Source organism: Malus sylvestris, chromosome 4 (assembly GCF_916048215.2).
Source record: "Malus sylvestris chromosome 4, drMalSylv7.2, whole genome shotgun sequence".
Lineage (NCBI taxonomy): Eukaryota > Viridiplantae > Streptophyta > Magnoliopsida > Rosales > Rosaceae > Malus > Malus sylvestris.
This window is the reverse complement of record NC_062263.1, coordinates 21839658-21983836: the sequence shown is the minus strand read 5'-3', so window position 1 is coordinate 21983836 and position 144179 is coordinate 21839658. Positions and strand designations below refer to the sequence as shown.

Genomic DNA, 144179 nt, shown 5'->3' with positions numbered 1-144179 from the left:
AGTTAGGAACCCTTATTCTATAAAAAGACTCATCACCCTCCTCATTAAGGAGGCCAACTCTTAGGCCCTAAGCCTCCTCACATCCCCTAAGCTCTAAGCTCTATCAAAGCTCTCACTCTCATATTCAGAGCTCTCTCTCCCTCAGAAATACAATATCAGTGTGGACGTAGCCCAAACCTTGGGGTGAACCACGATACATCTTGTGTTATTTACTTTCTTGCAGATTCACGGTCGGATTTACGTTGTTCCAAGACCTTCGATTTTGTGCATCAACAACTTTATTGTCACAATGAAGCAAAGCTGGTTTTTGATGTAGTACACCTAGGTCTTTCAATAAATATTGCAGCCATGATAATTCACAACAAGTTCCAGTCATGGCTCGATACTTGGCCTCCGCTAATGGTAAAGACACGGTCTTTTGTCTCTTTGACCTCCAAGAAATCAATGAAGAGCCCAAAAAAATACAATACCATGTAGTTGATCTTCGTGTTGTTGAACAACATGCCTAGTTCGAATCACAATATGCATTTAAAACCAATTCATTTTGAGAAGAGAAGAACAAACCTTGTCCAGGTGTATTTTTTATATATTTCAAAATCCGATGGGCTACTTCCATGTGTGGTGTGCGAGGCTCATGCATAAACCTACTCAACACATGCACTGAATATGTTATATCCGACCTAGTGATTGTGAGGTATATCAAACGTCCCACCAATCTTCTATACTTGGCCGAGTCTTTGAGGATTTCACCATTGTTTGATAGCTTAAGATTCTGTTCCATGGGAAATTCCACAGGGTGAGCTCCCAAGAGACCTTCATCCTTCAATATTTCTAAAGTATATTTCCGTTGAGAAATAAAGATCCCCTTCTTAGAACGTGATACTTCAATCCCAAGAAAGTACTTCAAATCACCAAGATCCTTGATTTTGAAACGACCATTGAGGAACCGTTTTAGTGCATCGATAGCACTCGAATCATTGCCCGTAATCAAAATATCATCGATATAAATTAAGAGGGTTGTAAAAGACTTGCCTCGACTCCGAGTAAATAAAGAGTAGTCAGCCTTGGATTGTACGTAGCCTGCGGATTGAATAGCTTCGGAAAATTTTACAAACCATTGACGAGAAGCTTGTTTCAACCCATATAGAGACTTGCTAAGGCGACAAACCAAGTTATCCCCTTGTCGCCAAAGACCTGGATGAGGAGTCATATATATTTCTTCATGAAGGTCACCATGAAGAAAGGTGTTATTGACATCTAACTAATGGAGGGACCACTGCGGAGAGGCAGCAAGAGCCAATAAACATCGAACAATGACCATTTTGGCAGTGGGAGAAAACGTATCATGGAAATTTATACCTTCAAGCTGGGTATAACCCTTGGCAACCAAATGTGCCTTATAGCGTTCAATGAAGCCATCATAACGATGTTTGATTTTGTAAACCCAACGGCAACCAATAGGAGATTTCCCTCGTGGAAGAGGAGTAAGAGACCAAGTGTGGTTAGCTTCCAAATCTTCTAATTTGGAAGTCATGGCAGCTTGCCAATGAGGGAAACGAGCAGCTTCATCGTAAGTGCGAGGTTCAACCTATCGAGTAATATGGGCAAAGAGATTGTTGTGCAAGAGAGAAACAATGGTAAGTGAGGTAATTAGCAAGTGGATACCGTGTACCTGTGGTGTGACCAGACAACGAAGACGATGAAGAATCTGGTTGGGTAAGCTTGATAGTAGGGCAAACATAATCACGTAACTTGGGTGGCGGAGAAGAATGACGGCTAGAGCGACGGAGCACCGGGGCGAAAGCAAGGGAAGGCACGGCAGGTGCGGACAAGGTGAGGTTATAAGTTGTAGGGGCAGGTAGTGCTACATCATCCATGGAAACAAGAAAATGTGGCGCGGGAAGCGCTGCACCAGCTGAAGAGAGCAGTGCAAGGGGAGCCACAGGTAGAGGATAGGTGAAAGGGTCAGGTGGGTGGATTACGGAGGGTGACACGGGGTCAGGGAGGTGAGGTATAAGAAGTGGGGTAGGGTGAGACATAGGTTGAGGTGAAGTTGGAGAAGGTGAGGTTTGATATGGAAATATAGTTTCATGGAAGATAACATCACGACTTGTAGAGATGTGGTGAGTGGTGAGATTATATAATTTGTATGCCTTATGACCAATGGGATAGCCTATAAAAATGCATTTGTGTGCACGGGGAGAAATTTGTGAGACACATTGACATCAGTGGCAAAAGCAAGGCAACCAAAAACCCTAACGTGTGAAAAAATGGGTGGTTTGGAATATACATTCAAAAGGTGTTTTCTTGGAAAGAATGGGTGTGGGAAGACGGTTAATAAGATGAATGGCAGTGAGCACACATTCACCCCAAAAATGGACAGGAAGATTAGCTTGAAAACACAAGGCACAAGCGGTTTCAAGTATATGACAATGCTTGCGTTCTACGACCCCATTTTGTTGAGGCGTATAAACGCAAAAATGTTGGTAAATGACTCCATGAGCTTTAAAGAAATCACGAAGGGAAAAAAATTCACCACCATTGTCGTCACGGATTTGGCAAATAGAAGCATTAAATTGAGTTTGGACAAAAGAGAAAAAAATCTTAAGAATAGGTTGTGTTTCATTTTTGTGTTGCATAAGAAAAATCCATGTGATGCGAGAATAATCATCTACAATGGTTAAGAAATAGTTGGCTCGAGAAGTAGAGGCAACTTTAAAGGGTCCCCAAATGTCACAGTGAATCAAATCAAACGGTTTATTAGATGAAATGGAACTGACACCAAATGGTAATCTATGTTGCTCGGCTAAGGGACAAATATCACAAGCATTATTAGACACAAAAGGGAAATGCAACAATTGTTTGGACATAAAATCTAATCTAAGGGCTGACAAGTAACCCAAACGCCGATGCCATAACTCCGCAGGTGAAAGCACAAGGTTGTAAAACCACCGAGGATGCTCAGACTTCGCAGGAGCCAAGGACACCAAGTAGTACAACCCTCATCTTCACTTACCCAAACCAATCACCGTCCTCGTCGTTAGGTCCTGCATGATACACCAAGAAGGAAAAAAAGTTACGGAACAATTTAATCCACTTGTAATACGACTCACTAACATCAAATCTACTTTAAAGTTAGGCACACATAGCACATCTTGCAATTTAAAAGTAGAACTCAAAGGGATGTGACCAATGGAAAGTATTCGGGCTTGCTGTCTACTTGGCAACAAAATAGGAGACATTTTCTCATTTTAACACCATCAGTAAGCAATTCTGGTGAATAAGTGATATGATCCGTTGCACCACCGTCGATTATCCATCGATGCATATGCAAAGGTGATTTTGACAAACCTGTCGTATCTGCGTTAGCCTGGGGTTGTTCATCATTGCCCTGGCTATTCATAATTTGAAGAATCTGTTGAAACTGGACATCAGAAAGCCCAGACATGACGAACTGCATCTCCTCATTGGTAGCTACATTTGCCGAAACTTGATTAGCCGAGGAAGAACTTTGTTCCTTCTTGGGACGGTTGTTTCCTTTTGTGGCTTAACCTTATGCAAACGGTGGCCTGGTGGATACCCATGAAGTTGATAACATGTATCAATGGTATGGTAGTCTTGATCGCAATGATTGCAATGCAAAGGTTTGCGGGTAGAAGACTTCGAACCACTTTGCTGCACAGCCATGGATGATGTGTCTGTAGTAACTCGAGAAAAAGCAAGGCTTCTTTGCTTCTCTTCCTGGAAATTGATGCATAAGCTTGACAAACCGTATGTAGGGGATTCATCAACAAAAGTTGCCCTCGAACTGCACTATAAGAGTCATTAAGTCCCATGAGAAACTGCATCAACTTGTTTCTCTCATTCTGTGCTCCACAAGTGCAAGAGACGGAGTCACTATAGGACGACAACTCATCCCACAAACTCTTCATCTTCGTGTAATACGCAGCAATAGAGAGTTGATCTTGTGTAAGTGAAGCAATGTCCCGTTGTAGTTGAAAAATTCGGGGAGCATTACTTTGACAATATCGCTCACGCAATTCCTCCGAAATCGCATGAGCATCAGTCATATAAATGATACTGTCAACAATATCTGAGTCAATGGAATTAATAATCCATGCAACGATCATGTCGTTGCATCTCTGCCATGAAGCGTGATCGTCCAGCTTGATCTTGACAAAAGGTTGCGCAACAGTACCATCAACAAAACCAAGTTTATTTTTGGCACTTAACAAGATCTTCATAGCATAAGACCAGGTTGAATAATTATCCCCATTCAGGGGCTTTGAAACCAGCATCATGGCTGGATGATCTGAATGATGGATGAAAAGAGGGTTGGAAACATTAGCCTTAGCATTGGAGTTGCTTCCAGAAATTGCGTCTATGGCAGACGACGGAAAAAAAAAAAACAATGTGAAAATAGCAAAAGGCAGTGGAAGGAACTAGGGTTTCAGCCTAGCTCTCGATACCATGTAAAGAATCGTGCAAAGAATATTTTGCAGAAGTAGTTTATTCAATTGATACTCGGTGACTTTATACAATGAGAGAGCTTAACAAGGAAGGAACCTAGCCTACATTCTAGGATTACAAATATTCACAAATCAATTACAAATAATTTACAAAATAGTTTCCTAAAACTAAGCCAAGATATCAGGAACGATATCATTGACTTCTCAACACCTTTGCAAATCTTTTTTTCTATCAACTTCCCAATCTCTCCATTTCTATTTAATGTTTAAATCAATTATCACATAGTCTTGAAGATTGTACTTTAAGGTAATCAAAACTTTGAATTTATATTTTTCTTTTCAATAATTTATTATTTAATGGAATATTTGATTTGTTAGTGTGATGATGATTTTAGAAAAAACACAAGATAAACAATTGGTTTTGAATTATACTCATCAATCAAGTTTTATTATTCTTTACTATCTTGATCACTAAGTTTTATTGTTCTTCACTCTTAATCTTAAACTCTTGACGGAAAAGATTCTATATATTTGTGTCTAAAAACGTGAGATGTGTAATATTTAATTAATGTTTGTATATCTATCTTCTTTTGATATTAATTTTTAATGATATTTGATGTAGAAATAGAATATTTTATGTATTTTGCGAGGGTTAGAGAACTTTAGAGCCCTACTTCAAATGCTTGTCTAAGACCCACAAATTTTCAGGATAGGCCTGCTATTAGGCCACCGACAAAATATTTGAATTTCGTTATGTTACTTTTTTTCTGAGTGATACTATGTTGTTTAGTTAAGTATGATGACTTCTGTTTTTTCTTCTTATATAACGTGGGAAGGGGGATACTATATTGTTTAGTTACTTATATATACAATGATGAGTTTTACTTTTTATAAACCAATATGACATGGGAATATATATATATATATATATATATATATATATATATATTGTATAATTGGAGTATGAAATAATATAAAAGAAATAATATAAAATCAGGTAGAAAACAGAGAAATGCATCATGCATGTATGTGGAAATAATTAATTAAATTCGTTATAACAATGAATATTTGCTTCTGGAGAGCTCCAGGGGGAGATCAATCTGAAGACTTTTGAATAAGTTGATAAGATATTATGATCATTTCTAGCCGCTAGCAGTTACTTCGAAATCCCACCATCGTAGCTGACCATTCGATGAAACCCTAAACCACTACACGTACATTTCCGTCTTTGACCGATTAAAACCCCAGAAATTAAACAAAATTTCTGCTAGGTAGAAATCGTAAATCTTATTTTAATCCTCAGGTCATATTGAAAATTCGTCAATAGTTTCATAATTAAGCTACTAACCTAAACAGCTGTCTATAAATTATCGACTTTACCAGCCATATTGTTGACAAAATATCTACTTTATTGACAAAATAATTTCTGACTAAAATCTAGCTGCTCTCTTTGCCTTTGGCATTCAAGAATCAACACCATTAGTCCCGACAATCAAGGATTAGTTCTAACAATCGATTCTAACAATCGACGAGGCTACTTTTATTCATCCTCGACGTCAAGCTAACGTTATTGCCCATAGGTTCGCACATTTTAGTCTCTCTTTAAGTCAAGTTTGTGAATGGTATGTTTCTCCTCCAAATTTAATCTTAGATTTACTTGTTGTGGATTGGCTCTTTGTAATGAACCTCTGTAATGATTTTTTATTAATAAACCTACAATATCGTTTCCTTAAAAAAAAAATTAACACCGTTATGAGAGAGAACTATTTTAATTTGGTCAACTAAAGTTAGGTTAAAGAAAAATCTTCTATGGAATCAACTAAAGTTAGGTAGTACTTGATGGTTTGGTGATAAATAAAATGTATCCAGAAATAAAATACTGGAAGACACCTAAAAATTCACACACGTAAAGGAACTTTGATCGAGTCTATGAGCTCGTTTGGAAGTGTTTTTAAAATAACTGAAAGCGCTTATAGAAAAAATATTTTTGGATTCCAAAATAACTTAAAGTGCTTTTATGTGCTTCTTGTATGAAGCACTTCAAATGCTTTTTTAGAATTTATTTTCATTTTTACTAAAGATGGGTTCAAAAAATATTTTCACAAAAATCACTATCAATCGTTTTAAAAGTAATTCTAAACAAGCTTTATATTTAGTAGGTGTGGACAGTTAGTCTCCTACTTCCAACAATTTTATTACTTAAGAGAGATTCAATAAAAACTTCATGTTCAACGTGATTATCCTTATTATTCCACATTTTTTTTCACTTTAAATTTTTTTATTCTTTGACTATGAGAAATAAGACTATGAAGTTCATTCAGTGGAGAGTGGCAACCAAGACCTGGTTTTTCTACTTATGCTTTGCGCCTTGCGCGTAAGCTCCGATCTGTTCATGTTCCTATCAAATATTATATACGATAATAAATATAAATATATATATATATATATATATATATATATATATATATATATATATATATATATATATATATATATATATCTGAAACTAGGAACTTCATTCCAAGGCTAAGAAGTCAAAAGGTACACAAAAGCCTACCAAGAGGCAAACACCAGATAGACTAAAGCGAAAGCAGTGAAACGGGATACATCCAAAAGACGCTTCAACCAAGTGAAAGCGTCACTCCAAACACCGCCACAACAAAACTAATGCGGACACAGAAGACCATCCTTGTTCAAAACATGCACCAACGAAGATGGGGGCCTATCGACCCAAACATAATCACACATCTCCGGAAAACCAACCCAATGCAAGAACATCTGCCACCTTGTATTCTTCATTTTTTTTAAGCCTAAGAAAATTTAATTAACATGTTTATTATTTAAAACAATAAATATGTGTTAAAATATCATTGGACCAAAATAAAAAGGTGTATATGTAGGGTACTCGTTAATGGAAAGGGACCCTCTCCATATCCCTTCCTCCTAATCCTGAAATCAGAGGATCCGTGCTATTGAAATTTGATCCAACAGCTACAAACAGGGGCCCACTTTAAAAGTTATAATAACTTCAGTTGTTAGATCAAATTTCAACTGTACGGATCCTCTGATTTGGTGGATTATGAGGAAGGGATTTGAAGAGGATCCCTTTTCCTCTTTAATGAGTACCTAAATTAACCTATTATATATGTGTAGGGGCAGAGCCAGGTATAGGCTACCTATGGCCCTGGCTCCCCCACACTTTTTTCTTATTTTAATGTACATTGTGTCCCATTGTTAAACTTACCAAAATACCCAACAACAACAACAACAACAAAGCCTTTTCCCTCTAAGTGGGGTCGGCTATATGAATCCTAGAACGCCATTGTGCTCGGTTCTATGTCATGTCCTCCGTTAGATCCAAGTACTATAAGTCTTTTCTTAGAGTCTCTTCCAAAGTTTTCCTAGGTCTTCCTCTACCCCTTCGGCCTGAACCTGTCTCGTAGTCACATCTTTTAACCGAAGCGTCAGTAGGCCTTCTTTGCACATGTCCAAACCACCGTAACTGATTTTCTCTCATCTTTCCTTCAATTTCGGCTACTCCTACTTTACCTCGAATATCCTCATTCCTAATCTTATCCTTTCTCGTGTGCCCACACATCCAATGAAGCATCCTTATCTCCGCTACACCCATTTTATGTACGTGTTAATGCTTCACTGCCCAACATTCCATACCATACAGCATCGCCGGCCTTATTGTCATCCTATAAAAATTTCCCTTAAGCTTCAATGGCATACGGTGGTCACACAACACGCCAGATGCACTCTTCCACTTCATCCATCCAACTTGTATTCTATGGTTGAGGTCTTCATCTAATTCTCCGTTCTTTTGCAAAATAGATCCTAGGTAGCGAAAGCGGTCGCTCTTTGGTACTTCTTGATCTCCGATCCTCACCCCTATCTCATTTGGGCCTTCATTTGCACTGAACTTGCACTCCATATATTCTATCTTTGATCGACTTAGGCGAAGACCTTTAGATTCCAACACTTCTCAACAAAGGTTAAGCTTTGCATTTACCCCTTCTTGAGTTTCATCTATCAACACTATATTGAGAAAGGGTATTACAGCCACCACCACTGCATGAAAACATAACTAGTTGTCAACTATATATATCTACCAAAAATTTGGCACAACTTCTCCTAAAACAAAGAAATAAACTTTTATTTTTGGAGTTTTAGACACAATGCTTTTAGTGATTTAGCTTTAGTTTCGATAATAAGTTTGTGCACTACCATGTGAGCTAATAATACAATCATGCATCATTTAGAACAAACTAGATAATAATATTAAACAAAATTAAAAAGTAAACTTTTATTTTTAAATTTTAGAAAAATGCTTATTTTTAGTTAAAAATAGTGATTTGTTGTATGCATAATTTACTGAACGATTATGGATGCCATATAGAGAGAGAAGGTGAGGCATAGAGAGAAGAAGAAAGAGATGTATAATTGTGGGTGTGTTGTACCCCACCACATTGTGCCTTTATTTATAGTAGTAGGGAAGGGTAATTCCTTTCCCTTTAGGATTACAATATTTAATAGGAATATAAGACACATTCCTATATCTACTAGGATTTACACAATCACATTCCTAATCTAATAGGACTGCAACATTCCCCCTTAAGTGTGTAAATACTCAAGTAAATGGCACATCAGGTCTTCAGTGATGAAGCAAGTACAGTTGATGAAGTCGTCGGCACAATGAGCGAATGCGAGTCTCATATCAACGAAAGAATGCATAAAAAGTAAAACTCACAAAACCTTTCTATGGGAAAACCCAAGGTGGGAGAAAAAACCCATAGTCTAAGAAGCAAAGTGAGAAGTTACATTAAGTCAAAACTATATGCCTTTTGGACGCAAGTAGAAGAGCTCACAAGGGTATGATCAGCCCAGGATGGGTACATCATTAAAACCCAGTTAGGTAGCAAAAACCCAATGGGAAAAATACTCCTAATCGTAGGGAAAAAGAATACATTAAGATCAAGTGAGTATACTTCTGGATACTCCCCCTAAGTTTGACATAACTTCCAAATGAGAACTACAAGCATTGCATATGATAGTTAGGCATACCAATTCCTCGGACAAGCTTCTGGAAGGTTGACTTCGGCAATGACGTCATGTAGAGGTCAGCAAGGTTGTTTGGGATCGGCTTGCATGACTTCAATCTCCTGATGCTTTGCTAATGTAGACGTAATATGTCTTGGTGTTGATTTCGTTGATGTATCATTGATGTATCATGTCTTGGTCTGTTGGATACATGCGGCATAGTCTTCATGGATCGTCGTTGGGACTCAACGATGGATGAAAAATAGCAAGTACTTCAAAATGCTTAACAAGAACTCCTAACCATGTCTTACTTATGGCATAGTGAAGTGAGGTAAGTCTTGGAACAATTCGAAGGTTTCGCAACTAATGGTCATATCGTGGACCTCCAAGATATTACGATATCCCTAACGGTAAAGACATAACCATTCAGGGATTTTGCCTTGTGTGGGTTGGATAAGTAACCAACGTCAGCATCGTTACCAAGATCAACAGCAAATGAGATGTCTTGTCTTAATACAATGAGCTAAGTACAACGAAGCACAAAGTTGAACTTTAGATATGGAATTTCGGATTCCATAACCTCTTCAAGGGTCTCATTTGCATATAACATATGGACGATCAAAGATATACTTAAAAGGTGACACCTCGAGGTGTAGTTCGATTGGTAGGCCAAAATAATGTCAGAACAATGTTTTAACTTCAGGTCAAGGCACAAACGAGTTTTCCCAATATCCTTTATCTTAAATTCCATCTTCAGGTGCGAGGTAATTTTCTCAAGCTCTTCCAGAGTTTTAGTGAGATTCACGTTAACGACATAAACTGTAACTCTAGCAATTCCAAATAAGACTTCATAGTTTAATATGCAAGGGCATAATTCATATCCCTAATTGATCAAATAATCACTTATTCGAGTATACCACATCCGTCGGTTTGTAAGTGAACACCTCAAACAAGTTAAGAGGGTGCTCTGTGGTTTAGAACTATTTGAACCAGTCCATGTAATTCTTCGGGAACTTACATCTAAATCTTTGTATCTATATCCCTATGGAGAAACACTAACCACATTTAATAATGTTGATATAAATCACAGGACGTTTGAGAGAAATCTTGTGTCGTAAGGCATGCATCATAACGCTTCATTTCCCACTTGTAACATAATAGGGTTACCTTAGGCAGTGTAGGAACGACATGTCCAATACACACTTTGGTAAGGAATTTAACCTAGATTGTAATTTCAATTGTCCCATCAGTTCTACGTTGTCACTTAATCAATGGAACACGGTTCGATATTGTCGCTTTTCATTTATGTCAGTAGCTACCATATGAGTGAAAACATCATCGATGGTAATCTCATTTCAATTCCATTTTCTTATCCAAACTAGTATATTGGACCAAAAAATTCAGTCTCGGGAGTAATCCGAATTAATCTCATGAGATGGAAATAATTTGAGACAGCGATCGAGTTTAGATTCATTGTTGTGCCATGTCTTTCTCTTTTAGGGAAGTGAATCCTACGAACTGAGTGATATGTCGTGCTCCAGACCAAGACAGATTGATTGGCTATCCGCCGGTGTACCGAATCGTCTAACAGAGACGTCCAAACCATCTAACAGGGGAGGCACACCCTCCAGGGATGTTGACTCGATGTCCGTTAAGTACGTTTATCCTTATAGGCATGTTTGCAGCTGGTATGTGATCTTGTCACTTTAGCTAGATCAGGGGAATGCCTTTGGAGCAACATTTTGAAAGCTAGAATTTATCGCACTTGCTTATCACACTTGTGCGGTATAGAGATCGAGATAAGATATAGTGGGCAACGTCCATGCAAATTCACGTCGTTCTCCAAGAACGTTGACGTTCTTATCTCCCCCTAACGACAGAAAGACTGTCTCATTAAAGTGACAACTCACAAATGAGCAATAAAGAGATCGTATGCAAGGGCTCTAAGAGAGCTAGTGTGAAGGAGAATCATGATCGACAAAGATTCACATCCTTCTTTTAGGACCCATATTGATACGTTGCGGCAACGCAACTTGGCACATGGAATGCACACCCAAATGCAGCATAAATATGAAAATCGTCAGGTTCGTACCCAGTAGCCAACTGTAACATCATATAGGTTGGGTGGCAATGGGCCTCAAGGCGAACCAACATAACTGTGTACAAGATTGCATAGCCTTAGGCAAAAACTGAAAACTTGGTACGTTCACCAAAATTCGGCCAATCATTTAAATTGCGCTTTATGATCACTAGGCGAGGCTATTTATGGTGAACATGGGAATTCGATGTTCAATTATAAACCCAAAATACGTGCAATACTTTATCGAAAATCGTCGATATAAACTCTCCGGCATTATCCAGTCTTTTGGACCTTAAGGGATAAGTAGGGTGGTGAACCCTTAATCGGCCATGAGGTTTAGCAGCAATGTGTGTGGACAAACATGTGATCAGTTTGTCGATTCATCAACCAAAACGATAAGTATTTATATAGTCCGCATTTTGGTTGGATTAGTCCACATATATTCCCTTGAATCCACTGTGAAAAGAGAGTCATGTCGTATCTTTGTGAGGAATGATATAGAAAATCAATTTCCCTAATGAGCATGCTTGGCAAAGTGTGCTTGTAGGTACAATATCCTTACTTCAGATAAGGAAATGCATTGTAGCATCATTGTTCGACCTAAGTGTCTTAAAAGGTCATGCCAAAGCAAGTTAACTACTCAATCACCAGGCTCCAGGCCGGCCACATGTGGTATATTCCCAGTTGGGAGACAACCCATTGGCCCCAAATCAAAGTTTCAGGCTCATTTTTAGAGGTGGTGCAAAGATATTTCACTCTATTTTCTTCAGTGGTTTCATTTCTGATCATTATCATCTCGAATATCTTTAAAAACTCAACGTCAGGGAGAATTTAAGGTCCCTTAAATGGTAATTCAGTACCATTCCTACAACGAAGAGCGTGCCACTCATATTCAGGTTGGATAAACTTGAAGTCGTTAGAGCGAGTTAGAAACATGGAAGGACGACAAAAGTATCCTCCAGTCAAAATTCGATCAGATTTATAAACTTTAGAATTGTACTTATTCATGGACGTAATCATGGTGTGCTTCGAGCAGTATCTTTCATGATTAGACGGTTCATATGAGCGAGCCAAAGAGCCATGGAATCCTCGAATGAAGATTATGGTGGAGGCTTATTCAGCTCTTTCATGCCATTGTTAGCTTTAATAGTTTCTCAGCTTCTTGATAGTCAAGTGTAGATTCACGTCTTGTACCCCTACATAAAGTGGTTTCTCTTAGAAACGTCCAAATCAAGAAAATCGAATTTGTTAGAACATCCATAAGCATCAGAGTTAGAACATTCAAGTTCTAAGACATGGTTTTCATGAAAAAAACATCAGGTTTTCATGGATGTATTGTTTTATGAAAACTTTGGGTTTCAAAGGCACTAAATTTGAAACTATAGGTTCAATTTAGTTTATGAACGTTTAGTTCATAAAAGAGAGGTTCCTGCAAGAACACATAATGCAATATACAACTAAGTGTAGTGGATTTGGGTTGCTTTAGGAACTCAAGTATGAGTGCTTCGGGACTATGAAAGTGAGTCAATGGTTCAAAAAAGAGAAATAAATTATTGAATCGTTAATGTCCAAAAGTGATATTCAGGTCAATAATTCTGGATTAATTATCAAATTAATGGACTGCATTACTTTTAATTAATTCAATAAATCGGGACCATTCGGGGTCGATCATAGAAGCAAAATAATGACATGTGGGTCATATTAGCTTCAATTGGCGGCGGGCCAAGTGACAAGTGAATTTTAGCTCATTTAAAGTTAACCAAAAATGTCCCAAAAATATTTGGGTATGGTTAAGAAGCACGGGATACCAAAACAATGGCATCGGGTCGAGAAAAAATAATTAAAGGGCACAACCTATCACGTGTGGGCTAGTTGTGTGAGGCACGGCCCTGCAGAAAATTAAATGGTTGCAGGCTATGAGCCATGTGTTAGGAAGAGCCCAGCAACTTAGAAGCTGCTGGAAATGGGGTGAGCAAAAGCCCAGCATGTGCTAGCTTTTAGGCCAAGAGCTGCAAGCATGAAGCCCAACACCAAGGACTCAAGCAATCTGACCTGGTCCAATTCGAGTGTAGCAAGCCGAAGCCTTGCAGTTGGAATGCGGATTGAGACTCCAGGGCAAGCCCAGCCAGTAGCAGGCTTGTTGTAGGTAGGCTGGGACATAAGACAAGCCCAGCAGCATAATGGCTGCTAATTTGGGCCAAGGGCTCAAGGGCAAGGCCCAGCATGCAGCTGCAGGCCGAGCTGGAGGCGAGCTGGGGCTTCAGGACCAACTAAAAAAAACCTTCCCAAGCCACAGGCCTAGTCAGTCTTGCATGCAGCAAGCCTAAAGAGCTATTGCCTTTGTCTGAATGTCAAACGCCATAAAAAAAATCCCAATAAACTTTGTTTTTTTTTTCCGACATTCCTAGGGTTTGAAAAACCCTAATTGCTTCTAATTTATTTTGTTTCTTTGACTCACAATTTCACATAGCAATTTAATTGCGTAATGCCTGAAACAAATATATATAGTGACAAGTATATGAACATATAATATATATATATCGTAAGGTAAATATAAATGTAAGGGTTCATACATCATGGGGAATGTTTTCATACTTCAAGGTTGTTTCAAATATCTTACTTTATTTTAAGCGTACTTGATTGGCGGAAAACAATAAAAAGCCTTTGAATTTGTAAAAGATCCTTCTCAAAAAACCGGAATTGCATCTCCAATGCGTTGTATCACATTCAACATAGAAAGATTAAATTGAATCAATAGCATGTAGATCAATTCGATAAAATAATAAATTAATCATATAAAGATTGATTAAAACGTAATACTCCCCTAATTGAAGATCAAACTCTCTTTAGCGCAACGTCAAGACCGTGCTGATAACATGTTGTATGCATAATTTACTGAACGATTATGGAGGCCATATAGAGAGAAGGTGCAGCATAGAGAGAAGAAGAGAGAGATGTGTAATTGTGGGTGTGTTTTACTCCACCCCATTGTGCCTTTATTTATAGTAGTAGGGAAGGTTAATTCATTTCCCTTTAGTATTACAACATTTAATAGGTAATCAACTCCTAATAGGAATATAAGATACATTCTCATATCTACTAGGATTTACACAATCACATTCCTAGTCTAATAGGATTGCAACATGATTTAACTTTAGTTTGGACAGTTGTTTGAGTTAATGTCGTGTCATTTGAATTAAATAATACACCCATGCATAATTCAAAACAAACTTGTAATAATATTAAGTTAAATTACAAATTCAAGGAAAAAAAAGAAGAGAAAAAAAATAAAATTTGTTTTAGAAATAATGCATATTTTAATTTTAATTTGAGAAAATTTTTAAATTAGTTTCCGGTCATTTGGGTTAAAAAATACAACTATGCATCATTTATAACAAACTAGATGATAATATTAAGTCAAATTACAATCCAAAAAGAAGAATTATTTATTTTTATTTTTTTGGGTTTCAGAAACAATGCTTATTTTAATTTAGAAACAATGAGTTTAATGTTAGTTTTGAAAATTGTTTTGGGTGTGTCCTATCATTTGGGTTAAATAATACAATTGTGCATCATTTAAAACGACCTAGATAATAATATTAGTCAATTTATAATCTAAAAAAGAAAAGGAGAAAAAAAAACTTTTCTTATGAGGTTCTAGAAATAGTGCTGATTACTATTAAAAATAAATAGTGGTCTGTGATGAGGAAGATAGAGTTTTGGTCGGTAAGGACTCCTCGAGGGAATTGATTGCATCTTTATCTGTTTTTCAATTTATTTTTGGACTAAGATCTGTTGATAGGGCTGAAATGTGAACTTGGGCGTGATGTAGTCAACGGAATGGGCCGACGGAGAAAGATTACTGTCAGGTGCACATGTTGGAATTTAAAAAGCTAGTGAATGCTGGGCCTTTTACTTCGCGTGCTGGGCTCTAGTTTCTTAACCTGGTCCCCCCTTAAAATTTGTCCTTATTATTAATAAATGAAAACTAATGAAAAGGTCTTGAAAACTTTGAGTTTTAATGATAAGGACAAAATAAAGGGTAAAGTGAATAGTATCAGGATTGACTTTTTAGTGTAAAAATGTGGTTTTTCGTTAAAGTAAACAGTACCAGGTGCTTTTCGTTAAAGTTCCCTAATAAAAAGTGGTTAAGTGTTTTTTCTTAAAATAAAACTTGTGTCAAACTTTTTTTTTAATTATAACTCTCGATTAAATTTTTTAGGCTAAATATGTATGCATTTTTTACATTTAACAATTTTTTTTTTTGCAAGTCGCTATTTATCACAATTGTGGAAATGTGTTAAGCTTTTACATGACGATGTGGATTCAAATTCAATCGGTGGCTAATTTAATATTTAATCTAACAAAATCTGTTATTTGACAAAAAAAATATTTGCTTTTTTCTACAATTGTGGTGCCACATGTATATAACTAACTTTCTTTTTGTACCAAAATTACAAGATAGCAAATGATTTGCTAACATTTAGCCAATTTACTCGCAAGTGGCCCTTATAAGTATTGAGCCCTTACATGACGGTATAGGTTTGAATCTCGTCGATGACTAAAAAGTCGTACCCAGTGCACAAGGCTTCCGCTTTTCGCAGGGTCTGGGAGAGGTGAATGTCGGCTAGCCTTACTTGAGCCCTTACATGACGGTATAGGTTTGAATCTCGTCGATGACTAATTTGACAAAATTTACCGTTTGATAAAAAAATCTAGCCAATTTACTCCCCCTTAGAGATGAATATAAAAAAATTTAAAAAATTAAAAAAAAAAGGTGAAACGATTATATTCACAATAATCTCTACAATTTATCGATGAGAATAGGTTCCAATTAAATGGGTTTTTTTTTATGATGAAAAATATATATTGTTTAAGATATATTCGTATTATATTAATACATTTTAATTCACACTTTAAAATCTTATTATGCACTCTAAATTTTTTATAATTAAACAGTACACATATTAAGAGTGTACAATGAGATTTTTAAAGTGTCAATGACAATTCACAGTATGAGTCTATTTGGACCCAAAATTACACTATCGGCCCGAGTAATCGAGGCCGTTGAGTAAGCATACCTCCACACCGTCGATGAAAAAGTAAAGATAATTTTATTAAAAAATAACATTATGATTTTTATCATAATTATCTTTTAATAATGATTTATCTTGACATTTTCTTATAAAATAATATATCTCCAAGCTAGGAATCAACGGCACAATTCAAATTAATGTGGATATTTGGATGTGGATATGTGGCACAATTCAAAATGAATTTAAAATTCATTTAGTTGGGGTCAGGATGCTTGCAACAATAAAGATGATGGTTTTGGGTAACAGATGAGACAAGAAGTCTAGGAAAGCTAGTCTTTTGGTGATGATGTGATTCCTAGATAGGCTTTTCAATTTGTTTGAAAAGTCATAGATGACAAACAGATTAGTTTTCTTCCTAGAGTTTAAGTCGAAGTTGAACACCATCAGCCAAGCAAATATCAACCCAGAGTCCATTTGAGATAGAAATAGGTCTCATTAAACACGTGGTCTCATCATGAAATACTATTTGGCTTCACATAGGCACAGGATAAAGATGCATGCGGATTATACTAAAGAGATTAGGATTTGACCGAAAGCTTGAACGGTGGAAGTATTTTAGTAGCATGGTGGAGCTTCATAACTTATCAACCGTGTACTCATCCCTATAATTACAAGAAACCGTGCAACACAAAGGCTCCCCAACTCAACACACAAACTACCCTGTGCAAACTCTCGCTCTACGTGAAACCTCTCAACAACCTTGAGATTTTTATTTTCTTTTTCGCCGACACATCTTCAGTTTGGATAAACAGCACTGTGAAGGCAATCGGCAAACATCTTCAGTTTGGATAAACAACACTGTTACCGTAGAATCAGCCGACTGCAAAGCACCTTCAGTTTGGATAAACAGCACTGCGACGAGGCCGACTAATTATCTATCCAAGTCTCGGTCGAGAAGGATTTTCAAATCCTTATTGGCAGAGGTCATCTCACGAGCCTTCTCGATGAAGTAAGGTGTTACGAATCATTAGATTTGGCGCATTGAACACCGAGTTATTTTATGATTGGATACTCATAAGTTGGATTTAGAGTTCAGCATTATGACGATTGAACCACATTTACGATTAAGACGCACATTTGCTTTGAATACTTGTGTCCATATAGTCTGGTGTCCATTTGGCGTACTTATACTCTTATGAATATAATCACCGTGACCGAATCCGGCGTCGACGATTTGTGAACTTCGCAGAACTAGCAGCTTTATCTTCAGGCTCTAAAACCCGAAGGCCAAGACATGTTCATTCCTCAGCCGCAGTCACGAGATCGAGAAGTCAGCATCATATCCGGTGCTACATCAACATATTTTACTCCTCGGCCGACGAGTTGGCACGCCCGCATACAACCGAATGACATAGTTAGCTCATTAGTTACTTGGCCTGCGCGCCACGTAGGCTTGGTAGTTTTTAGGGTCAACATTTTGGCACGCCCAATGGGACACAGTGCTAAAACTACGAAAGTTCACATGATAAATCAAGATTTCAATCAAGTTCCGTTGGAGACTTGGCGCCAAGTGAAGCATTGCTACAAGAAGAAAGCAAAACTCCTTGAGAAGTTGTCTAGAAGATAGGGGCAATTTTCCACTCCAGCAACAATCAAACTTCAGCCTAGGAAAATTGTCAAGGCGGCCGAATAAGAACCTACACCATTTGTTTGTTCAGTATAGACTGAAAGTGTGGTAGGCCTAGAAGAAAAAGTTCAAGTTTCTGAACCAAAAATTGACTCAGAAAATGATTCGTCAAATGAATGTTCCAATGATGAACGAGGCCGATACACGGCTTTAGACGAAAAAACCACATCAATTGATATGGTAATTGGACACATGATCTTATAAGCCGAAATCACGCCAATTGATATGATTATTGGTGATAAAGCCGATATAGAGAAATCCCATTTGGCTAAGCTGTTCGAGTTAAGAGTCGAAATTAACAAAATGATTATGCCTGGGGGCATAATAATTGTTCAACACATTCGGCGGTCGAAAATGAAAAATATTTCGCCAAGTCAAAAATATTTGGAGAAAATTCTTTATTTGGCCTAGAGCAAAATCAATTTGAAAATTTTGTTATTACAAGATCTCGACTTAGAATAAAGCATCGTTGCCTTCCTCCTTCTCATGGATATGCCACTTTTATTCCCGTATTTTAGATTTCAGTTTTCTTTTTATATATTCTTATCCATCTGGCTGTTTGATCCGATGATGCATACAAAAATAGGGGGCAACGGGGACCTCATACACATGACCTCATACAAAACTATATAAAAAATTAAAATAAAAAAGGGGAAACAACTTTCGGTTGTCTAGGCCGAGGCCAAGAGAATCAAAATGATGCTATGGTGGCCATAGCGTTGGCCAATTAAAAAAATTAAAAAAAATTAAAAAAAAAGCTTCAAAGTCTGTGCCCCTGAAGACTTGCTTGAAAGTGGAGGGGATATTAACAAAGCCATTCGGCCCTTTTCTTTAGTTTTTTAGGCGAAGTCCTCCAGAGGGTAAAATGAAGGCTCAGAAGTGCATGGCAGTTGTATTACATGGGAAAAGGAGTAGGGATGCCATGACAGAAGATAATAATGCCGAGTAAAAGAAACTTGGCTGAGTATAATTCTTCGGCCGAATAAAAGAAAGTTTGGCCGAACTCTAGACCCCAAATTATTTTTTCTTACCCCCTAATTCTTTTCGACCTTGGTTCATGATTGCTTATCACTTCTCTTCAACCATGGGTAGTTCTTTGGTCAAAAGAAGCCATGACCATTTTCTCTCGACACATTATTTAAAATCAGCACAGCAACAGGTTTCTCTCAGCCTAATAAGTAGGTGGTCGAGGTACTCCTGATTGGTTGGAGAGACTTAATTTCCTTAACCATTCGGCTTACGAGCCAAAGCTCAAAGAAATTGGGGGGCAATGTTTGGACCCAAAATTACACCATCGACCCAAATAATCGAGATCGTTGAGTAAGCATACCTCCACACCGTCGATGAAAAAGTAAAGATAATTTTATTAAAAGATAACATTACGATTTTTATCATAATTATCTTTTAATAATGATTTATCTTGACATTTTCTTATAAAAATAATATATCTCCAAGCTAGGAATCAGCGGCACAATTCAAATTAATGTGGATGTTTAGATGTGGATGTGCAGCACAATTCAAAATGAATTTAAAATTCATTTAGTTGGGGTCAGGATGCATGCAACAATAAAGATGATGGTTTTGGGTGACATATGAAACAAGAAGTCTAGGAAAGCTAGGCTTTTGGTGATGATGTGATTCCTAGATAGGCTTTTCAGTTTGTTTGAAAAGTCATAGATGACAAACAGATTAGTTTTCTTCCTAGAGTTTAAGTCGCAGTTGAACACCATCAACCTAGCAAATATCAACCCAGAGTCCATTTGAGATAGAAATATGTCTGATTAAACACGTGATCTCATCATGAAATACTGTTTGGCTTCGCATAGGCACATGATAAAGATGCATGCAGATTATACTAAAGAGATTAGGATTTGACCGAAAGCTTGAACGGTGGAAGAATTTTAGTAGCATGGTGGAGCTTCAGAACTTATCAACCATGTACTCATCCCTATAAATACGAGAAACCGTGCAACACAAAGGCTCCCCAACTTAACACACAAACTGCTCTGCGCAAACTCTCGCTCTACGCAAAATCTCTCAACAACCTTGAGATTTTTATTTTCTTTTTCGCCGACACATCTTCAGTTTAGATAAACAGCACTGTGAAGGCAACCGACGAACATCTTCAGTTTGGATAAACAGCATTGTTGCCGTAGAATCCGCCGACTGCGAAGCACCTTCAGTTTGGATAAACAGCACTGTGAGGAGGGCGACTGATTATCTATCCAAGTCTCGGTCGAGAAGGATTTTCAAATCCTTATTGGCAGGGGTCATCTCACGAGCCTTCTCCGCGAAGTAAGGTGTTAAGAATCATTAGACTCGGCGCATTGAACGCCGAGTTATTTTATGATTGGATACTCACAAGTTGGATTTAGAGTTCAGCATTATGACGGTTGAACCACATTTACGATTAAGACGTACATTTGCTTTGAATACTTGTGTCCGTATAGTCTGGTGTCGATTCAGCGTGCTTATACTCTTACGAATATAATCACCGTGACCAAATACGACATCGACGATTTGTGAACTTCGCAGAACTAGAAGCCTTATCTTCAGGCTCTAGAACCCGAAGGCCGAGACGTGCACCTTCCTCGGCCGAGCTTGGCCGACAAGTTGGCATGCCCGCATACAACCGAATGACGTAGTTAGCTCATTAGTTACTCGGCCTGCGCGCCACATAGGCTTGTTAGTTTTTAGGGTCAATAGAGTTGAACTAAATTACAAAATGAATCAACAATAATTTAATATGAAACTGAAAGTTAAAAAAAATACAAACTTAAAATAAAAAATAATACCATTGAACCATAACGTGACAAAAAATTCTCTTTTTTAAAAAAAAAATAAAAGTATTATTATATTCTTTCTTTTTTTTCAAAATCAAATGATTCTTTATATGTTTGTTGAAAGTAGGGTTGGGCACTTGAAAAAAAAAAGCTTTTTAGCCAAAAGGGTTCTTGAGATTTGCATAAAACATCACTTTGGTCCTTGAGATTGTTCACCATCCATTATTTTGGTCATTCTGTTAAAAACTCTGTTAAGTGTCCTGGCCGAAAGTTTGGGCAATTTTCAAAGCTTCGTAACTCAATCGTTTCTTAACCAAATTCGACCCATAATATATCAAAATGAAGATAGGAAAGTGTAGAACAAGATTATACCTATTTGGAAGCCCAATGGTTGCCGGAGATGGCCGAAAATTAGCCTGAAAGGTGACTAGTCTGCGGGAAAGCTGGAAATTGGGTAAAATTTAAACGTTGAGACATTTTTGAATCACTCGATTTCGTTGAGTATTGAAGAAGTTATGAACGTTTAAAGTTTACCCAGTTTCTAGCGAGTTTTCCCGCGAAACAGTCACCTTTCAGGCTATTTTCCGGCCATCTCCAGCAACCATTAGGCTTCCAAATAGGTATAATCTTGTTCTACACTTTCCTATCTTCATTTTGATACATTATGGGTCGAATTTGATTAAAAAGTGATTGAGTTACAAAGCTTTGAAAATTGTCCAAACTTCAGGCCAAGAGCTTCGGGACACTTAACGGAGTTTTTAACGGAATGATCAAAATAATGGATAGTGGACAATTCAAGGACCATTTCTATTGATTTTCAATCTCAGTGATCAAAATGATATATTATGCAAATCTCAGAAACTATTTTGGCTAAAAATCTAAAAAAAACGAAGAGTTTGTTGTAGGCCTATTTAATTGAGTGATCTAAGGTTTAGAGAGAGAGGGAGGCCGGCCACTTTAGAGAGAAGAGAGATTGATTTAATTGTGAGGTGTGTTTGATTCACCCCATTGTGCCTTTATTTATAGTAGTTGGAAGGGTAAATACCTTTCCCTTTATGATTACAACATTTAATAGGTAGTCTAATCCTAATAGGAATATATAATACTTTCTCGTATTCTCTAGGATTTACACAATCACATTCCTATTCTAAATAGAACTGCAACACTCCCCCTTGAGTGTGTAAATACTCAACAACCATCGCATCAGATCTTCAGTAGAGAAGGTAGAATAGTTGATGAAGTCATTGGCACAACAGGTCATCACGAGTCTCAAATTTAATTTGAAGTATGCATATGTAAAAACTCACAAAAACCTCGCTATGGTAAAACCCAAGGAATGGGGAAAACCCATAGACTAAGGAGAAAAGTAAGAAAATATGCATAATGTCTAAAATAATCGTCAAACTGGACGAATGTAGTGAACTCAACGGAGTATGATCATCCCAGAATGGGTGCCTCGTTAAAACCTAGTTAGGTAGCAAAAACCCAGTGGGAAAAATGCTCTTAATCGTAGGGAAAAAAAGTACATTAAGATCATGTGAGTATGCTTCTAGATACTCCCCCTGAGTTAGACATAACTTATTAAATAAAAGAACTACAAGCGATTTAATTCTGATAATTTACACATACCGATTCCTTAGACGAGCTTCTGAAATGTAGACTTTGTCAATGACTTGGTTAAGAGATCGGCCAGGTTGTCCTGGGAACGGATTTGCTTGACTTCAATGTTCTGATGCTGCTGCTGCTGGTGTGAGTAAAAGAACTTTGGCGCTATGTGCTTGGTGTTGTCTCCCTTGATGTATCCCTTTTTTAACTGCTCGATACATGCTGCATTGTCTTCAAAGATTGTCGTAGGAAGGTCAACGACTGATGTAAGACCACTAGTGCTTCGAATGTGTCTTATTACTTCTCTCAGCCAAAAACATTCACGCAATGCTTCATGCAGGGCGAGAATCTCAGCATGGTTAGACGAAGTCGCAACTAGCGTTTGCTTGGTAAACCTCCGAGAAATAGCAGTGTCTCCAACGGTAAAGACATAACCCGTTTGAGAACGTGCTCTATGTGGGTCAGACAGATATCCAGCATCTGCGTAACCAACAAGGCGAGAATCAATCCTAGATCCATGGGGGGCGGCAACACTAGGAGATTTGTGGGTATAGAACAAGCCCAAATCCGTAGTACCCTTGAGGTAGCGGAAAATGTCTTTGACACCATTCCAGTGCCTGCGTGTAGACGCATTGCTGTATCTAGCCAATAGATTCACAGGGAAGGAGATGTCGGGTCTAGTGCACTGAGCCAAGTATAATAAAGCACCAATTGCACTTAGGTAAGGAACTTCGGGTTCCAAAATCTCTTCCTCATCCTTATTTGGACAGAAGGGATCTCGTTTAGCATCTAGAATCCGAACGATCATGGGTATGCTCGAAGGCTTAGCTTTATCCTCATTAAAGCGACGTAACACCTTTTGGGTGTAGTTCGATTGATGTACTAAGATTCCATCTGAACAATGCTCGATCTCCAGGCCGAGACAATATCGAGTTTTCCCAATATCCTTCATCTCAAATTCTGATTTCAAGTGTGCAGCAATTTCCTCAAGCTCTTCGGGAGTACCAATGAGGTTCATGTCATCAACATAAACTGCAACAATTGCAAATCCAGAATTTGACTTCTTTATGAACACACATGGGCATAGTTCGTTGTTCACATAGCCCTGACTTGTCAAATATTCACTCAGACGGTTATACCACATCCGCCCAAATTGTTTCAATCCGTAGAGTGACCTCCTTAACCTAATTGAGAGAGTGTTCTGTGGTCTAGAACTATTTGAGCCAGTCAATGGAAGTCCTTCTGGAACTTTCATGTATATTTCTGTATCTAGATCCCCATAGAGATACGTGGTTACCACGTCCATAAGCTGCATATTCAGTTTTTTAGAAACTACCAAACTAATAAGGTAGCGGAACGTTATAACGTCCATTATGGGGGAATATGTCTCCTCATAATCAATTCCAGGGCGTTGAAAGAAGCCTTGCGCTACGAGGCGTGCTTTCTATCACACTATTTCATTCTTCTCATTACGCTTCCTTACGAAAACCCACTTGTAGCCAACAGGCTTCACGCGTGGTGGTGTAGGGATGACAGGTCCAAACACTTTACGTTTCACGAGCGAATCAAGTTCGACCTGGATTACTTGTTTCCAGTTTGACCAATCAGTTCTACGTCGGCATTCATCGACGGAACGTGGTTCAATGTCATCGCTAAGCATGATGTCAGTAGCTACTGAGTACGAGAATGCGTCGTCGACGATCATCTCATTCCTATTCCAAACCTCATCCAATACTGTGTAATGGACTGAAATCTCACGATTCTTGGGAGGCCGGCATGTTTCTTCTGAAGCATCACCGTAATCTAGAATAACCTCATGCGTTGGAACAGATGAGTCAGCGATGGTCGGATTCGAACTAGGGTCACTAGTTGGTGCCATTTTCCTCTTCCAGGGTTGTGAATCCTTTAAACCAGGGAGTCTGCCACGCTTCAGGGTCGGAGCAGATGATTGGCTAACCGCCAATGTACCATGCCGTGTGGAGGGTGCGGCCTCCCCACCTTCGGGGACGGCTCGGCCTTCCCAGAAGGGCTGTTGATGTACACAAGGTACATCTATCCTTGCAGGTGTGTTTGCATCGGGTATATGTGATCTTGTCACCTTTGCTAAATCATTAAAATCATCCGGCATGCTTTGAGCAATGCTCTGAAGATCTATAATTCGTCGCACCTCAGTTTCAGACTGGGCAGTGCAGAGATCTAAATGAGACATAGTGGGAGCATACCACAACAATTCGTGGCGTTCTACATGAACGTTAGCATGCTTATCTCCCCTTAACGACGGGAAGACTATCTCATCAAAGTGACAATCCGTAAAATGTACAGTAAAGAGATCTCCTGTCAAGGGTTCTAAGTATCGAACAATTGATGGCGAATCATAACCGACATAGATTCCCATTTTTCTCTAAGGACCCATTTTGGTATGTAGCGGCGGCGCTACTGGCATATAAATAGCGCACTCAAACATCCGTAAATGCGAGACGTCAGGCTCGTATCCAGTGATCAACTGTAACGGTGAATGTGGTTGGGTAGCGATGGGCCTCAGGCGGACCAACATAGCTGCGTGCAATATTGCATAGCCCCAGGCAAATACCGGCAGTTTGGTTCTCATAACCAAAGTCCGAGCTATCAATTGAGGGCGCTTTATGAAAGCTTCTGCCAAGCCGTTTTGGGTGTGAACATGGGGCACAGGATGTTCCACATTAATCCCTACTGACATGCAATAATCGTCAAAAGTCTGTGACGTAAACTCTCCAGCATTATCCAGTCGAATCGACTTAATCGGATAATCAGGGTGGTAAGCCCTTAGCTTAATGATTTGAGCTAGGAGTTTAGCAAACGCAGCATTGAGTGTGGACAACAAGCAAACATGTGACCATCTTGTCGATGCATCAACCAACACCATAAAGTATCTAAATGGTCCGCATGTTGGTTGGATAGGTCCACAAATGTCCCCTTGAATCCTCTAAAGAAATTTAGGAGGGTCTTGATTAATCTTTGTATGGGAGGGTTGAGTATTCAACTTCCCTAAAGAACACGCTATGCATGGCGGGACTCCAACGTGTGGATGTAACTTATGCCCGTGTGAAGATTTGAGGATACGGCGCATCATGTCACGTTCAGGATGTCCCAAACGGTCATGCCAAAGCAACAAAGTGTCCTGGAACGCAGGCATAGGGCCGGCCACACTGTGGGCCTCTATGCTGCGAATGGTTGTGATGTACAACTTACTCGGCAGACGTTCCAACTTCTCGTGAATATGTTTCTGGCCATATTCGTATGAAGTGATACAAAGAAATTCAGAACCATGATCTTCAGTGGTTTCAAGATGATATTTATTATCTCGAATATCTCTAAAACTCAGCAATGTTCTTCCGAAACGTGGAGAATAGAGTGCCTCCTTAATGGTCAAGATGGTACCATTAGACAACATGATACGTGCCTTTTCGTATCCTTCAATCAGGTTGGATGAGCCTGAGAGAGTTGTCAAATGAGCTTTCTTGGGTATGAAGTTAGTAAAATAGTGTCATTCACGCAAAATGGTGTGCGTAGTTGCACTATCTGCCAGACAACTAACTTCCCCACTAGACATACCTAGAAATAAATTGATTGAATTGGTCACATGCATAAATATAAGTCCATTCATTCAATTAAGCAATTCAAGAAAATAATATCCATTCCAATAACAATCCATAATTCAAAACAAACCAAAACCAAACAAATGATTCTAAATACATAGAAAAATTGTTCAAAATTAAACCATAAACCTAGCAAAATATGGGGGTAGAGGCTAACCACTCCTAGTGGGTTCGGCCACTAAGGGCTAATGCCCTAAATCATGTCTAATTTAGTCTTCCATAGGTGCTGATGCCTCCTGGAAGTTTGATATCTCCATTGATGTGGTTGCATAGTCCGGATGATCCACATGAGCAAAGTTAGACTCACAACGGGAGTGATACTTGGCAATAGCCTCAGGGGAAGCTCGGCATACGCGTGACAATGATCCTTTGATCCACAGCGATAGCACATATCCAGTTCAGTAGAAACGGCCTGAACGGGAGCTTTGCCCTTGTTCTTGAAGTTTGGGACCTTAGGTGCGAGTGGTGGATGCTGCTGGGTCATAATTCTTCCCTTAGGTGCGACACTCTGTTGACCTTGGGCCCGTGGTTGGGCTTGCCGCCCATTTCCACGGCCACGACGGTTCTTTCGTCGTTTATGGCTGCTAAAATTGGTCGCATACGCTTCAGGCACAGCGTTCGAGCCAGTGGGTCGAGCTTGATGACTCCTCATCAAAAGCTGGTTCTGCTTTTCAGCAAGAAGTAAAACAGAGATCAAATCCGAAAACTTGGTGAATTTTTATGCCCTATATTGTTGCTACAGAACAATATTGGTGGCATGGAAGGTCGAATAGGTCTTCTCCAGGATATCTAATTTGGTTAGTTCCACTTTGCAGAATTTCAACAAAGAACGGATTCTACAAACTTCCGAGTTGTATTCATTCACGAACTTAAAATCTTGGAAGCGAATATGCTGCCAGTCGTGTCTTGCTTCAGGCAAGTATATGTCTTTCTGGTGATCGAAACGGTCAGCCAGAGCAAGCCAGAGGGTGCGTGGGTCTTCCTCAGCGAGATACTCAGTCTGCAATGCATCATGGATGTGTCTTCGAATGAAGATCATTACAGTAGCCTTCTGAGCTTCGTCGACAAGTTCGTCGGCAATAGGTGTCTCAATAGTGGCTCTAATACCCTTTGCAGTGAGATGGAGCTTCACGTCTTGAACCCACTTTAGATAGTTTCTTCCAGAGACTTCGAGAGCGGAGAAATCGAGCTTGTTCAAGTTCGACATGTCCCTAAAACAGAGGGAAAAACGTGATTAGTCATATGGTAAGCCATAGACATATATCGTAGAACATACAGGTTCTATAAACATGTATTGGTTTAATTTATGCATGAAAACTTCAGGTTTCATGTGGTATGTTTTGAATGAAAACTTCAGGTTTCAAAGGCACTAATTTTGAAACTACAGGTTCAAATTAGTTTTATGAACGATTAGTTCATAATGAGAGGTTCCTGCAAGAAACACAAAATGCAATATACTAACTAAGTGTAGTGGATTTGAGTTGGCTTCGGGAACTCAAGTGTGAGAGCTTCGGTACTACGAAAGTATATGACGGTTCAAAGTATAAAAATAAATTATTGAATCATTAATGTCCAAAAGTGATCTTCAGGTCAATAATTTTGGATTCATTATCAGATTAGTGGACTGCAGGTTACTTTTAATTAATTCAATAAATCGGGCCATACAGGGTCAATTGTAGAAGCAAAAATAATATTAACATCCTGGTTAAATTATTTAAAATGCTAAAATAATAGTTTGTGGGTGGAAAAATGCCCCAAAATAATTTGGGCATGGGTGCCGTGGGTAAGGGAAGGCACGGGGTGCCTTGAGAAAAAACGGCAGGGCCTAAGGTATGGCTGCAGGCCACGGAATGGACAAAACCCCCAGCCGTAGCTGGTTTAGGTGTTTTGGTCCAAGGGGTCACAGGGGCAAGCCCAAAGCTTGCGGGTTGGTCACGCAGGGAGCCCAGCGAAGCTAGGGCCTTGATTTTGTGGCCCAAGAGGCCCAGCCCGAGGGCTAGCTTTGTGTGCCTTGTGTGCATAAGGCGCCCAGCCGAGGGCTGGCAGGTTTTTGATGCAGGCCGAGAAAGGCCATGGGCTGCAGGCCCAGCAAAGAAACCAAAATCAGGCCGAAGCCTGTTTTCCTTTTTGGCACAGGGATGGTGCGATGCACCAAATCCCATTCCCCATTTTTTTTATTCAATTCCCTTTAGATTTAGGAAAAACCTAATATGCTTCTAATTTAATTTTATACATTAACTCACAAATTCCACATAACAATTTAATTGTGCGATGCATGAAACAAATATATATAGTGACAAATATATGAACATATACAATATATATATATATAAGAAGGAAAATATAAACATAGGGGGTTCATGCATCATGGGGAATGTTTTCATGCTTCATGGGTCATTTCAAATATCTTCCTTTATTTTAAGCGTACCTGAGCAGCAGAAAACGAATAAGCCTTTGAATGTGGTGGATGATAGCCTCCTCCTACGATGCTTCAATTCCTCAGCTTCTAGCAAGAACGTGCTGATAACGTGTTGTAGGCCTATTTAATTGAGTGATCTAAGATTTAGAGAGAGAGGGAGGCCGGCCACTTTAGAGAGAAGAGAGATTGATTTAATTGTGAGGTGTGTTTGATTCACCCCATTGTGCCTTTATTTATAGTAGTTGGAAGGGTAAATACCTTTCCCTTTATGATTACAACATTTAATAGGTAATCTAATCCTAATAGGAATATATAATACTTTCCCATATTCTCTAGGATTTACACAATCACATTCCTATTCTAAATAGAACTGCTAATCCTCATTCAGATGCCTTTTATTTTAAAAAGGCAATTGTCGTTTCATTCTCTATGTGCCTGTTTGGTGTTAGCCTCTTGTAGGCTCTCTTGTATTTTTCGGCTTCTGCCTAGGAATGTTATTCTTCTTCCAAAAAAAAAAAAAAGAGGCAGTTGTCGTTTTTGGGGGTGGGTGAGAGCGTTTGGCTCTGCCATGAAGCAAAGAAGGGATAAAGCAGCAGGCCCAGCGTCATGCACAAACCGAAAATCGATCCAAACCAACTCGATCTTATCGATTAACTAACCTAATCGGTTTTAGACCAGACTTGATCGGCTTTGGTTTGTAATTTTAGCCAAACCACCAAGTCGGTTTTCGTTTCGGTTTTGTCCCAAAAGCAACCCAATCCACCCATCCCTAGTTGAAAGGGGAATGCTACGGAGACCAGATTCTTAAAGCACAGTTTGTAAGTGAAATAATATGGTGATTGATGATTAAATTATTACTTAAATATTAATTAATATACTTATTTTTTATTAATAATATATCATTTAATTTTTAAATTTAGTTTAAAATTACGCGGAGTGCACAAAGGTAAATTTAGGACAAGACACATGAGAGGTTCGAAACTGTCGTAGAAATCATGGGAGCTGTCTTTTATCGTGTCAACGGCAACAACAGTAGTACTAGTAGTCTACTCTTGCGGTTAAGTAAGGTAGGTAGTCGAGTACGAGCAGTGTGACTGTGATCCAATTCCAAACACCAACTAAATAAAACAGGATAGAGATGGAAATGGAAGTCGCCGACGACCCCGCCGCTGTAGAAATAGACGCAGGAGACTGCGGAGATTGCGGTGAAGAGGCTGCGGCGGGAGGCGGAGCCGGAAGCCGTAGGAAATCGGGGCGGGACAACGTGAAGGGTCCTTGGTCTCCGGAAGAAGACGCGGTGCTGAGTCGGTTGGTGAGCAATTTCGGGGCTAGGAATTGGAGCTTGATCGCCCGAGGAATTGACGGACGATCCGGCAAGTCCTGCCGCCTGCGGTGGTGCAACCAGCTCGACCCCGCCGTCAAGCGCAAACCCTTTACTGGTATAATATACTTTGTTCTGAACTGAACCCTGAAATTCTTTAATGAGAAATGTATGTTTTTCTAACTTTGAATTTCGAATTGAGGGTTTTGCTGCTTTTGCATCTTTTTAATTAGGATTTTTTTTCAAGTGTTTAATTTTAAGGGGTTTCTGTACAAGCTTCAATTTGAATTTCAAGTTGGGTTTTTGCATTATCCGTTTGAGCACATTGTTAACAAGCTTCAATTTTTCGCATTGAGCATGATTCCGACAGGATTCTTCATCCATTTGTTTGGAGAATTTCATGTGATGTTTTGTTTGGTCGTGATTTTGATTCAATCGATAGCGAAATTGGACTGTTGTTATTCACATGTTGTTAGGATTTTTCTTACTACGTAAAGCAAAAATTCTAGAATGCATCACTCTTTATCGTACATTGTTGAATTAAACTACTGTATGTGCGCCTAAGAATCTAGGGGAATTGAACGGATGTAGCTGAGCCACCTAAAAGACGTGTGTAATACATTGATGTATAGTAGGAGGAATCTACCTAAAGAATAGGCACATTTGAGTTGTTACATGTAATATACATATTCGGTTAGTGGAAATGTGCATTATGTTGAAATCTGATAGCATATAATTTCAATTTTATCACTTTCTTCCTTCGGCTATTCCAGCCCATTTGTCATGAATTCATGTCTACATGATTCTTCCTGGAGAAGAAGGCTGATAGGTTTGAATTGTTTCAGATGCGGAGGATCGGATGATAGTTGCAGCCCATGCAGTCCATGGAAACAAATGGGCTGCAATTGCTCGGCTTCTACCAGGGAGGACTGATAATGCCATAAAAAACCATTGGAATTCCACATTAAAGCGCCGGTGCATGGACCCTGAGAAAATAAAGTTAGAATCTGGTAATATGGTTGAAGATGTTAGCTTAGACAAAACAAAAGGATCATCTGAAGAGACCTTCTCATATGGGGACATCAATTCATCTAAATCTATGGAAGGAAGAGAAGTCAGTTCTTTTCAGCATACGGATGATCAAGATGAATACAATGGGTCATCAGACGTTCAGTTTAGTCATGAAGCCACCGAACAGCCTAATCTTTTCAGACCAGTGGCGCGGATCAGTGCTTTTAGTGTATATAACCAATCAAATAGCCAGGAGCCTGAATCATCATTCCCAAGGCCGATTCCAGTGCAAGGACCTCTTGTTCGAGAATCAAAACTAGATGTTGGTATCAGTAAGTTTCTCGAAGGAGTTTATGGTGAGCTCTCAGTGCCTGATCAGTGTGCCCACGGTTGCTGCTGTGCACAGAATGGTATGAACTTTCAAAACTCGTTGTTGGGGCCAGAATTCGTGGAATTCTCCGAGCCTCCCTCGTTTCCAAGTTTCGAATTGGCTGCAATTGCCACAGATATAAGTAACCTTGCTTGGCTTAAAAGTGGGTTGGAGAATAACAGTGTAAGAGGAATGGGTGATGCAGCTGGTAGAATAACGACTCATGAGTCTCAAGGACAAATGGGGCGTTTTGAGGATAGTAGAACGAATCATCTTTTTCCTGTTGAAGAGAGAAACGATAGGCGAATGGGCATGAAGACCAATGTACTATCAACCTAAGACTGGTGCACAGAATGTTCTACAACTACAATCTAAAGCAGGGGATTCAAGTTTCTGTCACCACTTAATCAAGTAGGATCAATGAAGATACTTGTTTCCCAGTCTGAGAATCGTCACTACTCTAAGAGTCATGGAGAAGCGAGAGGTCAATTTTTTTCCTCAATAAACTTTCAATAACTGTTAATCCAGTTGAAAGGTGTGGCATTTCTTCTCTTCGTTAATACCATATGCATGTAGTTATTTAGCTGAAGAGAATTTGAAGCAACTCTTTTCAACTCAAGAAACTGTCTCCCTTGTAGCTGCTGTTGGCTCAGAAAATATGTTTCATTGTTTCTATTGGTTGTATAACCATAAACCCTATCAATCTCCCTTGTAGCTGCTGTTTATTTTCCAGATTTCTGACATATGAAAAGCTAGTTTGCATACATTAACAGCATCCTCAAAACTCAAGTTCTTTTTGACATTTCATTACTTGCCATGAGCGTTTATTCAGATTTATGGGTACAAAATCTCATACGTGAAGTTAAACTATTGACATGTGATATTTTGTTTAAGATATCTCTTCTTTCCTAATACCAACCCAAGAAGATGTTCTTAGGTCTGATTGCGAGGACCAGTTCACCTCTACAACCCAAGAACATGTACAACTCAAATAAAAAGTTCAATTGACCTCACCCTGGTCCAACCGAGCCTCGGTATTCCACCTCTCACAAATACATAGGACCCCTGTATTTTGATCACACCCGACTCCAAGTTGATCATACTGAACGTAAGAGTTGTTTTAGTCAGTCAGCCCTACCAAAGTTATGGTCCAACCCAAACGGATAGCTAGGAAGACTGACTCTAGTTTGAAGGGGAAACAATGAAACAAGTAAAAACACTTGTAGGACCCCAGAAGATGGATATTGGACTGTGTCCTCCGAGCCTTGGCTCCTTTTTCAGTGTAGTGTAGCTGTCGAGTCGACGAACTGCCCCAGTGAAGGGTAAGATATTAGATATAGGGCAGCCCCACCATATGACCCTCCTCGTTGTCCTCAAGGATTACTTGCTCCTATTTCAATTTGTAGATGGAGCAAGTGGGTCGGTTCCACCTACACTCGCATCACATGTGAGAGAGATATAAAAGCAATTCAAAATGGTGCGTTTGTTTAACTAATTATTTGTCGTGTAAGAGTGGACATTGGAAGACAAAGGTTTTCAGTTATGAGAGGGAAGAATCAAAGGATGACCCACAACACAAGGAGCGAAGAACATTAAAGCTAAAGAGAAAAGTAGAAGAAAGAATGAGATTCCAAGAGTATATATATTTTTTATTCCATTAGAATATTTGCAATTACGACATTTGTAACTCATGAAGGATTTTTTTCCTGGACTTGGGATTTTGTGTTCAAACGCCTATTGCCTTGTTATCAAGTTTATCAACAAAAAAACATAGGAATATCTCTTTATTTGTTCCCCGAACTTGTATAGAGCTATCAAATTTCTTCCAAACTTTAATTTTAGCTGATTACTTCCTTGAATTTTTATAATTAGTCCATTTTCCCCCCTTAACTTTAATTTTACTTTTATAAATAACCAATTCTTCCTAACGCTAGATTTTAAAAAATTTCATCAACTTTCTATCCATTTTGATCACGTCGACAATACATGACAATTGTATGAGAACAAAAAGAATGAAATTTTGGATGAAATTTTTTAAAATCTAAATGCTAGGGGAAGGGGGGATTGGCTATTTATAAAATATTAGGAGGTAATCAGCTAAAGTTAAAGTTCAATAGAGAAATTGACCAATTATAAACTTCAGGGGTAGTAGGCTAAAATTAAAGTTCAGGTAAAAAATTAGACGCACTATGCAAGTTCCCCAGAGGATCAACTAACAAATACCTCAAAAACATATTACAGGAAAAGAGGAGTTTCGCTAGTTAAGATTGAAGAGGAGTTCCTCCTCAATTTACTCCTTGACCGAATCACAAACTGTCCTTTGTTTCGTGGCTTGGCTATTTCCTATTATTTTAGACTGCCCTTTGTAATGCTTGGAATTTTTGTTTTGGTCAACTTTGTAATGATTAGGATGTTGAGATGAAATTAACAGTTTAATATTGTTTTGTTCTTTATATGCTAGTAGCTCATTTTTCTTTATTTGCCAATCATGTTTTAATATGCAAACTCCGTACCATATGATTGTCTGTCTGAAAAAACAAACCATCTCGCACTCTTGTATTTTGGTTTCATCTATTCGTTGCCTTATACAAGATTTTGGGCACAAAAACTTATCAAAAGATCGAAGATGACGAAGAATGATTCCTTGTGGGATACAAAGCATTTTGCTTCTACTACGATGCATTGTAGCACTTGATACTACAAATCTTTCCAAAAAAGAAGAAAAAGAGAAAGGAGATTTAAAGGGCAGACCAATTCTGATTTGGTTCGTTGGATCTTAGGCAACAACCAGAATTGGAATGTAGCTCTTTTCAAATTTTCCACTCCTTTTCCTTTTTCCTTTTTCCTTTGTCCTTAAGATTAATTTTTTATAGTAAATTTATTGTACTTTTTTGTTCCTCACGCAAAGGCAATATTACATAAGCGACACTGACCTTGAGGTGGTCCCACCTCCAGTCAACTGCATCATGACTGGGAAATTCCAAAACTACAAAATTATAAAATACAACGAGGGGATATAAATATTGTTGATGCAGCGCTGCTAGTATCCACAATCTACGGCCCTGATTTCATCCATTTCATCCATTTCATCCATTTCGTCGTTCGGTTACGTTTCCCAAAAAATAGACGGCCATGATCCATGCATGAAAGAGTGGTATAGGAGAGAGGTGCACAGAGAATCCTGCTTGCAGTTGCAGGTACTAAAATTATTTTGTACTCTGGGAGAAGGAGCAGCCGCTGATTAAAGTATGCAATGGGTAACTGAAAGCATTAAATAATTGGGATGTAGTTTCTGACACATTGCCGCCTCATCTTCTACGAATCCTCATATTCTTTGCCTTCATTTGGCTAAAAAATTTTAATGCTCGGGCAAATCGTATAGCATATCAAGTGTCATAATATAGTTGATTAAAATATTTTTTAATTATTTAATTAGTTATATTATGACAATTAATGTATCGATTCTTGATTTCGGCGTATTAAAAATCTCTTCTTCATTTGTTGTACAATTGTGCTGGCAAAACGGTCGTTTTAAGGAGACGAGAAATTATCACTATCTAGGTATTAATTACATGCTAACCATCCTTTTATTTGAATTTTCTCTTCTTATTTTTTCAGTTTTTTTCAATCCTATAATGCTGTTTGTTAATCTGAATGTCTAACTTTTACATCATCTTTTAAAGATTAATTTTACAAAAATCAACCAAATTAGTATTGTTTAACTATTTGATTAACGTTGACAAAATTTCAAAGTTCAAGTAAGAAATATTGTTCAACTATTTATTAGATAATGTTAGATGACTCCATGATTTTGTATTTAGTTAATTTTTTTTTGCAAATATGATCTTTAAATGATGATCTAAAAAATAAAGGATTTAGATCATTGACATGAGCTTTATTATGAAGATGAGAAGAAGAGTCAAGAAGATAGAATGCAAAAGTAATATGCCAAATAGAATTAAAAGACATTTAAGTGTTCTCCAATGGATATGTCATATATGATGTGGCATGTAAATCATTTGACTCCTTACTTTCTAGCGACCTTTTTATAGCAAATAAAGGAGTCAAATATATTTTATTTAATTTTTAATGCCTGGGTCCCATTAACAACCAATAGAATAAAAAAATAAAACTATTTTTGATTATGTTTTAATAGTTAATGTAACTCTAGGTTCAATAAAATAATAAAATAAATATTTGACACATACATTGGAAAAAAAGAGAATTTAGCACTTGTATTTAATTTGCCACATTAGTCATCAAATAAAATTTTGACATGTTATATTTGACATCTGCTTTAAATATGCTCTAAGAAGTTTCCTAGCATTGCCCTTGTAATAAATGTATGTATTATTTGTGTTTCGAAATAGGAAATGTATTATATCAAACAATTAATCTGATTTAGGTATCATTAATAATTTGAAAAATACCTTGTAATTGACTCAAAGATTTATGAGTTGATATAAAATTTGATTTAGAAAAAGAGCCAACATTCTTCTAACTGGAAGAAAAGCCACTTTTTATTCTAAATTAGAAATTAAAATAAAAATTTATGAATGTATTTAGCTTGTTCTTTAAGAAAGTATTAATTAACGTGTTTATATTTTATTTATGAGAAATTAAATAATTCTTAAATTTAATTTAAAAAATTAATCTAGCATTATTAGTATAAAATTACATAGCACACCAAATATTCCACCAACTTTTTCTTTTTTTCTTTCTTTTTTCCACTTATCACTGCTTTTTTCAAATTTCAAGTTGTCTTTACCAATGGAAATCTGTCTTCCGAAATAATCAGTGCACCCACTGTACGTTTTTTGTATATCTCTTCCTCCTCCATGAGGGGTACTCAGTCCCAGCTCTCTAAGGCATGACTCTTGCTTTCTGAGACCTCTCTCTCCCTATCCTCTTTCTCTCTCTACATTCTTCAAGCTTGCAAGCCTAAACCTTTGTCCTTAAACTGATCAAACTTTATTGGGTGCATTTAATTTTGTTGGTAACAAATTTCCAACATAAACAATCTTAATGGAGTCGAAGTTCACCTAATCCAACAAAACCCACTTCCTTAAATCCTCAAATTCCATCAAATATTTCTTCAATAGTTTTCGAAACCCCCCTAAGCTCCAAACTGTAATGCCCGAATGCTCTGTTCTTTGCCTTCCGGCGGAGTTTCAGCTTCTGGGTTTTTAAAATTTTAACCTCCGAACATGTCCCAAGTCGATTTAGAGCAAGGAACCCACCGCCGCTCCTTCTCCGGAAGCGCTGACGGCGGCGGCAGCGTCTGCTTCTCCGACGCAGACGACGGGTCGTGTTACTCTCAGTTCTTCTCGACCAATGGCGGCTCCAACGATGAGTACAATTTCGCTTTTGTCTCTGATCCTCAGCTCGGCGTGGTGTCGGATTCTCGGAGAGCCTCGTCTGTTTCGGACAGTTCGGTCGAGGTTGTCGAAATTGAGATTGGGGTGCCGGAAATTAAGGTTCATTTGGATAGAGTAGAGAGAGATTGTCGGATTTGTCATCTGGGTTTGGAGAGTAACAGCCACGAATCCGGAGCTCCGATTGAATTGGGTTGTTCTTGCAAGGATGATTTGGCTGCTGCCCACAAGAACTGTGCTGATACGTGGTTCAAGATTAGGGGCAACAAGTAAGTAAATTTATATCTGTTTTTTTTTTTTTGTTTTATATATATATATATATATATATATATATATATTAAATTTCGAGTCCTTTCGGTAAATCGTTGGCTAACCCGCTTAGGCGGAAGAGAGAATCGAAGATAGAACTTTGGTCTTTACTTTTTACTTTTTAGCATTATGCAAAGTTTATATCTTTGATTTGATAAAGTTTATCATTTGATAAGCTAATTAGCCCTTAATTGATCGAGATTTACCCGATTCTTAATGTCGAAGTAAGTCTAGTAATAGTTGGATGACCTATAGAACGGCTCTAGATAGGAGATACGTAGTTCGTGAATTTAGGATATCATTATGTCGAGAAAAAAAGGAAGATGATATTAAAAGAGGGGAAAGGGATCCTCAGATCTATTCCACCAAATCTATCAATCCGGATCTTTGAAATTTGATCCAACGGTTAAAAACAGGGACCTCCTTTGAAAATTATAATAACTTTAACCATTTGATCAAATTTCAAGAACCCGAATTGATAAATTTGGTGGAAAATATATGGAGATGATCTCTTTCCTTCCCTAAAAGAGGGCAATGGACAAGACAAAGTAAAGGAAAAGGTGAAAGCATTGAAATGTGTACAAACTAGAATTCCTTACAGCTCTGTCTTTCGTCCAAGTTTAAGAATCTCTGCTCCTCTGTGATTCTCTTTCTCTTTTATGAAAGTGGGGATTTGACATCTTATTGATTTTTCCAATTAGATTTAATCTTTTGCAAAAGCTTTTGTCGGCCGACGCACTAAATAATTGATATTTACTGTGTTCATATCCACATTTCCTATTCATCCAGCATGCTTAGTGATGAATCTCTTTTCATATACATTTCGAGTACGATAGATGTATAACTAATCGAGCTTTTGGCAGATTGCCATGTATCACTATTTCACCATGTGATGATTGTTCATTGGATGGGTCGTGCACTTTTTGAATACATGGCAAACGTTTATTGAATAATGAAGTCATTGGTACTAAAACTTAGTTGCGCGAGAGAATCTCTCGATTATATGGGTGTCACTTACATATTAGCAATGGCTGCATTGATGCTGACAGTAAGATGTGTGGTGGCATTGCCACTTTTAATCCCCATTGGCAGCCACTGTTATATCACATTGATCGCACATGTCCTGGTGATGCTCTGATAATGGTGGCAGATACTTCGTATGAAATTGATAATTTCGATGTTTGAATCTGACGGGATTTTATGAAATCTTATCGTATATTTGTAAAAGCCGTGCAATATGATCTCACATATGATGTGCGTTACACTCCTTCCTTTGCATCTTAAACTATATCTCACGTCTGCGAAGTGTGAGCGTTACCATTGTGGCCTTCTAACATTCGTAGCAGAATATGAGGTTGTTTTGGCCAATTTGTCATGTTATAAGTACAAGTAGGACGTTGCCTTCTGATTCCCTTGTAGGTTTCTGCGCTTAATTTGCTTTTCTTCAGGCCATAGAGATTAATCTTGATTTGTTTACTTATTTCTGTTAAATTCATTTTAACTTCATACATTCACTCATATCTACTGCGTTCGGAATTGTTATTTATAAACGAAAACCATTAGGTTAATATATTAATTCCACTCCATGTTTTCCAGGACCTGTGAGATATGCCAGTCAGTTGCGCGCAACGTCGTTGGGCCAAATGACATCGAGTTCACTGAGCAGTCAAACGAATCCAGCACTGCCTCAGCAACAGCTGCAGTTGCAGCCCCAGGGGCCTCCACAGAGACTCGAAGTTTCTGGCACGGTCACCGCTTCCTCAACTTCCTTCTTGCCTGCATGGTATTTGCTTTTGTCATATCATGGCTCTTTCACTTCAACGTTCCGTCGTGAAATTCCGAGCAAAGAGTTGAGAAAACTTGGATAATCAAAAGAAAAAACAAGTGTAAAAAGAAGCTGCAGAATCTGCTGGATGATTAGTAACACATAGTTGCGAAATCTGTAGCGTTTATATAGATTAGTAGTAATACATCATATATTGCTTCATGCCCACTTCTCTTGGAGTGTTTCTTGTTCATAAGTTCGCTTTTTCGGGTCTTCTCTTCAAGGTGTTTTATGTGTCAAAAAATGTGTCCCTCGATCCTAACCCTATATATAATTATGTAAAATATATCTTTCTTTTTTCATTTGGCCAGAGGATATGGTATTCTCTTAAGAGAGAGAATTGCTGAATTGAATTGTAAAATTGTAAAATTGCTTCATTGCTCTTGGATCATACTCTCTATCCAACCACGTCATCAAGTTCAACTACTATATGTTGCTCGGCAAACCTATATGGCATGTTTATGGTACGAACAAGTCATGAATTAGGAGAAGGGAGGAAGGAATTGATATCAATTCTTTCGCAGAGATTTACTGTGCGGAGCCGCTCAATTTGTCTCAAACAATGTTTTAAAAGGCGAAGACAAAACCAAAGCATTTCATGGAAATCTTGTCTTAAGCGATAGGCTCACGGTAGTATTAAAACCAAAGCATTTCATGGAAATCTTGTCTTAAGCGATAGGCTCACGGTAGTATAATACTTAATATATATGTGTGTGTATGTGTGTATATATATATGTGTGTGTGTGTATGTGTGTATGTGTGTGTGTATGTGTATATATATATATATATATGTGTGTGTGTGTGTGTGTGAGTGATAATACTTTGTAAAACAATCAAGCAAGCATGCCAAGGAATTAAAAATGAAGTTTTTTTTTAACTTTTAGTTAGTTTTCCTTTATTATTATGGGGATGGATCTATGTCACTACTTTTCTTACACAACTTTTAACACACATTTTTGTAAGGCCCACTCTCTAATGTATTTCAACAATTGGAAGCGTCTATCTTTTAGATCATTCCTCAAAAATCATGTCTACCAAAATTCACCTAAATCTGAAATCATATAACCGCTGGATTAAGGGTTTAGGGTTTCTTTGTAGAACCGTATTCGTCTATTTTCTTAATGAATATCTTAATGGTTTTGGATTTGTCTATCTTTTCGAAATGATGATCTATGAATGATGTTCTAAAAGATAGGCGTTCATATTGTTAAAATACATTACGAAGTGAGTCCGACAAAAATGTCTGTCAAAAGTTATATAAAAAAGTGGTGTCACGGATTCACCCCACTTATTATCTCTAATTCACATCATGAAGTCATAATAAACTAGTAGAAACTAAGTAGCAACATAAAATTAGCATGAATTTGATAAAAATCCAGTCCAAAACAACGTCGTTTTGTGTTTGGACTATTTTTTTTAAAGAAAAAAGAATTCAAATGCCCAAGTCGCCTAGGCGCCTGAGGCGGTTTGGCTAGTCTATAGCCCACTCCCTCTGGGCCAGATGTGTTTTCTTATAGCCCACCCCAAAAGAGACTCAGCATGGTCGTAGTTACGTCAATGCTTAGCAAATTGGACACTTCGCCGGCGATCAAGCGATGGTGTTGTCAAAATTGAGGAAAAACATCGGCCTTTGGTTCAACAATGCTAGAGTAGGAAAGGTCATTCGTGCCGGCCCCCTACAATAGCTTTCAAAATTCTCATAAATTCTTCGGTATTCGACACCGAACCAACTTCGTATTTGGTCCATATGTGTTAGTAACACGAGAACTCAAGAATTGAAATAACTCAACAACTCATGTTTTAGTAAACACGGGAAAGTCGAGAATCAAAATAATTCCAATACTCGTTTGCAGGGGTGTCAATAATCGGAGAATTTTACACACATTCTAGTAAGAACACATGTGAATACAAATGCTTGAATAACCAAATAAAAATAAGGGAGGCCAGAAACAAAAATTATCAAAACCAACAGAATAATCTTCCAAGAAATCCTGAATTGAAGCAAGCAAAGCTTAAAGCCTTCAAATACCCAAATCATGACAATAAAGAATAGATACAAGGTTAAACAAACGACTACTAATATAAGCGTCGCCGGGATGTAAACGGAGGAAAAAGCGTCGCCCGGATGTTAACGGAGGTATAGAAGAAAAGAAAGAAAAAAAATGAGGCTATACACTTCAAGTTTTGTTCTTTTTGGCTTCCAAATTTGTGCCATCTTTGAGTGTTTCTTGTGCATCATTATCCATGCCAAGGCTGAAGAGGCAAGCTGCTTGAAGGTACAAAGCCGCCGGCCACTCGGGAGAAACTACCTGGGCTTGCATAGCATCCCCCAGAGCTTCTTGTGGCATTTCACTCATCAGGTAAGAGAGGCAGCGCCGAGCATACACCGTGGGTGATACCATGGTCCCGCCGTCAATGAACTACAAAAGAAATCAGAAGGGTAGAAACATAAATCAGCGTTGATGGGACAAGTTCTAAATTCCTAACACACCCTCAATGCTATTCTCCTGATCTTTCTCAATAGCATTGTGTATAAGACAAACTGTCTGACAACTTATATCATATGATCAACAATGTACGCACAGAAACAGTTCAGAAATTAACGAAGTATGATACCGCTATCAGATTCTGAGGCTTACTAAACTGTAAGTGTGCATTCTTGAAAAATAAAATAAAATAATCCAGATACAAGGCCAGTTTTTGAAAGTTGCAATGTCTTTAAGTTACGGAACTGGCTAGAAGCATGGATTGTGCAGACCAGTTTAAAATTATTCCTGAACAGAAACTCACTTGTGTATAGGAATCAATCGCAGTTGTAAAATCTTTAGCTCGAAAAGCAGAATCTCCACTCTTCTTAGAATTCAAAGTCTCCTGCATTTGATTAGTCCACAGCTGGAAAGAAAGCTGCAGGGCCAAATATCTCAAGCAGAATTAGCACTATGAGGAATAATTGTATTTAAAACAAGCGCTTCTTGCTGGTCATACTTCAAACACGCGCACACTATCTTTTTTTATCAAATATCACAGATCACAGTTAAAAGAAGGAAACTTTAACGAAAAGCACCCGGTACTGTTCACTTTAACGAAAAACCACATTTTTACACTAAAAAGTCAATCCTGGTACTATTCACTTTACCCTTTATTTTGTCCTTATCATTAAAACTCAAAGTTTTCAAGCCCTTTTCATTAGTTTTCTTTTAAAAGAACTGAGTACAGGACATACAATAACATACCTCATTAGCAATCCCCTCATCATCCTTGTATCCATTCTTTTCCAATATTTCATGTATGGCAGTGAGATCCATTCTCAAACAAGCTTCTCCAAAGGGTGTTAATGCCAATGGCTGCATTGAGGATGCGCTTTCATGTGCAATACCCATCAAAACATGTGATGCAACCTGCTCGAAAACTATGCAATGAGAAATTATACTCTTCACAAGCAAACTTAAAGCTCTTAAATGGCAGGCTAGCATTAACAATGCCATGCCCACAATTGATGAGGGGGAAATTAAATTTCACTTTAAGCATAAAACTTCCTTCCCTGCATCTGTTTTTTAAAGTTGAAAAAGAAATGTGGTTAGTCTCAATAAAAAGCTACGGGTTTTATCAATACTAAAACAGGTAAACATTTTTAAGAAGGGAGATGTTATTGGCACTCCAAAAAAGTCATTGTGCACTCGAAACTTTCTATATTCAGAAACAAAAATAAACTTATGAGGACTGCAAAATGACTTGTTTGGAGTGCCAATAACACCTCCCCTTTAAGAATAACATAAGAGAAAGAGATAGTATTCTGTACGTTGAAGTTGGTAATAACGTACAAGAGGAAGCCTACTTATAGGCTTAGGGATTGCGAACTAATACAATGGTACCAGAGACGATGCAAGTTTAGAAGAATATAAACCTAACTCATGTCTAGGACTCTAGGTTAATTATAATGTGAAATATCTCAGCCATACATGTCAGATATTACAATAGCATCTTTTTCAAGTCGGGGTCTAACGCCTCTAACCTATATCTAGTTTGTTTATACAAGTAGGCTCAAGATGGTTTCTCGTGTATCACCTTTGAGTTTCAGAAGTTGTTAATGATATATTCCTCACATTTCATATATATAATAATCTGGACACAGGTTAGCTCCAAATTCTTACTATACGTAAATGGAGATACTGTCAAACTGATTTGACTAACAAAGTTTCGGATTAAAGAGAGGAGGAATATAGATGGTGTGCAGAGATGGTTGGCTGCAATATAGATCACCGGCGGTGACAGTGATGGTTGGCTGCAATATAGATCAGCGGCGGTGACAGTGATGGCTGGTATGAGCTAACAAATTAGTATAAGCCATTAATTGGTGACTCTGATATCACGTTAGAATAGGGACACAAAAGAAAGAAATAGGAAATTATGCATTGTTGTGAGTGAGTAATAATGCATGTACAAGAGAAAGTCTATTTATATGTTTAAGGGATGTAGTGAATTATGAGGAAAAGTAAGAACCTAGACCTAATATTTGTACGAGATTATGTGAAATATGTGAGATACACACTAACAATAATGATGGAATCCTTACCTCTGTTTCTTTCTGAAGTGACATGAGAGCAGTGACGAGGGACTTTGCATTTGGCCGCTCACGAGCTTCATATTGCAGACAACGGGAAGCTAAGCGTACTAACTCAGTTCCGTCATCATTTGAGAAATTACCCTCCAAAGCAGAATCCATTAGCATCAGGAAATTCTTGCCGCGAATTAGATCTAGCGCCTTCAAACAAGACATGCAAACATGGTCACCCCTAATTTGATACTCAAACCAACATTTGGAGTCATAAAACAAAGGGTCTTATGGGTGTTAATAATGGTTAGCCTTCTTCAGTTTACTTCTGCAATCACCAAGGACCAACTTTTGAAGCAAAAAAGTATTAGCAATAGGAGCGTGAAACAGCTTACCAGTATTATTAACCAAACACAAAGCTACAAAAGAATCCATAACTACTTGAGATCAAATGAAACAAAGAAAAGGGTATTTAGGGGAAATTTACCAATAGCTACTAAAATAAATTATATTTTGGAATTGTTTAGCTGAGACCAAACTTTTTAAATATCTTCACTTTTCTTTTGCCAAACACAGTGCATATTTATGCAAAGATTCTGTGACCCTAGCTTGCTATTAGGTATCCAAACAAACTCAAGTATTAATTTTCATTCCAATGAGAATTTTATTTTTTTGTCCCACGATTCCCCGCTACTATATATATCGTGAAACATCATTGTAAAGAATAATCGCCATAGAACTCACATGGCTGGGGGGAATATGTTTGCCACTTAGAAGATCAAGCAACAACGTTCCGAAGCTGTAAATTACACTTTCTTGCGTCACCCTACCTGCCAACCAAAGCACATGTACATTTATGAAGTTATAGTACCTTCTGAACATATTGAAAGCTTGAAACCCAATGGAATTTGTAACAAGGCATGGGGGAAAAAATCAAATATGTAATGCCGGTTTCCATGTGCTCCACCAATGATCCAATGTACAACTTGGCATCCTTCTCACATTGAATTTTATTGAAAGGAGCTGATGAAAATCTTATTCTTAATAAGAATAAAGGCGGCACAAAAAGCTTGTTAATTAACTCTTCAATACACAAATTCCCAATTCAGCGAATTGATTCCCCAACTTCGAATTCAGTTGTAAGCAAATGAGTCTTCACATGTGGTGTCTGTTACTAAATTCAAAAGCATAATGTCGCTAATACTTTCTAAAACCGCAAGCATTTCAATCGAAGTGATCATACCTGTCCTGAGATACTCAGGAGGAGTGAAAGCCAAGTTCGTACTGTAACTCTTGCCATCCCTGCTATTCTTCATGAGGCCAAAGCATGACAGCCTGGGATTACCATCCTGTGTACCAAGTCAAAAAACCCAAATGGTAAACAATAAAAACAGATAAACCCGCGATTCACAACCTCGCGGGAAGTCCTCGTGTTGCATCCCCTACTTTTCGATTAAAACCGAAAAATATAATAGATTAACCCCTAAAAAACAAAAATCAATCCAATTCAAAAAAACAGAAGACTTTATAATCTACCTGATCAAACAAAACCCTGTAGGCATTGAGATCATGATACAAGGCACGACCTTTACCACTGCAGTAATCGAGAGCTTGAGCCAGATACAGCGCCACCCTCAGCCTCATCGCCCACCTCATCGGCTGGCTCTCCCAGTGGAACAGGTGCTTCGCCAGCGTCTCGTGCGCCATGAACTCCGCCACCAGCAGCCGCTCCTCCCCTTCGCAACAGCATCCGATCAGATTCGCCAGCCTCTCGCTCCTCAGGCTCCCCACCGACCTCGCCTCCTCCTGCAAACAAAAATATTCGATCCTTCCTTATTTTTCCAGAAAACAAAAAAATCTGGGACTGGGATTTATCGAAATGTTGGGAAGTGGAGGGAGGGTTGAGTTTGACGGACTAGGAATTGGCGATTGTCGGGCCAGGCGAGCTTGTTGAATCGCTTGACGGCAATTAACCGGCCGTTGTCGAGCTTTCCCTTGTAGACAACGTTGGGAGCTTTTTCGCCGTGCTCGGAGACTATGTTGTCGGAGGCGAAGCCAGACGTGGCGGCTTTCATTTGGTCGAGGCTGTACTCCGTGAAGGTCGGCCATATGCTTTTGTCGCTTTTGCCCCCATTGTCTGCAACAAAACAGCGACCGAATTGTCCGAATCACACTCAGAAGCTCAAAAAAACATAAATGAAAAACAGAGAAGTAGGGGCCGGTTACCCAGTTCGGAAGATTCGAGGACGGTGGGTTTAAGGTGGGAGTGGAACCAGCAGAGGGAGAATCTGGAGCAGCGGGCTCCCATTTGAGATCGAGCGTCGGAGAGCGAGTGTGGGAGTGGGAAAGTCAGATGATCAGACGGTGGACATCAAACAGAGAGAAACAGAGGAAAACAGAGGAGGGTTCAGTCTTTGAATCTTCAGAGAGTAAAGTTCTGGATCCAAAGCTGATTCATTTCTCAGGCGCTCTCAGTCCTACTAGCTGCTCCCAGCAAGTTCAGTGTTATCAAAGTACAAAAATATTTAAAAAAAAAAAAAATATATATATATATATATATATTAATTAGTGTTTAAGATGATTATTATTGCTAAATTGTTAATTAATCAGTGTGAATGTGTGTCTCTCACTTTTGGTGTGTGAGTGTCAGAGTTTCAGAGAGTGTGAGTGACTCTGTTTTGTTTTGCAGAAAAGAATATGCAAAAACGAAAAGGAAACGGCCTTTTTCTTCTGCAAAGTCATGATTTTTTCCTCTCTCTCTGTTTTTTTCTTCTTCAAGAGAGTGGATTAGTGGTCAATTCAATGTCCGTTTTGCTTTGTTTCTTCAGTGGGGTCAAGAAAGTCAAGCAAACTAATGGAGATCAGCTCATGTATACATTTCTTTCTTATTAATCACTCCTCACTAATCTTGAATAACATTCTCTTCCCTCTTTTTTTCTCAATTTTCCTTCCCTCTTATTTGAACAGTTACGATTAAACTACATTAACATCTTATATTAATTTTTTATAACAAAAAAAAGACAAAATAAGATAATATAAAAGGAGAATATGGAAAGGAATGAAAAGAGGACGAGGAAAAATCTTAGTCCCACTAATCTCTCTCAATTTGAGAATAAGTGGCTAGGTCTGCTCTCACACCAGGTGGAACGTCTGGAAAATTAAATAGAATAAACTTCAAGAATATTTATGCTTTTGTGAATGGTGCGCATATAATAACGTGGCCGGGCACTACTATCTAATTTTATTTTTTTTCAAATTCAAGATTGGGTTTATTTAGGAGTGGTTCGAAAAATTGAAAGTCGAAAAAAATTGGACCGAATACCGAAGGAACCAAACTGAAAAAACTGAACCAAATTTAAAAAACCGAACCAAACCAAAATTGATTGGTTCAATTTCAATTTTAGTGATTTAAAAATCGAACCAAATTAAACTTAGTTGAATTGAACCGAACTAACCATTACCCTTAACAGACGTCATTTTTCTAGGTATTTAACCCAAGATGATGCAGTTCGTTCTCATCTTATCAGATATCTGTTTGGACTTCGGCCACCTTTTATTCAGTTTGAGTTTTTTCCTTTTAATATAATGTGAACTATTATATGTCAAATGATGAGTTGAAATTAATTTATTTTTCTTACTTTGGTGCTGAAAGATTTATGAAACTACATTAAATCTTGGAAAGAATAAAAAAACCAGTAAATTAAATTTCAGAAGCCGAGTTGAAGATTATGAACATGTTGATTAGTGTTATCACTTGACTTGAAATCTCTTCAACAAACAAATGAGCGAGCAGGTTAGTGAACAAATGAAGTTTTAACAAATTTGAATTTCATGTCTATAAAAAAAACCAAACCGAACCCAAATCAAACCGTAAAAAACCAAGCCAATGTTAAACTGAAGAAAATCGAACAGAAACCAAATCAAACAATAGTTTAGGTTTGGTTTCAATTTTTTGACAAAAAAACCAAATCAATTGAAACCAAACCCACCCCTTTACGTTCTGTTTAGTCCCCATCAGTTTATACTCTTCACATGATCACCTTGTTTCACAAGTTGACAAGGGACCCAGGAGGGAAAGAAAATAGGGCTTCAATTATTCTGTTACAAAATGTTGGCAAACAATTGAATTGATGTCAGTTGGTGGTGACAAATATTGGCCTTAAACAAACTTTATTGACAATCGATATGATGTGTGACAGCATTTGGCCTAATTGGTCTTTCTTTGTGCCTAAAAGATATGACTTTTGAAGGTAGAGATGATCCTGATTTTATCAAGATTAAGGATAAGTGAAATGAACTAGAGGAGTGAAGAAGAAGAGACGCGTACTCTGGTTTTTTTTTTTTTTTTTTCGGGAAACTGAAAATATATTACCAGGGCTACAAGCCAAAGAGTTACAAGAAAGCCTACCACGAGGCCAACAAACAAACAGCACTATCAAACAGCAAAGGGGATAGGAGAAGACACAAGAACCAAATTCTAGCGTCACCCCTTCAACATTTACCAAAATCAATGGGAACCATGGGGACAAGGTAAACAATCTTTGTTAAGTATATGAACCAACGAAGATGGAAGGCAAAATGGTCCTCTCTTATTTGCCACATGGATGGAAAACTTAAACAAAATGACAGCATAGATTAAAGTGTGACACATTTACATGTTTAAGAAGGCAAGTTGAATCACAATAAGTTTCAGGAGGTAAAGTCGGACTCCCAAAGAGTATAGGGGGCACACCAGTAATTCAGCATTGGAATTTTGACTTGTGCTCCAACAATATTAGTCGATTTCTACACAACCAAGAACGATCACGCAAGAAAGTCTGCCATATTACTGGTGTAAAATAAAGTGTTTATGAGAGGTAGAGATTCTGCACATAGATTGCATAAAGTGACTTATTATATAACCGTTAAGGGTGATTAATTTGTTAATACAAATACTAATACAGATACATAAATCATGTGATTAATTTGTTTTTTTAACATAACATTGTTGGTACATGCGAGAAAACCTGTTACATAATCAATTGTATATGATAATGTGTTTATTAAGAGTAGATAGTTTGATGAGATACAGATACGTTTACGTTACGAGACAAGGAAGAAAAACGAGTGTATCATCTCCTTTGGTTTTTGGAATGACGACAATTCTAATTTATAGAAGGAGAATTGTTTCTAACTTTTTACCCCTGTCTTCATATTTTAGCAAATACAAAGTCCAATCTTAGGTAAAATCAACTTTTCATCGTTACATTTAACAGTCTTTTAACTTACTTGTATTAGAGAATTAACAGTTCGAATTTACCCCTTTCTTTTTGGGGAAAAACCAGATCTACCTTTTCACCAATTGCAGGTTTCTCCCAACAAGAAAATGAAAAATGAGCATGCTTGATCAGACAAGAGTGTGACAAGTGTTGATATAAGTAGCAGCAGTGTAACATGCATCCATATGGGTGTCTAGAGACCCCCTTCCTTTTCCCATTAAAAATAAAGAAAAGAGCATATCAATGAAGAAAAGTGGTGGTTTTTTTAGAGCCTAGACATGCCTCAATCATGATACTTCACCTCTTACATCACACCACAAGGATTTTTACGAAACGGGTACATTGTCATTATATCGTTCGATGTCAATGATGCACTGTATTTGTATGTTTCTGTCCACGTAATTTTGTCTCATTTACACAAGACAACACAGTTACAGTCTACTCGTCGTGCATACATATTGCTCTCTATATCACCAAACCACATGACAAATTGACAATCATGCATTAGACAGATAAATTACACTTTTTAAATAAGTAACAAACATTTGTTACACCATAAAAATTAGTTGCGTGAGATAATCGCTTCCATATCACACATTATAATTATACTTAACATCTCTCTTTATTGACCAACTTTTACAGCTGAAATTGCGCCTGCGTGCTTTCTGGCCAATGGCCATGGCAATAAGTGGGGTAGTATTCCTCTCATATAACTCATGAGGAAAGAGAGAGAGATGAGGCGGGCACATTGGGGCCTCCATGCTGTCAAATATCACAGAAAAAGCTCACATGGCCAAGCCATCAATTTTTGCTGTGATCCAGCCCATCTCTTTCAAAATATAACATAACCAAGCAAAAAGAATATATTAATTAAATTACAAAATTTAAAGATCGTGTTTGCAATGATCAATTACATTATCTAATGTATGCAAACACATGCGCTCACGCTTGCATAAGCTCGATCGAAGAATGTGGTTTGGGATGAGAAATGTTTCATGCGTACAGCGTCGAGGCACTAATACAGTCATGAAATTTGCATAAAAATGGGATATATATGATTCTTATGAATGTCAAGCGCAATGCGTCGGGATACATATAAGATTAAATTTTAGTTATTGACATGTCTACCCATTTGACAACTAATCTAAGGTTACAGGATTGTGATCCAATTTTGAGTATACAGTTCAAGAATTAAGTGGAGGAATTCAGCGAAGTCACACAATTCTAATTTGGTATCGAACTCGTCACTCAAAAGGTTCAAACTTAACGCCTCTTACTTCAAAGTAAAAATGAATATCACTATACCAAAGTAAGTGGCTTGTACACTATTCCCTTAAAAAGGTTTCAAAATGTGGATATTAATACTACTCTAATTTAAGATGACGGGGGACTGCAGTTGGAGTTTCGAGTTAGGACTTGGCATGGTTTGAATTGGTTCGGTTTGAGCCCAAGCCACTCACCATCTCCGGTTCGGTGCGATTAGACCGGCTGAGATCCGCCGGCGGCGTGCCGAGACAAAAATATTAAAGAGATGCAGAAGTCCAAGATTTATTTTTGTGTCACCAAACTCCAGTTGAGATTTGATGGATATTGTCGTATGGTGAAGTACAGGAAGCACGTTATCCCTCCACAGATGACGCATGTGAGGGTGAGGTCTCAATTTTGTAGGGGAGGGGGTCCTTCCAACTCAGATGTGGTGCTCCACGCTCAAAAGGAAAAACTGCAGAGCAATGGTGTGGGGGCATATATGGAGGCAGACTGTCTATCTTCCTGTTTGGATGCCCTTCTCGTCCCTTTATTTTGTGCGATCACAATTAAACTACTTCAACATTTATATTATTTTTTTTATAAAAATAATAAGACAAAAAGCAATAAGAATATAAAATATTGATGTAGCTTAACCATGACCGCACAAATAGGATAGAATGGGAAGAGCACCCAAACAAGAGGGCAGACAATCTGCCTCCGGCATATATACCATCATGTGCTCTCTTTCCCTGTCGTCCACATCTAATGCAATGTCGAACTCTCGGGATACTATTGTGGTAGTATTTGAAATCAATAACGCACCGTGGAACATATTAAAAATAGGGTAATGTGTATTGGTTTGGGATACTGCCAACAGTAGTAACATTCCCGGGTGCAGGTAAGTCCTCTTTAGCCTTATTCATCGAAGATCTATTGTGCATGCTGGTGTTATATATTGATCTGAAGTAGAACAAAAGCGGGGCTGCAAAAAGCGAAAACTAAACCAAATTCCACTTTCCATTAGAATACAAATCACGTCATGTGTTTCCAGCACAGAACCCGTACGCACACGATACATAACCATTCAAACCCAGGGCCCTATTAAACAAATCATGTCAAATCACCTTGTTGCAGCGACAATCGTTCCGTTTCTATGCACCGTTCATAGTAGCATCGGTGTGTACTGTGTTTACATCATCAAGAGTCTTGCCGTTCACCTGAGTTCTTTGCCTCTGGATTTATGTAACAGCAAAAAAAATTGTAAGATGATTGCCCAGATCACAAAATGGTGCTGATATCAATAGAATTTACTCAAAACGAAGATTCACTATACCCGATCAGCAGGGTCTCCAACGATTCCATTCAATAGCTTGTGGTTCTCTTCTTTGGTCTTTCCATCCTTGTCCTTTGTGCTTAGCGGTAACAAGAGAGATGCAGCTCCGCTGGTCCGGTCAGGTAATTCTGCATTAACAATTATGTTAGCATCACTTCTCATTGGTTCACAACCAAAAATATGGAGATGACAGGAAAAAAAACAAAAAACAAATGCAGGCGTCCTAACCTGCCAATTTCTTGTCGATAAAGAATACGACCAAATTAACAGTATACCTGCAGGAGATCATATTTTCAACCAAATAAGGAAGTTAAGACAATACATAGTGTATATTCTTTTAAAACATATACAAAGATGAAAGCATGCAAAAATCTTCATACCATGCAACAACAACATCAACTGTGTAATGTTTGCGGGATGCCACAATCAATAAACTCTGGATCACAACGAGTAACCAGGCTAACTGCTTTATAAACCTGCATCGATCAACGAATCAAAAGACACATTTATCTCAGCAGTAAGTCAAATAAAAATCACTTAAAATTGATGTCATCCATGAACCAAAGCTATTCTTACCTTTGTGTACCGTATTTCTGATAAGTGCGCACAAAGACTAGACTAAATATCATGTGTGATGAGAAAATCAAATCACCACAACCATAAAGTACACCATGCGGAACTGCATATTTAGAGAGAACAAATCAGCAGAGAGTCGTATTACAAGACGCAATATGCCAAATGACCTGAGTTCAAGAAGATATATTACTGATCAAGAAGACTTCTAATACACTTTCCGGAGGAGGCAGCCTGGCAAGTTTAGAACCCTGCACAATTATAATAGAGCATCTTAGCTTATTACAACATACGGAGAATTTTGTACCCCACCAATAGAGAAATAAATTCAAACATGAATAAAACGTAATCCCTACTCTCTACTACACCCTAGGGTATACAACAAAACCAACAGGATAGTAAACAACCAACCTACCTCTCGACAATGGTAATTTGGACCAGGAAGCTGGGTGGAATAGAAAGTGATAATCCGGAGAAATTGAGAAGCCTGAAATAAACAGTGGAAACTGTCAGACAAAAAAAGTAGGGAATATATTTGTCACCAGCCCCGTGCCTACCACTGTTACATGATTAAAATTATAAACCATGGGATCACAGCACAACTTAAATGACAGCCTTGTTTTCTCTTTTGAAAAACAATTTTTTCCTACCCAATTTATCTCTCTAGCTGCTCTTAAAAAGGAAAGGAACTCATGAAATGATGCAAAAGCAGCGGAACAAAAATGCGTATATCTAATGGTTCAAAATATCAAATGAACTATAATAACTAAATTAACTGTCATAAGTTTCTTATGAATTTGTCAGACAAGGTACAAGTTAAAAAAAGGTCGTACCCAGTGCACAAGGCTCCCGCTTTACGCAGGGTCTGGGAGAGGTGAAAGACAAGGTACAAGTTAATGTAAGAAAAATAAAAAGTTAACAAATCAAACCAAAATGAATGAATATCTCAATTTATCACAGAACTAACTTCTCAAACCCTGTTACTAGAGGTCAATTTCAATTTCAACCTTCAATAGTTTATACCAGCATGAGCCCAGATCTCAATTCAATTAAAGTAACAAATAAAACAACAAATAATATTTAAAATATGAAACGGTGTAGACAAAAAGGAAATTATCACCACTTACCGATAAGAATGCTAAAACTCTACACCAAAGGAGAACTGTGTAAAACTTTTTGCCCTTGAAAATGAAAGGATGGAAGCTCCACTGCAACAGAACATGCACCACATGAGGAAAATATAAAATTTAAACATTTCTGTAAAGCACACATGCCTGACTGGATAGAGAATAAATCATAATAATTGTGCGCAAATAAGATGAAGCCATAAATTAATGAATCAAAGAAAAAGACACACTAGAGAGTTCATAAGGGGAAAAAAAACAGTAGATAACATGTTCAGTTTAAGTGCTCTGTGCTCTATTAAAAAAAAAAGTATTGAAAAGCGCCTAAACTTTTCAAAGTCATAAAGGAAAGAAGAATATTAAATAAATTAACTATCAAAAGTGGGAAAACGTCTCATGGTGTTTTTTGTTAATGAAATTGGGAAAAATTAATCAGGAAAATACTATTAAATTCTGAAGCGCGTAAGTTTTAGTGCCGTAGAACAGCTTCTGATTAAGCCCCCACTGATAATATTTCTTGACGTTATATACAGGCCTTCTGAACACAAATACACATCAAAGCTAATCGATAAATAAATAGTCAGTTGAAAAAATAAACACTTTTTACATCAACCTTTAAACAATAAATCATAACATCTCAATGTGTGAATTAGAATATTAGAGTTGTTTCCTTCCATGCATCCTAATATCAGAAACAAGTACTTTATTTCACACACCATTTTCTCCAATGTATCCACAACCATAACCCCCAAGAAATTAAGTTGAACAGAACACCGACACATATAACTAAGTGATGCAGATGAAAGCAATATGACAAAGACAACTCAGAAGAACCTTACCAATACAAAAGATAAGAAGATGAAGGTGAAAAGGGTCTCACTGATGTAGGCTCTGTCCTGCCCAAGTTCCTACAAAAACACCAAAACTCAATTATTCCAAATACCCAAAATTAAATATAGGAAACCACTTCGTATGATCAAATTCACACTATACAGTTTCAAAAAGAAAAAAGGATAGGTACGAACCGGAAGAAGAAAGAAACCAGCATCCTGGAGTGTTGGCCCTGCCCGATGTATATAATGAACTCCTCGAGCAGCTAGACCATGTATGTACTGCAAATCAGATGAATTTCAAATATCAAACTCAGTAACAAATTAACATAAGAAAGAAGAAAACAAATCGCAAAGATCAGAACAAGACTACGTTGCTCAATACATCTTCTCACAAATAACTTTTTCTCATCCAATGGACTGAAACTGATAAAACCATTCAAACATTAGGGGCTGAAATTTGCTAGAAAATAATGTTCAACACTAATCACATTTGTAAACTGATAGTAACTTCCTCCAATGCTCAAAAGCATACACCTTCTCTCGAAGTTACACAATGTAATCAACCATGATCGAAACTCTCAACCAAAACCAACTTCCCACTTTCTCTGTTTTCTCCATCAAAACGAAAATCCCAATCCTGTTATGCTCTATCACTTTTCCAATCAGGAAAAAGAAAGTCGACCCATTGTTCATCATCCTAAACTAAATTCACCAGAACCCTCCAATTCGAAAAGCCGAAAAAGTAAACGAATCGAAGAATAAAAAAGCACCTGAAAAACTAGACCGGCGAGAAGATACTTCCAATTCGCGGCGAGGAGATTGATCTCGGTGACCACCTCGGCGCAGATTCTCTTCCAGAGCTTCACAAATCAGAACCCCAAATACAAAAACAGAGAGAAAACAAAGGACCACCATCAGTAAAGAACAAAAAAGCAAAAAATTCAATTTTTTTTAATTTTAAAAAGGGGAAAAACAAAAGGGTATTAATGCAAAGTGAACAAAAAGAGCAAACCTTTGACGACTCGCGGCCAATGTAAAGCGTCATCTTCTTCCACTCGTTGTTGTTATTGTTATTGGCGTAACCACAACTTCCATATTACTTCACAGGTTCAGCACCTCCATGACTGATAGCCGGGCACCTCAAGAATCGAATCGAATGCGAGGAGGAAGACGAAAGGCAGCAAAACGCGGTCGTTTTAAAGGTGGGTTCTGAGGGGGATCACAGATTGTGACCTGGAGATCTGGAGAGAGGGCAATCAACGCTTACAAATTATGATGAATCGGGAAACGGAAGAAGAAGAAGAAGAAAAGGAAAAAGGGAAAGGCTTTTAGAATTTTTTATTTTTCTGCTTTGCTTTCTCTCTCTCCTCTCTCTCTATCTCTCTCTCTTCGTCTTTGTGTTTGGCTTCGTCTGTCAAGTAGTGCTGGGCCTGCACGCGAGTTGAACACGGGGGCGACAGTTGAGACAGAGAGAAAAAGAGAAAAAACGCCACCAAATTCAATTCAAATTCCACATCCCCAAATCCCAATTCCAAAACTCTCTCTCTCTCTCTCTCTCTCTCTCCTCTGTCTCTCTCTCTAGAAACCCAAAACACAGAGATTAGAGAAAAAGAGAGTGCAAAGGAGAAAGCAAAGAAAAAAGGTCTCCTTTTTATTTTACTTTCTCTCTCCTCTTCCTATCTATCTCTCTCTTGTTCTTCAACCGTAATTTTATTTATAATTTTAAATAAATTCTGAGAAAACGAGGTAAAAGCAAATATTCTCGTTCTCGAAACTGTAACTGAAAATTGCGGTTTAAAAAGGGATAAGAAATAAAAGAGGGCGGCAATTTTGTATTACAGTTTTTTTTTTTTACCACGCGCGGCCGCGGAGGAAGGCGGCGGTAAATAAATCGTCCGGCCACGGCCTGCCCTAATTTTATTTATTTTTTATTTTCCTCTTTGTAAATTCAGATTTAAGATATTACTAATTTTTGTTTAGTTTCTTAATCAAATGATGGTTTATGGGATCAAGGTTGGAGGCTGTGGTGAATTACGATTATGTCCTTGGTTTTAGTGGGAAATGACTAGCACTTGTCCCCCGCGTTTGGGCTTGGTCGACGAGGATAACAGACTCCCTCGTCCGCTCCTTAAAATTGAAAGTTTCGTTATTATTTAATTCCATTTCATTAAAAAAAATGATAAATTACACAGCTCCTCATGTTTTGAGGTTTATTACAACCTCATATAACAACTTTAAAACATTTCACTTTCATACCTCAAGTTATAAAACATCCGTTAGATTTAATCCGTTAAATGCTGACGTGGCTGCCACATTTGTGCCACGTGACTACCAAATATCTACCACGTGGCAAAAAAATAATTTTTTTATATTTTTTTTAAAAACCTGAATTTCTCAACCAAAAAAAAAAAAAATTGAAACCCACATGGCAGGCAATCGTGTTTTTCACAGGATTTCTCGTTACTCAAACTTGGCTACCATGCGTTTGGTTGATCTGGTCTTTCCTGTTTATTTCCCCTCACAGCGCATTCCTTGTCCCCTTCTTACACTATTTCTTCTATTCCTTCAATCTTCTTTTAGCCGGTGCACCGCCACCTTCATTGGGTTTGACCATATTACCACCGTATTATTCACCACCGCCGTCGGATTCCTTCACGTTGTTCAGTGATGAAAATAAAAATGGGTGCCACATTATGTGAAAGGAGGAAAAGAAAAAAAAATAAAAATTTGTCCCTCCCCCAGCAACCAGAAGAAGAAGAAGAAGAAGAAGAAGAGGGAGGAAGGGAGCTGGGTCGGGGTGGGGGGAGGGTCGCTGGGCGACGGGGGGGGGACGTGAGGGGGGTTCTTCTTCTTTCTTCTTCTTCTTCTTCTTCCTCTTCTTCTTGCAGATCTGGGTTTGTTTTTTTTTTTTTTTTATTTGACCCTCCTCCCGTCCCCCCCCCCGCGCCCAGCGACCCTCCCCTTACCCGACCCAGCTCCATTCCTCCCTCTTATTCTTCTTCTTCTTCTTCTTGCAAATCTGGGTTTCTATTTTTTTTTTTTTTTCTTCCTCCGACGACCCTCCTCCTGTCCCCCCCCCCCCCGGTGCCCAGCAACCCTCCCCCCACCCCGATCTCTTCTTCCTCTTCTTCTTCTTCTTGCAGTGGGTTTCTATTATTTTTTTTCTTTTCTTCCTCCCTCCTCTTCTTCTTCTTGCAGATGTGGGTTTCAAATTTGTTTTTTTTTTTTTTGAGAAAATTCAGGTTTTTTTAAAAAATTTAAAAATTATTTTATTTGCCACGTGGTAGACATTTGGCAGCCACGTGACATATATGTGGCAGCCACGTTAGCATTTAACAGATCAATGGATGGAAAATGTAACGAATGTATTATTTTGAAATAAAATAGTACTTAAGGTATGAAAGTGAAATGTTTTAAAGATGTTGTAAGGAATTGAAAGAGACCCCAAACCTGAGGTATGAAAATGTAATTTACCCTAAAAAAATTTTAAAGTGATTTTTAAAATGGAAAATTTTATTTAAATTCATATAACTTCTTTTTACATTCAACTTAAATTTTAAATGTTAATTGTCTTTTTTATCCTATTGCATAATTATTATTAAATATAAAATAAAATTAATAATAAAACTCAAATTTATCAATAAACTCACACACTATAATGAAACTCTGTCATCACTATGTGTTTATCTTATGTTTATTCCGACTAAAACTTAATAGCTTTTATAGAAAAAAACAAGTTTTTTTATTGGTGGATGGTGATTTTAAACTTTTGAATCCTCCATGACTCGATTTATGAATTATTCAGGACAAATAATTATTCCTTTCAATTAATTTACATCCAAACATGACATAACAGGCTAAAGAACTCTAAAAGAGGCTCATCTTTTAGCACATTAGAAGGTGAAACATCAACCAAGGCATCTTAGGCAAAGCATGATAAGCTGAAAGTGATTTCTGCTGGTGTGAATAACTATAAGAATATGGGAGAAATCAAATAAAGATGAACACACAAAAATTTATAAAGTTAGTAGAGATATTTATGAACAAGACTGAGAAAGAGAAGAAAATTAAGTTGTGGGACTTGAGGAAAATAAAATGCTTTGATTTAGGGTTTTTTATTTTTCAAATGGGTGTAAATGTGACGACCCGTCCCTAATTTCCCTATGTAATTTCTCCCTGAGGATGTGTATTGACTGTTATGCCCTTATTGGCGAGTGACGCAGACGTATTCTTATCGCTTTCATTTTATTTCTCGCTATCGCATTTAAATTGTACACGTTGTTACAAGTGTACTTAAATTTTATCAGTGTGAAAACATTGTTCTGGATAGATTTTCGATACTCTTTTTTGTACAAAATCCAAAATCCTATCCCTATCTACCCTTTTAGCCATCTCGTGCACCCTCCTCCATTATTTCACTCTCTCACCAATCCAATCTCTCCCTCATTTTTCTGTCCACCAATTAGAAATTAGAAAAAAGGATTCTCTCTCTCTCTCTCTCTTCTTTCTCTCTCTTCCTTCTCTCTCTTCCTTCTCTCTCTCCCGTATTCTCTTCTTCTCTGCAAAACGCTCAGCAAGCTTCAAAGCTCACAAATCGAACTCAAAAACCACACCATTGTGCTCCTCTCATCCTCACGATCTCAACCATGTTCTTGAAACCTAGTTTAGACGAGTTTTGACTCGTTAACTCGTGAGGTCCGAACTCGGGCACACTGAGTTAGACGTGTTTTCGAATGAATTAGGATGTTTTGAAGTTTGGGAAGGCTTCTACACAACATTTTGAGGGTCATAGGCTTGTTTTGGAAGAAAGTCAACGTGAAACGACTAAGTTTCGAGGAGTTCACTTTTGGCCGGAACTTTCGAGGCTTTTTCCGGTGATCTCCGTCCACTTTTTGGACTCCAAACATGTATAACACGATTCTACTCTTCATTAGCTTCAAATCCATATAAAGTGCGTCGAAAATGGTTGAGAAATGAAGGAGAATAGTGAATTTGAAATTTTTTCAGAAATCCGACGAAAAATTGAGTTACAGACGGCGGCGACGGCGAGGGCAATCGGAGAAGGTGACGGAATATTCCCGACGGCGTCAGGTAACGCCGTTAACTTCAGTTAGCTTTTAACAAAATATTCCTGACGAACGTCAGGCATTGGCCTGCGTATGGGGGTGCGTCTGGCCGTGCCCTTGACGACGCGTGAGCCATCCAAAATTTATTCTAAAAATTTAGGGATGTTCGTGACATCGAGTAGGTCATAATAGTATATTAAACCCTAGGTTTGAGCAAACTATGGGGTTTTATTTAAGTTTCCGTATATGTGCTTTAATTAATTATATTTTAGTTATTTCACATATAGGGGAAACATATCCCGAGAACGTTCGGGGCCAGGCTAGGCTCGAGGGCTAGTGAGTGGGCAGTTTATTTTTATATCTATACGTATTTTTAGTTTCCAAAATTTCATAAATGCATCACTTTGCGTATATATATTGCCAAATAATTGATAACTGCTATATAATTGTGATAAATGTTGTTATATGGTTGAGATATTACTGTCATGACATTCATACATACTTTTACATGCTCATCTTGCTGCACCCAGTGTTAGTACTCGCCCTAGGGCTAGAGCCAGTCATTCACGTGTATGTTCACATCGCCCCATTTGCTCGCCTTGGATCCAAGTTAGGTGTTAGTCCTGTCGAGTAGATTGCATTAGGCAATCCGACTTGTATGTGATGTGCTTTGCACCAGTCTTCACGTGATCGTAGTACTAAAATATATTTATTACATACAGTCCTGTTCGTGTCAGAATTCATCTGTTCGAACTCGTGTGTCAGCTTAGATGGATGAACACTTAGTTATGCTTGGTTATCACTTGATTATATTATTGTGGCATTCGATACATTATGATTTGGCATACTTCTGGTTATAATACTGTTGTAGTATTGTGTTTTATTATTTACATACTTAGTATGTTTTAAGGAAACTATACTTGTTTTACGGCGAGGGGTTAGTATAATCGAAAATAAAGGATTTCTTACCAGCATTGTTTTGCTGACCCACTCAACTTTGTTTTTCGCCCCTCCAAGACCTAGATAGTTGTGATCTTTGTGGCACTCGATGAATCTCGGCAGTTCTGACATTCCCTTCTGTTTAGACGTACGAACTTATCATTGTTGTGTAATAAGTGTACTTAGTTACTTTGACTACTCTTCTGTAGTCTCACCGTCTATTACGTTCTGAATAATTGTAGTGGGTTCATCCCACAATTGCGCACTCTTTCACTGTTTAGTATAATTAGTTCTAATTAGTTTTAAATTTATTCACTTTTTGCATCACTTACCCTTATGGTTACGTCACCCCACGGTGGTGACCAACATGCTTCGACCTTTCCAGGTTGAGGTGTGTCAGTAAAGATAAATTTACATATTGTATTGAGTTTGTGAGGGTATTTAAGGTAGTAAATTTATGTTTAAATAGATATTGATAGTTTAGTTAAAAACCAAATGGGTGTAAAGAGTAAGTTAGGTGTAGAAAGAGGTTACATGAGTTTAAATAAAATTTCCCTTTTAAAATTTTAGGGAAAAAATGGAAGTGGAAAAAAGGGCAAGTAAGCACATATAGAACGGTTACTTTTAAGGAAAATGTTTTAATTAAAACGAAGTCTAATAGTATTCTTCTATATTGATGAATGAAAAGTATTAGGTTTGAATTTCATAAGTTGTGAATTGAAAACCAACTTATTCACCAAATCTTAATGTAAATATATCGTTTGTATAAACCAATAAAAGAAGCATTATGAGCTCACAATAAAACATAACCCAAAGCATTCTATCCAAAACTCAAATATGAAAGACATAAAACTAAAAGGGAAGTGTTATTAGCACTCCAAAAATCTCACTTTACACTCCTCACAAGTGTATTTTTCTTTCCAAATATAGAAAGTTTGGAGTGTAGAATGAGATTTTTGAAATGTCAATAACAATTCCCAACTAAAATAGTGTCTTTGAAAATATGCATGATGACATTAAAACTTTTCCTGAAAAACACATTCATGTCTCTTAAAAAATAGACAGCGTGGAAACTTTTCACAACGTCATGCATATTTTCAAAAATACTAATAATTACTAATATATTTTACTATTGAAAACATTAAAAAAGATATACGACGTGAAAACTTTTCACGAAAAACGCATTCATGTCTCTTCAACCTTGTTATACCAAACCAACTCTTTGTGCATATAATGATTCGAAAGAATAAACAGGGGGGAAAATGTGAAAGGCAAAAAGAGAAGAAGGTCTTGGGTGTGGCACCCATAGGTGGTGAGTCATGGAAGTGGTGTAACGGGAGAGATTTTTCAGTGTTTGGTGTCAAATTACTAAATGCCTGCTTCTAACAACATCAATATTATTTTCAACTTTGTTTGTACCATACTTAGGGCATCCGTATTTAGATCTCGTATAAATATTCGGAGGACTCAAATGTAATTATGTAATAAATGAAGGGGCAAATATGTAATAAGTGAGGAGCCTTTATTCTATAAAAGGACTCCTCACCCTCCTCATTTGGGGATGCCAATTCTTAGACCTGACTCTCAGCCTCTCAAAGTCTTTCATATTCATTACAGAGGCTTTCTCCCTCACAATTCTCTCAGAGAAATACAATAACAGTGTGGACGTAGCCCAAACATTGGGGTGAACCATGATACATCTTGTATTATTTACTTTTTTGTAGATTCACGGTCGAATTTACGTTGTTCCAAGACCTCCGGTTTTGTGCATCAACAAACTTATTAATTACCACATGCACAGTGTAGCAGGTGTAGAGTTTTATCACCAAAGGCTTAGGTATTAGTTGGAATGATATTAGAATATTTAAATTCTTCTTTTCTCTCTCATGTTGCTGATGTGGGATATTTGAACACGCGGAACGCGGACCATGCGCAATATGTCATTATACAACTGAAGGGACACTTAAAAATAAAAAGCTTCATTCCACTTGTGGCGTATCACTCTGTTATGTGAACACATTGAAAAATCTCGTGTTAAGAGATAAAGTCATTATATTAGATAGTGGTGATCTCAAAGCAGTAGGTGGCGAGCCATTAGGATGCACAAACACGTAATCCGAATACCAAATTCTAGAACTACTCAAAAAAAAAGAAAAAGAAAAAGAGAGAGAGATAAACAAGAGCATGTGGAAGCCAAGCCATGCCATGCCGTTTCAAGCTAGGCAAAGGCCAAGAGGTCAGTGGGGGTTGATTGGTGTTGGGGGTTAATTTTGAAGTCTACATAACAAAAACATACTTTATTGTTGGTACAGCGCATAAATAAAATAAAAAAGTAAAATGGTATAGCATATTTTGCATGTCCGTCTGACTGGGAGATTTTTTGGTACCCGCTAACTTCCAACGACATCTTTTCACCTGTTTTTGTGTAAATTACCAACCCCCGTATAAAATAGGTAGATTCGACAGTGAGCTTTCTGGTTTGGAGGAACCTAATTTCTTCATTCTTTCTTTTTGCTGCTGACATATTAATGGGATTGTTGTTATTTCTACTTTTGCATCAATTTTCTATTTGCTTGTGCCATCTTTTTTTAGTTTGAAAAGATAAATTTCATTAAAAAGACGATAAAAATACAAATGTTATGATAGATAGACCTAAGAGGCAATGATTGGTGGAATCGAATTAGTATTTCGCTCAGTTTCGTACTAATAAAATTACTACTATACCCTTTAATACAAAGCTGAAAGAAGATATTAGAAAAGAAATGTGGGCATTAAAGTAATTTTGTAAAAACAAGTTTTTACTTTTTTTTCTTTTATAAACTTCACAGCTATATCATTTTATCAATACCATCTACTTATTCTCTCTCTCTTTCCTAATTGCCAACCCTTTTTTTTGGGATGCCAGCAATCTGTTAAAAACAAATAACTCATCTCATAAGAAAAAATATATATTTAAAAAATATATTTCTCAACATACAGAGTGTGTGACTTTTGCTAGAACTTGTTTAAATTTGTAAGTTATCGTTTAGTATTACGATCTACTAGTAACTTATTCATTTATAAATGTAAAATTTTGATATCAAATCTCGTAAATAATAAGTTTGATATTAATTTATTTATTCACTCCGTAGATGATCAAGTAATGCGTTAGAATAATCAAATGGTGTAATAAAGCCACTTATTGGGCATCAGAAAAGAAAAGAGAGTAATTTGGCATAGCCGCATAGGGTAGTTTGGTCATATGAGCGTGGGCAGTACAAAATGGACTAAAATAAGGAGGGCTGGGATGTGTAACGAAGTGGTTGAAGACAATAAACGGCCAAGGCGGCTTCTTCCACGTGATTGCAACGTGTCACGTGCTTTCACATCTCTCCCTGCATCTCTACTTCCATTCCACGTCAATGAGAAGAGATTTTTTAATGTGATCGGTACACATAATAATATATCGCGTGTTATTATACAAATGATAAGATACGTGTGTTAAAAAGTTAATAATTTAAAAAATAAAATTTCCCACCACTTCTATAAATACATGTGGTGTATCATTCGTGTTCCGGTCACAATAAAAAATTTCTCGTCAATGAGACCCAGGACTCCGGTATCTACTTTTTTTTTTGTTCACATACTCATTTTTATCTCGCACATGTGAATTTTTTGTCATTTATCTTCTTCAATTCGTTCAATCAAAGGATCAGAAATTAAAAGAATGTGTTATAAGCAAAAATGGGTGAGTAGATAGCGCTACCCTTTTTTATCCCAATTCCATGTCCTTAATTTGCTTACTACCAAAAATCGAACGCAACTGAGAGTTGCTTCCAAAAATTTGGTTTTTTTTTTTTTGTCAAAACACGGAGATGAGTAAAAAATGCGATTCAAATAGCTTTCTGGTAATGTTACTCAAACTTATAATTTTGTTACATTGTAGTCTGCACTTTGATAACTAGCGTCGACAATTTACATACATCTTAAAAAACCCTAGAGTTATGGGAGGCTTGTTATTGGCTCATTGATGACATGTAGTTCAATGGGCAATGATTTAGTCCTCCATTTGTTAGGTTTCATCAGCTTCTTGGTGTCAAAGCTAGGCAAGGCAAGGCAAGGAACCAAAGGATTGAAGGGTCAGACTGTCAGAGGGGCTTTTAATCAGGACCACTTAAGAAACCACTTGTTGGTGCACAATGAATACTCAATTTACTGCCAAAACAAATGTCTTTGTTACGTACTCTGCAATTCCACGATTTTGGGTAAAAAGTTTACAAGCTTTTCCTTATGAGTACCCTCTTTTGCCCAAAACTTTTCAACGATGAAACATCCCATTGCCTGCCAAAAAATTGCTTGGTAGATACCTACATCGCCATCCCCATCCCCATCCCGATTCCCCACCTTTCTCTCTATCTCTATGACTCATCACATGGCTTACAGCACTGACCAAGTAAAGAATGAAACTAGAAATTTATTGAGAAATGTTAATATACACCGGTTTATCTTCTCACACACTTTTATTAAATCATGTCTTAATTTTTTTAATTTATCAAATTCGATGACCATAAATTAAAAAGGGTGTATAAGACCCTAAATACTTGTGTTTTTTGTTTCCCACTTTATATAGGACTAGGCTAATATTTACAAGTTGCTGGAGCATGAAGTGTAGAGTAAATTTAAGATGGGATAAGATTTTGGTTTTTCTTTTAGACTAAATATTAGTAGTAATTGTAAATATAAGTGAGATGTCTTATGTTCAATTCTCGTCAAAGACGAGTTTGAATCACATTACGCTAGCCCATTGTGAAGCTAACTCACCCCCTCCCCTTAGTGTCGATATTAGTAGATAATATCGTTTGTCAAAAACAATATTAGTAGTAATTTCAAATGTAGAAGGATATTTATGTTTGACTACTTATTGGTGTAACCATTAGGCCATTGATTCCTCAATTGATTAGACAATTAGTTCTCTCTGTTGAATTAGGGTATTTGTGTAATTTGCCAGGATAGTCACACTATTATATAAAGGTGACTGTGCCTCACATTGTAATATAGGAAATTCTCTGTCAAATTATTTTCCTCTACAATAATTTTTTTTTTTAAATTGCACTAATAAGCTATAACCCAGGAGAGCCTATGTGAGCTCCACTCTTGTAAGTCTCATGATCGTATTTTTTTAACAAAAAAATATTATTAATGAAAAATAGTGGACTTAGTCTCACAATGAGCCAGCAATACTATAGTTCAAATTCGTCTTTATCGAGAATCAAACTTAAAACTTTTCACTTACAAATAAAGTATTACTGAATGACACATGATAATTTTTTAAAGAAATAGAAATATATCAACAATAACAATCTAGTGTTTGCCGCTTAATGACGGAGACTGTAACATACAGAACATATTTACAAAAATAGCCAAAAATATCTCCGTTTACCAGATGTCATTCATTCCGTTCAAGGTTCAATAGTTTTCCAGTTTTTACCATGTTCTATCTTTTTTTAATTTTTGATTCAAGGACCATGCTCTATCTAGACTATGGATGTACTGTACGGTTGGTGCTCTTTACAAAACTATTTCAATTACCAAAATGTCATAATTGACATTTGGCAGAGTACAATTTGAGCAACTCAATTAAGTTACTTGGTCAAAACATATACATACATAAATTCGATTGTACAGAAATCTTGGAATATGGGATTAGGCAAGTGGTTAGTGACGAATTTCAAGCCCGTACTTCACACGGCACGTCTTGAATTTGATTTTTTTTTCTGCTGGTGAATCGCACGATGATTGTTAGTGGGAGGCTGAAATGTCACTAGAAGTCTTTTCGATCACCAGAAGGGTGGACTGGCATGGTGAAATCACCGATTGGTCCCTTTTTTTTCCTTAAAAAAAATATGGGATTAGGCATTATCATTCAAGAGCTATAGGCCACATTTAGCCCTAAAATATTCAAAATCAGTTCCCAACCGAAGGGCTAAAAAAATCGGACTAAAAGAATCATGCTAAGTTTGGCCCTAGGGCAAACATGTAGCCTCAAGGTAGGTTAAGTTTGACCTTAACAAGTAATAAAATATAACCTTGCATGGTTAGAGATGAAAAAATTTAACCTTAAAGTAATCCTTAAAATATTAATTTTTAAAGAACTAAAATAAAATAGAGAACTACGTACAAGTTTAAAATAACAAGAAAATTGGTTGTCAATGAAGTAAGTTCGAGCAATTGAAATTACCTAGAAAAAGATAACAAAAAACAAAGCAAATGGATATATCTTATGCTATTTTTATGGTGCAATTTTGTCCTCGACAAGGAAAATGGTGGACATTCACGTGTTTATTACTATTTAGTTGTGTAATTATTAGCTAATCTTTGGAATGTTCTGGAGCCATTACACGATAAAGCTAACATGTTATTTGGCCTTGGAAGTTTCTTGGAAAGTTCCTCTTTTCTGGAAGGTCCAAAGCAGGCTAAAGTTTGGGCCCCTTGCTTGGCCCATTATATCTTCTTATTGGGCCGAATTTGTTGTGCCCTCCATACTACTCTACATTTTCCAGTTCCGGCAGAACTTCATCTCTGCGAAAACCCTAAAAGCAGGAGCTCTGACAGCTCAAAACCCTAGCTCTAAGCTCTAAGCTCTAAGCCCTAAACCTAAATCCTTATCCTTACCCTTTTCATAATTTTAATTATTTAATTCTGGGTTGTGCTTGGATTGCAGAAATTCTTCTGTTATCATGGCGCTTCATGGATCTGGTTTCTGCCTAAATGTGAGTTGTGGTTAATTATCAATGTCGTTTAGTTTGTATTTAGCTCTGTATGTTTCCCCGTTTTGAGATATATTAGTTCATAATGTTTAATTAAGTTTCTATTTGCTAAAATTCAATTATCTTTATCTTCAAAGTGGATGATGAATAATGATTAATCCAAGAGCGCTTATTTAGCTTCAAACTAGTCTAATTTACGGGGAGTGAGATTCGAACTCTAGTGCAATGTGGCGGGCACGTTGCCCTAGACAACTGGCCTAACTCACGTCTGCGTCGGATGCATATAATTTCAAGTTTTGATCTTTGTACTGTGAAACGAGCTCACTTTGATTCTGAATTTCCATGTTATGATTGAGTGTTGGGAATCTCATATTTTGGATTTTAGAAGATTACGAAAGAAACGAGTGGAATATGTTTGAATTTGTTGACGATTTCCTTCATATTTACTTACATTGTTATTTCGTTGCCGATTTCAAGTTGGTTTGATTTAGACTTATTTTGATCTGTACGTTTTAGGGAAATGTTTTTCGTGGAGAGCTTAATCGCTTGCCGTGTTCCTGTATTTATACTTTTGGGATGCTTCATCCTCCTTCTTCACCCTATTCAAGGAAAAACAACTTAGTTGTAGCAAAGACTGTCGAAAGGGGGCATAAAGTTCCGTTCTTTCCTGGTTATCGTCAGCTCAAATTGCGAACTGAAGAATCCAGTAAGTTTATTTTCCCTGCAACAATAAACTATATGCTCTTCTTGAGCACCTTTGTTAGGGCGTGATCCATAAATGGAGTCCATTGACGTTTAATGCAATGTAGCATCGGCTTGAATACTTTTAATTCTTACTTTTTTCAGTGCAGTATCCTCTGTTCAGGCCTCTCGATTGCGGCCCCTAAGACCATGTAATGTGATAGGCGATGACTCAAAGGAAAGCTCAAGCGGTGGCGAAAGCATCGTATTGGATGCGCAAACCTTGGAGCGTGATCTAGACATTGCCATTGCAGAGGAGGACTATGCCAAAGCAGCACAAATTCGTGATAGCCTCAAACTTCTGATGCAGGACAGTCTAACTTCTGTTAGAACAGCAAACGCACAATTCTACGAGGCATTCAGGATTGGGGATTTAGCTGCAATGCAAGCCCTTTGGGCCCAAAGGAAAGAAGTCTGTTGCGTGCACCCGGGTGCTCGTGGAATCTATGGTTACGAAGATGTTATGACTAGCTGGGACTACGTGTGGGCAAACTACGAATTTCCACTAGAGATTGAGCTGAAAGATGTTAATGTTTACGTTAGAGGGGATGTCGGGTATGTTTCTTGTGTCGAGTTGGTGAAGACAAAGGGTAGCAGTTGGGGTGGACAGTTTGCAACAAATGTGTTTGAGAAAATTGATGGTAAATGGTTTATCTGTATTCACCATGCTTCAGTTCTTGACTTGTGAATTTTACAAACTCAAATGCATGTATAATGTACAACTTCACGGTTTATATTGCATTTTCAAATTTCAGTTGAACTACATTTTTGTGGTTTTAAGAACCTTTACTTTTAAAAAATTTGTGCAGGAAATGATTTCCGCACGCCTATTTTCTCCTTCTGCACGCCTATTTTCTCCTTCTACACGTAATGACTTGAAGTCACAATATGGGTAAAATGTCCCATGGCGTCATCTAAAACAGAATTGATAAGCATGGAGAATTGGTACTATCATATCTGAAATGCCCTAGCATAGGCATATTTACACCATCATTCTTTGAAGATGTTGAAGTTTGGTTTTCGAGTTTTTTCCCTTTACACATGGTAATGCAGTAAAAAAGCAGCACAAAACGAGCAACGGCCGAACTCATACATGTTTTCTGTAATAACATGCAAGTTACCCTAAAAAATTTGAGCATCCATGGATTCACACGACAATGGTTTGTTGGCTACGAGATGTTTCCCGCTGTGTTTGAAACCATCGATTGTTGGACTCGAACAGCAAAAAGGATTTCCTCGGACAAAGCTAGACCCTCCCAACAGGTGACAGGGGTGGATTTGGAGCATACTTTGCCGGACCTGTCACCTGGATTCCATTACTTCGATTCAGATTCGGTTCCTGGAATTCTTTCGCCTCCAAAACGTTACTAACTTCTGAAAGATCTGATGGTCTGCAACTGCTGATTACGACAACACAGATGAAGAACGCTTGTAATAAAGAAAGTGACGTGTTGAATTCAATTGAGTAGCTTCCATCCTTCCCTGGTGCCAAACTGAAGATTGGCCTGTTCTGCTGAGCTCCCTCCTGAAAAGAAATACAAAATCAACATGCAAATTGGCTAAAACACCACCATCAATTGTGTGATATAGATAGAGTGCTTCGCTGAAACAAAAATCATACCTCCGCAAATAGTTCAAAAGTCTCTGGAAAAGGGTAACATGCGGAGGATGTTTTTGGAATCCGACAGCATTTGTTCTGGTTGGAGAGAACACGCAGCTTACAACCAACATCCCAGCCTCCACAATCACATAACCCACCAGATTTCCAACGGTCAAGTAATGGTGAAGGTTCTCCTGTGTTCGGTGAGCTATGGACTCCACCTGGAAGTATGACTATAGTACTATCTTCCCAGCTGTAATCCTCGGATGAACCTTTCGCGCAGCCCTTCTCCATAACTTCCTCATCACTCTGCTGTTCAGGATGGCTCAAGTCTTTCCTAGGTAACTTGACCACAGCAGCAGCAAGCTCCCTATGTGGTACAACGCTAGGTGATTCTTGATCTGCTTGTGTTAGATCAACATCTAACAAAACAGCCTCTCTTACCATATACTTGCTCAAGTCCTGCCCGTTAACATCAGATAAGTCAGAGCTAGAAACTTTCATTTGAGCAACAACGTTGTAAGCATAGTGACAACTTTTGCCTTTACTTCCTTGACTCATCCAGCCACCACTTTTTCTCTTAACTTCATTAATACAGTAAAATGTAAAATACTGGCAGAAATCATCCTTCCCAGATGATAAATTCTTCATGGTTGCCGCAAAACAGTTGCTGTTGTTGTCAACCCAAAACTTAAACAAAGGAAGTCCATTCTTGATTGTTATTTGCAAAAAAGCTTTAACCCATGATGCCTCAGCCTTCAGATTCTCTAATGACTCGCTGATATTAATTGGCTTGGGGACCAAGGAATTAAAATTTGATTTCGGGGGTCTAACAGCTTCAGCAGAATGGTGTAGATTTGCCTCCTTGTGCTTTAATATTGGGTCTAGTAGCCTTCTTAACGGGCTTGACCTAGCTCGGTTATGAGTACTTGCTTTCTCTCTGTTTGGATTATCTGGAAAATCAGAAGTTCCAGATCTCACAGGACCTGATTTGACCATCGTATATGTGGAACTCAACCGTGGAATATCTGAAATTTCCTTAAAACTGAGACTTCTACCAAGCCGGCCTAAGCTGAAGTTAAACCGGCGAATGGGAGTTGGGCTTCTGCCTTTTCTAGTTGCCAGTTCAACATCTTCTTGATCCAATGTAATCGAAGTATCAAAGCTTGAACGGGTAAGCAATTTCTCTGAATTTTTCTTATGTACAAATTTATCATCATAGAGGAGGTCTTGTGTTGAGCATCGACGCATGTGAGATGGAACAAAGGAAAGCCCCACACTGTTACCGTTGATTGTGCTATTTAGCAACATGTTTGATGCTGTATTAGTCTCAACTGCAGAAGGCAGTGGGCATGAGTGTGAAACTTCAGAAGAGAATTCGGCAAAGTCCATCTCTTTGGTCGAAAAGTTGCCCGAGAAGCTAATTTTATCAGCTTCTGCCATACACTCATCCCATGATGCTCTTGGTTTTGAAAGCTGGAGTACCTCTGGAAAGTCATTTTGGGGTAGTTCCTTTGGTGGTGAGACAACAACGGGATTCTCTGCAGAAGGGCAGTGTTGATGAGCTAGATTGGTAACTGATTTGTGCAGCTCCTCCACCCTTTTCTCAGTTTTACCATGACAAGCAATTGTCTTTCCCTCTGAACTGAGTGAGACATCAAAACCTTCGAGCTTGGATGAAGGAACTCCCTTTTCCGTAATGATTCCTTGATCAATATCCTTCCTCTTGATATCCGATTCTTGCAGGTCCTTGGTTTTTTTAGCTCGACCATGCCTAGTGCTCATCTCGTGCTTTTGATTGAGAGAGACTCCATAGCTTTTCAAGTTTGCTGCCATATTGCCCGTTTCTGATGTGAACTTCTGATCTGAATCTTTTTCCTTCCCCTTATCGAGCATCATATCTGAGTGATTTCTTCCAAGGGACCGATAGGGAATGGATATCTTTTTCTGCCCATAAATGGCATTCTTCGAAGCAGTTTTAGAGTCTATGAAGCGCACATCTTTATGCACAGATGGTTTGACACCCTGCGAAAGGCCATCCTTTTGAGACGACTTGAGACTAGAACAACCTGAAGAGAGTTCTTCAGCATTTGTCCCATTGTGAACTACAACAGATGATGTAGACTTTCCAGTAGTCCTTTCTGAGGATGAACTACCGCTACCTTTTTCGGGAAAAGGCTTCTGTTTGTGCTTCCATTTCTCTAGTCGACCCCAATCCAGAACTCCAACATTCAAAACCTTTTCTTGGATCTTTTCTCCTCTCTCAGGGCGCTGAAGATAACCGGGCAAGTTTGACATGTGCTTGACAAGCTCATCAACTTTACCTGCATTATTCCCCTTCACACTCTCTCTAGATCGATTTCCCGAAAATTTTTCTTGGCCTGAAGCACCATCACCTGCATCTTGTCTTGCATTCTGATGCAGATCATTCTGCTTCAAACCAGCACCAGTTCTCACTTTCGCCTTCTCTATATGCCTTGTTCTACGACTCGTTTGGGGCTGTACAACATTGTCCTCTATGCTGGACTTGTTCTGCTCTTTTGAACTATTTCGTTGCTCTAAACTGAATCCCATATCCAACAGCAGATTCTATTTCTACAAAGTGACTACTTAGACATACATCCGATTGCATTGTAGCTTTTGAGCTTCACTTTCAAATATTACCAAGGAAACCATTGCGAAAATTTGCTCTCTCTCTCTCTAATCCAACCTTAAATTCTGAAAAAAAAAAATGCAAATAATCACATTGATGTGAGATACATTTCCCCTAATCAAATCCTAAGCACAGGTACCAAATCAGGGATCTAAAATACAGTTGAGAGACTCTGGTATTTCGACCATTTTGTTCGAAGAATCAAATTCAGATGGCAGTTTAACAGCGAAAAACGATTATCACATTCCAATTTTGTCACAGATTAAGAACAAAATAAGAGATCTGTCTAAAAGGAAATATAACTATTTCTATGAAACTATTATTTCATCTTACAAATATGGAATTTCCAAGATTAAATGCAAGATCAAAGCACATGAATGCCACATTGACAGCAAGACACTCATAGATCTTAAAAAGCATAACACAAATGGCAACCAAACAGCAGAAAAAGAAAAAACTTGAAGCTTTTATTTTCTGTTTGGTTGCAAAGAAAACGAAGGAAAATGCAAAACGCGCAAGAATCAAGATAAAGCTTTTTACTTTCGCAAGTTTCTAACCATAAGCAGCGACATTCCAAGCTAAAACAATTCATCGTCTTTTGTTTTCCTTCCACTTTCTCGGCAACCAAACGGAGCACAAAATAAGCCTTTTATTTTCTCCACTTTCTCGGCAACCAACCAGAGCGCAAAATACACAAAAGAATTCCAAATGCGCTAATAAATTTCGCGACGAACTTTCTGGAAACTAAAGAAAGCACAAGTTCTTTTAGCAACGAAACGCATTTGCCGAAACGCGGCGTTTCCGATACAGATCCGAAACGTAACAACCAAGAGTAAAAAAACCGCGAAGCGACGTAGATTATAAGCAAAGAAAAGAACTTTACCGCCAGAAAAAAGCCGCGAGCGCCACCGCTGTTGCGGTCCGTTCAATCCGGCTGTTCGTGGAATCCGTGTGCGTGGGAAACGGTGCGCTTTCGTTCCACCGGAGGCGGAGGAGGTGAGGATTCAGAGGGGGGAGAGAGAGAGGACAGAGACAAATCTGCTAACTCTCACACTGTCACTGAGCTTTTGCTGACTCTCTCAGCCTGAGCTAGAGAGAGAAAGTGGGAGAGAGAGCGGGGGTTATTTGATCGGACGGCTGAGATGGAGTGAAGGATGTGTGGGTATGAGGCTATGATGTTGAATGGGGTCACATCATTGTAGGGTGAGGTGGCTATCGGGGGGGTCCCACAAGGCGACTTCTTTCTTTATCACGGATCCCTACGATGTGTGTGGGTCCCGAAAAGTACTCCTGGCTTACGTCAGCGGACCGCTCTGATTGGAGCTGGGCTTATGGCTTTAGGCGCCTGCCGTATGATTAGGTTTTAGGATTAGGGGATTTTCTTGCTTTGTTTTGGTTTTATTTGGAATTAGGGTTCCTTAACATTGACTTAACCTTTGTTCTTTTCTTTATACGATCTAGCCCAAAGTATACATCTCTAATTATTATGTAAACCATTAAAGAAAGATAAAGGTGCGTTTGCCTCATTCTGGTTGGTTTATATCTTATATAAGCGGGAATATTGTCCATTCTTGTTTAAATTAGGTCTCAAATTACACACTGAGTTCAATTTACGACTAAATTACATATCGAGTTCAATTTAGGTATCAAATTACACTTGGGGTTCACTTTAGACCTCATGCTACACATTAGATTAGTGTAACATCATAATTGAGATGCGTTTGATTTAAACTTCAAACTAACATAATCGAGTTAAAGTAAGTTTTTGTCTTTAAACTTCGGATAGTAAAATCCCGATAGGATCCAAATTCGTTGAAGGAAAAAGAAAATGAGCACAGAAGAAGAAACTAAAAGTGTGAATGAAGCTACCCAATATTCCCAAATTGGAATACATACAATTTACCAGCAATAGAAGATTGGAATGTGACAAGGACAAGACACAAAGAAATGGAAAGAGAATAGAGAAAGGAAAATTAATGTAAGAATCCCGAAAAATGAGATTAAGATCAGTCCAAGTTATTTTCCCACATTTCATTGGAGGTTTTGCTTTTTTACATGTCCTTTATTCTATTAGCAGGAATTGGTCCGTGCATGTGAGAGTGTTGAAATTTGAGGTCATTCAATCTCTCTCTCTCATTTTTTTTACAACAAAAATAAATCTAGATCTAGAAGACTGTTGAGGCGCCTCTACTGATTTTTGCACATTCATTTTCTTCTTATAAGCTACTTCTCGTTTTTAGTCCTAAATTGGGACCGCGCATTCAGTTTGAGTGGTGTAGATTGCCTGGTCTTTGAGCTCCGAACAGTGAGATTCGATGAGGATCTCTGTCCTTCTTCGACCATTAGTTTTAGCTCAAAACTCAAGAAAGAGTCATAAGTAGAAAATAAAAGTGTTAAATTCAAAATTTTTTCCCATAGCCTTCATCCTCTTCCAATTAACTTTACCATGTAGGCGGTCTTTACATTTTTCATTCGGTATTTGCCCTTTTGTGCATAGTAAAGCAAGATCTCTCTGTCCATGATTAAAGGGGAAAGACTAAAGAGCATATAACTTAAAGTGAAAAGCTGAAATAAGAACACAAGGACCGTAAAAGCTTCTCCTCTCCAAGCTTCACTTGACTTTTTTGGCTTTTGGTTTGTAGATTTGGCAACATTATGCAAGGAGAAGTGAACCAAGACATGCTTCTATTAAATTTTCTTCTATGGTATGCACTATTGAGTAATCTAGAAAATCGTCAGTTAGATTTTGCATAAGAGATTTAATGAACTTTACCAATAATTAGATCTTTTGTAAAACTCGTATCACTGAGCGTTATGTATCATTGCAATGCTTAAGAGATCGTGGTCTCCTAATTTATCATCTCCTAATCTACCAAAACCAACCATTAATTGTAAATAGAGGAATTTCTTTTGCACAGAAAACCAACGAGAGTTTGTGGATTCTTGCACATGTACATGGGGATCAAGTCTCTCTCCTCTCTCCCTTTTATCTATATTCTTGTTTCTTGATTGAAATTTCACATACAAATCTTCAATAAAAATACTGTATTTTTTGTCGTATTTTATTCAAGTGATCTAACAAACAACTGCAATAAACATAATAACATAATACAACGTTAACGAAGACAGAAAAAGGATGAGCAAGCCTATGTAAAAAATTCTTAAGAAGTAAAAAGCGCCTCCCACTTGTCATCTTATATATTTCTTAACTAAGATCATCTATGTTGGTGTCAAAACTCGGATAGAGTCTAGACTGGCTTAACATGTATTTATCTCGAGTGTTGCTTTCGGTCTCAATGCCACGAGATAGCTCGAGGGAAAGAGAGAATAGGTTTGCCACTGTTGAAGGCTGCCAACAGACAATATTTGTGTGTTAAGTGTGTGTGTGTGAAAGTTGAGCGTTAATTTGACTTTTTAACCAAATGGTTGTGTATCGAGTAGGACCCTGGTTATTAAGTTCTTTTATGTTCCTTGAGACGAGGACTTAAAATTCATTATAATTTCGTGTAGTGCTGACATAAAAATTAATAAAAGTGAAATAGAAACTGAAATGAGAAACAGAATGTCATCATTTCATGATGGTGGAAAGGAATGGTTATGTTTCTTCCTCACAATGAGTTAGTAATAATGTGGTTCGAATTCTCCTTTAGCGACAATCAAACTTAAGACCTCTTACTTATAAATGAATAGGAATAACATTAGATCATAGTACTAAGTGGCAAATCATAAATAAAATCTTGATTGCATACTCTTATATTTTCATGGACTAGCTAATTAAAAATCTTGATTAAATACCATTTAAAATATCAACTCTTTTAAAGTCCATCAAAATCACAATTGAATACACCAAGAAAACCCAAAGATAAGAAATAATTGGGCCCGTCCTTGATGTTTTCTGAAATAATTTCTCTAACATTCTCTGAAAATTAAAACAAGAACATGTCATTTTAAAGATTTGTGCTCATAGACTATATCGCCAACAATTTGTGAAAATAAAAACCTGTTTGGTACGTACTATTAATTATTTAAAAAAGAGAATCATGAACTCCTTATAAACTCTCTTAACCCTCCAACAAGCGACTTCAACGTTAAGCCATGATAAATTTTACAGACATTTCTACCCAACTCAATGTTAAAGGCCGAAATGTTTCTGTGAATCTTTCCGGTCTCCATAAGGTGGACTGTTGATGAGTCGATTTCATATTATATATTGGACCCTATTCTTAGTATATTTTAGTAATTATTTTAGTGAGATTTTGACACTTTGATTTATATTCTCAATGTACCACATTCGCTTCTTCTTAAGCAAAAAGTAATCAAACGGATGAATTTTGAAGTGATTCTAATTGGAGGTTGTTCGTTAGTCTTTCAACTTGTTCATATCAAAGTTTTAGAATTTTTTACCAAGTGGATACTTTATGGCGATGAAATAAAAGAGCAGCGCTCAGTGCTGACAAAATGATATTTTTTGGGTTTATTTGCAACTTTTAGGCTGGAAGATGATGGTTTTTGGTGTTGGGCTTTTCTTGGAACTTGGAGAGGATGTCCTAATCTTTAATTCAAGTCATTTTGGGCCTGTTTTGAAACCTTGAAGGTCCAGAATCGTGACTGATTTGTGGCTGGGCAGATTTTCCATATTTGATTAAGATTAAGTTTCCTAGTTTCTCTTAAGTTATTTGTTTTCTACTTTTTAGAAGATTTTTTCTGGAAAGAATTTTATTTTGTATTAGTATAACTAAGGCTATTTAGCCATTAGGGTTCTTTGCGCACTACTTTGGAGAATTCGACTTAGAGAGCTTTTGATGATTGAAGTTTATTTACCAGGTGTTTTTTTTATCTATGTTTTCAATAATAATTTGTTGTATGGTTGTGCATAACTAATTTCTTTTGCTAGGGTCAGGCCATGAGCCTTAGCATGAATAGGTAGTCTTTATTTAATTGCTTATAATATTATGCATGCATATTTTGAATTATTAATCATTGTGTTTAAACTATTCTTATTTCTTAGTGCTTGATCACCATTAGGATGTTTAGATAAGTAATTGGATGCAATTCGGTCGCAATATCACCGAAGGAATGACTATGGCTTCTTATGATTGATAATTGTAATTTCATTTAAGGCGAATATCACACTCTTAGGTGTTGCATGGTTTTCAAAGGGTTTTCACAAAATTTAATGAGTCATGCATGTTTACATTTGATTTGAATATCACAGACGGATTGAATGTTAGATATACGTTCTTACTTGAATATCAGGAGGAAAATATGCATTAGAAAAACCTAACATTCAAAGTTGCATGTGTAATTCATAAGCAGTTAGCAAAATTACATAGGATTGTTAAGGTGACGGCGGAACTCTATTGGTCTCCATCATTTGTCACTTCCTTCATAAACACGTGGCTTATGTTTTGGCTGAGAATGCTTCAGTTTGCTTTTGGGCTTGATGCTAGGCTTCGGGTAGATTCTCCTTGTTTTGACATCTTTAGGCCTTCTTTCAGTCTAGCCCATTATTCAAATACTAACCCAAACAACGTGATTTGCTCATAACCCTAACCACAAGGAACGACGAGTCGTATGGTTCGACCACCACTCGCTGTCCTCCTTTGAGTTGTGTCATAACAGATGAAATCATGTGTTTCGCAATTGATGTGGCAGAGAAGGTCATCGTTCCCGTCATGGCTATCTCTATCATCAACGATTGTGGTTTCTGGTCTTACTCCTGCATTCCAAATCTCATTCAACAAGGCAACGTCCCCTTCCTAGGTCACATACACACTCATTCTTCTCTCGTTTTCTTTTCCAAATTTCTTTTTAATTCAATTAAATTTTTGCTTGAGTTGGACATCATGATGCCATGTGTCAAAATGATAACGTTTTAAAGGGTACGTAACCCTAAAAAAAAAAAAAATCAGCATCAAGGTTCTAAAAAACGCTAGGCGCTAGTCGGGCGGTGAACTAGTGCCTAGCGCCTAGGCGGCTAGGAAGAGTCTAGGCGGATTTAGGTAAATTTCTTATATATTTTATGAATTAATTAAATTTACCATATCAAATGTAAATAATTCTTGACTAATATATTATTTCTTATAGAAGAACATACATTTGTGAATATTTTATGTAAATATATAATATACTTGCCTATGAAAAAAAAATCAAATATTATCTAAATAATTTATAATTTATATAACATATATATATATATAAAATATATCCCAAACTTTTAAAAATATAAAAACCTCACATAGTGAGTGGTTTTCATTATTAAAAGTTAAAACCATCAGTCATCCCCTCACCATTAAAACCATCAGTCGTCCACCCAAGGTGGTTTTCATCATTTAAACCATCCCATGGTTTTCAATTTCATAATTAAAAGTTAAAACCATCTTGGATTTGAGATCCCAGTTTGCTACCAGTACCACATAGAAATGTTTGAAGTCTCTCTCTCTCTCTCTCTCTCTCTCTCTCTCTCTCTCTCTCTTTCTCTCTCTCTTTGCACTCTCTCAGACTCTTTTCTCAAACTATTTTCCCTCATTTTGTGACATGATTTTATTCACTGCTAGGGGCATGAGAATGAAAAAGAGAAGCTTATTATGGAAAAAGAAGCTGCTATAAAGGAACTTGCATGTTCAGAGACTCAATTAGCTTCTTTGAGAACACAAATTGACAACCTAACTTCAGAAGTCGAAGAACAGAGAGCAAAGGTAAGCACTGATATTTGATTTGGCTAGATCTTTTGGATACAAGTTTCATGGTGCATGCATCTCCTTTGCAGGTAACTTCTACTAGAAATATTCATGATAGTGCCCAATCTGAGCTTAACTCGCTCTTCCCTCATCTTCATAGAGACAAGCTGCAAAAATTCGTAGGGGCTCTGCTGCTACGTACGAGATCGGAAGTTGTAGATTCGTTGCTAAAATTGCAGCAAAGTTTGGGATTTGCAGTGAGATTCAAACCGCCTAGATTGCCGCCTAGTCCACCTCAGGCGCCTAGCCAGCGCCTAGGCGACCGCCTAAGTCCTCCCCGCCTAACTGAACGTTTTGGTCTAAATCAGGTCGGAGCTCCACCGCCCAGTGCCTAGGTCGTTTTTTAGAACACTGATTAGCATCAATAATAATATATGTAGTGATAGCTACATGTCTACAACAATGAGTAATGTTAAATTTATTGTATTTTCATACCACATTTTTATCATATTTTTAATGGAGATAGAGCCCATCAATACATAAACTAGTACAAATAGAAGATGTGATTAGAGTAGCATTTTTGATATCATAGGACATGATTATTTTCCACTTTATGAGATGAAGTCTTTGAGTTCAAACCTCTTTTATAATAGCTGTTAATCAAAATTTAAAGAACTATATTGATGCTTGACAACAAAATCTTGCAATTCTTTATTCTTTATTTTTACGATATAGCAGTATAGAGTTAGGCAAGTGAGAATCAAAGAGAGGCTAGTAAAATTAGGAAGACAAATTGTCTATTTTACTTGCTTGATTTCGTCATAGAATAAAATTTAATGAATTGTCTCATTAACAAAACAAAGAAAATATGTCATGTCCTTCAATATTCAAACATCTAGATACATCTAATGAACTTATTTTGTCGTGACCAGTAGCACTTTTTATTCCGCCAATATAAAAAGGTCTCCTGTAATATCGGTATACGTGGTACAATTCTTCCTAGCAATTTTTTTTTTTTTTTTTTTTTAAAATTAAGTCCATTTCATATTTTTACCATGACTAGTCATGCAAAATCTACTTCTAACTTTGAAACAGATGAAGACATGGATAAGAAGATTAGCAACACTCCGGGGATGGAAGGCCTTTTACGGCGCCGAGACCTACCAAGCTTTTGCAAATATCCAATTGACCACCCAATTACCAAATTTTTCATGGAAGAGACCAAAAGCTATTACTCGTGCTTCTACTTTAATAGTCAACGCCTTCGACGGCCTCGAAGCCTCAATTCTCTCCCACATAGCCACACTTTTCCCCCAAGTTTACGCCAAGAATACTGTCGTTGCATGGTGTGGTTGGACTCTGAACAAGTGAGATCTGTTATTTATGTTAGCTTTGGCAGCTTGGTGATGCTGACACATGACTAATTGTTTGAACTTTGGCACGGCTTGGTCAGTTGCGGGAAACAATTTATATGGGTGGTGCGGTCAGATACGCTTTCGGGGGAGCAAGGAGAGCACGTGATTCCGAAAGATTGGGATCTTATAGCTGTTAGAGTATAGTGCTTTAGCATTGTGACACTTGTCACAATCTTACTGTAGTTAGTTAGTTAGCTGTTATATGTAACTATATATAAGAACTCATCATGTAATTACTTACTCATTAAGAAATATATTAGATTGTTCTTCTCTCTCTCTAACTTCTCTCTAGTCTCTTTCTCTCTATCTCCTCTATTCTTGATTCAATATACAAGATTACAATATATGTACAATAATTTGATATAGCTTAACATGGTATCAATCGCCATTGTTGCTTACGCTTGAAGATTTGATCCTCTGTGACTTCCGCCTTCTCTGATTCGGATTGGTTTTCTTTCTTCGATCCGACTTTGTCTTCTCCAATTTCTACTTTCTGCAATTTCTAGGGTTTCGTATCGTTCTTCTGTTCTTCCTCGGTACTTGCTGAATTCTGCACACCTAGTGTTTGTTGTATTGTCTCACTGACAAGTTGATCTTGAATTCATAATGGTGACTGCTTCGCACCTCCAACTACTTCAATCTCCGATTACGGGCCTGATTTCCTCCATTTCTACGTCGGTTAATGTCAAGCTTGATGATTCGAACTATCTCAATTATCACTTCCAAATGCAACTTTTGCTTGACAACAATGGCATCATGGGGTATGTTGATGGTTCGATCGCCTGTCCATCTCAATATGCTTCGTCCTTAGGTGAATCTGGTATCTCTTCTTCTTCTCCAACTGATGAATACATAGTATGGAAAATGCATGATAGAGCTATTATGCAATTGATTACTGCCACTTTATCACCTATTGCTATGTCCTGTGTGATTGGTAGTACTAGCTCCAAGGATCTGTGGATTAGGTTAAAGGAACAATTCTCCACTATATCTAGGACTAGCATTTTTCAGATGAAATCAAATTTGCAAACAATTAAAAAGGGGTCCGATTCGATTTCTCAATATCTTCATTGCATTAAGGAAGCTAAGGATTATTTGTCTGCTGCTAGGGTCTATTTTGCGGATGAAGACATTGTTATTCTTGCTTTGAATGGTTTACCTGCTGAGTATAACACTTTCAGGTGTGTTATCAGGGGGCGTGAAAGTGTGATTTCACTGAAAGATTTTCGATCACAGTTACTTGCAGAGGAAATCATTGTTGAAAATTTAGTTCATAATCCTCTTATGAAAGCTATGGTTGCTAATACAGGTTCCACTTACACAAAAGGGGCTTCGTTTTAGTCTCAGGGTTTCTCTCCTCATCATGGTCAATCTCAAGTAGCCACTGGAGGTTTTAAACCCTATAATGGGAACAAGAACAAGGGCAAAGGTCGTTTCAATCAGGGCTCGAGATTTTATAATTCTAGACCCGTGTTTTCCCCTATGGCACATGTGCTTCCCAACCCTAATCCTGGAGTTCTTTGTCCATCTCCTGGTCAACAGTTTGGAAGTCATTATGCACCTATGCTTCAAATTTGTCAGTTGTGCAATTCTGAGGGACATACTGCCCCATTCTGTGGAGCCTCTTCACACGAGAAAACCAAATGTCACATATGTGGTCGAAGTAATAATACCACTTGGTATTGCTTCTATAATGATAAGGGTCCAAACTACATGGGAATGCATACCACTACTTCTGTTTCTCCACAGTCCTTCTATGCTATGCAACCACAGCCTGTTCAGTACAATTCATATCAAGCTCATCCTTAGCATTCCTCATTCACACCTTCTCAGTTTCATGCACAACAACCCCCTATGCAAGCCATGCACACAGTGTTCAATTCTGCACCTCAGTCATCAAGTTCTTCAGGTCATTCTCAGGTATGGCTCACGGACTCTAGAGCCACCAATCATATGACAGCTGATTTGACTAATCTGTCACTGGCCTCACCATATCCAACAAATGAAACCATTCACACTGCAAATGGGGAAGGTTTGAAAGTATCTCATGTTGGTCATTCTACTATTCATACATCAGTTTCTCTAATCAAATTGAACTCTGTGCTCTGTGTTCCTCAATTAACTCAGAACCTGTTGTCAGTACATCGAATTTGCCTTGACAATAATTGCTGGCTTATATTTGATGCCTTTTGTTTTTGGATTCAGGACAAAGCCACATGGAGGATCTTTTACAGAGGCTTGTGCAGTAATGGGTTGTATCCTATCCACTCTTTGTCCACTTCAAATTTCCAGAAGAATAATCAAGCTAAGGCATTTCTTGGACAACTTGTTCAAACTAATATGTGGCACCATAGGTTAGGTCATCCCACCAATAATGTTGTCTCTCTGATGTTGCATAAAGCTAATGTACCTGTTCCCAAAACCTCATTACCTATGCTATGTCATACCTATCTAGAAGGGAAATTTAGCAAGCTATCTTTTCCAAAACATGTCAATAAGTCTGTCATTCCTTTTGAAACTATTCATACTGATTTGTGGGGTCCTGCACCATGTATATCAGTTGATGGTTATAAATACTACACCATCTTTATAGATGAATGTACTAGATATTGCTGGATTTTCCCCTTAATAAACAAGTCTGATTTGTTCTCTACATTTGTTGCTTTTCATTCCTTTGTTGTTACTCAGTTTTCTACCACAATTAAAATTCTTCAATCTGATAGGGGGGGGAGAGTATACCAGCCACAAATTGAAACATTTTCTTCTTGAAAAAGGCATTTCACATCAACTATCTTGTCCATATACCCCTGAACAAAATGGGGTAGCTGAAAGGAAGCATAGGCATATCATTGAAACCACTATCACCCTACTAAAACAGCCAAGTTGCCATGTCAGTTCTAGTCTTATGCTTGTCAAACAGCCACCTATCTCATCAATCGAATGCCTACTGCTGTACTTCATCACAAATCTCCTTTTGAGATCCTATTTGGGACATATCCAATTCTTACACATCTTCGAATTTTTGAATGTGCTTGTTTTCCACTCCTCAAACCATATAATAGTACCAAATTACAAGCTAAAACTACAAAGTGTGTGTTCCTTGGGTATGCCACAAAATATAAAGGCTATCTGTGCTATCATGTGTCTACAAAGAAAGTGTTTGTTTCGAGGCATGTTATCTTTGATGAACAACATTTTCCCTACACAGAATTATTGACTACATCTTCCAACACAGTTTCATCACCACAAGTCTGTCCTAGTTTCAATTGTCCTGCACCTCTAGTTACTCCAGAAAATAGAGTTGTCTCCTTTATCCCAGAATCACCTTATCAACCTTCTCGTATATCTATTACTGCATCATCATCAGTAACACCTTCTGCCTTGGATTTACCTGAAGTCTCTCCAAGTTCTCAGTCCATTACTACTCCAATTCAAGTCTCTTCTCAGATCCCTGTGGTACCTGACATAAGTTCCAATTTTGGATCAGGAATACCTGATTTTAATCCTGATACTCTGCAAGTAGTTTTGCCCATTCCTCCACTTAATTTGCATCCTATGCAAACCAGAAGCAAAAATGGGATTTTTAAAAAGAAGGCTCTCTTAGCCAGTGTTCAAGATTCTGGGGGAACTGATCTATCCTTGGTTGAACCAGCTAGCTATAAGTCTGCCATCAAAGTACCTGGGTGGTTAGCAGCCATGAAAGAAGAAGTTAATGCTTTACATGCTCAAGGCACTTGGAGTCTTGTTCACTTACCAACACACAAGAACCTGGTTGGATGTAAATGGATTTTCAAGATTAAGAGACACTCAGATGGGTCTATTACCAGACACAAAGCCCGGTTAGTTGCTAAGGGCTTCAGTCAAGAACCTGGATTGGATTATGGGGAGACTTTTAGCCCTGTAGTGAAACCTACTATAGTACGGTTAGTTCTTGCTCTTACTACACATTTTAATTGGTCTCTTCGCCAATTGGATGTTAAAAATGCATTCCTGCATGGCATCCTACAAGAGGAGGTCTACATGTCTCAACCTTCAGGTTTTGAAGATCCAACCCATCCTCATCTCATGTGTAAGCTACATAAATCTCTATATGGTCTCAGGCAGGCTCCTAGGGCTTGGAATGAACGATTTACTCAGTTTCTTCCTTCTTTAGGATTTGAGAACACATATTCTGACTCATCTCTGTTTGTTAAGCATGTTGATCATGAAATTGTGGTGTTGCTTCTCCATGTGGATGACGTTATTATAACTGGCAATGCTTCTGGTGCAATTACACAGGTTATTAGTGCTTTCACCACTGAGTTTGATATCAAGGACTTAGGCTTACTCTACCATTTCTTAGGGATTCAAATCATTAAGACTGCAAATGGTTTGTTTCTGTCACAAACCAAATATGTTGAGGATTTTTTGGTTAAATCTGACATGCTTGAAGCCAAACCGTGTGATACACCATGTCTTCCTTACAACAGGTTACTCAAGGAGGATGGGGAACCTTATTCCAATCCTACGTTGTATAGAAGTATTGTAAAGGCTCTACAATACTTGACTTTTACACGGCCCGACATTGCTTTTTCTGTACACCAAGTTTGTCAGTTCATGCAGAATCCAATGGTGTCCCATTTTATTGCGGTTAAATGCATATTACGATATCTGAAGGGCACACTGCAGTTTGATATATCATATACTAGAGGAGATTTGCAGTTGAAGGCTTTTAGTGATGCTGATTGGGCAGGGAACCCTAATGACAGGAGATCTACTACTGGTTTGGTGGTCTTTTTGGGCAATAGTCCGATTTCATGGTCCTCTAAGAAGCAACAAACTATTTCTCGATCCTCAACAGAAGCTGAATACCGAGCTTTATCGTTTACATCCGCTGAGTTGGATTGGATCAAATAGTTATTAGCTTTTCTGCATATTCCCTTACCTCGTGTGCCTGTACTCTTTTGTGACAATCTGTCAGCCATTGCCTTGTCTTTCAACCCTGTTCAGCATCAAAAGACCAAACACATCGAAGTCGACGTGCATTTTATTCGAGAAAGGGTATCACAGAAACAACTATCCGTGCAATTTGTGTCTTCTCAAGAGCAGTTTGCTGATATTCTTACCAAGGGCTTGAGTGGTCCTCTTTTCAGAACTCATTGCAGCAATCTCATGCTTGGCTCATAAAAGCATGATCTTGAGGGGGGATGTTAGAGTATAATGCTTTAACATTGTGACACTTGTCACAATCTTACTGTAGTTAGTTAGTTAGCTGTTATATGTAACTATATATAAGAACTCATCATGTAATTACTTACTCATTAAGAAATATATCAGATTGTTCTTCTCTCTCTCTAACTTCTCTCTAGTCTCTTTCTCTCTATCTCCTCTGTTCTTGATTCAATATACAAGATTACAGTATATGTGCAATCATTTGATATAGCTTAACAATAGCTAGTGGAGTGGGCCCTCCAAGAAGAAGAGAGATTTTTTAGTGTTCTCGTCATAACTAAAAATTTTCCCAAGAAGAGGTCTTGGCTCACAAAGCTGTGGGAGGGTTTGTAACCCAATGTGGGTGGAACTCGATCCTTGAGGGCATTTAGGCGGGAGTGCCGATGCTTTGTTGGCCTCGACTGGCGGAACAACTAGTGACTAGTAGATGGATTGGTGAGGTTTGGAGGATTGGAATTGATATGAAGGACACATGTGAGAGATCCATGGTGGAGAAAATGATACTTTAGGTTTGCTCTTTTTGGACTTTGCAGATAAGCTGTTTGAGCCTCGATTGCCGTTGGATTTTAAACCACCTCCGGAGAAGAAAAAGTGCCCACCTTTGACAGGTCTGTTAACAATGAAAATAAGTGGTTAACATTGGACAGAGATCAATATTTCATTTATTCAGTACTAGAACACAACTCCTAAGTCAAAGTTACATTTATTCAAAGAATTGTTGTGCAGTTGTATGTGAAAAGCAGAGGCAAATCAGAAAAGGATAGTTGAAGCTGGTGGTTTTACTTCCTTGCTGATGCTTCTTAGAAGCTTTGATGATGAAACTGTTTGAAGAGTGGCAGCTGGTGCCATTGCGAATCTTGCAATGAATGGTGAGTGCTCAATGATCTATTCTTCTTTCTTAGAGTGCAAGGGCTTTTTCTGTAGTTTGAATGTTATTACTTTTGGGTTGAGAAGTATCTGTTTGACTTTAAAAATATTGGTTTTTAACGTTGCTTCCTCTCTGGATTTGTAGAAGCCAATCAAGAAATTATAATGCAGGAAGGTGGGATTAGTTTGTTAGCTACGACAGCTGCTGAAGCTGATGATGTTCAAACCCTACGCATGGTTGCTGGAGCTATTGCTAATTTATGCGGCAATGGTATATTGCGTTGTCTTTTCTTTACTTGTTTCATTATTAGAGCCTTTACCTTTTCTTTTGGTTATTCATTTCTTTTCTCCGATGGTCTTAAAAGAAAATACGTATAACTATCTGTAGTAATCGGGCATAAATGGCTTCATTGGCTTATTAGTGCATAATAAAAGTCCTTTTAAAATCTTTGAGGAAGACTCTTCTTTTCTATTTAGTTCCCGGGTTTATTATATACAATATATTTAAACTTTTTTACACTAGTCCCTGGAAACATGTCCATTTTCCAATTCTATGCTTCAGAGTAAGGGTTTTCTGTTGTTTGTTCTTCATTTTGTCTATGTTTGCTCTACATTTTTTCCCTAAATTTGAATATTTAAATCCTGCTTTGTTATTATTTTGTTAATATCCTCAGATAAGCTACAAATGAAGCTAAGGTCTGAAGGTGGTATTAAGGCGTTGCTAGAAATTGTGAGGTGCGGGCATCCTGATGTTCTTTCCCAAGTGGCACGTGGAATTGCTAACTTTGTAAAATGTGAATCACGAGCATGTACTCAAGGTAAGAGCATTTGTCAGAAATATTCCATGAATAGTTCCCTCAGTATTATGGTGGAATGTCCGATTTAAGATTTTTACGTTTTTGGTGTAATGTCAATATGCTGACCTACTATAGGGATAAAGAATGGAAGATCTTTCTTGATAGAAGATGGTGCACTTCCATGGATTGTACAAAATGCTAATGACGAGGCTGTACCAATCCGGCGCCACATTGAGCTTGCACTCTGTCACTGAGCACAACATGGTAGGTGAATTTGTATGATCCTAGATAACATCTTTATGTCTTAGACTTTCTACTTATATACATTGGGTATTTATATCACATAGGTGAATGCCAAGGACATGATTAGTGGAGGTGCCCTCTGGGGAAAGATTTTTCAGTGTGAACCATCACACGAAGTGGTACACCATGTGTCCCTATGTAAATGGTGGGTTATGTGGTTTAAAAGGTTAATAACTTAAAAATTAAAATTTTCCACCACTTGCATAAAAACAAGTGGTGTACCATCCGTGTTCCCATCACAACTAAAAATTTCTCCCCTTTAGGAGCTAGTTAGAATTTCCCGAGACTGTTCACGAGAGGATATAAGGAGTCTTGCTCATCGAACTTTGAATTCAAGCTCGACTTTCCATGCTGAAATGCGACGGTTACAGATAGACTACTGATTAGCAAGCAGTGTGATGGGGCTGCTCTGAATATATCTTATTGACTCTCCAGTCAATGAGAGAGGTGCACACAAATTCGTGATGCTTCTGTATATGCTTGGTCAAGAATTGAGTTTGGGAGGACGAAGCAGCAATCCGGAAAGCTAAGATTGCAGCCCAGTTATTGGCCCAAGACTATAAGATGAGTATGATTTTATGGGCCTTACAGATGTCCGGCTTTCAAATCCCGATGCCATCACCTGATCTTGCTCTACCTTCGACCTCCCAACCACTTTGCCTAGTCGATACCTAACAGCCTGATGCATTAAGCCTAGAAGACTACTTGTTGTAGTTTTTTCTTTTATGTTCAAACATCTTGTATATACATTTTCATATATTTTATAAGGTAAAAGACTGTTTACCACCCTCATGTTTCGTGGTTTTCAACATTTAGTACATCAAGTTTTTTTCGTCCCAGAGTCATACCTAAAGTGTAAATTTTGGGACAATCTCATACATCTGTTAGTCAAACTGTTAGTTCTCCCGTTAAGTGATGACGTGACGCTCTGATTGGACGCCACGTGTCATTAAAAAATAAAAAAAATATTAAAACAATATTTAAATAAATATTTAAATAATAAAATATTAAAATAATAATAATAAAAAAAAATTTCTTCTTCTCTTCTTCTTCTTCTTCTTCTTCTTCTGGGTTCGGTTATTTTTTTTTTTTTTTTTTTCCTTCTTCCTTCTCCTTCCTCCTCCTTCTTCTTCTCCTTCTTCTTCTTCTTCTGGGTTCGATTTCTCTTGTTTTTTTTTTTTCTTCTTCTTCTTCTTCTTCTTCTTCTTCCTCCTCTTTCTCCTTCTTCTTCCTTCTCTTTCCTCCTCCTTCTTCTTCTCCTTCTTCTTCTTCTGGGTTCGGTTTCTCTTCTTTTTTTTTTTTTTTTTTTTTTCCTCCTTCTTCTTCCTTCTCCTTCCTCCTCCTTCTTCTTCTCCTTCTTCTTCCTTCTTCTTCCTCTTCTTTTCTGGGTTCGGTTTTTTTTTTTTTTTTTTTTTTTTTTTCTGTTTTTTTCCTTCTCCTCCTTCCTTCTTAAGAAGGAAGAAGAAGGAGAAGAAGAATGAGGAGGAAGGAGAAGGAAGAAGAGGAAGGAGAAGGAAGAAGAAGGAGAAGGAGGAGGAAGAAGAAAAAAAAAAAAGAAAAAAAAAGAAAAGAGAGAACCGAACCCAGAAGAAGAAGAAGAAGAAGAAGAAAAAAAAAAAAGAAGAAGAAGAAGAGAAGAAGGAAAACAAAAAAATTTTTATTATTTTTTTATTTAAATATTTTTTAATATTATTTTTATTTAAATAAAATTTTTATTTTTTTAATGACACGTGGCGTCCAATCAGGGCGCCACGTCATCACTTAACGGGAGAACTAACAGTTTGACTAACAGATGTATGAGACTGTCCCAAAATTTACACTTTAGGTTTGACTCTGGGACAAAAAAAACTTGATGTACTAAATGTTGAAAACCACGAAACATGAGGGTGGTAAACAGTCTTTTACCCTATTTTATAATTAAATACTTTTTCTTGGTTTATTAATTATTGTTTAGAATTTAATTACAATATTTATTAAAAATTAAATAAAAAATATTTTTGCCAAAAAAAAAAACAAGGGTTTGCAAGAAGAAGTAACATGCGTCGCGCAAAGTGTCTTTGCGCGACACATGTCCTTCCGTCGCACAAAACTCCTTTGAGCGACGCATGTCCCTCTGTCGCGCAAAGTGTCTTTGCGTGATAGATAACCTACGTTACGCAAAGAAGTTTTGCATGACGGAGGGACATGCGTCGCACGCACAAAGACACTTTGCGCGACGCAGGTTACTTCTTCATCGCGCAAACCTTGCTTTCATTGCCTTGGCGCGCGACGAAGGTTTTGTTGGGCTAATTTTCAAGCAACGTTTTTTGACTTTGCGCGACGAAGGTACCTATGTTGCAGAAACTATTTTTTGTACTAGTTAAAGGTGTTGGAGAGTAGAACCTCGAGGGAGGGCTTGAATCTCCTCTATCATGAATCGAAAAGTTGGGTCGTCCTTTAGAAGTCTGCAAAAATTTAGTAGATCCTTGTGTCGTAAAAGATCTCACATCTCCAGAAATTCGCTAACCATCTTTTCCATGTCCTCATTTTTTTATCATAGTAATTAAAATGACCTTTATTTAGTTTGATGTCCAAGTGGGGGTTAGAGGCAGAATGAAACCACAAAACACATAATCTTCTAATCGAAATGGATCTCATATATAAAGTGCACACTCTCTATTAGGGAGGGCATTATTTTTGGGTATTTAAATAATATATTAAAAAAATATTCTAATGAACATGAATATAGTCTTTTAGGTTCGACGGAAAACGAAAAAAAAGTCTTCAGTATGTCATTTTATTCCATGCATGTTTGTATTCATTCCGATATTATTCCAATAAAAGAACACATGCATGTTCTTAAGACGACTATAATATGTGTACATCTCTAGAAGAGTTTTCTTTGAAATACTTTAGGAATGTGATATCTCAAATTTTTAGAGTGAAATCAATGTAATAATTATACTAAAATAAAGAAAGAATAATGCAAAACTCCAAAGGGAAGCTGACCTTGTTGAATGAGGTCAGCAATGTAAGACAATGACCAGGTGCCACCAGCGCTGATGGCCTGCTGAGCCATCACGGGAATCCCCATCTCCTCCGCCACGTCGATTGCAAAGCTCATACGATCGTATCTGTTATCAATACAACCCAAAGAAGGAGGACGGCTAATAGTAGTAGAGTCACAGGACTCGTCGTCGTAGTTTCTGCTTTTGGTTAGGGAGATAAGCAGGTCACGCAAAAGCGTCTTCGTTACGGATCTGAGTGACGAAATCATGCTGATGTGGATTAAGGGGTTACCGATGCGTGGATCAGTGGGAGGCTGTCCGGGAGTGACCGGAAGTGGAGAGTTGGAAAGCGGGCGGAGAGGGCATGGAGTTGGGGGAGGCGGCGGTGGGGTGTTTTCCGTGCTGAGGAAGGTGACATGGATACCTGCATGGCAAAGCAGTTGTTCGAAGTTTAGCATTGGGGTGACGCGACCTTGTGCTGGGAGCGGTAACAAGAGTGTGTGTTTGCTCCATCTTCTTCATTGTATCTCGATCTTGATGGATGGGATATAAAGTTTTCTTCTGCAAGGATTGATCAGATGCATGGCTTTTTATACGATAAAAAAGGTTGTCACGTTAATTATAAACCTTAGATTGTGTTATTATTGTAATCACCTTTGGGGAAAGCAGTGCATTAATATTAATAATAGTAACACAATGCCAGATTTACTTTACTCAAATCTGTATGCATTGATTTCGTGATTTTGTAAAAATATACCTTATTTATTTGTCAATCCTTCTCACGCCCACATATTTCTGCCTTTTTATAAAAAAATAAATGTTAAAGATCGACAATTGTGACATACTTACCGTTACTCTTTTATTGGCGACCCCACTATATATATGATTGCCAATCCTTTCTCGAGTTATAATTGAGAAGTCATTCCAACCTCATATGTGTATACATATAGACACAGTCACACAGTGCATGTACGGATGCAGATGGAGATGGAACGATCTGAATCTGCAGCACACGTATTATTGTTGCCGTTCCCAGCACAAGGCCATATCACTCCGATGCTGAGCTTTGCGCAGCTGCTATGCCATGCTGGCATCCATGTCACCTTCCTCAATACAGAACACAACCACCGTCTCCTCACCCACCGCCATGCCCTCTCCGCCCGCTTCCCAACCCTCCACTTCGAGTCTCTACCCGATGGCGTTCCACCAGACTGCCCCCGCTCCATTCCCCCCTTAATCGACATGGTCTCGTCGCTCAGGTCCGTAACCAAGCCACTTCTGGGTGATCTGCTCATAACCCTAACCAAAAAGGACGAAGAGTCGTACGGCTTCACCACCACTCGCCGTCCTCCTTTGAGTTGCGTCATAATGGATGAGATTATGTGTTTCGCAATTGATGTGGCAGAGAAGGTCGGCGTTCCCGTCATGGCTATCACCATCATCGGCGGTTGTGGCTTCTGGTCTTACTCCTGCATTCCAAATCTCATCCAACAAGGCCACATCCCCTTCACAGGTCACACACCCTCATTCTTCTCTCGTTTCTTTTCCAAATTTCTTTTTACTTCAATTAAATTTTAAGAAAATTATTTTTTAATCCTTGTATTAGTTTTTGAATAAAACCTTGTCTAAAATAAAAAATTCATTTTAATCCTTGGCATTTAATTGTAATAATAATTATTGAGTTTCTTGTATGTAGGTTATATATTGATTCCCATAAATAATAAAAATGTTATTTATCATTGTTCCCACAAAAAGAAAAGTCATATATTATCATATATTTTTCATTGTGCATGAATTTCTCCATATATATGTGTTTGGGCCCAAAATAGCAGTTTGGGCCGAGGGAAGAATCACTCTCGGCCCGGGAAGCCGTACGGCGAAAGGGTCATGGAGCGTTCAGCTCATGGGCTTCCAAGCCTAGGTCGGTTTAAATCAGAATGCAAGTCGAGTCCTAGTACAATAGGGACTCTCGACAAGATCAATAAACTAGAAAGCGAATCCGGCTCAGTTAAGGACTAGATTCGTAGTCCTAGCAGAGATAGGACTGATCGAGGTAATGTTAATCCGGAGAAGGAAACCTAGTTCGAATAGGATTGGAACTCGGGCTCGGTGTTCTGCTACTATAAATACAAGACATTCAGCAACGGAAGAAGCCCACAAAATCAACGCAAAATTGCCCTGCGCAAACTCTCACAACTTGTGATTTTTCTTTTTCCTTTTTCGCTGACACATCTTCCGTTGGCATCAACAGCACTGTGGAAGCAACCGGTGATATCTTAAGTCGACATAGATAGCTTTGTCACCGTAGAGTCAGTTGGTCTCGCAGTATCTTCCGTTGGCATCAACAGCACTGCGGCGAGAACGATTGATTACCTATCCAAGTCTCGGTCGAGAAGGGTTTCTAAATCCTTATTGGTCGAGGTCATCTCATCAGCCTTCTCGGCGAAGTGAGGTGTTACAGTTATTACATTCGGCACATTGAAAGCCGAATTTGATATTGAACTTCGTAAGATTAGCAGCCTTGTCTTCAGGCTCTAGAACCCAAGAGGCCGAGAATTGTTCCTTCCTCGGCCGCAATCGCAAGACACAGAAGTCAGCAGCGCGCTCAACGCAACATCAACAAATTTACTCTTCGGCCGAGCTCGGCCGACGAGTTGGCACGCCCCGCATTCACCGAAGGACGTAGTTAGCTCATTAATTACTCGGTTAGGCGGTCCTTCCCGCCTGACTCGAAGTCTCTAGCAAGCTCGGAAGCAATGGCCGACCGACGTTTTGCTAGTTCGGCCATCTGACGGTCGAGCTCGGCTAACGCGTCTCCTTTTGCCCGTAGATCGTCAATCTTCGGACGGAGGGTGTCTTGAACGGCCGTGGCGGCTTGCAGGTCTTGTTCGGCCTTTAGAGCGGTCTGGAAGATACTAAATGTCTCCCGAACGCGCTCCAAGGCAGATGATGCCCGAACAATGACATCTCCGCTCAGGCGACCGTCGGCCGCAAGGTCGTTCAGACACACGCCGAGCAGATCAAGACCGTTGCGCTCAAGTACTTGCGATGATGAGAGCGACATGACTTCTCGCAGCTGGGTTAGGGCGCTGGGATCGGCAGCTTCGGTCGTAGCGGCCGAAGGACCAGACTCTGCAGTAGTACTGGAGAGGAGGGCTTTGAATTCGACCTCCCAGGAAGCCTGCACATACAAATTAGGTTAAGTTTAAAGAAGTCATGACAGGAGTAGCAAAAAGGTTTCGTTTTTTTAACCTGCCGAGAGGAGACCTCGGCCATGTCTCTAGGATCGTTGGTCGAACCTAAAGAACTCAATGGCCGAGCCCAGTGTTTCAGGTTGCTTCTCAATTCACGCGGCCAATGGAGGTTATCTACGTTTGATGGCCACCGAGGCGGCCACGAAATATAGATAACGCCCTTCGGCGCATAGAATTCTCGGTGAAAAGAATGTACAGGCACCTGACATTTATTATTTTCTTCGTTTAGAATTCTAAAGAAAAAAAGCAATCAAGGAAAGATGATCGAAGGTGCTTACAAAGGCTGAGGTAGCCTCCTGTGGAGGAATGTGGAAGCCCTGGTCTTGAGGATGAACGGGCGATTCCGCTGTCGCCTCAGGTTCCTCGAGCGGGCGTTTGCCACGGTCGGCTGCAGATGGGCCGACCGGAATAGCCGTTTCGGAGGAGGCAGGGACATCCTGATCCTGGGAAGGAGCGAGGGGTTCAGCCACCGCCGTCGGCTCCTCGACTGGGCGCTTGCCACGATCAGCCGTGGAGGGGCCGGCTCGAACCACCATCTCTAACCTTGGGGGAGGTTGCCGACGAGAGAGAGGGCGATCTGCCAGCGGTACCTCGTCGCTCCCCTCACTCTCTTCCAGGATGAAGACCGAGGGTTTTGGATTTTCAAGGGCTGCTCCCTTGGTCGCAGAGACCACCTTTTTTGGAATAGGTGCCTCCTCGACGGAAGGAGGCACAACTGGTGTACCAGCCCTAGAGACAGGTCGCGGTCAAACTGTCTCTGCGGCCGGGGTGGGCTGTTTCTCGACCAAGGGTTGAACCACGGCGGGAGAAGGGGAAACACTGGGAGTTGTCGCCCCTGTAGTTTGACTGGAGATGACATGGATCTCCCGTGCGCCCTTCTTTGCCAGTTGTTTTACCCGCTTGGCAGGCGGCGGAGGTTCGACGGCCGGCTCGGCCTCTTGGCGAGGTCGTTTGGTTGGCACGGCCCGAACAGCAGTTTTAACCCTTTTAACCAGGGCCGATTTTTTCTCGACCGTGGCCGCGGCAACAGCTTCCGTTTTTCTCGAAGGCCGATTACCTGAGAAGATAAGAACAATTCAGTAAGGCAAATCAATATGCAAGGTTGGAAGGAACCGGTGATAAATGAAAAATTACCTTGAGTTTGGGGAACCGAGGCCCTCTTAGGACGGTCACCAAAGAGTTTGTTTAGCACCTCTTCGACCGGAGCACCAAAGAACTCCTGGGTGTAATTCTCCCACCATTCACCGAAGGTGTCAGTGCAATGGGTTTCGGGGGTGGTCGGTCGAAGACGGAATTTTTGACAACGCTCTTGGAACTCCCTCACAGTCGTGTTACATTCCTTCTCCGAGGAACGAGGTTCACGTCCACGGTTTAGGACTGATCGGGAGGAGAGAAGGGGGACGGGGCAGCCCTGAAGATAGCCGAGTTGTCGGGCAAGGAAGTTCGGATGATATACTTCCCAACCCGACCGTTTCCCATCACAGCCGAGAGGGAGGTCGCGAACAAGCACAAACGACCCCCAGGTCTGACGAAGATCGGCGTCCTCCTCTGCGCCCCATGTAGAGGTAGGCAGCCTGATGAAGGAAGGATAGTCTCGACGACGGCATATCAGGAACTCGTCGTTGGAGAAGTCGTCGAGAGCGAAGAGGTACCGAAATACCTCTTCGGCTTGATGGGGAGGTATCGGTCGAGAGGCCAGCTGAGGTCCAAGCGCCTCCGTTGGTGTGAAGTCAGCTATGGCCGGCCGAAGGGAGGCAAAGTACACCTGTAACCAGAGCTGGAAGACCGAGAGGGGACTATTCTGGTGTGGGTCGACCTTGTGGAGGGTTGCTTCGGCCAGGCAACGGAAGAGTTGGGCAAGAATGTTGGAACTCAATGCCAGGACGTGACCACTAGCCAGGGCTTCGGCCACCGGCATGTTCTCGACCAAACACTTGTTTGACTTGGTACAACAAATATATTTGTTGTACCAATAGAAGAGGAAGGCTTTATGCTCTCCTTCTCGCAGATCCTCTTCTCCTCGGCCGGCGAAGTGAAGATAGAGGGTGTTGTAATTACAGAAGTTCTTGTGGAGCTTCTGAATGTCTTCCTTCGACGGGATGTGACCATCACGGCTCAGGGTTTCGAAGGCTCGACGGTCGAAAAGCGTATTCAGATCGATATTCGACGGGTGCCTAGAGAGGGTCGCGTCGACAGGGATCCCGGTTGCCGAAGTCCCCAGAATGGCGGAGATATCCAAGACGGTGGGACCAATGGGACCAAGAGGAAGAACCATTGTGTTGGTGGCCGAGCACCAGAAGCACAGAGCGGCTAGGAGAAGCTCCTTGTCGAGGACGACATCCATGGACGAGAGGAGGATGGCGTCGTAGATGCCGAGGGCCTTCCATTGATCGCCGAAGAGCCGTTCCATTCGAACGACCCAGGCTGCCCAGGTTGTGGTCGTCGAAGGCCAGGAGCCCTGGGGTTTCGCCGCATCCCATCGCGACCATTCAAACCCTTGAAACAAGGGTGTTAGGCAGTGCTCCTGGAGAAGGCCGGTGATGGTCGGCGGTATTGCAGCCTTGAAGAGAGGACCCAGGATCTGGTGCTGAGTGCTCATGTCGTTTTCAAACCGTATAGTCTTGATCGAGCTCCGATCAAGAATCTTCTGATGCTGGTCACATTCCTTGGAAAGCTTGGAGATGAAGGATGCCATTATAAGAAAGAATCACGGCGTAAAAGGATTTTCTGGGTTGGGGATTTAAGACGAAGACTTGGAATGGAGAAATGCACTGGAAAGCAATGGCAGAGGATTTCAGGAAGTTTGAGAGCGTAAAGTACAAATGAGGGAATTTCGGTATTTATAGAGTTGTGGGGGGAAGAGCAATCGTTCGAAATTCAAAACAAAGGGCAAAATAGACCAAATGAATCGTGGATCATGATGAACATTTGGGAAACGCAGGGGAGAAGACCGAAGGTTTCAGATGTCGGAGGCGCACGATCGCGTGTGACGGCGAAATTAATGACGAAAGACGGATCGACGCCTGCATGATGACAAGTGGGCTCACGGACTGAGGTAGTGGCTCGCGGATTGAGATAGTGGTCATAATGGCAAGACGGTTTGGGCAGGCGCACGCTTCAGACGTCATTATTGGGGATTGGCCATGTTAAAGGATGCCACGTGGCGAGTGGTTTAGCAGGATCAAGATCGTGCGATCGTGTTCAATAAATGCACCTCGGAACTCGGGTATTAGGACTCTGAGTGGTAGATTCGCTTCTTCAAGGCCGAAACTCGGCCGAAGGTTTCAGGCCGAGGACCTCAGAAGCGAGGGGGCAATGTTTGGGCCCAAAATAGCAGTTTGGGCCGAGGGAAGAATCACTCTCGGCCCGGGAAGCCGTACGGCGAAAGGGTCATGGAGCGTTCAGCTCATGGGCTTCCAAGCCTAGGTCGGTTTAAATCAGAATGCAAGTCGAGTCCTAGTACAATAGGGACTCTCGACAAGATCAATAAACTAGAAAGCGAATCCGGCTCAGTTAAGGACTAGATTCGTAGTCCTAGCAGAGATAGGACTGATCGAGGTAATGTTAATCCGGAGAAGGAAACCTAGTTCGAATAGGATTGGAACTCGGGCTCGGTGTTCTGCTACTATAAATACAAGACATTCAGCAACGGAAGAAGCCCACAAAATCAACGCAAAATTGCCCTGCGCAAACTCTCACAACTTGTGATTTTTCTTTTTCCTTTTTCGCTGACACATCTTCCGTTGGCATCAACAGCACTGTGGAAGCAACCGGTGATATCTTAAGTCGGCATAGATAGCTCTGTCACCGTAGAGTCAGTTGGTCTCGCAGTATCTTCCGTTGGCATCAACAGCACTGCGGCGAGAACGATTGATTACCTATCCAAGTCTCGGTCGAGAAGGGTTTCTAAATCCTTATTGGTCGAGGTCATCTCATCAGCCTTCTCGGCGAAGTGAGGTGTTACAGTTATTACATTCGGCACATTGAAAGCCGAATTTGATATTGAACTTCGTAAGATTAGCAGCCTTGTCTTCAGGCTCTAGAACCCAAGAGGCCGAGAATTGTTCCTTCCTCGGCCGCAATCGCAAGACACAGAAGTCAGCAGCGCGCTCAACGCAACATCAACAAATTTACTCCTCGACCGAGCTCGGCCGATGAGTTGGCACGCCCCGCATTCACCGAAGGACGTAGTTAGCTCATTAATTACTCGGCCTGCGCGCCACGTAGGCTTTGTAGTTTCTAGGGTCAACAATATGTATATGCATATTACGTACATATGTATGTTTAGATACTATAGTTACATACCGACACATTTGTATAGATACATTCATACCGAAACTTACGTACCGATACTTCTGTACCTATTAGTAAAATAAGGTACCTAAAACTATGCACCGATACATTCGTACCGAAACTTATGTACCAATATTTCCGTACCTATGAATAAAATAAGGTAATGAAAGTTATGCATAAATTGCTTTTGTTTTGTTGTTGATTTTTTTAATAATAATAATTTGAATTTTGAATGAATTTGTATCTATTAATATAATTGAAGCACAAAAAAAAAACATTAATTATGAATAGGTAAAGAATTTTGAATGGTAAGTTTGTAAATAATAATAATGTGTTATAATTACTTATATATGGTAAGTTTTAAAAATAAGGACTTATAGTAGATTTTAAAAACCATTCAGGTTAAAATCTAAAAACAATCTTATTAAAGCCCTAAAATCTAAAAACCCCTTAAATTTTTGCTGGAGTTGGACATCGTGATGCCACGTGTCAAAACGATAAGACCATCTCTAACCCTTGGGTTAAAAGCTAATTTGTTTTTTTGGATAAAAATTTAGGTTTTAACTCAGAAACATGTTTTATGCTCCAACCTTTTTGGGTTCAATTTTTAGTCCGACATCATTAAAGAATGAGTTTAGGATTCTTAAAGTAACTTTTAAAAAATAATAATTATGTAGACTACCTTAATTTAATTTTATGAACATTTTAACCTCAAAATATTTAGATTCCGATAAATATTGAAAAATTACTAAGCTGACACCATGAAACTCGTGGAATACTGAAAAAAAAATATGAAACACATACAACAGATTCTTTTAATTACTTTAGCTATTGAATTTAAATTTGGACCATTAGATTTTTTTTTACTGTTGGATTTGTTCATATTAGATCTTAGCTGTTGGATTAAATGAATTTATAAATATAAACTAAAAAAAATACACATATATGATGAGCCAATCCCACCAACCCAAGAGAATCTTGGCCTAAATTTGCCCTAGAAATGAGTTATGGGTTAAAACTCATATTTTCCCCAAAGGTTGGAGCAAGTTGGGGTCAATTTAAAACATAAAATTTGAGTTTTACTCCAAAGGTTGGAGTAGGTCTAAGGGTTTTAAGGGTACGTAACCCTAAAAAAAATCAGCATCGATAATGATATATATGTAGTGCTAGCTACATGTCTACAATAATGAGCAATGTTACACTTACTATATTTTGTATACCACATTTGTATCACCTTTCTAATAGAGATAGAGCCCATTAACATGTAAATATCATGTAAATGTCATCTCTATTAGAAAAGTAGTACAAATAGAAGATGTTTAGAGTAGCAGTTTTGATATCATATGACATGATTATTATCCATTTAGTGGGATGAAGAGTTCAAACCTCTTTTATAATAGTCGTTAATCAAAATATAAAGTACTATATTGCTGCTTGACGACAAAATCTTGCAATTCTTTGTTCTTTATTTTTACGATATGTCAATTGAGAGTTAGGCAAGTGAGAATCAAAGAGTGGCTAATAAAATTAGGAAGACAAATTGTGTATTTTACTTGCTTCATTTCGTCAAAGATTAAAATTTGATGAATTGTCTCATTAACAAAACAAAGAAAATATATGTCGGGTCTTGCAATATTTATAAACATTTACATACATCAAATGGAATGATGATCTTCTTTGGATTCTCTTTGTGAGGATTTCGATGATTCATAAATCATGTCCGTTTATCGTACATCGTGTTGTCAAAAATCATTTTAAATTTTTTTATTTAAAATTGAATACAAATAGTAACTGATGAAAACTGACCATACGATGTACGATGAATGGACACGATTTATGGATCCTTAGGATCCTCACAAAAAGGATCCGAAGAGGATCCTTGTTCCATCAAATGAACTTATTTTGTTGTGACTAGTAGCATTTTTTTTATAGGGAACTTTAACAAAAAAACTCCCGGTATTATTCACTTTAACAAAAAACCACATTTTTATACTAAAAAGTCAATCCTGGTACTATTCACTTTACCATTTATTTTGTCCTTATTTTTAAAACTCAAAGTTTTCAAGTTATTTTCATTAGTTTTTTTTTATTTTTTATATGGAGGCAGATTGGCTGCCCTCCCAATACCATACCCTTCACATCTCCTCCTTTTTGTGCGGTCACGGTTAAGACACTTCAATATTTTATATTCCTAATATTTTTTGTCTTATTATCTCAATAAAAAAAACCAATATAAAATATTGATGTGATTTAACCGTGACTGCACAACACAGAAGAAAATGGAAATGGTATACTAAAAGGAGGGCAGACAATCTACCTCCTTACTCCTTTTTATACCGAGAATATAAATAGGTCTCACATATACCGGTATACGTGGTACAATTCTTCCTGGCAATTTTATTTTATTTTATTTTTTCAAATGAAGTCTATTTCATATTTTTACTAGCGTGAGTAGTCATGCAAAATGTACTTCTAAGTTCTAACTTTGAAACAGATAAAGATATGGATAAGCAGAGTAGAGATATTCCCGGGATGGAAGGCCTTTTACGGCGTCGAGACCTACCAGGCTTTTGCAGATTTTCAATTGACCACCCAGTTACTAAAATTTTAATGGAAGAGACCAAAGCTATTACTCGTGCTTCTGTTTTAATAATCAATACCTTCGACGGCATCGAAGCCTCAATTCTCTCGCACATAGCCACACTTTTCCCCCAAGTTTACGCAATAGGTCCCGTCCACGCTCTTGTCAAATCTCGCGTTGGCGATGGCCTGTCATCCTCTGCCCCTTTGCGCCAAGAGGACCGTCGTTGCATGGCGTGGCTGGACTCTAAACAAGTGTGATCTGTTATATATGTTAGCTTTGGCAGCTTGGTGAAGCTGACACATGACCAATTGTTTGAATTTTGGCACGGCTTGGTCAGTTGCGGGAAACAATTTCTATGGATGGTGCGGTCAGATATGATTTCGGGGAAGAAAGGAGAACACGTGATTCCAACGGAGCTGAAGATGGGTACCAAAGAGAGGGGTCTTATAGTGGAGTGGGCCCCCCAAGAAGAGATCCTGGCTCACAAAGCTGTTGGAGGGTTTTTAACCCAATGCGGGTGGAACTCGATCCTTGAGGGCATTTGGGCGGGAGTGCCGATGCTTTGTTGGCCTCGGCTGGCGGAGCAGCTGGTGACTAGTAGATGGATTGGTGAGGTTTGGAGGATTGGAATTGATATGAAGGACACATGTGAGAGATCCATGGTGGAGAAGATGATAAGGAGATTGATGGAAGAAGGTGATGAAAGAGAGCAAATTTTGAGGTCGGTGGAAAGATTTTCTAAGTTAGCTAGGGGTGCTGTTACTGAAGGTGGGTCTTCATACAACAACCTGGCCAAACTTATTCAAGACTTGAGAAACCTCTGATGATGTATGATATAATATTAAAGGGAATGGCTAGGATGAAAGACTTTTATGGAACGAGTTCGATGTTATAACTCTCCAAATTACTAATATAATGTTGTGTAAGGGCTTGTTTGGTATTGATGTGCTTTAAAAAAAAAAAAACTGCTTATGCTATGCTGTGAGAATAAACAGCTGTAAAATAAAGTTGTTGAATATTTGGTAAACTTTTTTTATAAGTGTGGTTGTAACAAAAAAAATAATGTCTGAGTGTATGGTAAACTTTGATATAAAATTGTTGTGAATATGTTAAATGACTAAAAATAATATATTATTTAATGTGATATAATAATTGCCAAAGAGAACAATGCAAGGGCAAAATATTGTAATTTTGCAAAATACGCAGGGTATACATGCCATTTGAAAATTTCATTAAATGGGCATTGTTCATTATGCTTTGAAAAAATACACTATTATAAACATGGTAGACCTTGCTTCAACTTCATTTTCCATGCCCTTCTACTGTCATTGACAACAATTTAAAAAAAAAAACATTTTTTTTTTCTTTTACCAAACAAATTTGATATTCTAAATTTTTTTAATAAGCTATTGTTTTTAAAAGCACCATAACTCCAAACCAACCTTAAAACTCTTTTCATATGATTTTGTCTAAGTGTTGCTAATGCTCAAAATTTGTAAGTTAACAATCTTAACAAAATTAGCTCTTGGTGGGCTTCTAATTGAAACTGAAATGAAACGGACTTGGGATTTAAGTGGTTTACTCATCTGCGTTGGGCTGTATCCACAAGTGGAATCGAAACTGAAATGAAATGGACTTATGATTTAAGTGGTTCACCCCTTAGCACGGGAGTTGCATTTACTATGTTGCTTAGATTATATTGATTTCAAAGGTTACAAATAGCGCTCGGCATATCCTTCGACTCTACCCAAAAAAAGAATTATAGAGTGAGGTTACTTGAGTATTTGAGATGTATATCATTTTGTTATATTTTTGATATAAAACTTTTTCTCTAACATAGATGCACCTATTTTTTCATTTATTTATTTATTAGTAAAAAAATAAATATCATACATATTCTTCACCTTGTGAAGTAAATATGCCCTGAAAACTTTCTTAAAAGTTAAAACTCCATAATTGCTATTGGGATTTTGTTATCTTGGATAAGCATGGCTTTTGATAAAAGGTTGCCACATTATTATAACACAATCTATGGCTCATAACGACGTTACAACCTTTAAATTTACATAAATCAAAGATAGAATTACAGTGTCAGTTAACTTAATTGAGAATTTGAGATGAACATGGAGCAACAAAATCAACCACTACACGTACTAATGTTGCCATTACTGGTAAGGCCACGTCACTCTGATGCTCATCTTGGCACAGTTATTGTGCCACGTTGGCATCCACAACACCTTCCCCCACACCAAGCACATCCATCGTCGCCTCAACCAATGCTATCCCTTCTCTGCCCCCTTCCCAACCCTTCGCTTCGAGTCAATCCCTGATAGCCTCCGACGAATCATCCACGCACCATTCCCCCCATAATCGAGATTGTCTCGTCACTCAAACTCGTAACGAAGCCTCTTCTGTGTGACCTCCTGATCCCTAACCAAAAGAGCCGACGAGTCGTACAACCTTACTTGCCTCCTTTGAATTGTATGATAACAGATGGGAATATGCGTTTCGTGGTTGTGTGGCGAAGGAGGTGGGGATTCCTGTAAGGGTAATGTTAGGGAGACTAAATTTTTGAATTTAATTTTGTAAACCAAATGATATAGATGTTAATGATTGGATGATTATTTAAGTATTGATTAACGTGCCTATTTTTTATCGTTAACAAATAATTTGGTTTGCAAATTGGGTTTAAAAATTTAGACTCCCTAACATTATTCTTCCCGGCTATGCCAGTCCTTAGCGCGAGTGGCTTCTGGTCTGCTTTATGCGTTCCCGACCTCATTAAGCAAGGTCAGCTTCCATTTGCAGGTGAGCCCTATCATGCATGCATCGTCATGTGTCAATCAATTTGGAATCATACCATGCATGCATTGTTACGTGTCGACAGGGCCGGTCCAGGCCCAAGGCTACCAGATCCCAAAATTGGTAGGGAGCGTTTTGTTCACCATCACTTCGTCTTCCCGTCTTCGACTTGGACGCTTCGTAGCCTTGGTTCTTTAATATGTATTCCAATTCCAAGAATCAAATTCCATGTTTCAAGCCTAAAGCCTTTAATTTAATTAGAGGATTATAAATCATCAGTTCTTTAAGAACAAAGAATGTCTTCCAGATTTTTCAGAATTATATGCTTGTACCGTTGTTGTTCGAATTCCAGAATTTCAAAGGAATTCGAGTTCCAAAATTTCAGTTGGTCGACTCAGTCCAGTCCCCCTTTTCCTGGTTTTGCTTCCTGCTTCTTGCTTCGGAGTTCGGACCTTTGGTCCTTCTGCTACTTCGGTGCTTCCTGCTGCCAGCAGGACAGTTGGCAATCTGCTGAGGTTGATTGAGCCTTCGCATTGGCCCCCTGCCACTGCCAGAAGGCCCAGACAGACCACTGAGACCAGACCCACACGGGCCACACCCGTGGCCCTAGAGTGACACATTCTTGCCCAGATTAAAGAACCATTTTTTTTTGCTTCAGTTTTATCAATTTTTTGAAGTTGGTTTTGCTTTTTACAAATAATTTTAATCTTACATATTAGTTTTAAGGGTTAATCTTTGTTTGCTACTTTGAAATTTCGTGGTTTTCAACATTTGGTATATGAAGTTTTTTTCATCCCAGAGTCACAGCTCAAGTCTTAAATTTGGGACAGTTTCATACATCCGTTAAGTTTTCCGTTAGAAATTCTGTTAACTGATAACGTGGCGCACACGTGGACAATAACTGAGCGCCACGTGTCAATATGGGCCCAATTCAGTATTAAAAAAAAACACAAAAAAAAAAACCCAACCTTCCCTCAGCCCTCAGCCCTCGCACCATCTCCCTCCCTTCTTTCTTCTGCAAATCCCCGCACCTCACCCAAATCCCACCCCACCCAAATCCCATCTCCCTTATACTACCCCTCGAAAAATTCTGACTCGTTGGGAGGTGGCGGCAGGACGCGCACGAAGGCTGCGAAGGCCAAGTCGTGGTTGCTGGTGAGGAAGACGTGCTTCTGATTTGGTTTCCTAGAGGGTCAGGCCAGGCCAGGTCATTGATGTCGTACAGGACCTCCGCAAGTGTCTCAGCAAAGGGTCGGCCATTGATGATTGCTTCATGGGCCCTTCGAACCCTGGCAGCCGCCATGAGCTTAATGGCTTCTGTGATTTTCTGGGTATTTTTATGGAATCGATTCGGACTCAAAGCTTACACAGACCGTAGCGGGTTGTTGAAGATCGAGAACGGATAGGTTGGGGGTGAGATTTGGGGCAAAAGGGGTTTAGGGTTTTGGAGAAATGTGTTGGAAAATAAGGGTTTTGCAGATACCCATATGATTGAATTGGACATCGCCATTGAGTTCTGGTTTTGCAGAAATTATGCGAATTCAAAATCTCTGCAAAATACCCAATTGGATTGAAGCTTTACGAAAGCATCAAAATCTCTGCAATCTGATTCACCATTGGAGATAGAACCGGAACTGGGTATTTTCACGATGCAGAGCTCATATCCGTTCACAATCAAGCTATTGCAGAAAAAGGCTTGAGGTTTGGACTTGCAGGCGGCAGCGTTGGCCAACATCCATAAGTTCTGGCAGAAGCTGGTGACCTCGGCGAGGATCAGGAGGGAGATAATTGCGGCTGCGCTGTGCGAGGCGACACAGCGGCATGTAAGGAAGATGAAGAGTGGATAAGGACGACGACATGGGTGCTGTGGGTGAGGAGAACAGAGGCGTGGAATTGGAGAAGGGAGGGAAATGGGTGAGAGTTGCAGAAGAGAAAAGAGAGGGAGAGGGTGCAGGGGGTGAGTTACGAGTAGGATATATATATATATATATATATATATATATATATATATATATTTTGTGTTTTTGTATTTTTAAATTTTTTTAATATTGAATTGGGCCCATGTTGACATGTGGCACTCAGTTATTATCCACGTGGGCGCCACATCATCAGTTAACAGAATTTCCAACGGAAAACTTAACGGATGTATGAAACTGTCCCAAAATTAAGACTTGAGGTATGACTCTGGGATGAAAAAAACTTCACGTACCAAATGTTGAAAATCACGAAATTTCAGGGTAGTAAATAGAGATTAACCCTAGTTTTAATTTCGTAACAGAATTGCAAATCTACAAAACAACATACTACAACAATCGTGTGTCGTATCGAGATTGCAAAAGCATTAAAGTTTGAGACTTTGAGCACAAACTGACAAGTAGGTGATTTCTATAATATATGTTGAAATTTAATTGATGTGTTGAGGATTGGGAGTATGATGATATAATTGATGATTTTGTTTAAAAAAAATGGAAGAAGGCAATTTCTTAAAGGTTGAAATTTCAAGGAGTTTTGTTAGGGGTTGTATATAATTTTACTTTTGCTTATCGCAGTGTAGGTACTATGTCCATTTTGTTGAATGTTTTTTTTTAAAAATAATATAATTTAGGCGTGAAGGCCTAGTCCCTTAGCTTCAACTAGTTCCACCCCTCCTAAATATGTTTTTTTATTTTTTATTTTTTATTTTTTTTTAAAATATATGTTCTTATATAAAAAAATGACACATTTTGAGCTTTCGCCCTGGGCACCTAAAACTCAGGACCGGTCCGGTGTCTCAATCTTATAATTTCTGTCTGAAAAGTTTGCATTTGTTTCATTGTTGGGCAATTTTTTTTTCATAAAAAATTTCAAACGACCATGTTAATTAAAATTGGCGGCATATTGTTTGACGTAAAAATATTTGGGCAATTGGCTGTTATAGAATAAAAACAAAAGGAGTACGTAGTAGAAAGTTGCAACCTACATTGCTGGCATAGAACATTTTAGGGTGGGGAAATATCGAATAGTCCCTGGTTATAAGTCCTGCAATCCCATCCCCTCATTCACTATAGCCCAGCCGCTCCAAGATCCAGAGTTCACGACTAAATCGCGAAAGGAGAAGGTGACGGATTCTGAGTGGTCGATCCACGAATTAAAGGTGCTGATGAATCTCAACAAAGAAGCTGCGAGTCTCAAGGACGTTTTGGATCTTATCAAGGAATTTGGGGACGGGGCGCCGGTTAGCTCGCACTCTGTTTCAGCATTTCGAACAAATTCCAATCCGGCATTCCAAAGTGTGAAAATCTCAAACACTCGAGTGTACAAAATTTTGAATAGCTTTAAATATTATTGTCAAACCCTAACTATGTGATCGATAAGTTTCAGTTCTTTTTTTTTTTTTCCTTTCTTGCATCTACTTTTCCAGTTTTGGCTGCTTTGATTCTTCCAGCAGTAATCAAGCAGTGACAACTAGTCATTCTCCAAATCTGCATGAGAGCAAGGTGCTTGAGAAATTCATGGAGGTTCTAGAATATGGTTGACAACAATAAAACAGTAAACATACAGACAGCGTATCTAACACATACTGATAGACATAACGACCTCTATTGACAATTGCCTATTACCTCACAATTTTATCAACATATAGACTCTATATCTGTGACATACCAACAATATCTACACTATATAAATACTATGTATCTGCTGGAGTATTTTAGACAATTCATTATAGGGGAGTGATATCCACACACCCCATTTTACTTCTCACACACCTTTTAAATTTTCGGCCGTAGGATCAGATGAATTAAAGAAGATCAACGGACAGAAATTATCAAGGGTTGTGTGAGAAGTAAAATGGGGTGTGTGGATAGCACACCCCTTCATTATATCAATATTATGGCGTTCGTGTCATTTATATCTATCTTTTTATTTTGGCAAAACATGTGTAATGTTTCTAAAACAGCTAATTTCCCAAAAATATTTCAATATATTTCCATACCAGGTGATTCATTGTACAACATGTGCTTTTAATAAGAGGTCCATTAATAGGGAGAAATTTTAGCACAAGAGTTTGACCTTACTAAAGTGGAAAATTGTTTTCATTGCCTTTAGTTGAAGAGAATTTTTTTTATTACTAGCTAACTTGTGTTAGAAAGTAAACACCCATCACCATATGTCAAAATATAAAAGGGAAATTTTATTTGAACTCATTTAACCGATCTCTACATCTAGCTTACTCTTTATATCCATATTAATTTTTTTATCAAACTACTAATATCTCTTAAACCCAAATTTACTACCAATAATACCCTCACAAACTCAATTCAATATGAAAATTTAACTTTACACCCATGTTTTCACATTAGAAGCTACCCGGATCAGTCTCATGAAAATCCATGTTAATTAAATCCATTAATCTAATTAAACACAGTTGTCATGAGAGTCAAACCAAATTAACCAAACACTAATTAGTTCAACAAATGCATGCATAATTTGCAAGCGGACTTGCAGTACTAGGAATAACAGCTAGCACAGGACTAATTATAAACACCAACAATGCACAAACAAATACAATAATAATAAGATCACATGACTAATTATAAACACTCAACGGTGCATAAACAAAATGAAACGAAGTGCAATGATTATCATGTTCTCACATGTTTGCAGTGCATCTACATAGCAAGACTACTAATTAGATATGAGTAACATCTGAATGTGTTAATTAAAGAATTAAAATAACTTTAATTACTTAATTAAAAGGGATAGTTAAAAGTGAAGAAAAACACTTGATTTAGAACTAGGTGTTGATCTTGATCAGCTGCTGCTTCTTGTTTTGGCAGCAGTAGTAACAGAAGTAAAAGTAGGTTTTCGGCAAGTGATGAGTAGTGTTGGAGATGTTTATGGTTTGATTATTGGGTGGGTTTATTGATAAATTTAATATTTATTGTTAATTTCATCTTGTACTTAATGATAATTATGCAATAGGATAGTAAAGACAATTTATATTTAAAATATAAATTGGGTGTATAAAGAGGTTATATGAGTTCAAATAAATTTTTCCAATATAAAATTAAAGATTGACCTAAATCAAATCCACTTATTAAAAAAGTATCCAACTTTGCTCAAAAAGAAAGTATCCAAATTACACATTCAATAGCTTAAAAATAAAATAAGCACAATAAATTTGCAGATTAGCACAAACATGACCCCTTTTTTTACTGGATTACTAACGAGTCCATTCATTATCAACACCGCATGTTAAGGCTCAACCTAAACACTAATTTTTTTTTTCTTTTTTTTTTTACTTATTACCGTCATATTAACTGACGGTGGATGATTTCTCTAGGTAATTCTTGTGTTGTACATTAAGTCCAACTTAAAAGCAAGGTCTAAAATATCGATATTATCCCGATATTTCCATTGAAATTTTCGTGTTTTTGGACTACCAATATTTCCGATATCATCGATATTTTAGACCTTGATAGGAACTCTATGTGGTACTAAGTCACTCATGTATCTTACCATGTAATGTATAAAGTGTAAAATATTGTACTAATTCATTATATATAAATGATTATGGTGTTTTTAAACTTCTTTCATTAATTACTACATATTTTCTACACTTACCATGTTTGCCAGCTCGCTATATAATCAATTTAAATCAATTAAATCCATTATGCAATGCATTTCCTTCCAATTTTTTGTGATAAACTAATAGATAATTGACTAAATAAACATCCTGCAAAGTTTCAATAAAAATTTCGAAGTTTTTCTTACAATTTCCGTGGTTTTTATTCAATTTTTATCGATATTGATAATATCCCGATATTTCCATCGAAATTTCCGTGTTTTTGGATTAACGATATTTTCGATATCATCGATATTTTAGACATTGCTTAAAAGCTATACATATACATATGCATAAAAAGAAAAAAAAAATAAAGCTCATTTTAATTACTTTGCTCAATAGTTGTAGATATAGATCAGAATTGTGGATGCAAATTTTTGCCGTCTCTTGCTTTGACGAAAATGCACCTGTAAAATAATAACACCTTCAATTAAGGTCAAAAGCCTCATGCGCCCACGATAAATTTGTTAGGGGTGGGAAGGAGGTCTTTGATCGAAGTATCTCCGATGTTAAAGTTAGTATTCTGAAAAGAATATAATTTTAGGAGTTTGTGGGTAGCAAATAACTTAACATTTTAGTGAAATAAGTAAGGTACTTCTAGAAAGGTGGCCGTCCACTAGGGTTGGGAATGGCTGGTCATATATGGTGAAATTGGTGGAGTAATTCAAGATATTATGTCAAATAATATCTTGAAGTTACTATGACAATTATTCTAAATTGAATAAGGGATTTAAGGAGTTACCCTGTTTTCAAATTCTTCATGGAAGAGACGTCGCAAGCCATTACTCGAGTTATAGCTCTCATAATCAACACCTTCGACGACCTCGAAACCTCTACACATTTCCACATCGCCATTCGTTTTCCCCAAGTTTACACAAACAGACCTCTCCACGCTCTCTTCAAATCTCGTGTCGGGAGCGACTTATCATCTTTGGCCGCGTCTTTGTGTCAAAAAGATCATCATTGTATGAGAGATTTTTCAATGTGCCCGGAACACATATGGGCTGGTACATCACTTGTACAAGTGGTGAAATATTTGTGTTAAAAAATTAACACCTTAAAAAGTAAAACTTTCCTCTACTTATATAACGACATATCATGTACCATTCATCTTCCGAGCATAATGAAAAATTTCTCATGGCCAGGATCCGTTATTTTGTTAGCTTTGGCAGCATGGTGAAGCTGACACAAGAACAATTGTTAGAATTTTGGCATGGTTTGGTCAACAGTGGCAGGCAATTTCTGTGGGCGGTGCAATTAGATAAGCTTCGTGGTGAGCAAGGAGAGCTTGTCATTCCAGTAAAGCTTGAGCTTAGTACAAAAGAGAGGGTTTATAGTGGAATGGGTTCCACAAGAAGAGGTCCTAGCCCACAAAGCCGTGGGAGGGTTTTTGACCCACAGTGAGGTGAACTCGATCCCTGAGGGAATTTGGGCTGGAGTTCCAATGCTTTGTTGGCCGCAACTGGCGGACCAGCCGGTGATTAGTAGATATTAGAAATTATGTCTGTGTGTTGCTGCGGGATTAAAAATTATACGAAAGATTATATTTAAAATATATAAAACATGGTGTTACAAAAGTTTAATGCTATTTACATTGAAAACGTTGAGTAGATTGTTATATCAAAAGATTTGACAACACAGGTAGCCCATGCGGCTTTGGATCGATATTAGTGCACTTAAAAAAATTTATGAAATATTGTGCTGTTTCCCACTATTCAAATCGGTACATAATAGTTATTGATACCAAAGTTCAAATAACATTTGATTCTTCAATGTTTCAACTGTAAAATTCCAAATCCATAAACACAAAAACGCAGAACAAAGAAAAATTACCCATAAAACCGTGTGCGCGGGCATGCTTCTCTGACATCTTTTATCAAATAGGTGGTGGGCACTAAAGCATTCAATTCGACATAATCAAGCTCATCCACACTTGTTTATCTACTGAACAAAAGATACACTATGAATATAAATGTTGTTTTTAAACTTGAATTGGACGCGTAAAATTACACTCTTTTAACATGTTTTGGAAATTTTATTTCACCAAGTGATTTCAAAATTCAACGAATTGAACAAATCATAATGGACTAGAAATATGAAAAATTACATTTAGAAGAAATGGAAGACAAATTTACGTTTTTGGGTGTTTGTGTTAACCCAAATGAAGGAATAAGCATACCATTGTAAGAATATGAACATGAGTTTTCGGTGAACTGGTATTAGCTATTTGGACCAATTAGTATAAGAAAGCCTTATAGGAAGATGAATGTGAGTTCTTGTTGATAGGGGAGTCTATCATAGTGGTGAGGAATAATATGAGTTAACTTATGAAAACAGTATATTTACTAAAAAAATAAAATGCATGCAGGCTAGCTGGTTTTTGTGAGGTCGACGACAATCACACTAATGTGATCTCTGCTTCCCCGAGCCATAGCTACGTCAGCCAAGACTGCTACTGCCTCAGATGTGCGACCTCGGACATTTAGGAGAAACCCGATGTTCGTCATCAATGGAAACTCTCCTCATTCGGCCACGAAGACACTTCTTCACCACCTGACATGCTACGTCGTTTGACATAACATCCCGCAGTCCATTGGTGCCTATTAAAAACAGTGGACACTGAATTAAGTGGCAAACATCAATTGCTACCATGCAGCCATGAAATTGGGGTACATATCCTCTATAGGAGTCTCTATTGTGACAAACACCACCATTTATACATCGGTGTGCGAAGGAATAGTAGAGGTCTAAGATATTTATCTTTTTGTTTATTTGTTTATTAAAAGGTTGAAATATTTTGTACCTACTTCAATTCTTGAAACAAAACTCAAATTTAAGTCCTAAACTTACACAACTTGCTCTAACTCTTGAGTCAAATATGAGTTACGAATCCATCTCACTTGGGATGGCTGACTAATGTGACAGAGTAAAGTCGATCGACACCGTGAGAAGGGGAAACAGGTTGCCTCCATTCACCGTCGGCCTACCCTTCTCCCCTCTCTGTTATTTGAAAAAAAAAGAAAAAAGCAAAGATGCACAGATGAATGAAGTGTTACCAAACCCCAGAAATATATGTTATTCAATTACAATATTGGATTTCAATTAGCGATTGAGATTAGAATTTGGGATTTTTAGATTGGGGATATTTGCTCAAATGACAGAGAAGGGACAAAAGCGAAGAAATGATTGAGATACAAATATTAATTAAAAAATTAAAAAGATAAAATGTTAAAATAATGCTCACTATTATAATAAGTATTACTAATAAACGTAGAAAACTAAAAGACACATCCCATTGCCTTATTTTCCCACCCACGTTATAATCCCATCCACCTTAAAAAGTTAAAAAATTAAAATGCTATTTTCTCACCCACTATTATTCCCAAAATAACCCTTAATATATACGTACAATGTGAAATTATAAATTTGTCTCTTACAAAATATAACAATAATATGTAAATGAAAACCACTAAGATCTGCAAATTCAAATGGAAACTACAGAGGTATCCAAATTCAAAAGAATTCGACACCTACAAATTTAAAAATACGATGGATAAATTCAAATGACCTACACACAAATTATTCTTCTACCTTTTCAATGGAAACATAATCTTCTACCTTCTCCGTAGAAGTGTCATCTTCTACCTATTAAATGAAAAAGTCATCTTCTAAGTTCATTGCTATTTTTTTACTTTCTCTGAATGAAAGGAGATGAAAATATGAGTTAGGGTTTAAGGTAGACAAATTGTCTCCCAAGCTCAACCTTTTTTTAAATTTTTTTTTTAAACTAAGCAAAACAAGATAATTAATGTCTTTATCAGTTTTTTTGTAAATGGACAAATTTGTAATTAAAAAATTCATTAAAAGATGGGTGGGAAGATAAGACATTGAGGTGAGAATAACATCACTCTAAATGTAAATGTTAATTATGTCAAATAAGGGGGCACTTAACAAGTTTAGAGGTGTTGGAGAGAGATTGAACGATTGAGATACAAATATTAATTAGAAAACTTCATTTTAATTTTTTTAAAAAGATGAGTTTTAGATTATAACCTTGTGTAAGATTAAAATCTAATTTTAGTCCCTAGTATATTTAATCATCTCATTTATTAGTTATATTTTGATGTTTTATTTATCTTTTTATTTTTATTTTTATGTATTAATTACATTTAAATTTAATTTTTATTTCATTCATCATAATAAATTTTAATGTCTACATTTAGGCAACTAATTTTTTTATAATATATATTTTGATATATCCATCGATACAAACATACAGGTACATTAATTCAATATAATGCATTTCAGTACGTACATTTTGATACACACATTTGAGTATTGACTTTTAGGTACATTTATTCAATATACTATATTTCAGTACATACATTTCGGTACGTATATTTTGGTACATACATTTCGGTATTGAAATTTAGGTACATTAATTCAATTTAATACATTTAGGTATATTAATTCAATATAATACATTTCGGTACATACATTTAGGTTCATTATAGTATATTTCGGTACAATCATGTAGGTACAAAAATTTCAGTACAAAAAGTCAATTTATATATTTCGGCACAGTCATTTTTGTACACTTATGTAATTATATATTTTTGTATCACAAATTTCTTTTAATATTTTCTCATTTATGTTCATTTATAATTAAAGAACTAAATATGTGCATATTAATAAAATTAAAATTTAATGTGGAGAGATTAAATAAAAATACACGTTAAATAACAAAAATTCAATGTAAATTTTGATAAAAGTACACTTTAAGGGATTAAATTGAATATGTAATCTCGCACCAAGTTTTTTTTTAAATTTTAAACTTGTGCAAGAACTAATGTTCAAAACCCCCAATATTAATTAAAATATTAAAAAAATAAAATGCTAAAATGATGATTAACGCACTATCATAATAAATACTAACAAAGGTCGCATACTTTGTAGGGGTGGGCACTTGGAACCGAAAACTGAAACACGAATCGAATCGGACCGCACTGAACGGTTTGGTTTTGCAATTTTGAAACGGTTGCGATTTTGAAACCGAACTGCGGCAAAGAAAACGGTTTGGTTTCGGTTTTGGGTTTTCAAAACCGCACCATATTGAATGTTATGTTTTAATTAGTTCAACTACACTAGTCATGTTCAATTTTGCACCACTATTCGAGTCCATACATCTCTCTCTCTCTCTCTCTAAAAAATCATCGTCATCTCTCTCTCAAAAGATATCTGATGATATCATTTGTGTTTTCTAGAATTGCAGTTGGTAAGGACACCCAAAATGTTATTCGTTGGTTAGGTCCAAATCCCATCTCCCTTTCCATATTCCAGTTTGCTTGTTGGAACGTTAAGAGTCCTATTTCTACCCTAAGCTGATGGTATGAGAAAACTTATTGCTGCTCAAAATCCTAACTTAGTTTATATTGTTGAAACTGGAGTGAGATTGGTTATTGAAGATGTCAGTTCTAGATGTTTTATTTGGATTACTCTATGAATAATTTGGGTACTTACCATATGAGGAAAATAAGACCATCTTATGCGTAAATAGGTGTACATTTTAAACTGTACATTTTTTTCTTAAAAATCGAACCGACACCATTTGAAACCGCACCGAATCGAGCCAAACGGTTTGGTTTCATTTTGGTTTTGGCTTCAAAGCCACACAGCAAAAAATTTCAGTTGCGGTTGTGGTTTCACTCGAAACCGCACTAAACTGCACGGCGCCCACCCCTAATACTTTGTGTTTTGAGAAAAATATTTTTTATATTTTAAAAATATTTGTTTTTTATTTTATTTTTAAGAGAGGAGTTATTTGTTGTTAATACGTTGGTAGAAAGAGAGAGAATGAGTCGAGAGAGTATTGATAAAGTGACATAGCTGAGAGGTTTAGGAAAAAAAACTGTAAAAACTTAATTGTACAAAATTACTTTAATGCCCACATTGTTTTCTTTTCTAAAATCTTCTTTCAGCTTTGTATTAAAGGGTATAGTAGTTATTTTATTAGTTTTTTTGTTGTTGACAAATTGTGTTTTATTAATATGTAGTTTAATTACTAATAAATGTTAATGTTAATCACGTCCAAGTAAAGGGACACTTGGCAAGTTTAGAGGTGTTGGAGGGAGGTGATGGAATGATCGAGATACAAATATTAATTAAAAAATCAAAAATATAAAATATAATGATTAACCCTATCATAATAAAATATTACTAATAAATGTTAATCATGGTCAAGTAAAGGGACACTTGACAAGTTTAGAGGTGTCGGAGGAAGGTGATGGAATGATTGAGATATTAATTAAAAATGAAAAAGATAAAATGTTAAAATGATGATTAACGCACTATCATAATAAAATATTAGTCATATGCCCACACGTTTTTGTTTTTGATCAAGGGTAAAATTCATTATTACAACAACAAACATAGAAAGAGGTCCAAATACAATGAAAGCATAAACTAAAAAATAGACCCCAAAGCACCATTAAAATGAGCCCAACCAAAAGATTGAGCCCAAAATATACACAAAAAGCAAAAAAACCCTATCAACTCTGACGCCGCCGAAGCCACAAACCACAAACCAACACTAGATGTAGGCATCAGTGATCCAACCAAACAAGGGCTCCAAATTGGAAAAGAAGAACATTCCACCCTCCACCACCAAGCACCACAAAGTCCAAATCCACAACGAACAAGTAAAGGAAGCTAGTGGAAAAAACTTTCCACAAACAACAGTGCAAACTACACACAGATGAAAGGTGGTGGTGTGACCACCCAAGCACCAAGCATGAGTTAGAGCTCGACACACCTTCCGAGATGGCTGCAAATCGTGGTAATAGAAAACGATCGTAGATCTAGAACATTGTAGGACGAAGGGAGGCTGGAACAGGGGATAGGTAGCAAATGGATTGATTGGAGCCATGGATGAGAAAAGTCTAGAGGTAGAAGGGGAAAAGCAAAGTCGAAATTAAGCTTTGTAATTAGCCATTCCCTTTAATATATCATACATCATCACAAATTTCTCAAGTCTTGAATAAGTTTGTCCAGGTTGTTGTATGAAGTGCTAATTAGGGTTTATTTTGGGGTTTAATTTTCTGATGTTATTCTTCTACCAAGGAGGAAAATATATATTGTACAAGATTGATTTACAAAGAAAGAAACACCAAATAATATCTATCCTAATTACATCTTGACTATAAGGACCTAAACAGGTAACTAAGCTAATTACAAATGTCAACTCTCCAACACTCCCCCTCAAGTTGGTGCATAAATGTCGTTCATGCCCAACTTGACGAGAGAGTTGTAGAACGCTTGATTGGCAACAACTTTAGTTAAGATGTCCACTAATTGATCATTTGACTTTACAAATGGGAATTGAATAATATTCTCATCCAGCTTCTCCTTAATGAAGTGTCTATCAACTTTCACATGTTTCGTGCGATCATGCTGGATTGGGTTGTGTGAGATATCAATCGTTACTTTATTATCACAAAACAAATTCGAAGCTGACATTGAAGGACTCCTGAGTTCTTCGAGTAACCTCCGAAGCCATAATAATTCACATACTCCTTTTGCCATACCTCTGTATTCTGCCTTTGCACTTGATAAAGCAATCACTTTCTGTTTCTTACTCCACCAAGTCCCTAAATTTTCCCCCATAAATGTAAAGTAACCCGATGTGGACCGTCGATCAGTAATATTCCTTGCCCAATCTGCATCGGTATAACCTTTTATCCGGCAATGACCATTCTTAGAAAACATGATGCTTCTACCCGGGGCGGACTTTAGGTATCTTAGAATGTGTTCAATCGTACCCATATGCGTATCACTCGGGGAATGCATAAATTGCCTAACAACATTTACTGCATATGCAATATCAGGCCTGGTATGAGATAAATAGATTAACCTCCCAACTAACCTTTGATAACGATCTCGGTTAGTGAGAACTTGATCAGGGTGCACGGCAAGATGGTGATTTTGGACTACAAGGGTGTCAACCGGTTTACAATCAAGCATTCCGGTTTCGGCTAACAAGTTAAGAACATATTTTCTTTGAGATAGAAATATACCTTGTTTAGATCGAGCTACTTCTATACCTAAAAAATATTTCAATCCACCAAGATCTTTCATCTCGAACTCAGTTGCTAAGTAATCTTTGAGGCTTGAGATTTCCTCTTTATCATTACCAGTAACAATCATATCATCCACATAAATAATAAGTGCCGTCAATTTACCCATTCGACGTTTCAAGAAAATTGTATGATCGAAATTGCTTTGCCTGAACCCATACTTTTTCATAGCTGTCTGGAACCTACCAAACCATGCCTGAGGTGATTGTTTCAATCCATACAATGCCTTATTCAACTTACACACCATTCTGGGTTGTGAAACTGATGCATAACCAGGTGGAATATCCATATACACTTATTCTTTAAGATTACCATGTAAGAAAGCATTTTTCACATCAAATTGCTGTAATGGCCAATCTAAGTTAGTCGCCAACGAAAGTAACACTCTTACCGTATTAATCTTTGCTACCGGAGAAAATGTTTCTGTATAATTAACACCATGCGTCTGAGTGTATCCCTTGGCTGCCAATCATGCTTTGTATCCTTCAATTGGTGTTTTGTATCATTCAATTGACCCATCAGCTTTGTACTTGATGGTGTACAACCATCGATATCCCACTCTCTTTTTTCCTCGGGGTAGCAGAACTAAATCCCATGTTTGATTTTTCTGAAGTGCATCCATTTCTTCCTCCATTGCCTTGGTCCATCGATCATCAGATAATGCCTATTTCAATGAACTTGGTGTGCTATCATTGGATATTTGTTGTACAAAAGCTTTGTCTGGTTCTGATAATTTATGTGATGACACATAGTTGGCAATGGGATATTTAGAGCCTTTCATTGTTTTCGGTGAATATCGATTGGGTGGCTTTCCCCGGTTATGTCTGAAAGGTAACTGATAATTCGGAACATCAGATACATCAATAGGGATAGTAAATCTTACCTCAGGAATATTCTCTAGAGTATGGTCATCTGGCGATACTATATTTTGAGACGAGGAGGGAGTAATATCAGTAGAAGTCTTAAGATCGACAAGTGGCAACACTGTTGCCGTGGGTAAGGATGGCACTACTGTGCCTATCATTGGTTCTGTGGGCAGCGATGCTGCTTCTGTTGGCTGGGTTGGCACCGCAGCCATTGTGGGCTCGATTAAAAGTGGCAGCGGAAGATCAATGGTAGCAGCCATGGTCCTAACCTGCTCGTTATGCAGTGTCTCCCCTTGAAGTGGAGGGTTGGAAGAAACCGGAGAGTAATACATCTTAAACTTAGAAAAAGTAACATCCATGGTAGTATACATTCGACGTGAAGGAAGGTGGTAGCAACGGTACCTCTTCTGATGTAGTCCATACCCCATGAAAACACAACGGAGAACACATGGGTCAAGTTTTGTCCGTTGATTTTTATGTAGATGAACAAAGGCAACACATCAAAAAACTCGCGGTGGGAGCACTAAAACAAACGGTAGAGGCACGAATGTAGCAAGAACTTGCAAAGGTGTAAGAAAATTCAATACTTTAGATGGCATGCGATTGATAAGGTAAGTGGCAGTCTGAAGAGCAACATCTCAAGAGGAGCGGGGAACATTCGTCCCAATCAATAGCGATCAAGCCGGTTTTTAATAGGTGGCGATTTTTGCGCTCACCCACTCCATTCTGTTGAGGAGTCTGAGGACAAGTAGTCTTGTGGAGTATTCTGTAATTAGTTAAATAATGTGTAAAATCATTATTAACAGATTCACCACCATTATTAGAACGCAAAATCCGGATTTTAGTAGAAAACTGTGTCTGAACCATGGTGTGGAATGTCTTAAACGCCAGAAACACATCACTTTTATGCTTAAGAAGGTATAACCATGTGATCCGTGTGCAATCATGTATGAACGTACAAACCACCTAATACTAGATGAAGTAGTAATCGAAGATGGTCCCCAAACATCCGAATGAACAAGATCAAAATGATTATCACTTTTATTAGAATTCAACGTATAAGAAACAAGTTAACTTTTGGCAAGTACGCAAGTGTCACAGTTAAAGTCTGAAACTGAACAACCAACAAATAAATCTGGAAACATATGCTGTAAATAACTGAAAGACGGATGACCCAAACGGCGATGCCATAACCATATCTGACGCCGTTTGTGATCAACGACTCATTGGGCGAGATTGACCCTTCCTGTACTGACATCGTCCATAAAATAGAGATCCCTCCTGTTAGTACCACGACCAATTATCTCCTTTGTGAGAATATCCTGAATAAGACAAAACTTCGGATACAATAGTACACAACAGTTCAATTGCTCAGTAGCTTGGTCAGGAGACATCAATTTATGCTTTAGTGAAGGTACAAGTAGTGTATGTGGTAAAAAGAGTGTAGGCGTGAAGTGTACAGTGCCAGCGCCAGTTATCGGTGAGGTGACACCATTAGCATTAGTAATATTTCGTCGAAGTGGAACAGTATCATAAGCTAAATTAGTGGGGTCATAGGTCATATGGTCTGTGGCATCGGAGTCAATGATCCAACCGAATTGAGTATCACAATTATTCATATTATAAGCATAACCACAATTACCTGAGGACTCCGGAGGCATGTCGGAAGAACTCGAAACATGAGGATTCATGGTAGGGTTAGTTAGGGTAGTAGTGTTTAGTATAGGGGTAGGATCGGTTAGGAAGAAATTGTTTCCATCGTGGAGGGTCAAGTTTGCTTGAGGGAACGGGCAGAGCAGAAATCATAGGATCTCTCCTCTGATACCATGCTAATTAGGGCTTATTTTGGGGTTTAATTTTCTGATGTTATTCTTCTCACCAAGGAGGGAAATATATATTGTACAAAATTGATTTACAAGGAAAGAAACAGCAAATAATATATATCTTCATTACATCATGATTACAAGGACCCAAACAGGTAACTAAGCTAATTACAAAGGTCAACTCTCCAAAAAGACCCACCTTCATTAATAGCACCTCTAGCTAACTTAGAAAATCTTTCTATCGACTTTAAAATTTCTTCTCTTTCATCACCTTTTTCCATCAATCTCCTTGTCATCTTCTCCACCATGGATCTCTCACACATGTCCTTCATATCAATTCCAATCCTCCAAACCTCATTAATCCATCTACTAGTCACCAGCTGTTCCGCCAGCTGAGGCTAATAAAGCATCGGTACTCCCGCACAAATGCCCTCAAGGATCGAGTTCCACCCTCATTGGGTTAAAAACCATCCCACAGCTTTGTGAGCCAATACCTTTTCTTGGGGGGCCCACTCCACTATAAGACCCCTCTCTTTGGTACCCATCTCCAATTCCGTCAGAATCATGTGCTCTCCTTGCTCCCCTAAAAGCGTATTTGATCGCACCACCCACATAAATTGTTTCCCACAATTGACCAAGCCATGCCAAAATTCAAACAATTGGTCATGTGTCAGCATCACCAAGCTGCCAAAGCTAACATATATAACAGATCCCACTTGTTTGGAGTCCAACCACGCCATGCAACGACAGTCTTATTGGCGTAAAGAGGCAGAGGATGACAGGCCATTGCCAACGTGAGATTTGACAAGAGCATGGACAGGGCCTATTGCATAAACTTGGGGGAAAAGTGTGCCTATGTAGGAGAGAATTGAGGCTTCGAGGTTGTCGAAGGTGTTGACTATTAAAGCAGAAGCACGAGTAATAGCTTTGGGCTCTTCTATGAAAAATTTGGTAATTGGGTGGTCAATTGGATATCTGCAAAAGCTTGGTAGGTCTCGGAGCCGTACAAAGCCTTCCATCCCTGGAATATTGCTAATCTTCTTATCCATGTCTTCATCTGTTTCAAAGTTAGAAGTAGATTTTGCATTAGTCACGGTAAAAATATGCCATAGACTTCATTTTAGAAAATTGCTAGGAAGAATTGTACCACGTATACCGATGGCGGTATAAAAAATACTGCTAGTTACGATAATCACTGTTCTTCCTGTAAGAGAGTGCATTGTTCACCAACAGTGAGCGGACTGCATTGCCCTCCAATTTCTTTGTTATCAGCCATTTTTTTCCATTTTTTACACAGCTAAAAGACATATTTGCCCTTCTAGCCCACGCTTCTGTCTTTCGTTTTCCTTTTTCTTCAATGCCGTTCTCCATTTTTCCTTCTCTGCACAGTGGAATGACGTCCATTCTGTCCGTGCGTCGATCATCGTTGAAAAGGGCGAGTTTGTCCTTGTTCGACATGCGTTCTTCATCACGACCTTTTCTGTTGCATTTCTCTGCTGTTTCATTTTCTGCCTTTCATTTTTCTTTTCTCTCGCCATTTCCTGCAATTGATTTTTTTTCTGCCCCACGTCTACACGTGTTGGTCATCGGGGAAAAGAAAGCGGTGGAAAGGCTGTAAGAGTGTAAACAAACACAAAGATGAGAATCCAAGTGAAGGGAATTTAAGGGTCTAGATGATGACAAGTGTTACAAGATCCAAGGGAAGTTATAAGGCTGTTAGAATACTATCTTATGCATTAAGCAATGTAATCATATAAATAAATATAGCAAAGGTGTGAGGAATGTAACTTGACACTCAAGTAATACAAGAAAGCTTTTTTTCTTTCTCTCTTTCTCTCTCTCTCTCTCTCTCTTCTTCTCTGCAAGTCTGTGTTTCTTAATTTTCTCCATTGAAGCTACTTCTTCAATCTTCACATGGTATCATGGCCAAGCATCGATCTAATGCTTCTGCACCTCAATCAAAGGATTTCTTTCTCTTCTTTACCCTCTAGTTTGCAATTTGTTATGTGATAAACAAAACAATTGGCTTCTTTCGATCTCCACAGAGCTTTAAGAAATTGCTCTTCTTTTCTGCATATCAACTGTTCGATAAATTGTCTTAGTGAAAGAATTCTACACGGCATCAACAATGGTTACTGTTGATCAGCTCAAGATTGTTCAGTCTCCGATCACCAGTCTTATTTCCACCATCTCTACATCTGTTACAGTCAAACTCGATGATTCTAACTACTTCACATGAAGTTTTCAGATCACACTCCTATTCAAAAGTCATAACATTATGGGGTTTGTGGACGGATCAAGAAAATGTCCTTCACGGTTTGATGATGATTCTACAAGTGAATGGATTGAAAATGATGACTACCTCGTTTGAAAGATGCATGATCGTGCCTTTATGCAATTAATCATTGCAACTTTGTCTACAATTGCAATGTCCTGCATCATTGGGAGCCGAAGTTCTCATGTGGGTTAATCTTGCTGAAAGATTTTCAACAGTTACAAAAGCTACAATCTTTCAGATGAAAACTGAACTCCAAAACATCAAGAAAAGGTTTGAATTTGTTTTTGTATATCTGCAAAAGATCAAGGATCAAGGGATCATCTTGCAGTTGTAGAGGTTCACTTTGATGATGATGATATAATCATTCTTGCCCCGAAAGGTCTTCATGCAGAATTCAATACCTTTAGATGTGTCATACGAGGAAGAGAGAATAATATTTCATTAAAGGATTTCTGGTCTCAATTATTGGCAGAAGAGACTACAATTGGTCAATACTTTGAGTCTTCAACATATTTTGGGTCTGCAATGGTGGTTGGTACTGCATTCAACGAAGGGAAAGCTTTGGTTCTTGATCAAAATTCCTCGCATGCTGTTGAAATTGGTTCAAGCTTTGGAATCAATGATCAAAACTATAAGAGCAATGGTAATGGGTTACCCTCTGGTCAATTTCACAACAATGGTGGTCATTATCAAGGCTTCTCAAGTAATGGCGGTTACAAAGGCAATAACTTCAGAGGCAAAAGAAGTGGCAGACCATTTTACTCTGGACCAAGGCCTTATAATCCTCCACCAAATGCAAGTTCTGGAATTCTTGGTACTCTACGACCATTTCAAACTTATTGTCCAGATCATCCTTATGAGATTCCCACATGCCAAATTTGTAACAAAAAAGGGCATGTTGTAGCTGATTGCTTTCAGAGACACAGTACACCAGTCACAGGTTCTCATCCTCCGATTCAATGCCAAATTTGCTGGAAATTTGGTCATTCAGCTATTCAGTGCTATCAAAGAGGCAACTTTGCCTATCAAGGCAAGTCACTACCCTCAAATCTTTCAGCCATGCATGTCAATCTTCAACCATTTGCACCTATGGAACAATTTTGGGTTGCATATACTGGTGCAACCTCACACATGACTTCTGAACTAACCAACTTGGAAATGGCGAATCCATATTAAGGCAGTGACACAATAACCACAGCAAGTGGTGCAGGTTTGCAAATTTCTCACATTGGAACTTCCAAATTACATACTTCTACTTATAGTCTTGCATTGAAGAATGTGTTACATGTTCCAAAAATATCTCAGCATCTATTATCAGTTTATCAGCTATGTAAGGATAATAGATGCAAGTTCATATGTGATGATGTTTCTTTTTGGGTTTAGGACAAATTCACAGGGACAATCTTACTCAAGGGGCTGTGTAGGGTTGGCTATTACCATATACCTTTCCATATTAATCAGAAGCCATCATCTGCATCATCTGCATCATCCCAATCACAAAAATGCTTTATTATACAACCTGTTAGCACAAGTTTATGGCATCAAAGGCTAGGACATCCATCTAATGCAATCATCTCTGCAATACTTCATCAATATAAAGTCTCTACATCTTTTGACACATGTAAATCAGTTTGTACATCATGTCTAGAAGGAAAATTCACCAAGTTACCTTTTGTTTTTCTACAACCAAGTCTATACATCCACTAGAAGTCAAACATAGTGATGTATGGGGACTTTCCCCTTTATTGTCATATGAAGGATTTCGATACTATGTAAACCTCTGTTTGGACCCAAAATTACATCATCGGCCTGAGTAATCGAGGCCATTGAGTAAGCATACCTCCACACCGTCAATGAAAAAAGTAAAGATAATTTCATTAAAAGATAACATTATGGTTTTTATCATAATTATCGTTTAATAATGATTTATTTTGACATTTTCTTATAAAAATAATATATCTCCAAGCTAGGAATCATCGACACAATTCAAATTAATGTGGATGTGCGACACAATTCAAAATGAATTTAAAATTCATTTAGTTGGGGTCAAGATGCATGCAACAATAAAGATGATGGTTTTGGGTGACGGATTAGACAAGAAGTCTAGGAAAGCTAGGCTTTTGGTGATGATGTGATTCCTAGATAGGCTTTTCAGTTTGTTTGAAAAGTCATAGATGACAAATGGATCAGTTTTCTTCCTAGAGTTTAAATCGCAGTTGAACACTAACAACCAAGCAAATATCAACCCAGAGTCCATTTGAGATAGAAATACGTCTCATTAAACACGTGGTCTCATCATGAAATACTGTTTGGTTTCGCATAGGCACAGGATAAAGATGCATGCGGATTATACTAAAGAGATTAGGATTTGACCGACGCTTGAACGGTGGAAGAATTGTTATAGCATGGTGGAGCTTCAGAACTTATCAACCGTGTACTCATCCCTATATATACGAGAAACCGTGCAACACAAAAGGCCTCCAATTCAACACACAAACTGCCCTGTGCAAACCCTCGCTCTATGCCAAACCTCTCAAACATCTTGAGATTTTTATTTTCTTTTTCGCCAACACATCTTCAGTTTGGATAAACAACATTGTTGCTGTAGAATCAGCCGACCACGAAGCACCTTCAGTTTGGATAAACAGCACTCCGTCGGGGCCGACTAGTTATCTATCCAAGTCTCAGTAGAGAAGGATTTCGAATCCTTATTGGCAGAGGTCATCTCATTAGCCTTCTCGGTGAAGTGAGGTGTTACAAGTTACTACATTGGACACATTGAAAGTCGAATTTGATATTGAACTTCGTAGAACTAGCAGCCTTGTTTTCAGGCTCTAGAACCCAAAGGCCGAGACATGTTCATTCCTTGGTCGTAGTGGCAAGATCAAGAAGTCAGCAGCGCGCTCAACATAACATCAACTCATTTTACTCACCGGCCGAACTCGGCCGTTGAGTTGGCACGCCCCGCACACAACCGAAGGACGTAGTTAGCTTATTAGTTACTTGGCCTACGCGCCACGTAGGCTTGGTAGTTTTTAGGGTCAACATTTTGGCAGCCAATCAGGAGTACCTCGACCACCTACTTATCAAGCAGAGAGAAACCTGTTGCTGTGTTGATTATGAGTAAATTGCCGAGAGAACATGGTCATGGCTTCTTTTGACGAAAGAACAACCCATGGTCAAAGAGAAATGATAAGCAATCATGAACCAAGGTCGAAAAGAATTAGGGGGTAGGAAAAAATAATTTGGGGTCGAGAGTTCGGCCAAACTTTCTTTTATTCGGCCAAAGAATTGTACTCGGCCAAATTTAGGAAAAAATAATTTGGGGTCGAGAGTTCGGCCAAACTTTCTTTTATTCTGCCGAAGAATTGTACTTGGCCAAATTTCTTTTACTTGCCATTGTTATCTTCTATCATGGCATCCCTACTCATTTTCCATGTAATACAGCTGCCATGCTCTTTTGAGACCTCATTTTACCTTCTGGAGGACTTCACCTAAAAAACCTAAAGAAAAGGGCCGAATGGCTTTGTTAATATCCCATCCACTTTCAAGCAAGTCTTTAAGGGCACAGACTTCAAAGCTTTTTTTTTTTTTTTTTTTTCAATCAGTCAACGCTATGGCCACCATAGCATCCTCCCGATTCTCTTGGCCTCTGCCTAGACAGCCGAAAGTTGTTTCCCCCTTTATTTTTTTGATTTTTTCTTATTTTATATATATATATAGTTTTGTATGAGGTCCTCGTTGCCCCCCTATTTTCTTATGCATCATCGGCTCAAACAGCCAAATGGGTAAGAATATATAAAAAGAAAATTGAAATCTAAGATACGGGAATAAAAGTGGCCGATCCATGAGAAAGAGGAGGCCAATGATGCTTTATTCCAAGTTGAGATATTGTAATAACAAAATTTTCAAATTGATTTTGCTTTAGGCCGAATAAAAATTTTCTCCAAATATTTTTCATTTTCGGTCGCCGAATGTGTTGAACAATTATTATGCCCCTCAGGCATAATCATTTTGTTAATTTTGGCTCTTAACTCGAACAGCTTAGTCGAATGGGATTTTTCTATATCGGCTTTATCACCAATAATCATATCAATTGGCGTGGTTTCGGCTTCTAAGATCACGTCTCCAATTACTATATCAATTGATGTGGTATTTTCTTCTAAAGCCGTGTATCGGCCTTGTTCATCATTGGAACATTCATTTGACAAATCATTTTCTGAGTCAATTTTTGGCTCAGAAACTTGAACTTTTTCTTCTAGACCTATCACACTTTCAGTCTCGACTGAAACAACAGGTGGCCTAGGTTCTTCTTCGGCCGTCTTGACAATCTTCTTAGGTCGAGTGTTAATTGTGGCCGGAGCAAAAAATTGCCCCCCAATATTTTGAGCCAACCATTCTTCAAATGGAATTGATTTGAACCCAAGACAAAATGGCATTTTCTTATCGAGCCACTTATAATATCGAGCTCTATCTTCATTTAACCATTGATCTTGTAAGCTGTGATAAACTTTCACCTTTCTCATTTGAGAGAAAGATTTTTGCCTTTCTTCATTTGCTTCAACGATCCAGTCAAGATGTTTTTGTTGCTCGACTATTTCCTTGAATAGGCGCCGAATCTCATCCTGATTTTGATCTTGATATATCATGTGAACTTCGTAGTTTTAGCACTTGGTCGCACTGGGCGTGCCAGAATGTTGACCCTAAAAACTACCAAGCCTACGTGGCGCGCAGGCCGAGTAACTATTGAGCTAACTACGTTTTTTGGTTGTGTGTGGGGTTTGCCAACTCGACGGCCGAGCTATGCCGGTGAGTAAAATGAGTTGATGTTACGTTGAGCGCGCTGTTGACTTCTTGATCTTGCCACTACGGCCAAGGAAAGGACACGTCTCGGCCTTCGGGTTCTAGAGCTTGAAGACAAGGTTACTAGTTCTACGAAGTTCAATATCAAATTCGGCTTTCAATGTGCTCAATGTAGTAACTTGTAACACCTCACTTCGCCGAGAAGACTAATGAGATGACCTCTGCCAATAAGGATTCGAAAATCCTTCTCGACCGAGACTTGGATAGATAACCAGTTGGCCTCGACGTAGTGTTGTTTATCCAAACTGAAGGTGCTCTGCGGTTGGCTGATTCTACGGCAACAGTGCTGTTTATCCAAACTGAAGATGTGTTGGCGAAAAAGAAGATAAAAATCTGAAGATGTTTAAGAGGTTTTGCGTAGAACGAGGGTTTGCGCAAGGTAGTTTGTGTATTGAGTTGGAGGTCTTTTGTGCTGCACAGTTTCTCGTATTGATAGGGATGAGTACACAGTTAATAAGTTCTGAAGCTCCACCATGCTACTACAATTCTTCCACAGTTCAAGCTTCGGTCAAATCCAAATCTCTTTAGTATAATCCGCATGCATCTTTATCCTGTGCCTATGCAAAACCAAATAGTATTTCATGATAAGACCACGTGTTTAATGAGGCGTATTTCTATCTCAAATAGACACTGGGTTGATATTTGCATGGCTGATGGTGTTCAACTGCGACTTAAACTCTAGGAAGAAAACTGATCCTTTTGTCATCTATGACTTTTCAAACAAACTAAAAAGCCTATCTAGGAATCACATCATCACCAAAAGCCTAGCTTTCCTAGACTTCTTGTCTCATCCGTCACCCAAAACCATTATCTTTATTGTTGCATGCATCTTGACCCCAACTAAATGAATTGTAAATTCATTTTGAATTGTGTTGCACATCCACATTAATTTGAATTTTGCCGTTGGTTCCTAGCTTGGAGATATATTATTTTTATAAGAAAATGTCAAAATAAATCATTATTAGAAGATAATTATGATAAAAACCATAATGTTATCTTTCAATAAAATTATCTTTACTTTTTTCATCGACGGTGTAGAGGTATGCTTACTCAACGGCCTCGATTACTCGGGCCGATGATGTAAATTTTGGTCCAAACACCTTCATAGATGAATGTACAAGATTTACATGGATTTTCCCATTGAATAATAAATCAGAAGTGTTTGCTTTATTTGTCAAATTTCATGCTTTTCTGTGTACTCAGTTCTTTGCCAAAGTAAAAGTTTTACAAAGTGATGGAGGTGGAGAGTATTCCAGTTCTCAATTTCAACTTTTTTCTAGCTTAAAATGGTATTATTCATAAAAAATCATGTCCATACACCCCTGAACAAAATGGTTTAGCTGAGAGAAAGCATAGGCACATTGTAGAGACTGCAATTACCTTACTTCAAATTGCAAAATTACCTAATCTTTTTTGGTTTCCTGCTTGTGCTACTGTAACATATCTAATCAATATAATGCCCTGTGAAACTTTGAAAATGCAGTCTCCTTATCAACTGTTCTTTGGTCAAATTCCCAGCATTAATCATCTCAAAATTTTTGGTTGTGCTTGTTTTCGTCTCTTAAAACCATATAACACTAGTAAGTTACAACAAAAAACAACAACATGTGTCTTTCTGGGTTATGCAGGGAATTACAAAGTGTTTAGACTTTGATCAAAATAAGCTATACATATCTAGACATGTCTTATTTGATGAATCAGTTTTTCCTTACAAACAGTTTTCAAGTTTTACCAAACCTTCCCAATATACAGTCACTTTTCCTTCACTGTACTTTTGTCCATCTCTGCCTTGCATTACATTAACAAATCGAGTCACATCACCATTTCATTCTCATGCATCTCCATCAAATATCACAGATTCCATAACTATAAATGCATCTAGTGCCCCGGATTCATTAGCTGCATCTAGTAACTCAGATTCTTTGCTTGCATTTCGAGCCTCATATTCCTTGGAAACACATGCATCTGCTAACCCACTTTTCAATCATTCATCACCAAGTCCTAGTTCCAATCATTGATTTCATCCTGAGATACCAGAGAATACACCTACACAACATCCAATCCATGTGGATCCTGATTTCCAACATGAACAACTTCATGTGGTTTTTCCAATACCCATGAATGTGCATCCTATGGTAACAAGATCCAAGAATGGTATTATCAAAAGGAGAGCTTTATCTGCTAGTGTTAGTTCTCAGTCAGTTATCTTAGAGCCTAAAACATTCAAAGTTGCTTCTAAGGCACTAGAATGGAAAATGCAATGCAGGAAGAGATAGATGCATTGCATTCTTAAAATATATGATCTATTGTTCCACTTCCAAGTGGTAAAAACCTGGTTGGGTGTAAATGGGTGCATAGAATTAAAAAGAATGTAGATGGTACTGTGGTAAGGTATAAGGCAAGGCTTGTAGCAAAGGGCTATAGTCAGGAGGAAGGTGTAGACTATGGAGAAACATTTAGTCATGTCGTTAAGCCTACAACTATCAGACTCATTTTTTGCTTTAGCAGCTCAGTTCAAATGGTAACTAAGGCTTCTTACATGGTTTTTTACAAGAAGAAGTGTATATGGAGCAACCTCCAACATTTCAAAGCACACAACATCCATCCACTTATGTCTGCAAGCTTCACAAATCACTCTATGGGCTTAAACAAGCTCCAAGAGCTTGAAATGACAGATTCACTAGTTTTCTACCTGCCTTGGGATTCAAACCTTCACATACTGATCCATCTTTATTTGTTCAACATTCTAACCAAGGCATTGTAGTATTATTGCTCTATGTTGATGATGTTATCTTAACTGGAAGCTCATCTAAGTTGATTTCTCAAGTAATCAAAGAACTTACTACAGAGTTTGAGATGAAGGATTTAGGTAATTTGCATTATTTTTTGGGGCCGCAGATTAGTCACACAAATGAAGGCTTATTTGTTTCCCATTCTAAATATATTAGTGAGTTGGTTGACAAAGTGGATTTACAGGATTGCAAACCTTGTGCTACCCCATGTTTGCCATCTCACAGACTTCTACAAAATGATGAAAAGCTATATCATAGCCCTGATCAATATAGAAGTGTGGTTGGAGCCTTTCAATATCACACATTTACAAGGCCGGATATAGCCTTCTCTGTGAATCAAGCATGCCAATTCATGCATAATCCTATGGAGTCCGATGTCATTGCAGTCAAAAGGATTCTCAGGTATCTTAAGGGTACATCAAATTATTGAATTCACTTTACACCAAGGCCCATACATCTTCAATCCTATAGTGATACAGACTGGGCTGGGGATCCAAATGATAGAAGATCTACCTCAAGGTTTGTGATCTTTCAAGGGTTCAATCCTACATCTAGGGCATCAAAGAAGCAGCACACTATGTCGAGGTCATCCACAGAAGCTGAGTATCGGGCTCTAGCAATCACAGCAGCTGAAATAGCTTGGATAAGACAATTATTTTGTGACTTACACATTCCTCTTTATCAAGCACCAATGATTTACTATGACAACATCTCAGCTATATCTCTATCAACCAATCATGTGTTTCATGCAAAGTCTAAACGTATCGAGATTGACTATCACTTTGTTCGTGAGAGAGTTACAAGAAGAGATCTTCAAGTGAAACATGTTTCATCTGCAGAACAATTTGCTGATATACTCACAAAGGGTTTATTTGCACCCTTATTCTAGCAGGATTGTAGCAATCTCATGCTTAGTTCACTCATGCATGCGATTGAGGGGGGATGCAAGAGTGTAAACAAGCACAAAGATGAGAATCCAAGTGAAGGGAATTTAAGGGTCTAGATGATGACAAGTGTCATAAGATCCAATGGAAGTTATAAGGCTGTTAGAATCAGCTGGTTGATAGAATACTAGCTTATGCATTAAACAATGTAATCATATAAATAAATATAGCAAAGGTGTGAGGAATGTAACTTGACACTCAAGTAATACAAGAAAGCTTTTTTTTCTCTTTCTCTTTCTCTCTCTCTCTCTTTTCTTCTTTGCAATTCTGCGTTTCTTAATTTTCTCCATTGAAGCTACTGCTTCAATCTTCATAAAGGCGAGGAAAGCAGTCGAAAAAACTCATTTGTTTTTATTCGTTGTCAGAAAGGGTATCCCCTCAATTTTCCATTCTTGAGTTCTTTCGATGGCGTCTTTTCTACCCTGCCTTCTACAATTTGCTCCACCGCGGCAATAGCTTTTGTGCTTTCTTCTACCCCGTAGAACCCGCTCGATTTTGTCTGGGTTTTGCGATTTTGTGATAATCTTCCATGGTAATCAACTTTTGTTTGTTTTGGTTGGTCTGAATTTCAAATTTTTTGTCTTGGCTTGCGGCACATGATATGAGATTCAAATGAGATGATTTGTGTGTGTTAATACTTTTATGCAGGTATTTCTTATGTTTTGGATGAGCCTCTCAACCTCACAGTTTTAGCCTTATTCTAATTGTGTCCCTGGATCGGATTAATATGCACTATTTTTTTTTAAATTTTTTTATCCTTCCTTATCCCTTCTCTCTTTTCCCCCCTTGCTATTCTCCAACGACTCAAGAGAGTCCTAACAACAACATTCGAGCTTTGCATGCTCGAATCTACCCCTCGATCGAAGAGTTCAATAAGCCCAGCTTGCGGGTGGATTTTTCCAACGAAGATGCGAGTTTTTCCGGCCAATTTCAAGCATTTCCAACCTTTTTTTTGGTCTAGCGAAGGTAATAGGCATACACCAGATTTTTTTACTTACTTTCAAAATTATTTTAAGTAGTCTTTGTATTTGTGAATTCTTGATTCAATTGTTATATCTCATCTGCATATTGAGGTTTCCTGAGATAAAGTTTCCACACAACACAATATTGATATAGGACTAGAGATCGAGCATGTACTAAACCATCTAATTTGTCTGATGGACCGCCATAGCCATTGGCTAGAATGTTTAAAATGGAACCATGTAATATATACGACAAACAGGGGGAAGAGAACAAAGCTCCAGATCAAGTTTTAAGAGATCACTTCAATCTATTAAGGATTTGCATATAATGGCTATATATACGCACACACATATTAGATCATGTTGACCAAATTAGAATGGGTTACTACTCTGAACTGGATACATTCATTGTATGCAATAATTTTTTATTCAAATGATATAAAGAAATTAATGAATGCCTTTTAGCTCGAAGTTCAAATTTTGTAGTTTCTTTTTTTGCGTGAAGATAAGGTTCTATAGACTTATATTGTTCGATAAATGCATATTTTGCAGATGATGAATCTAGAACACATGAAAAATCTACCATACCACAGTGCATATAGATGCTTTTCTTGGATGGATAGGCACAATTTATGAATCAATTGGTATATGACAATTATACCCATGATCTTCCTAGAGTGTTTTAAGTTATACTAAACTATTTCTTACGTTAATTATTTTGCAGCAAAGTCGTCTTTTCACTGTGCAGCCACTAGCAATTGGTTACAGAGCTTCCTGTGAGTTAAAGTGTCTTAAACTTTTGATTGAAACTTTTTATGGTGTTTTTTTTTTATCTTTTTTGTTATCTGCAGTTGTTTTGATTTTTTTTTACGATTTTTATCCAATGTTTATATGTGTAGGCACTCAAATTAGAGTTTTTTGTTTTTATTTCGAAGTAGGAAAATGATGGAAAAATAGGATTCCTATAAGATTTTGTTTTTTTGTGGTTTTCAAGTTTTTCGTTGGCTTCAATTTTTGTTTTTAAATCTGTCTGTAATGTTTACATTGACCATTTCATCGTTTCGCCTTGCAGAAAATTGCAGTTGTCAATCTGGATCCTGCCAACGATGCCTTGTCATGTCCTTTTCAAAATTTTCATGTTTTGTTGTCCGTAATTTCGTTGTGTGATTAATATAAGGAAGCCCCTATAAGATTTTGGTTTTTTTTTTTGTGGGTTTTTAAGTTTTTTCATGGCTTCAATTTTTGTTTTTGAATCTGTCTATAATGTTTGCATTGACCATTTCATTGAGTTGTCAATTTGGATGTTGCCAATGATGCATTACCGTATCCTTTTTAGTTTTTTCGTGTTCTATTGTTTGTAATCTACAATGTTGCATTGTATTCTAATGTAGAACGTTGAGCCTTTACGTGAATTTAGTTATGAACATTCTGTCAACATGGAGGATCTTATAAAACTTAGTGATGTGATGGTGGAGCACTCTCTTGGTTCCAATGGAGGTTAGTGTTCTTATTGAATCTATAAAAGTTCAATACTTGGGTAAAGTAAAGAGTGGAAATTGTTTGGTTTGGGAATGAAGAAGGAAAACGATGGAAGATAAGAAGTTATTGGACTCTCGAATTGTTCTTTCGAAAATATGTGACAATTTGGAGAAGTTAGATGGTAGGAACAATAGAAATTTACGGCTTAATTTTCATTGTATTGCATAATAGACAATATATACAAGATACAATCCTTGTTCTATAAGGAAACAATAAAGGACACATAACTATCCTTCCTAATAAAGGATTTTAAAATTTAGAACATATTTACATACCCTTTTTAATACTACTCATGTTAACACTTCCTCTCAAGTTGGAGCATAGATATCACACATGCCCAACTTGACAAGTGAGTCACCAAAAGATCTACTACACACGGCATGAGTGAGGATATCCACAAGTTGCTCTTCCAAGTTCACAAACGGTATCGAAACAATTTTCTTCTCCAGCTTCTCCTTAATAAAATGAAGATCAACCTTATCACGTTGTACCGGATTCTCTGCAATCTCCCATGCAGATTTATTATCACAATACAAACTTGTCGGCTCCTTTGCTTTGAAACCTAGACCATAAAGTAACTTACGTAACCAAAGGACTTCACATATTCCATGTGCCATACCTCTGAATTCGGCCTCAGCTGACGATCTTGACACCACGTTTTGCTTCTTACTCCTCCAAGTAACTAGATTTCCCCCAACAAACGCAAAGTATCCAGAAGTAGAGCGTCTATCAGTTACATCACCTGCCCAATCAGCATCAGTAAATCCTTCAATCCTCAGATGACCGGAATTTTTATACAAAATTCCTTTTCATGGAGCCGACTTCAAATAAGCTAAAATCCACATAACAGCTACCATATGATCCACACTTGGCGAGTGCATAAACTGACTCACCACACTTACTGCATAGGCTATATCCGGACGGGTATAAGCTAAATAAATTAGTCTTCCTACCATTGTCTGATATCTGCCTTTATCCATTGGTTCTTGATCCAGATAAATTCCCAAGTAATGTTTCTCCACAATGGGAGTATCCACGGTTTACACCCAAGCATCCATGTTTCATTCAATAAATCTAGAACATATATACGTTGAGACAAGAAAATACCTCTAGATGACAGAGCAACTTCCACGCCAAGAAAATATTTCAAATCTCCCAAATTCTTCATCTCGAACTTGGTGGCAAGGTTTCGTTCTAGCTTCATCATCTCTTCCGAATCATCACCTGTTATTATCATGTCATCCACATAAATAATTAAGGCTGTCACTTTACCACTTCCCCATTTCACAAATAATGTATGATCCAAGTGACTTTGATAATACCCAATCCACCTTATAACTTGGGTAAATCTACCAAACCACGCACGAGGCAATTGCTTAAGTCCATAGAGTGACTTTCGCAACCTACATACTCCGGTTTTCTCTTCGGCATCGTACCCCGGAGGAAAATCCATATATACCTCTTATTCCAAGTGCCCATGAAGAAAAGCATTTTTCACATTAAACTGTTTGAGTGACCAATTCAAATTTGCAGCTAAAGAAATCAAAACTCGTACTGTATTCATCTTCACTACTGAAGAAAATGTCTCTTGATAATCAACAGCATAAGTTTGGGTATAGCCTTTTGCTACTAACCTTGCTTTATACCTGTCTACCGATCCATCTGCCTTGTATTTGATCGTAAAAACCCATCTACACCCAACTGGTTTCTTTCCTTTAGGTAGCTCCGTTACCTCTCATATATCATTCATATGTAATGCCATCATTTCCTCATCCATTGCAGTAGCCCATTTAGGATCCTTCAAGGCCTCCTCAACTCGGGTTGGTGCTTGGATTGCTTCCACATTGTTTACCCAAGCTTGACGTTCTGGTGCAAGGTTTGAGCATGACACATAATTAGCTATTGGATACTTCACTTTTCCTTCGGGAGAAAACCTGTCAGGATGAACACCACGATTTTGCCTTGGCGGTAACTTATATGTACTCATAACATTATCTGGATTAGTTACATGAGTATCAGTAGTACTTACCTTAGGAATATTTAGAGAAGACATATTGGGTAGCATTATTGAGCTTGATAGAAAGGGGGTTGCAGGTTCGATAGCTAATGGTTGTTGGAGCGGTGAAACTAGTTCAGCAGCTCCCTGCTGACATTCTGCATCACATTCGGTAGTACGTTGCTGAGAAGACTCAGTTGGTTCGGTGCTACTTGGCTGAATGATACTCACATTCTCGGCAGTGTCTTACCGAGAGTTACTATCTCCATTCTTGGCAGTGTTTTGCCGAAAGCTTTCGCAACTTTTTTTGTCAATAAATACTCCCCCTGAGCTACATATTTCCAACCACCTAAGATCACCACTCATATTCTCCCCTAGGTGATCGGAATGTGATGGAGTTGAAGCATAAAAAAACTCGGATTCGGAAAAGGTAACATCCATAGTTACATACATATGACGAGTTTCAGGGTGGTAGCACTTATACCTTTTCTGTTGAGGAGCAAATCCCAGAAAAACACACCGGTGAGCACATGGATCGAGCTTACTACAATGAATCTTGTGAATATGAACATAGGCTACACACCCAAATACACGAGGAGAAAGAGTATTGGTTGACACTATTGGAACAAATTCTGTCAATACTTGGAGAGGTGCACGAAAATCCACAACCCGGGATGGCATACGGTTAATCACATACATGACATAAGTGACAGCTTCAGGCCAGAACCGTTTAGGTACAGATACATCAATAAGCAAGGCACAGGCAGTTTCTAGGATATGACAGTTCTTTCTTTCGGCAACCCCATTTTGTTGTGGGGTATGAGGGCAAGTAGTCTCATGTAGAATTCCTTGATCCCGAAGAAAGCTGGACAACTCGGAACCAATATACTCACCTCCATTATCAGAGCAGAGAACCTTAATAACAGAGGAATATTGTGTTGCAACCATTTGAGAGAATGATTGAAACACCATACCCACATCACTTTTATTCTTCATCACATAAATCCAAGTCATACGAGTGCAATCAGCAACGAAGGTAACAAACCATTTAATTCCAGACAAAGTACTAACAGGAGAGGGACCCTAAACATCAGAATGCACAAGTTCAAAAGGAAACAATCGTTTATTCATACTAGGAGGAAACGAAACGCGATGACTCTTCGCGATAATACATACCTCACAATGTAAGTCTGATTCTTTTATTTCATGAAATAAACTAGGCAACATATGCCTCAAATAACCAAACGAAGCTTGTCTTAACCGACGATGCAATAACCAAACTTCATGTAAATTATTGGTACGGGATGCTTGAACTGCATTAGCTTTGCCAGGAACAACGTCATCCACATAATATAATCCCTCTCTCTAAGTGCCACGCCCAATTATTTCTTTGGTTTGAATATCCTGAAGCAAACAAAATAGTGGATACATAAGTACAACACAATCTAATTGCTCAGTAACTTGAGGAATAGATAACAAATTATGAGACAACGAGGGAACAAGCAGGCAATGATGAAGGGGAAGGGCCGGCGTGGGGTTCATAGTGCGGGCCTCCAAAACCCGTGATGTTGTTCCGTTAACAGTTGCAATACACTTCCGTGAACTGGTTGTCAAACTAGTAAATAGATTCTTATTAAAAGTCATATGATCGGTTGCCCCCGAGCCTAAAATCCAACCTGTATGATGTTCCATATCAGAGGCTAAAAGAACACGCCCCATACTACCTGGAGTGGCCGAAGCATCATTTTGATAACCACCGGATCGACAACTGACCTGTGGGTAGAGCCAGACGCCTCACCGTCCAATTTCAGTCCAACCTCTCCTTCCTCACTCGCCATTGACTACCACACAATACACACACGGCTGCACAGTTTGAATTATTCACAGCAGCAACAGAAAGCTTCCACGTCTGTAGCTCTTACACGGGCAGATATCCAAGCAATTGTGAGCCGCAATTACAAGCACTAGCAATCGTAGAACAAACACACACGACACAAATTTTAATTTGAAGCAGCAGCAAGATCATAGCCTGCACTGATTTCTGTAACATCTATACTGCAATAAAGAAACACACGACACACACACAGCAGCATCAAGACAGCGTGCTGCAATCCCAGGGTACAAGTCAGCCGAAGACAGCAGCAACGGAAGATACAGTTTCTAGGGTTACGGCAACTTGGCTCTAATGCCAAATAGAAATTTACTGCTTAGTTTTCATTGTATTGCATAATAGACAATATATACAAGATACAATCTTTGTTCTATAAGGAAACAATAAAGGACACACAACTATCCTTCCTAATAAAGGATTTTAATATTTACAATATATTTACATACCCTTTTTAATACCACTCACGTTAACAGGAACATGGTTACCAACGTAAAAAGATATCCATGTTAAAAGATGTGATGGTGGAGCACTCTCTTTTGTGCTGTTTTACTTACATGTGTGTTCTTTGTTTTTCTTCTTTAGAAAGTTTGATTTATCTGTTTAACGTATTCTTTTTCAGTTTTTTCGTGCTTTGTGAATAGTGATTCACAGTTTGCATTCCATTCCAATGTAGATGTTGAGTGTTTTTATGAATTTAGTTATAACATGCTGTAAACATGAAGGATCTTATAAAAATCAGCAATGTGATGATAAAGCACTCTATTGGTCCCAATCAAGGTCAGTTTTCATTATTAAATGTATAACAGTTCAATGCTTGGGTAAAGTAAAGAGTACAAATTTTTCACTTTCAAAATGAATAAGGAAAATGATAGAAAGATAGAACTCCTATATCATTTTGGTTCTTGGTGAGTTTTCAAAATTTTCCTTAGCTCTCCTGATTTTCCTTTTTAACTTTATTTTTGTTTGTTTGGTTGGGTGATGCAATTTGATCAGATTTGGTTCAATTGAATAGTCCCGGAAGCAACAAGAAGGAACTGACTGCTGGGATTTCTTTAGCAAGTAATACTTCTTAATTACTTAAATGTTTTCATAGTAATTTATGATTGGATTCGTCCTTTCTTATATAAATTCGAGCTACACAATAGTTGGACCATTGATATGTTCTGACTGTAAATACTACATATATGCTTCTCTTTACCTGCTCACTTGAATTTTCATTTATATTAACAACTTCTGTTTTTTTTCTTATTTTTATCAGAGAAGCATGTATATCGTGCAAAATAAAACAATGAAGTTCTAAAGTGACAATCAACAAAATTTAAATAGTGCTAATAGTGTATGTATGTAAATATAGCTGTAAATAGGAATGTAAACTCCACTGTTCAACACCTAATATGATCATACTTATGTATAGAACTTATTGTATGTTTTACGCTTTTAAAACCTGCAGCAACGCGCGGGCTCTATTACTAGTTTGACACTATTCGCCCCTAATAACAATAGCAACGCCTCTTTTAGAGGTGAATGTTGGAAGTTTTGAGACTCTTGTCCCACATTGGGGAAAACAAGATTCACAAGGACCTTTATATAGATTTAATGCTTTAGTCTAGTAATTACAACATAGGCCATTTGGAAATGGATTGAAGGCTTGGGCCTTATGGTTGTGTGGATTAGGCTTGTATAATATAGCCTAAATACAATTAATATTAATTAATCAAGACAAGGGCCTTGGGATATAATTTGATTCCCAAGCTGTAATCAAGGGCCTTTATATAGATTTAATGCTTTAATTTGATTCATTAATTTTAATTTTCGGATTAAATTTTTAATTAATTTATTAATTAAAAACGTTTTGATTAAAAGACACAGCTCTTAGAAAGAGTTGTGTACCTTCAAATACACTGAACATGTATTTGAAAGGGTGTGAAATAGCCTATATATCTGCAATCACAGTTTCCAAATGGATCATCTTTTCTTTCTCTTTCCTTTTGTACGAATTTTCTAGAGAATAAACACACAAAAAGAAAATTCGCTAGAGTTCTAGAATCCAGTGCGGATTGTAGAATTAGGTAGTTGAATCCTGGTCGAGCAGACGTTATAGAACCACAAGCATATGAGTGGGACGAAAATACTGTTCGAAGGACATAGCTTTTACGCTAGCCTCTACCCTCTGTAATCAAGTTAGTAACATTAATTTCTGTATTTATTGTGTAATTTTCATTTTGTATAGCAAGTATATTTTGGTTAATAAAATATTAGAATTTCTGTTATTTTTGTTTATTTCTGAATTGTTCTCCAACAGTGAATACATTTTCCACGCTCCTTTCTGTTAGGGGCGGTTTTTGAAGATATTTGCCTCTAATAAATATTTTTAGATGCAAATTTTGTTGCCCCTACTAACGTTTCTTGTAGTGGGATATAATTTGTAAATTATTTGATGTATAAGGCATTGGGATAGCCTGGTAAAGGTGTAATGCGTGAGTACATACTACATGTAACCCTATGTATTCGAAACAAAAAAAGAAAAGAGTAAATTACATTTTATTCTCTCAAGTTTGAGTACAATTTGTAGCCTCATACAACATTTTAAAAACATTTCAATGTCATACACAAACTTGTAGTTTATTACAATTTCATACATCCGTTAGTTGAACCGCATAACGCCTAGGCGGCCGCCTAGGCCGATTTTTAGAATAGTGAACCCAACACATTTCAAGGTAGGGGATAATGGTCATGATTAAACAAAGGCGTCTCATATACGTGTGAGGATGTGTGAAGAGACTAGTTTATATATAAGCCAAGAATATCCTTAGACTCTACCTAAAAATACAAATACAGAGTGAGTTGACTTAATTGAGAATTTGAGATGGAGATGGAGCCAAGTAAACCACGACACGTAGTGTTGTTTCTGTTACCGTTACAAAGCTATGTTATTTCGATGCTCAGCAACAAAATAAACTTTTTAGGCCCAGTATAGTTTACTACCATCATGTTCGATATTGTCTCAACTTAACCACGGATTATTAGGTGTTGTTTTTAATTATAAAAGACATCATTGACATAAGAAGTGAACATCTCACTTATAAGATTTATATCATTTTGTTATATTTTTGACATAGGACTCTATTCTTCAACATAGAGGCACCTATTTTTTTCATTTATTTATTTATTAGTAAACAGATGAATACTGATCATACATATTCTTCACCTTGTAAAGTAAATATGCCTTGATAACTTCTTAAAAGTTAAAACTCCATAATTGCTATTGGGATTTTGTTATCTTGGATCTGCATGGCTTTTGATAAAGAGTAACTTAGGGAGATTAAATTTACAGATAAAATTTGTAAATCTAATGATGTGTCACTAATAGGAAATGAGCAGGTTTATCAATACATAAGTAATAATCCAATCATTAACTTCCATGTCATTTAGTTTACAAATTTTGTCTACAAATTTAATCTCCGTGACATTATCCTTCGATATAAAGACTGCCACATTATTATAACACAACCTAGGGCTCATAATGACGTAACAACCTTCCAATTTATATAATAATAAGCCAGGCAGATCCTTAGACCCCAAAGATAGAATTACAGTGTCAGTTAACTTAACTGGGAATTTGAGATGGAGCTGGAGCAACAAAATCAACCATTACACGTACTAATGTTGCCATTACCGGTACAAGGCCACGTCACTCCGATGCTCAGTTGGCATAGTTATTGTGCCACGCTGGCATCCACGTCACTAACCGAAAAAGCCAACGAGTCGTGTGACTTGGAAAGGGATCCTCTCCGGATTCATTCCTCCTAATTCATCAAGTCCGGGGATCCGGGCCATTGAAAGTTGATCCAACAACTACAAATACAGAACCATTTTAAAATTTATAATAATTTTAGCCGTTTAATCAAATTTCAATGGTTTGAATTCTCGAACTTGATGGATTAGAAGAAAGGGATTCGGAGAGGATCCATTTCCGTATGACTCTAATTGTCCTCCTTTGAATTGCATGATAACAGATATGAATATGTGTTTCGCGGTTGACGTGGCGGAGGAGTTGGGTATTCCCATAGTGGCTATGCTAGTCCTTAAGGCGTGTGGCTTCCGGTCTACTTCATGAATTCCCGACCTCATTAAGCAAGGTCATCGTCCCTTTGGAGGTGAGCCCTACCATGCATGCATCGTCATGTGTCAATCAATCTGCCAATAAATATTGGAATCATACCATGCATGCATTGTTATCGATCTTATAATTTATGTCTGAAAAGTTTGCATTTGTTTCGTTGTTGGGCAATTTTTTTCATATAAAATTTCAATCAACCATGCTAATTAAAATTAGATGTTTGATGTAAAAAAATTTGGGAAATTGGCTGTTATAGAATAAAAACAAAAAAAGCCGTGCTGTAAGTAGTAGAAAGTTGCAACCTGCATTGCTGCAAAAATTCAAATCAACCAAGACTTATGGTGACATGTAAAAAAGACGTGCGTATAAAATAGAGGAACTAAAACAAAAATTCAAATCTCAGTGGCATCAAGTAAACGCATTTGATAAAAATAAAATTTGTTTCCATGTAAGAAGTCTTGAGATAGACGAGTTGGAAATTGAGAATAGAAAACTTTCTTCCGCCAGCTTTTGCCTTCGGCTTTGAAGTCGGCGGCAATTTTCTTGAAATCAGTCTTGGTTTCTTGCCTCTCACACTCCGTTTTTCGGTCCCTTCCCTTTCACATTCCGTTCACCTTATTTGGTGTTGAATTGTAGTCGTAAAACGTTGTAGTCATAGTGATACCTGGCCGGCCCTGAGAATTTGGTAGCCCTAGGCAAGCTTTCGAAGTGAGACCCTAAATCTTCCTGACCTCCAATTCTTTTTACATTGATATTTATAAAAAAAAATTTTGCTAAATACATAAAAAGTTTATTTCTACATGATATTTTTGTGTGTTGTTCGAAGGGATTTTTAGTAGCTAATTAATTTCAGTAGTTATATACACATAGGTTTCGTGTTGGGACCTGCTTATATTTTGTGTTGTGACTCAGACCAAAACTTTATTGATATGAAGTAAACAAAGCATTAACATCGTCGCGATGGTAATTAAGAGTTAACAAACTCCGGAATTAAATATTGTAGCACTATCAGGAAAAAAAAATGATTATTTTTTCTGTTGGAAATTTAGTGTCAAAACTTTTGATTGAAAATATATGTTGTCTAGTTGTTAATAAATAGATGAGTAATGCTCGGTAGGTCAAAATTTTAGATCACATTTGCAAATCATGTGATGTGTCACCAAAAGAAATTAAGTATGTTAATCAACGCTTAAGTAATAATTCATTCATCAACAATCAAATCATATATTTTACAGAATATAATTTTAAGTATATAGTATTCGCAGCACTACCCTACATAGATGCATACAAAGAAAACATTGAAGAATTTTATGAACCATGCATCATAACTCTACCTACTCTTAATTGGGTGGAATTTGCCTTTAAAATTAAAATAGTCAATTAATAAAACAACCCTCATAAGTTGTACTTTTGGTGCTATATTATTGACATTCCAAAAATTTTATTAGATGTGCACTCCTCGTACATGTACTTTTTTTTTTTTTTTTCAATTATAGAAAGTTTCTCTACCAACACTAACTAGTTGGAGTAACAAAAAAATTTATTAACTAGTCACTTGTCATATTTTAGTTGATTCTCATGACAATTCTCCGACACACAAACTTTTAATAAATTTTTTTCTGAGTATAGAAAGTTGCTCTACCAACACTTTCAGAACTAGTTAGAGCACCACTGGTGTTGCTCTAAGAAATAAGCTGGTTCCGGCCATTCCGATATAAGAAACCATATATCTTTTCCCATAGTAAAACTTCAAACATTTGCTAACTGCATGTGTGCGCTTTTTCTAATTTTTTATTTTACAACAATGATCGTTACAAGAGTGTACTCCATCGGGCGGTGGTGAATTGCAACAAGGAAAGGATCTCCATCCCAACATTCTATTGCCCATCGTACGATGCCGTGATGGAACCAGCCCCACAACTGATTGATGATCATCATCCTCCCCTCTACAGGAGCTTCACATATGCTGAGTTCTATGAAAAATTCTGGGACCGTGGCCTTAACACTCGATCCTCTTTGGACTTGTTTAAGACCACTTCTCATCCTGCTTAATGATTTCATCTGTTACCCCTCAATTTCTCGATGCTGCATGTTCAACATTTCAGAGCTTCTAGTTAACAGTAACAATAAATCCAGTACTGTGTCTTTGTTATCAAATATTTAAGAAATAAAGAATCAAGTGATCAACTTCCCATAATATATATGGTCATAACTGATGTTGGATCAATTTTCTTTTTATTGCTTACAGTGGTGTAAGAAAATCAAAACCTTTTGTTGAACCACTTGAGCTAACTCGCAAGGGCGTCCGACCATTTCAGAGATAGCAACAATCATGCCGTTGATTTGATGAAAAATAATAATTCCAACAGGTATGGGCTTAATTGATTCAAGGCTGTAAATAACTGAAAAATGCATGGCTCTTGTATCTCTAAGTTATATAGCTAGCAAAGGATTGTCACGTGTCAGCTGGTTAGGGAGCCAAGTGAGGAGAAAATTCTGGCTCCTTAAGATTCAGGAGTTTTGTGAATTTTGGAAGGTGGTAATTCACCGATTCTCATTCATTCAATTCTCTATACAATACTACTATCTGTAGCCATATGTTTACAATCAATTCCTACTAACTAGCCACTAATTGACAGCTAATACAAGATAGGAATGTAATCAATTACAATATATTAATCCTTGATATAATTGAATCATAATATTGGCAAGTATCTTGATGATGATCCTTGACTTTCTCAACACTCCCCCTCAAGTTGGTGAGTGAATGTTGCAAACTCCCAACTTGCCTAGCAAAGAAAGAAATCTTTCCTTCCCAAGAGCTTTAGTGAACAAATCAACAAGTTGTGATATGGAAGGAACAAATCCCGTCACAATTTTTCCTTCCATAATCTTATCTCGAACAAAGTGACAATCAATCTCAATGTGCCTTGTTCGCTCATGAAACACTGGATTTGCCACAATATGAAGAGCGTCTTGATTGTTGCACAACAAGGTAGCCGGACCTTGGTCTTGAATTTGAAGATCTTAAAAAAGATTTTGGAGCCATGCAAGCTCACAACATGCTGCTGCCATATATCTATATTCGGCTTCAGCAGAAGATAAAGATACGGTTTTCTGTCGTTCGCTTTTCCATGAAATAAGGCTATTTCGAAGGAAAACACAATAACCAATAGTTGAAAGCCGAGTGGTAGGACATCATGCCCAATCAGAATCACAATATGCCTTTAACTTCAATGAATTCTAAGAAGGAAACATCATGCCTTACCCTGGTGTGCCTTTCAAATACTTGAGGATGCGTAGGGCTGCTTCATAATGAGACTTTTGAGGTGATTACATGAATCTACTCAATAAATGAACTGAATATGTAATATCCGGTTGGGTTATAGTGAGATATATCAACCAACTAACCAATCTTCTGTATTTGGCTAGATCATCTAAAGCATTACCAAGATCTTTGATATGAAACTTGGTATTAAAAAATGTTTTGAGATCATTAATTGCTTTCAAGTCATTCCCTGTTATCAGTATGTCATCCACA

At 37.9% G+C, this 144179-nt stretch overlaps 8 protein-coding genes, 2 long non-coding RNA genes and 3 pseudogenes across 13 annotated transcripts; 9 read left to right on the top strand and 4 right to left on the bottom strand.

Annotated features, from left to right (window-relative positions):
- Positions 1-29752: 29752 nt before the first annotated feature.
- On the top strand, positions 29753-32223 carry LOC126617886 (transcription factor MYB1-like). The gene is made up of 2 exons (XM_050285977.1): positions 29753-30196; positions 30924-32223. Exons 1-2 carry the CDS (start codon positions 29896-29898, stop codon positions 31796-31798), a joined length of 1176 nt encoding a protein of 391 aa, XP_050141934.1. The 5' UTR covers positions 29753-29895; the 3' UTR covers positions 31799-32223.
- Positions 32224-36179: 3956 nt separating this feature from the next.
- LOC126617896 (uncharacterized) lies at positions 36180-39270 on the top strand. The gene is made up of 2 exons (XM_050285985.1): positions 36180-37103; positions 38740-39270. Exons 1-2 carry the CDS (start codon positions 36667-36669, stop codon positions 38975-38977), a joined length of 675 nt encoding a protein of 224 aa, XP_050141942.1. The 5' UTR covers positions 36180-36666; the 3' UTR covers positions 38978-39270.
- Positions 39271-40924: 1654 nt separating this feature from the next.
- LOC126617879 (serine/threonine-protein kinase BSK6-like) lies at positions 40925-46277 on the bottom strand. The gene is made up of 10 exons (XM_050285972.1): positions 46151-46277; positions 45747-46004; positions 45437-45657; positions 45057-45326; positions 44764-44869; positions 44265-44350; positions 43542-43730; positions 42202-42366; positions 41759-41872; positions 40925-41388 (listed from the first exon to the last, which is right to left on the bottom strand). The coding sequence occupies exons 2-10, from the start codon at positions 45826-45828 to the stop codon at positions 41146-41148; spliced, it is 1476 nt and encodes a 491-aa protein (XP_050141929.1). The 5' UTR covers positions 45829-46004; positions 46151-46277; the 3' UTR covers positions 40925-41145.
- A 4748-nt stretch (positions 46278-51025) lies between these two features.
- Positions 51026-55559, bottom strand: LOC126617889 (phosphatidylinositol:ceramide inositolphosphotransferase 2-like). The gene is made up of 12 exons (XM_050285980.1): positions 54902-55559; positions 54660-54749; positions 54082-54168; positions 53896-53964; positions 53060-53140; positions 52348-52419; positions 52126-52183; positions 51936-52038; positions 51740-51835; positions 51588-51634; positions 51360-51487; positions 51026-51258 (listed from the first exon to the last, which is right to left on the bottom strand). The coding sequence occupies exons 1-12, from the start codon at positions 54932-54934 to the stop codon at positions 51178-51180; spliced, it is 945 nt and encodes a 314-aa protein (XP_050141937.1). The 5' UTR covers positions 54935-55559; the 3' UTR covers positions 51026-51177.
- LOC126617909 (uncharacterized) lies at positions 52615-53141 on the top strand. Its single transcript, XR_007621577.1, has 2 exons — positions 52615-52741; positions 52819-53141. It is a non-coding gene; the product is annotated as an uncharacterized LOC126617909 (long non-coding RNA).
- Positions 55560-66424: 10865 nt separating the features above from the next.
- LOC126617894 (uncharacterized) lies at positions 66425-68141 on the top strand. The gene is made up of 3 exons (XM_050285983.1): positions 66425-66643; positions 67157-67346; positions 67492-68141. The coding sequence occupies exons 1-3, from the start codon at positions 66611-66613 to the stop codon at positions 68067-68069; spliced, it is 801 nt and encodes a 266-aa protein (XP_050141940.1). The 5' UTR covers positions 66425-66610; the 3' UTR covers positions 68070-68141.
- A 169-nt stretch (positions 68142-68310) lies between these two features.
- On the bottom strand, positions 68311-72770 carry LOC126617872 (uncharacterized). 3 transcript variants are annotated; one of them, XM_050285961.1, is made up of 4 exons: positions 72518-72770; positions 72175-72378; positions 69003-71699; positions 68311-68906 (listed from the first exon to the last, which is right to left on the bottom strand). In XM_050285961.1, the coding sequence occupies exons 3-4, from the start codon at positions 71553-71555 to the stop codon at positions 68628-68630; spliced, it is 2832 nt and encodes a 943-aa protein (XP_050141918.1). In that variant the 5' UTR covers positions 71556-71699; positions 72175-72378; positions 72518-72770; the 3' UTR covers positions 68311-68627. The 3 variants fall into 3 exon arrangements, with proteins under 3 accessions (XP_050141918.1, XP_050141919.1, XP_050141917.1); XM_050285962.1 differs by having other exon boundaries at positions 72192-72378; XM_050285960.1 differs by lacking the exon at positions 72175-72378.
- A 128-nt stretch (positions 72771-72898) lies between these two features.
- Positions 72899-85544, top strand: LOC126618199 (7-deoxyloganetic acid glucosyltransferase-like; annotated as a pseudogene).
- Positions 77961-78722, top strand: LOC126617901 (uncharacterized). 2 transcript variants are annotated; one of them, XR_007621574.1, is made up of 2 exons: positions 77961-78332; positions 78475-78722. XR_007621574.1 is itself a non-coding variant. In XM_050285988.1 (2 exons), exons 1-2 carry the CDS (start codon positions 78222-78224, stop codon positions 78707-78709), a joined length of 417 nt encoding a protein of 138 aa, XP_050141945.1. In that variant the 5' UTR covers positions 77961-78221; the 3' UTR covers positions 78710-78722. The 2 variants fall into 2 exon arrangements, 1 of the variants encoding a protein (XP_050141945.1); XM_050285988.1 differs by having other exon boundaries at positions 78404-78722.
- A 130-nt stretch (positions 85545-85674) lies between the features above and the next one.
- LOC126617902 (kinesin-like protein KIN-UB) lies at positions 85675-87015 on the top strand. Its single transcript, XM_050285989.1, has 5 exons — positions 85675-85809; positions 85953-86078; positions 86482-86625; positions 86740-86868; positions 86952-87015. The coding sequence occupies exons 1-4, from the start codon at positions 85803-85805 to the stop codon at positions 86856-86858; spliced, it is 396 nt and encodes a 131-aa protein (XP_050141946.1). The 5' UTR covers positions 85675-85802; the 3' UTR covers positions 86859-86868; positions 86952-87015.
- Positions 87016-90825: 3810 nt separating this feature from the next.
- On the top strand, positions 90826-100849 carry LOC126617881 (7-deoxyloganetic acid glucosyltransferase-like; annotated as a pseudogene).
- A 14597-nt stretch (positions 100850-115446) lies between these two features.
- Positions 115447-120711, bottom strand: LOC126618198 (7-deoxyloganetic acid glucosyltransferase-like; annotated as a pseudogene).
- Positions 120712-130506: 9795 nt separating this feature from the next.
- LOC126617907 (uncharacterized) lies at positions 130507-132679 on the top strand. Its single transcript, XR_007621575.1, has 4 exons — positions 130507-130662; positions 130944-131096; positions 131817-131868; positions 132165-132679. It is a non-coding gene; the product is annotated as an uncharacterized LOC126617907 (long non-coding RNA).
- Positions 132680-144179: the final 11500 nt, after the last annotated feature.

What these genes read in the sequence shown, in the direction of transcription:
- LOC126617896 (XM_050285985.1), top strand. Translation starts at nt 36,667, where the DNA reads ATGTCCCAAGTCGATTTAGAGCAAGGAACCCACCGCCGCTCCTTCTCC. An exon ending in TTCAAGATTAGGGGCAACAA is followed by an intron (nt 37,104 to 38,739) that starts GTAAGTAAATTT and finishes CATGTTTTCCAG; the next exon opens with GACCTGTGAGATATGCCAGT.
- LOC126617901 (XM_050285988.1), top strand. Translation starts at nt 78,222, where the DNA reads ATGGAAAAAGAAGCTGCTATAAAGGAACTTGCATGTTCAGAGACTCAA. An exon ending in TCGAAGAACAGAGAGCAAAG is followed by an intron (nt 78,333 to 78,403) that starts GTAAGCACTGAT and finishes TCTCCTTTGCAG; the next exon opens with GTAACTTCTACTAGAAATAT.
- LOC126617889 (XM_050285980.1), bottom strand. Translation starts at nt 54,934, where the DNA reads ATGACGCTTTACATTGGCCGCGAGTCGTCAAAG. An exon ending in CAAATTACCATTGTCGAGAG is followed by an intron (nt 52,184 to 52,347) that starts GTAGGTTGGTTG and finishes ATAATTGTGCAG; the next exon opens with GGTTCTAAACTTGCCAGGCT. An exon ending in TTGGAGACCCTGCTGATCGG is followed by an intron (nt 51,259 to 51,359) that starts GTATAGTGAATC and finishes ACATAAATCCAG; the next exon opens with AGGCAAAGAACTCAGGTGAA.
- LOC126617886 (XM_050285977.1), top strand. Translation starts at nt 29,896, where the DNA reads ATGGAAATGGAAGTCGCCGACGACCCCGCCGCTGTAGAAATAGACGCA. An exon ending in CAAGCGCAAACCCTTTACTG is followed by an intron (nt 30,197 to 30,923) that starts GTATAATATACT and finishes GAATTGTTTCAG; the next exon opens with ATGCGGAGGATCGGATGATA.
- LOC126617879 (XM_050285972.1), bottom strand. Translation starts at nt 45,828, where the DNA reads ATGGGAGCCCGCTGCTCCAGATTCTCCCTCTGCTGGTTCCACTCCCAC. An exon ending in CCGACAATCGCCAATTCCTA is followed by an intron (nt 45,327 to 45,436) that starts GTCCGTCAAACT and finishes TTTTGTTTGCAG; the next exon opens with GAGGAGGCGAGGTCGGTGGG. An exon ending in ATGAGGGGATTGCTAATGAG is followed by an intron (nt 41,873 to 42,201) that starts GTATGTTATTGT and finishes TTGGCCCTGCAG; the next exon opens with CTTTCTTTCCAGCTGTGGAC.
- LOC126617894 (XM_050285983.1), top strand. Translation starts at nt 66,611, where the DNA reads ATGGCGCTTCATGGATCTGGTTTCTGCCTAAAT. An exon ending in GATCTGGTTTCTGCCTAAAT is followed by an intron (nt 66,644 to 67,156) that starts GTGAGTTGTGGT and finishes TGTACGTTTTAG; the next exon opens with GGAAATGTTTTTCGTGGAGA. An exon ending in ATTGCGAACTGAAGAATCCA is followed by an intron (nt 67,347 to 67,491) that starts GTAAGTTTATTT and finishes TTTTCAGTGCAG; the next exon opens with TATCCTCTGTTCAGGCCTCT.
- LOC126617902 (XM_050285989.1), top strand. An exon ending in TGCTAATTTATGCGGCAATG is followed by an intron (nt 86,079 to 86,481) that starts GTATATTGCGTT and finishes TAATATCCTCAG; the next exon opens with ATAAGCTACAAATGAAGCTA. An exon ending in ATCACGAGCATGTACTCAAG is followed by an intron (nt 86,626 to 86,739) that starts GTAAGAGCATTT and finishes GACCTACTATAG; the next exon opens with GGATAAAGAATGGAAGATCT.
- LOC126617872 (XM_050285961.1), bottom strand. Translation starts at nt 71,555, where the DNA reads ATGGGATTCAGTTTAGAGCAACGAAATAGTTCAAAAGAGCAGAACAAG. An exon ending in CTTTTGAACTATTTGCGGAG is followed by an intron (nt 68,907 to 69,002) that starts GTATGATTTTTG and finishes ATTTCTTTTCAG; the next exon opens with GAGGGAGCTCAGCAGAACAG.